Source organism: Lethenteron reissneri, chromosome 19 (genome assembly GCF_015708825.2).
Source record: "Lethenteron reissneri isolate LAM-NWPU_2019-01 chromosome 19, ASM1570882v1, whole genome shotgun sequence".
In the NCBI taxonomy this organism is placed as follows: domain Eukaryota; kingdom Metazoa; phylum Chordata; class Hyperoartia; order Petromyzontiformes; family Petromyzontidae; genus Lethenteron; species Lethenteron reissneri.
The window spans coordinates 12,593,623-12,715,806 of NC_083797.1; the positions used below are offsets into that span (position 1 = coordinate 12,593,623).

At 51.6% G+C, this 122,184-nt stretch overlaps 1 protein-coding gene across 1 annotated transcript; it reads left to right on the forward strand.

Moving 5' to 3' along the window:
- The first annotated feature begins 12,889 nt into the window (after nucleotides 1-12,889).
- Nucleotides 12,890-119,661, forward strand: LOC133344041 (uncharacterized). Its single transcript, XM_061553992.1, is given in 60 exon segments — nucleotides 12,890-13,341; nucleotides 35,971-36,170; nucleotides 36,963-37,195; nucleotides 39,138-39,408; nucleotides 39,942-40,086; nucleotides 55,699-55,871; nucleotides 56,318-56,404; nucleotides 57,276-57,408; nucleotides 58,784-58,935; nucleotides 60,617-60,695; nucleotides 61,516-61,591; nucleotides 62,658-62,734; nucleotides 63,679-63,710; nucleotides 64,072-64,119; nucleotides 64,121-64,202; nucleotides 65,142-65,245; nucleotides 65,854-66,027; nucleotides 66,523-66,735; nucleotides 67,959-68,136; nucleotides 68,965-69,063; nucleotides 69,955-70,112; nucleotides 72,007-72,093; nucleotides 72,625-72,763; nucleotides 73,177-73,328; nucleotides 73,922-74,079; nucleotides 75,585-75,646; nucleotides 76,575-76,619; nucleotides 80,275-80,438; nucleotides 81,541-81,757; nucleotides 82,726-82,880; nucleotides 85,289-85,367; nucleotides 85,563-85,644; nucleotides 86,897-86,952; nucleotides 87,610-87,642; nucleotides 88,095-88,264; nucleotides 89,466-89,688; nucleotides 93,392-93,546; nucleotides 93,848-94,061; nucleotides 94,389-94,561; nucleotides 94,619-94,714; nucleotides 95,647-95,941; nucleotides 98,518-98,663; nucleotides 99,895-99,973; nucleotides 101,110-101,247; nucleotides 101,448-101,644; nucleotides 102,355-102,441; nucleotides 103,251-103,383; nucleotides 103,774-103,925; nucleotides 104,745-105,024; nucleotides 105,826-106,073; nucleotides 106,665-106,839; nucleotides 108,664-108,815; nucleotides 108,954-109,158; nucleotides 110,154-110,216; nucleotides 111,687-111,919; nucleotides 113,723-113,999; nucleotides 114,957-115,114; nucleotides 116,281-116,356; nucleotides 117,401-117,479; nucleotides 118,448-119,661. Coding segments are annotated over 59 exon segments (8,679 nt in total). The 5' UTR covers nucleotides 12,890-13,341; nucleotides 35,971-35,981; the 3' UTR covers nucleotides 118,791-119,661.
- The last annotated feature ends 2,523 nt before the right edge of the window (nucleotides 119,662-122,184 follow it).

Sequence of the window (122,184 nt, forward strand, 5' to 3'; positions counted from 1 at the left end):
CAGAATAATAATATTGGTTGATTTTGATGCAAGTGCTGTTAGCGAGCACCTATGAAGGCGGGCACGGCACACGCGCGGGGGTGAGTGGCCAGCACCACGTCCGACCACCGTTGTCTCCCCGTTGGCGATGTTGTCATTTGAGGCTGAGTCGACCTAGGAGATGCCCGGTTAAGATCATCGTTTCTAGTGTTGGGGGTGAGTGGGAATCGACCTGTGGTTGCTGGGTTTGTAGCGCAGGGCGCGAACCGCTACACTGGCGCTCCCGATCCCACTCGCGAACAAATGCACACAACCCGCTTTGGATGAGCGTCATCGTGCAGTACAACATTAATTCAGTATTTATACAGAATGATTTATTGTCGCAGAATGATTTTTGTTGCATTGGGTTTTTACATGTAAAAAAAAATTGGCATACAGTACAGTGCTTGTTAAAATTGTGATGTGTTTATTTTTGGCTGCCGTGTACCTAACCCCATTATTTAGTTGAGGCTTAAGTATTGAATATCGCGGTTTTGGCTTTCGCGGCACTTTCCAGGGACGTAATCCCGCGATATTCAAGGGTTTCCTGTACGTATGTTGATCTTCTTTCACAGCAAACGTAGCCAACCCTGCTAATCGGAGGTGCGGGAGAAGGATTATGATAGTACGGTTCCCCGCCGTACGAATGTGGAATTTCCACATCCCAATGCTCCCTGGTCACTGCTTGAGCAGGGAGACACTGAATTTCAACTCATCTCAGAATAAATTTTGACTTAAAACTTTCGTGACTGCAGGAATGCATATTCTTTGGTTCTTTCGTTAAAGTCACGTAGATAGAAAAATAAAGTGAATAAAAATCATTAAAAAAAACATTAATGTAGACTGTAGCCTGGTTCTTAATCGGAGTGAGTGTACTGGCAGTCTATAATGTAGACTGTAGCCTGGTCTCCGTATGGCGTGTGTGCCTGTATAACAAGGTTGTTGGATCACGAAGATATGTCATGGCTGTCTAGAAGGATGAAGGCTGACAGGCTTCTGTGCTGATCTTAATAGTTTGCTTCGACGTACAGTGACGTGTAATTCACTCCTCGAGTTATGGGTACAAAAAAAATCAACGTTGGAACTGAGCAGAGTGTTGTGAGCTTGGATCAAGTAAAACAAGTATCTGCAATATTATTTAATGGTGGCTTTACGTTATAAGCTATTTTTGTGGGATCAGCACTTGTATGTACGTATATAGAAGGTGTTTTACACCATACGGTTTATTGTATGGTAGTAGGGTAGTAGCAGTTATTTAGCGTCAATATGCTAAATTCCTCTGTTGATATGTAAACTCCTTTGTCCAGGCGCTCTGCTCCTCCCACCCATCTTAAAATACGCTGCCAAGCAGTGTTCATTTGAACGCTCTTTCCGACAGCTCTGTTCTTCACCTGAGGACGGCTGCTTGTGTTGTTGCCGAAACGTCGTGATAATTGTATAATGTTTTATTTTTATTATTTTATTATTTCCCCTTCTACGTAACTTTACCGAAAGATCCAAGAATATTAATTTTCAATCTATATTTAAAAGTGCATAGCTCCAGTGGCTTCCGAATATCGGAAGGAAGAGCATTCCAGACGGCCACAGGAAGCCCATCTGAAAGCGCTTGATGCGGTTAAATTCTAAACCATGAGGGTTGTTTGACAATACTTCGCCATGCCGGTCAATTCGGGTTGCTAAAGCACGATTCCAGGACCATTATTACATGATCACACGCCATCATATTAAATTACCGGGTGCATAGCGCAATGCGCCGACCAAAGCACCGCCGCTCTCTCCATTTAAACCACGCGTGTTCCACCGTAAAGTGCTTTGCGGCCGCTCGGTGTGAGTTGTAAGCGCTCAGTAATAATCCCATGTGTAATCAGCACGGCGGTCTGTTTTAATCCCGAGTCGCGTTAGGGTCGTGTAGGTTCACAGCCACTCGCAGTGGCTATTCACCTCTGTCTGCCACTCACCCACACAGCTGCCCGCAAGTCGGATGACATCACCACCTTTCAGAGTAATCGTAAGCAGCAGCAGCAGCAGCCACGAACCATCCACTGCTGGTTGAGGGCCTCCCTAAGCCGCTGCCACCTCGCGATCTTGCACTGTGCAGTTATAATGATCAACTCCACCTTCATGGGGCTCATTTAAACACTCCGTATGTGATGTCCTTAGGGGCCGTCCATCCATAAATGACGTTACGCACCTAGTGGGGGGGGGGGGGTCAGACATTTGTGACGATGTGTGACGAGGGGGGGGGGGGGGTGAGAAATGTGACGTCACATCAAAATGCGCAACTTTAAATACATATAAAGCAACACGTTTTACTGAATTAAATAGACTTTTAAATAAATGTTTTCTCCTACAACATCAGAGTGCAGCGCCACATTAAATACGCACTACAATGGCACTAGTTTAAGGCGATTTGAAGCATGTTTTTTTTTGGGGGGGGGGGGCAGAGCTTTGTGACGTCATATTTGAGGAGGGGGGGGTCTGACTTTTTGTGACGCCGTGTGACGAAGGGGGGGGGGGGTTAAAAATCGTCCAAAATTGCGTGACGTCATTTATGGACGGCCCCTTAGACCAGGAGCGAAAAGAGTGTGGGGGCAAGGGGTACCTTATCCCCCCCCCCTACCCCCATGGTAGCCAAGGCTACGAGTTGACAACCAAAGTGAGATACGGTGTTCAACAACAGTGTAAAAGAACAAAAACATTTAAAATGCGGTCTAAATGTCTCATGAAAATGCTTTCATTTACGTTCCACATTTTATTTTAATTTTATTAGAGCAGTAACGTTATACTACGGGACTGTAGCGGCTGCATTGTGCGAAGACGGAGTGCGCCCATACAGCATTAAATGTTCGAGACCGTGAGCGTAGCGACGATGTGATGAGACGAGAGGAGCCGCGATATATGATAGCCTCGGTGCGACCGTGCGAGACGAATAAAATATTGATTGGTTAATCAATTGTAACACTTTATGTAAATTATTGAGATAGTCGTCAATCAGAAACGTGCGTGTGCAGGCTGCAAAACAAATGATAACACACGCAGCCCACACGCACTTTCACGTCCGATAAGTGTCTTGCCATGTACAGATATCGTTAGAATTAGTGACTGCCAAACTGTCCCCACAGTGATCAGGGACGACTCGTCCACACTAAGACCCTGCCGGGCAGTTGTAGGCAATGTTAGTGGCTACACTGTGCTGGTGAATCCTAACAAGGGTTAAACCGGAAGGCAATTGTATCATTGTCCTGCCGCTGTGTAAAATAATAAGGCCACGACTTTGACTGATTTGAGATGGTGGTCCAGGACAGGGTTGTGGGTGTTATGTATGTTGAACTTCTTCGCACCGTACGGAGCCAACCGCGCTAATCGGAGCGTGGTTGCTGTACCGTGCCAAGTTGGTGACACGTGGCAAGCAGGGCATGATAGGGAGGCCCACGAGAGTCACAATTGCACCTTTTGTTTCCTGGAAGTCACCGATAGCGTGCAGCGTTTCTCTCAAAAGTGTTGCTCGTGTCGTGTTACCCACGACCACACGGAGATAAACAGAGAAAACGCACGGATTAGAGAACACACCCGGGGTTAATGGCATTATTAGAACTGTCAATGAAAGTGAGTGGGCTTGGGCAAGACACGTGGCTAAAAGGGATGATGGAACGATGATAATGGCAGAGTGGCAGCCAAAGGGATGGTCCGCGTCTGAGTAAGTGGCGTAGTAACGACATCAACATCATCATCTCAGGAGGTGCGGCAATCGCCAGGTGGGGCCCCAATATTGGATTTGTCTCGCACGGTCGCACCTCGGCTATTACATGTCGCGGCTCCCTCTTGCCTTATCACATCATAGTGCTCAAGCCCTACGTCGCGCCAACCCGGAAGAATGGTTCTGCTTGTCTATCTGGTTACACTGCCATGACAACAACATAGAAACGCATGTGCGGTGCGCAATTTGCGGAAGCCAAACATTACTGCTCTCGTTAAAATCAAATAAAAGGTGGAACGTTTTGTTGTTCTATTACACTGTTGTTGAAACCATATCTTCTGGTGGTTGTCAGGGGGGCCCCAACTCGTAGCTTTGACCAGCAGGGGGGGGGAGGGGGCAAAGCTGTCCCACGCTCGTTACGCGACTGTTCTCATCTCCGTGTTCTGAATCGTCAAGAGTTCTCAGCGCTCAAATGAGCGTTGAGCGGCGCTTAACCGTCCTGACATCAGTGGAAATTCCACAATCCTCTGGCGGGGACTAGTCACTCCGGAGGACTATAACTGTGAAATTCCGAACGAGTGGTTTACCACCTGCAGATGGGTGATGTTGATGGGTTTGTGTCACCCATGTCTGCGATTTGAACTCAGGCTCTTGCAGGAAGGACCCCTACCGAACATCACGGCTGAGTGACGTACAAGTCATTCCAACTGAAACATAAGAGGAACATCGCAACCACTTTGGTTTTGGTTCGTTGGTCTGTGGGTTCATTGGTTGGTTCGAGCATATGTGTTGAACTCGAGGGCCATTCCTGAAGTTCGTCCAATGGTTTGAGGGTCAGACCTAAGATCGACACAAAGTAAACTGACAGGAGTTGTGTGTTGTGGATAATATGATGAAAAATCTAAATTTTAGAAACCTCTGTTCATATGGGTGGGCCTTTGTGTGTCAGTCAAAAACATGAAGTCAGTGGTGGCTTCATGTTGAAATGAAAATTTACTTAATTGGAACGGTAAAAGGGATGAAACACATTCCTGCGGAGGGGAACGTTGGGTTGCTCGGTCAATGGCCAGGGTCAACGGCGGCGTGGTGTATTCCGCAAATATGGCCGACTGTGAGGGCGGGCACAAGTCGACGTGAGTAGGTTAAACGTTGAGTTTTATAAGGGCACCACGGGGTGACCAGCCCCTCCCCACCCAGCCCCACCCCTCCCACCCCCTACCCAGCCCCACCCTCCCCACTCAGCCCCTCCCCACCCTCTCCACCCAGCCCCTCCCCACCTTCCCCACCCAGCCCCTCCCCACCCTCCCCTCTCCACCCAGCCCCAACGCTCCCATTTTTGGATGCACGACGGACGGACGGCCACAATAATCCCCTGTGGGCTGGTGTAACCAGGAGGTTCCTACCAGTATGAATGTATTCTTTTTACCATTAAAATAATGCCTGTAGCTCAGGGGTGGCCAACCTGTAACAGACCAAGAACCAAAAAGTACCCATGAAGACTGCAAACATCCAAGTATATATACGTGCGTATATATTGACAGTTTTCGGCACAGCACGGGAGACATTGTTTATTCTTTGCTACTCTGATAGTACGTTCTACGTTATGTCTCTTCAATAAAGCCGCACGTGGTGGATTAAAGAGCCGCGTGTGGTTCAGGAGACGCCAGTTGGCCACCTCTGCTCATTACTTGTGTATTACAGATTGTGAATGTGACAGAGCACTACTAAAGCTGGACTTGAAACTCAAATTTCCAGCTTGAATTGGAACTATTGCCATTTGTACATTAAGTGAAGCTGTTGCCTCGCGTCCCATCTCATGGGATGGGACGCAAGATCGGAGAACCGCGTCCCATGGGATGGAAAGCAGTTATCGTGACGTCCCCATTCTGCATCACCAAAAGAGTCAACATTTGCCTCTGTTGGGTTGTCGGTATAAAACAAGGGGCTGCGTGCGTTATACACGGACGTGGTGTCATGATGTTATGGGACATGCAAAGTATGATGGGAGGACCTATATTACGGTCACAATCGTACCTTTTTCTGTCAATACATCCCCTTTTTTGTGTATTAATATTATATGTAATGTATACACTTATTTGTTTTCAGTCTGCATGCACTTTTATATATTTGATTAGTTTCTCCTAATTGACACAAAGCATTGGAATCGGTGGAAGGGAGGCCGGCTTGTTTTTGCTATCTGTAATCTGCAGCGTTGCATCAGCCTCACCGCTTAGCTCCTGCCTCCTCTCGCAAACACCGACGATCGCTCTCTGAACTCCAGAGTTCAAAAATTTCTCAGGATTACGCTGCCACACTGGCCATTGTGTACTGTCCAAGCATCGCCTTCTAATCCTGCTCGGAATGCCAGCGGCTGACTGCTCAATTGGAGCATTGACCTTAGAAAGCCAGGTGACTCCGGAATTTACCTTGGAATTTATGATGAAAGAAATGTTATCAATGCTGAAAAGTGGAATTCTCATTGGGAATTGATTCAAGTATATACCCTCCTGTGTTAGTCAAATGTGTTCATAACATCACTCGGGTGCGTACTAAGAAGGGCTTGTGAATCGGCCAAACTAGTCAGAGCAGACAATGCAGAACAAGGCAGAGACAAACAATCCAGCGATCCCTTAACCTGTACGGACATCTGAGTTGAGTGCTATTGGCGATTATGATATTAGAAGTTGTAAAAGACAGATTCCCTGGCGCAGTGATAACACACGTGCCTCAAAGCAAGGAACTCATGTATAGAGTTTGTGTGTTCTCCCCCTGTTCCGCATGGCTTTCCTTTGGGCTGTCCAGTTTCCTCCCATTGCAAAAAAAACCACCGTACAGTATTATGTAAGTAGTATTGGCCAAATATCCCAATGCTGAAAAATTACCTGCAAATGACTCAGTTGGGTTTACACACAGCAGCAGCAGCATCGCCCCCTACTGCAAACAACTAGGAAGGACCCTCCTGAAAAAAAAACTTTTGAGACTCGTGATGCCTTCCTGGGTAAACAAGCATCGAAAGCCGAATAGATTGTTGACAAATGCTGTTGGCAAGCTCCTATTAAAGGAGGTGGTTAGGCCATCATCACATTCATTGCCTTTGTCTTAAACTCCTCATTGATATGTTTCCTCTCCTGACTATACAGCGAGACAAACCTATTTATTTGTTACTCACAATGCTCCCCCTACAACAGCGCATGATGTGCAAGTGCGGCAACTTTTTGTCAATCCTCTGCTGGATGGGTGTTCCGTCAGAGACCCCAGGCCGTGTTCACGTCCACGTGACGGACGGCGCGTGGCGTCGTGCCGAGGAATCGTCGAATCGTTCTTGACCCCCCCTCACCACCCCCGGAACATCTGTGAACAAAAAGAGCTTTATAGCTCATTGGATTCCTCCGGTGTTCATGAATCTTATGATTCAGGGGGCAGTTTTTGGCCGCCAGGCTAGCGGAGTCGCGCGGGCACTCTCCGGTGATAAGTATCGTAAACAAACCCGAACTGGCCCGTGCGTACACACGCTGTATTTAATTTCCAACGGCGAGTGGGTAACGAAAACACTCGCGTCTTAGGGTGCAGCCTGCCGTGACCCGAGCTGCCAAGTTAACCATTGTACGCGTGCGGTGTTTAGGGTTCCATTTTCGTGGTGAACAATTGTGTCTCTGGGGGGTAGGAGTGGGAGCGTACATGTAGATGATTTTTCAGAGAGAGAGAGTGTGTGCGCATTCAGAGGCTGCAGAGGAAAAATAAACATTTGGCACACCGCACGCACCTTCGATTTAGCGCGGTTGGCTACGTACGGTGCGAAGGAAGTTCAACGCGCGTATGCTCGGTTGCCTGTATTAGGTGATGCAGCAGTCGTGTACGTACTTCGTTTATTCCAAATAAGCGCCACTTTTAAACAACCTGAGTATTTATAACCCTGCCGTTTCCGTGTTAGTGTGCATTCGTGAATACTCTACTGGAATCGGCATTTGCAAGTGCGCTGTTCCATCGAGTAAATGTGAGGCGGTTAATACAAGCCTCCGATGCAGAGATGGGAGCAATGACATGAGCTCGTGTGCTGGGGCGAGGCGTATTGTTACATCCGCAGGGCCGAGCTGGGGACAGCTTAGGGAGGGAGGCCTTCATCCAGCAGTGGATGTGTCATGAGGCATTTTGGAAATACATTTGTACACGGGGAATGTGTCGAGGAGTAGATGGGTCCACAAAAAGAGGGTGCGCAAAGCGAAACCGCGGCAGGAGACGGCCAGTTGTAGCCAATGTTTTTATGTAAAAATTAGAGACAGATGCCATCCAGACATCCACTCTACATCCGTCCTTGTGGAAGAAGTTCGTAGATTACACATTCGTCATCTGACCACATGGCCGACCAGCTCTGAACCAATTCCTCAACCACATCAATTCCATACACCCAGCCATCAAATTCACCATGGAGGTGGAAAAGGATGGCAAGCTACATTTCTTAGATGTTTTAATCGAAAGGAGACCAGATGGCTCAATGGGACACTCTGTCTCCAGGAAAGCCACCCATACGGATGCATATCTAAAACCGGACTCCCACCACCATCCTGCCAAGAATAATTCCCTCATCAAAACTCTAAACCATAGAGCTCAATGTATTTCTGACCATCACCTAGCCAGTGAACTGAAACGCATACACCAAGGTCTCAAGATGAATGGATATTCAGACTACACAATCCGTAAAGCTACAACCCCAACCGTTGGGAAAGAACCATCCTGAGAATCCAATCAAAACCATCACCTTGTCATACACAGCAGGGGTCACCAAAAATATCTCGAAAATCATGAGCAAACACAAGATGCAGGTTCGATTTAACACAGTACGTAAAATTCGTGATCTGATCCCATCTGTTAAGGATGTCATCCCTGACGTGCAATACCCCGGCGTCTACAAACTAAGCTGTGTCTGCGGCAGTAGTTACATTGGGGAAACTAAGCGACATGTCTCGGACCGTGTTCGTGAACATAAGGCAGATCTGAAACACGGTAAGACCAATACCTCGGCCGTGGCTGATCATTGTTTTAATGTGGTGGGCTCACACGAAATTGATTTCTCGTAGACGGAGGTACTTTGCAAACCCACTGGATATCAACAAAGATTCGTTCATGAAGCCATCCAAATATATAGACACAGAGATAACTTCAATCGAGAAGATGGGTATAAACTGAGCAATCACTGGAAGGACGTTATCAACCAGTTTAAGTCATAACTGGCTGTGATGTTCCCATCCTGCCACCTTCCGATGTTAGTTGTTATTTTCGGCTCTCTGATTTTACATTAACAGGTAAAATTTCCCACACTAACACAGCCACCTCGCTCACCCAGCTCGGCGTTGCTGCTCTGCATTCTGCCATTAACATGCTAATCTCTCACATTAACATGCTGATCTCTCACATTAACATAGACACTTCCATGCCCTCGTCGTGGAGGTCGCCCTCCGATCTTACATTGACATGCTAAATTTTCACTTTAACATCACTAGCTCCACCCACTTCGTTTATGACCCTTGTGCTACACCCATTTTAAACCTTTAAAACAGTCTGCTTCAGCAGATGTCCCCCTTTTTTTCTTCTTAATGACGAACGATTGTGTTGCGATCGAAACGTCGTAGTTTTTTTATTATTATTTTCTTTGAACCTTTCTACGTGACTTTACCGGAAGACCCAAATAATATATAGTCAGACTAGTGGCCAACACAGCGAGGGAAGGTCTTCATCAATCGGAGGTGCGGGGAAAGGACAACAAACCAAACGCAAATAGCAGTTCACAAAACACTGTGGCTTGACAAGGAAGAAATTTATAATAATCTTTAAAAATCTTATAGCGAGGTTGTGTTCATATTAAGTGCATGTTTATTCAGAGTTCCAATTCTTGTTTTTGTTTCTGGAGGTTCCTGAATTTGCATTTTTTTTTGGTCGATTCCACTTTGCATATTTCATACATGTGAGGAAGCCAGATACAACTAAATTATCTTTTAAATTAATTGTTATTTTACCAAGTAAGGCCCACTGAGCTATATAGCTTTTTTTTAGAAGCGAATTAGCCACAAATGATAGCTCAACGAAGTGGCTTAGCACGTGTACATTTATAGCTGTGAAATGCTTAAAACGCATGTTTCTAAATGTGGAGGGAAACAGCGGAGGACCTGGAGAAAAATCCAGCATTCTAACTGAAAATATACAGCAGGCGTTAGAGTCGGGATCGAACCCACGAACCGCCTGCATACGAGGCGAGGGAGTTAATATCAGATGGCCGGAGCACACGTACACACCTTGATCTCGTCACGCTTCCCACACACATCAACTGAGTGTCTCATGCCTGGGTGTCTTGCACTGCCTGCAACTGTACAGTACATTCTCCACCAACTCCAGCTGCACTCCACTGGATTACAGCCACGGGTTCCGTGTTATCCGCATTTAAGGTGCACTTAACACCCCCCCCCCGCCCCCGTATATTACAGCAAAGGTCGTGTGTGTGTCTGATCAGATTTGAATCAGACTGAAAGAATCCGATGAGCTATGAAGCTCTTTTTCACAGATGTCCAGTAAGGGCCAAGTCAGAAAGTTACAACAGAAAACAATACAAAAAAGAACGATAGGAGTGCAAAGTATAGGAAAGCTTAGAAACTCACTGAATATAAATACAAACTGTGTACGCGGTTAGCACACTGCGCTACGAGTTCAAATTCCACTCGTGGCCAACACCAAGGTCGATTCAGCCTCAAATGAGTACCTGGTGCAGTGTGTAAACATCGCCACTAGGGAGACAATGGCGTCCGGGCATGGTGCTGGCCACCCACCCCCTCATGTGCCGTGCCGGCCTTCATAGGTGCTCGCTAACAGCGCTTGCCCGAAGCGTCTGTTTAAGGCTATATGGGGGAATCTGTGTCTTTGTTATTACTGGAGCGTCTGATAATGCGCGGATGGACTTCAAAGCATCGCCGTTGCATCCTCCCACCAACTTCTGACCATCTCGTTAAAGTATTTGCTTGCATGGCGCCTTGACTCCACCGATCGCACGCGGGCCACTGCAGTGCAGCGATCACCCGAGTCGCCCGAGTCGCCCTGTGCCTCGTGCCTTCGCGTTGTTTACGAGCCGAGCCACGGAGCGACCGCTCCCGATTCGCCCCTCGTGCCATCGTGCCCCCCGCCGTTCACCAGAGGTCCGCAAACAATGCGGTGGGCGTGTAACCAGGCTGTTCGGGCGAGTGCCATGGAGATGCTTTGTTTTGGGTTGTTCGGGGTTTGCACCGTTGACTCTGGGATCGCGATTAGTCGTAGCCACGGGCAGCCAGGTGCCGACTCGGACTCTGGAGCTTGCTCATCGGACGCCACTGCTCTCGGCCGAGGTCCCCTGCGGGGAGCGGTGGCGCAGTGGTTCGCGCACTGCGCTACGAAAGCCCGAAACTCGAGTTCGATTCCCCTGGGGAATAACCGAACTGGTTCCTGGGACTCAGCCTTAAACACGTATCTGGTGCGGTGTGTAAAACATTAACACTGGGGAGGTTCTGGCCACACCCCAGTCTTCAATGAGGGTTCGATAATAAGACCACTTGCCCCAGCAGACCCATGTAAGCTACACGGAGGATCTTTGTCATTGTCTCTGCCGCCCTGCCCAAGTCCACTTGGACTGGAGCCATGAGTACGCACGCTCTGTCCTGTCCACGGTGGAGGGGGCTCCAAGGTGGGGAATACACACGCGTGGCACAGAAAACCATGGGAAGTTATGCCCTCCAGTGAGTTGAATTCAATATTCATAATTACGTTTTGTTATTTACTTCTGTAAAGGTCTTGATACTGTTTGGGTTTCCTCTGGTAAATTGACTGATTGATTGGTCTTAAATCTCTGGAAATAAAATAAAAGCCAAAGTGGGTCTCTTTGTACAGTACTCACCTCTGTTCGAGGCCCTGAACAAATGGTGTAAATTCCACATTCCCATGGTGGAAGACAGTTTCTCCATAGCACGTACACTGTTAACTTCCCACAAAGCGGTCGTTCATTTATTGAACATAGATTGCTGAATCGACCTACTCACGACCTTCTAAGCTGTGAGTCGAGCACTAATCAGTGTCACGAACCGGCATGCATTACCTTAATTACCAAGATTAGAATTGACAGGCAAAGCATTACGCCTGAAAACAGCAGCTCAGAAATTGTCACGTCTACGTTCAACAGTTGCTTTTTTCTCCATTCAAATGTGTGTCAAATTCCTCTTTAACCCCGCGTCACCTATAAAGGGACGTGAACCTGAAGACCCAGATGGATGACATTGCATCGGAGCTTGCGCCGCGTCCTCTTGAACGCTTTCAGGGGGCTTTTTGTGCTGGCGGCAGCGACCAAAGTGCAAAATAATGCCGTTGGTAAAAAGGTTTATCCAGGCGTGCTGCATTCAAACGAGGGCCTTTTCTCTCTGCCTACCCTAGCACAAAGCCGACGGGAAAATTCATAGCTGCCAGGATCGGGGCATGGCGACGCCGCCCACAGCCGCAATTACTTCGACTCACAAAACCCAACAACTCTATAAAACGTCACCGTTTGCACCGATCGTTTTGAGCTTCGTTGCCAAACGGCCGACGGGGGCGGGCATATCTGAACGGGGTTCAGATAGCGCGGTCTCTAGAGTCGCCAAAACGAGCGGCGCCTAAGCAACGCTTGGGCGCCTTTGGCCACGCACGTCCCAACTGTGGGCCACCCCTCGCTGGCATATTTTGACCGCTGGGCCTTAAGAGGAAGGGGAAGGTGGCGGGGAGGAGGGAGATGGGGGGCGTGAAATTCCCCAAACAAAACCTCGCTTTGAAACTAACAGCTGGACGATTGCATTGAAGCGGCCTCGCTTCGGCTGTGAACCGAAAATGCGAAAACACTTCACCTGAGAGCGGCGTGCAAGTTGGGACCCTTGCGAGGGGGGCACGCGGCGGTTGTTGTTTTACAGCCAAATCCTGTAAGGAGACAGTTTGCAAGGTGAGGGCGCCCGGCGTGGGGTGGGGGATTTGGCGGGGGGGGAGGTGGGACGGATGGTGCTGCTGGGTTGCTGGCCCTGTTTGTCTAGGGCGTCCGAATGTTTGCAGTGCTGGGCTGGGTGCTTGGGCCCCCGCGGCGGCGAGCTGGAGAGGGTTGAGTGAGAGCAGAGGTGGTGGGGGGGGGGTCTGCCTCGCGCGTATCTCGGCGACTTGTTTGGAGTTAGACCCAAACAGATATTTGCTGGCCTAGCAACGGTCGCTATCCACCGCCACAGGGCCCATCCGCGGCGCCAGCCCAGAACACAAAAAAAAACCACCCCAAGAAGCGCTTCCCAAAAACGAGGGGGCCGGTTCGTTTCAGAGTTTCAAAACGACCGCTCTCGCACAACACGCGGGGTCCGATTCGGCCGGGGCAGGAGCAGGGGTAGAATATGCACCACCTGGCGCCGGAGACAGCAGAAGCGTTGCCGGTGTCGTTCTGAGTCCAGGTGGAGCCGGGAGCACGGGCGAAGTGTCCCATCGGGGACGTTGGCGTCGGACGAGATCTGGGAGGTTGGACTGTGGACGCTGTTGGGCCGCTTGCGTGGAGGCCAGCAAGCAGCGGCCGCTGTCGATTGATGCCTGGGGATTATTTGACATTCTTACGTGAGGTACGTAGGCGAATAACCCGGCGAGACGAGCTGCGTGACTGGTGCTCGCGAAGTTCGCCGTGTCACGGCTGCCTCCTCCGACGTTTTTGGCTTCACTCTTGAAATGTTGCTCAGCAGTAGACGGTGGCAAATACGAAGTTTATTTACTGTTGCGGAAATCTCTAGAATATTCCCGCTGGTTGTAGGTCAATGGCGGCAAGGTGAACCCATTAAAGATTTATGCCACTGTTTTACTGTTGATTTATTGGCATTTGTTGTGCACGTCAGTTATGGACTCAATGCTGCTCACTCGGATAAGCAAGTTAGGTCCTTTCCCACTAAATATATAACATTTCTGTAAATACACGTGTATGAATACACGTGTATTTACAGAATGTAACATCTCGTGTGATATTGTGAGTAGCGGTAGAAGAGGCCTTACGCCATAGATGTTATTTGTCGACGTAATCTACAATTGTGAGTTTGACATCTCGCAGACAAGACTGTGGGGGGTATTTTTTTTAACTTTACTTTTGGCCCACGCATCGTCCATTGCGAACGGGGCAGCACGCGTCAGCCGCAGACGCGCAGCTTCAGAACGGCGTGCAGGCGTGCACGAGGCGTCCCTTGACAACGGAATATGTCGGGCAGCAGGACATTAGAAGTCGGTGAGCGGAGTTGTTGATCCGATAGGGAAGGGGTGTGTGTGAACAGAATGGTGACCACTCGAGTTTCCTGGAAGACGCAGGGTGAAGGGGTCGCACCTGTGTAAATGCCTGCGCTCTCCAAGAATCAGAACTCTTTATTTAGTCTGGAAAAATCTGATGAGTTATGAAGCTCTTCTTTTTTTCATAGATGTCCAGGAAGGGTGGGTCAAAAGGTACAACAACAAATAATAATTTTAAAAGGATAGGAGTGCAAAGTATAGGAAAGGTAAGAAAGTCAATAAAAATACGTAAATAAACAAAAAAAATCCTATTTTTATTTTACCAGGTAAGGGCCACTGAGCTATTATTTATTTTTGAGAAGCGACCTGGCCACAAACAACAGCTCAACTAAGTGGCTTATCGCGTGGAAATTTACCGCAGCCAAATAATCTAAACGCGTGCTTCTAAGCTGTGGTCACATGATCGGCAAAGCTGGTCACGTGGCTTGGGAAAATTTTCTCAAACTATTGTAATGACAGCTTTTTATTTAAAAAAAATTGGTTCTAATGGCCAGTCCTTGAAAACTCACCGAATCTGAAGCCTCTTGAGACTCAGTGAAGCTCCCCAACTCCCAAACCCAGCAAACTCATTTGTTTCTCCTCCAAACAATTAAATAAGTAACAACACTTCCTGAATCAGAATCTCAACAGTCAGCAGATGCATTCATGCATTAAATACGTGACAATATTATTTTCATAATCATTGTGTTTAATATTTGTGTTGTCATTCAGCTCAGTCTGCTACAATCCTGTCCACTGCAGTGCAGCACAGAAACACACGTCCTGCCTCAGGTCCACACGGTTTGTGTCCCGGTGTTCCATCCACCTGTGTGGCCAGGGCTTAATTTATCACTGAATATTTTCCAGGTTGCTTTCTCGACTGAAAGGTGGCACACCACGACTCTTAGCCAGAGTCATAGTGAGAGGTGCATTGGAGTCAGACCTGGGCCCTATTTTAATTACAAACACAGCAGCATTGTTAGATTAAATTACAATTACACAGTAATTGCAATTCATTGCGCAATATCATTGATTTGTGCAATATAATTGACGGCGCTTCACATTGATTTTTTACGGTTGTTTTTGCGTGTTTTTTCTCACGTTTTATTTATTCACATTTTCAATGTATGGTATTCATTCCAACAATACACGTAACGGTCCGGTATTAGAGGTGAGTCTCTGTGTTACGTTTTTTAAAAATAATTTTGTATTGTGGCAATGCGTGGGCCCGTTACATTATGTCGCGTGTTCGAACCGTCGACGTGAACTAAACCGGTTGTAGAAAAGCAGTGGGTAGAGAGACGGGGGGCAGGCCCGCTTCTCCAATTATTCTGCGTGTCTTTTTTAACGAGGAGAGCCTCACCGGGTCTCAAGCCCTCTTTCAGGAGGGTCCTGCCATAGTTGTTTTGCAGCAGTGAGCGATGTCACAATACGTAATCCCAACTGAGTAATTCGCTTGCATTTTTCAGCATTGGGAAGTTGGGCCAATCCAAGTTTCTTTGTTGTTGTTTTTTCAGTTGAATGACGCAATTACATTTGTAATGGATGCGGCGGACTGGATTCGGCACGCACAGCAACAGTTGAAAAATATGTTCTGGTTCACAAACGCGACTGAAGTTAATCCAGTGTCCTTCATTGCAAGGCCCCGCAGGCCACTGGTGGCCCCTGGTGGCCTTTAGTGCGGCCCCTGACGTGTGCCCCCTCCCCGACAATACGCAAATAGTGAAATCACCACCCACCCCCCATCACCTCATCATCATTGTGCTGTCAAAACTACCAATGGTTTAAAATGTGTGGCGGCGCTCACATTGAAGATGTCTTTTCGGCGAACGTGGCCGCCCCCTCTGAAAATGAGTGAAGAACACTGAGTTAATGAGTTAATCCCTGGCAGTGGCCGCTGCCGTGGCGTGCACTAGGCTCCACTTTAGACGGCGCTTCACAACACGCTTTGAGTTGGCACGCCGAGTTTTTCTCGCCGCGTGGGGCAGGACAAACAAAGCGGTGGTGGCGGCATCGTGGCCTCTCGGCGCCCCTTGCCTCTCGCCGCCACTCACGAGAGCGAAGCAGCGCAAATGGTGACGTAGCGTGTTGACCCAGCCGGGAGTAAATCAAATACGAATCGGGCGCACGGTGCGGGTAATCAGACGAGACCGTCTTTCGCACACCCGCACGTAGCCAACCGTGCTAATCGGAAGGTGTGTGGGGGGGGGGGAGCAAGGACAACAAACTAAACACATAAGGCAGTCCGGCACCACGGCGCGTGCGTTTTCGGGGGCTGCCGTTGACGCAGCCTGAGAGTGCTTCAATCCGGCGTTTGTTGTCGACGATGGTAACGCAATTTCCGTACGGACGTGCAACGCCTGCTTGTTGTCGTCCGTCGTCAAGGTTAGGAGTTCTCTCAAACACTTCCACTGATGCCGCCACATGTCACCGTCACTTCGTGCCTCCTGCTGAGTCCCCTAGCTCTTGTAAAGTTGACATTTGACCTTCAACTTCCTCTGCTTGACCCTCATTGCCACTCTGATGCGCCGTCTCGGTTACCTGCCCTCCTCCATCCTGCGCCCGCGTCCCCCCCACTGGAACCTTCTCTTGTGGATGACACCTACAACACTCTCCTGCCACGTTATTTATTCCCCCTTGCTTACCCTATCCTGCTGTATGGAATTCCGAGCATCCTTGAGCTAAACTTCAACCGGTCCTCGACCTTTTGCAGAATCACCCAAATTGCTCGAGACCTTATCAGATCTGGGAAACACTCAGCAGGGTTGCTTGAATGCGTGACTAGTGACCCCCACGTATACAAACAGGTTGGCATAGGGGATGAGGAGCCACGTGGTGGGCATTAGCGGGCAGTTTAACATGTAGGCTATCTTAACCAATATACATAATAGTTTTTTTGGGTTATATCGCATAAATATATATTAGATGGCAGTGCAGCAAAATGCACTGTTGTACCGTACATATACGAATATACTTCCATGTCTACTATGCTCCCCACCTTCACATCCCGCAAAGCGCGAACAGGCCCTCATCCAGCAGTGGGTTGACGAGAGGGGCTGTACATGTACTTTTAATGTGGTGGCGAGGTGTTTTGCAGTACAGTACCGGTATGCGCTTGTTTATTTTGTCTCTGTTGACATGTGTACCCTGGCATGACGCAACGCAGCTTTATGTGGCAACTCACTCGTCCATTGGCCAGTGGCCCCCGTCATTGCTGCCGTCTTGCCGTGGGCCGGCTAGAAAAAGGAGAGACGCGGAATCTCCATCAACCGTGCCGGCGGAAGCTACGGCTAGTGCCCAGTGGCCGTCACGCATCACCAAGTCAGCCATCGCCGCCGGGCCGCTGTTGTGTGTGGAGCAACGTCGTGCGGCATTGGTCAGCGAGACGGTTCAGGACACCGCGGTGTATTTTTTGATCTGGCGGTTAATCCCATCTGAGGCCTGCTCATCCAGATTACCCACAGTGCAATGCGCCTAATGTGGGCTGTGGAAAAGAGGCTATCTTTGGATCCCTATCTCGTCTCCCGCAATCCGGCACCCAATCAGGGTAATGGGGTTAGAGGTTTGATTGCGGTGCTGTGGTTCCACGATCAGGTTCGGAACGGATATCACAGCTCGTGCCTTGGTGGCGGCATAATGGCTGAGCTGAATGGGTAGGTGGATAGATCGGGAAGTAGGGGCATAGGTGGCTATATGGTCGGGTGGGTAGGCGATAGGCTATCGAGTGCGAAGTGGTGTTGTGATTGAGTGTGCAGGCGGTGCACCTGCACTGGGGTTCATGGGAAGGAGGGACCCAGGTGCCAGGCTATCAACATGGGAAGAATTAGACATAGGAAGGACCCATTTTAATCATTACACCAGGGCCCATGCCAAATACGCTATGCTGCTGGATAGGCATCTAGCCGTGGTAGAGAGGAGATGTTATCTCCCTCACCTTGTATGCAGGAGGTAGTGGGTTCTATTCTGATGCTGATGATGCCTGTTGTATATTTGGAGTTCGTGTGTTCTCTTTCCCAGTGGTCACGTGGGCATTTCTCTAGGTCCTCCGGTTTTGCCCTCCACGTTCATCAACGCGTGTATAGAATATTTGGTCACGATGAATTCCCCCATCTAATTAGTCGCTTTGTTGAGCTATCATGTGGGGCCAGGTCGCCTCTGAAAAAAGAGCTCATAGCTCAGTGGGCTTTACCTGGAAAACAGTTTTTAAGAAATGTATATTCCTAAGTTGTCTTTGAAAATCAATTATCAGGCCCAATACAATTGTGCTCATCGGAGGTGTGGGGGAAGAATAACAAACTAGTTTTTAATACAGATGATTTAAGAATCCACAGTTCCAGTAGCTTCCCAATGTTTGAAGGAAGAGCGTTCCAGATAGCAGCAGAAGTGCGTCTGGAAGCATGTGATGCAGTGACCATCTTTGTTTGATGGCCAGCCAAAAGCCTCTGTGAGGATGACCGGAGTTCAGGCGGTGTTTGTAAATATTGCCGCTTTCAGGATTTTTTTGTTCCAGATGACGATACGTATGTTCAAGACAATTACGCACCATTATCATAAGTCTTGAAAGCTCCGTAAAACATGTAGAGTAGAACTCTTCTTTTCTGTGACCCCAATACCCATGAGTTTTATTCTTCCCATTATCTGCAGTTTTTCCCCATCTCTCACCGTGGAACAGCTTCCTTTTATATGCAAATTATTTTCACCGACAACTGGAGTTATGATACAAATTCCCAAATTATCTTAATATATTTTTTGTCCTTCCCCCGTCGCAGACAAATGGCGTAGATGTTCAGATAATGTGACCGATAGTAGGGTGTGCGACGTTCGCACCTGCGGATCGGAGGAGTGTTCCCGTAGAATTGCATCAGGAGACAGCGAGTGTCGCACCTGCTTCATGCCCCTGGCTGATCTGTCAGGCTTGAGACTTGTGCCTTGGTGTTCCTAGGAAAGCCGGTCAGTAAATACTCAAACAAATGAGCAAAGCAACAGGGTCCACAAATAACGGAGCGGCTACCCATCTCGCAAACCTTCGTGCACTGTACCCTGGATATTATTACTCAACACTCGCGTCATGACATGAAGGAGTCACTAAAACAATCGAATCTGTTTCCCTGGCTTGACCCCGATTGCACCTCCCATGGTCGCGTCATCCGCGAGGCAAACAATCCGTTCAGATCTCTCGAAGAGCAGTGCAGCACCTCCTTGTTAGACAACGGTCCGCAGAAGCGGATTTCACAGAGCTACCTTTGAGATTTTTTTTTTCAAATGACCTCTGGTCCACACAATAGGGTGCAGTGTGTTTCAAACTGATATTTTTCATTCTTGGAGCTGGAATTTTGTGAAATAAAGGGCAAAATCAAGTTAAATGGAGGGTGTGTTTGTTGTCGTGGCTTGCTGCCGGTAGTGCTGGTTGTTGTTTGTGTTATTGTTGCTGGGTGCTGGTGTTTCCAGCTGTTGTGGCACTGGGTGCGCTGACTGTTGGTGGCGCTGGCTGTTGGTCGGCTGGGTGCTGGCGGTGTTATCATTGTTGGGTGCTGGCGGTGTTATTTTTGCTGGGTGCTGGCGGTGTTATTGTTGCTGGGCGCTGGCAGCGTTGCCAGCTGCTGTGATGCTTGGGGGTGTGCGAACTCGAAGAGCCACACTAATCCAAATTGGATCACCGTCCGTGTCACGCGCGCGAAAGAGAGAGAGACACTCGCGGTCTCAAGGCCACACGGTGTCGCGGCACCATGGGACGTACCGACTTCACCTGACGTGAGCGCTTCTCCCTCTGCTCAGGCTCAACCTTCTCTCTCTCTCTCTCGACGTTTTCGTCATGAAGCATAAAATGTTACTCGTTGCCTAGTCAAGGTAAGGAAGCGTTTCCCCCCTCTGGATATTTAACCGTGGAAAGATGTCAGAGTGGTCTTTCGTGGCTCGTGATCCATTTTCTAGCACATTCTCTACAAGGTGGACTCTTATGGAATAAGATACCATGCCATTAAAAAATCTGTTTTTTTAATGAATGGCTTATGACGCTTTGTTTTTATGTAAATTACCAACTTGTGCATAAAGTGTCTGGAACAGAAATGCTACCGGACGTTTAATCTATTTAAAAAACTCAACACATTCATTGTTAACGCTGCCCTCAAAGGAAAATGCAGTGAAATCGACAACGTCTCTGTGCTCTGAAGTAGCGAAACGTCACCGATTGCACTGGTCGACAATGTGTTAGATGTCGTCTGCTTCAGAAATTAACTGTGCTGTTTATTATGGATTTTGATGTGCTGAATTCAAATATGGCCATTAAAACAACTGATTGGCTACTGTTCCTAAGATATTTAAGTTTTAACATTTACGTCTTTGTATATTGTGTAGATAGAGTATTACTCATAAATTGTAAACCTAGGTCTTTGCATGTGTTTATGGTTGCTTTACATGATAACATATTGCCTGTCCTGTTCATTTAACACTTTAAAAATCAACAAAAGGGTTATATAAATAAAATGTATTATTAAACAAAAGGCAAAGAACGATTATGTTTTTAAAGTGCATAGTTTAGTCTTTATTCAGTGTCTACTCGGCACTTCTTGGCTTGTTTCTTGTATTTATTAAATGGAGAATGTCTTGTCACTGTCCAGCAATAGTCTGCAAGCATTGACGGGCTCCATTTGCCCTGAGAGCGTTTCTCCATTGTTGCTCACTGCTCTGCAGTTCGGTGGGAAAAAATCTAGATGAGAGTGAAAATAATTTGTCTTCAGTGACATGTTGCAACCAAGGCTTTTGTATGCCTTGAGGAGGTTTTCCACCAACTCCCTTTAGTTGTCTGCCTTATTATTTCCGAGAAAATTTGTTGCCACTAACTGGAAGGCTTTCCATGCCGTCTTTTCCTTGGCGAAGAAGTTCACGAATCTGAAGACCAACAAAGACACCTTCCTTTATCTAAGCTTCACTTAACCTTGGAAATTTTCCTCGGAGGTACTTTAAAGCTGCTTGTGTTTTGTCCTTGGCTTTGACAAAGTTCTTCATCACACCCACGGAAGTTACCCCGTTGTGTTGGAATTAAATAAAAATGCGCTGCCTCCAAGTCTAAGAGTGCGATTCAGTTGAAGCCACTACAACTGGCGTCAGAAGTGGCCAAACGTTTTTAGTGAGATAGGCCGAGTTAGGTAATGCTTACGCGACAGCAGACAACCTACCAGGAACGTGTTGGACGACTGAAAACGACGAGGGTATTATTCCCCAAAAAACCCTGGGGATGGCGACCACGGAAAAAGGGAGTGAGGCGCTGCCGGTGGAGCAGCGCGACGACCATCATTGGCGATGGCTCGCCGCCGGCAGGAAGAGGGCGCCGATCGTTCCGTGCCCAGCCTCGCTGAACTTCTCGAAGCCGTGGCCGCGATGGTCGCCGAACTCGACCGTGAGGAGCCGGCGGTGGAGGAGAGAGCACTAGAGCTGCGCGGAGCCGAGTCCTCCGTCGCTGCTTCCCGCCAGCAGGAAAACTCCATTGCGCAGTCCGCACACGCAGGCCGACATTTTGTTCACTGAGTGGGACAGAGAGCCCGCCAAATATGAAAGCCCATCAAGTTCGCCTGTCGAGATCAATCCCTCAGGTGACGTCTACCATTTGTAAAGGAATTCACGGCCTGCAGGAGGCGACTGGGTGGCCTTCAAGCGTCACTTTCAGATGAATTGTGATTTGACAGGATGGACGGAGGCAGAGGTGCTGAGATCGCTACCCGCCACTGTTGACGACGACGCTTTAGCGGCGTTCTGCGCCATTCCGCCGACAGAGAGGGCCACGCTTCCGCAAGCCTTTGCCCAAATGGCGGCATTTTATGGCCCACGGTCGAATGTTCACCACAAGTTCGCTGCGCGGAAGGAGGGGGGAGGCCGAGATGCCCCTCGCCTTCCGCAGCATGCTGTTGGCACTGGCAAAGGCTGCCTTCCCAAAGATGGATCACGCTGGAGTCGACTCGCTGGTTCTCGAAAGGTTGCTGATGAGGATGATTTATCTTCCCTCAAATTTGTAAGGTGCATCCAGGCGCACCTGCTTTTGTAACAGCATACGGGGTTGGTGGCGTGTACCGCACATCTTGAGACACGTGATACACCCGAAAACGTGGAGCCCGTCCAAGCCTGCACTTCGGCCCAAGGCGGAGGCTGGCGGGGGGACTGGCATGGTCTGACACGATGGACAACACCGGCGGCGGGAGACCTTTCCTCGTCCAGGGAGCGGCTCCGTCATGTGCTACAACTGCAGCCTGCCGGGACACGTCTCGTTGGGTTGCCGCGCTACACGATGATGCCTCCCTGGACCGCCGCCATCATCCGCCCGACCGTCCTCAACTCCACTAGGTCCCAAGGCAAGTCGCGACACACCACACGCTCAGGCCTTTGCATCCACCTCACTTATCACGTTCGGAGGGTTTTCATTCCCGTCGTGTGTCGGGGTGTGACGGTTCGGATTTCATGGGGGTTGGCTAGCCACTCTGACTGGGTCAGTGGTCGGAGTTGGCCCATAGGGTAGTTGCTGCGGCTGCGGGTTTGTCCGCTGTTATCGGTATGATACAGGGAATAGAAATTAGGATGCTCGTCGATACCGGTGCGTCTGCGACCATTTCTGAATTAATTTATAACATCTTGCCCTGAAAGTGTCATACCCTGTGTCCCGTCGGGGTTTCATGCTTTGCTGAAAATGGCGGCTCATTGGGCATTATTGGACAAATAACGGCAGAAGTGTGTATTGGAGATATCAAATTTACGGGACCAGTTCTTGTTTAGAGGGCCCTTGGCGTTCCCTGCTTGTTTGGGACTGATTTCCTGGGGAAGATGCCCCTGAAAATTCTAATATATGGGGGATGTGTCGAATTATCATCAGGCCACCGGTTGGCCATTTTACCTTCGCATAAGGCCTACGCTACGGTACAAACGATTGTGAGCAAAACCGTAACGATTCCTCCCGGGGCACAAATGCTAGTGCCCTTGCGGTTGCGAAAGCCACTTGACCAGGAATCTTTCTGGGGCCCTCAAACAATGCCGTTCGTGGGTTGATGTTCGTTGGGGCCCAGGAACCGTTCATTCAGGTCCTCAATGTGGGGTTGGATACGTCAGTTATACAGCAAGGCATGGTGCTAGCCCACATGTCGCCCACGCTTCGTGAGGGGAACGTCATTGGTGGAGTGGGAGCCGCGTTGGTTACGGAGCCGCAGCGGCATTCCGATGAGAAGTGGATGGATGCGCTCTGCTATGCAAACCCAGAAATGTCCGAGACTCAGAGGAAGGAGTTGCGGCCGCTTTTGCAGGAATTCTCCGACATGTTTAGCAAGGAAAATTCTACATCAGCTGCACTACCCTTTTGAGTCACCACATCGATACGGGCAATGCCGCCGCCATCTGGCAGAACCCCTACCGGCTGAGCCCCAAAGAGAAGGACCACATAAAGTTGGCAGTTAATGAGATGTTGGCCGCCAATATTATCTCACCGTCCAATAGTCCATGGGGGGCCCCGATCATTCTTGTTAAGAAGCAGGATGCTTGTTTCTCGGGCTCGGGGCGCTGTAAGGCAGCTGCCGAGGCCTTGCCCCTTCCCCTTGTGGCGTCGGTGGAGGTTGACACCCCCGAAAATCCCGACGGCCCCGATGCGCGTAATGCAGCTATTAGCCTGCACCATGCGGAGTGCGGACGCCTCCAGGTGGAGGACGCTTCCCTGTTGACGTTGTGACACCGTGTCAAGGGTGCGAAAGGGGGAGAGGATCGACGTGAGGTAGCCTCTCTTATTCTCATAGGCGGCTTGCTGATGCGCTGGAACGGGGGGTTACGCCATTACAACATTGTCGTATCCACTGCCCTGCGGGGTAAAATAATTTGGGCAGTGCATGAGCGACTGCTGCACCTGGGTGTGCACAAGACACTGGCCACACTCAAACTCGACTTCTTCTGGCCCGGTATGGCGGAGGATGTCACTAACGTGTTGAAGGGGTACGTGCAGTGCGCTCGGCGGAAACCACCATCTAAACCTTGTTGTCCACCTTTGCATTCCATTCGGGTCTCCCGAATAAATGAGCTGGTCGCTCTTGATGTCCTCGGCCCATTTCCAACCACTCCCTGCCGGAATAAGTATTTACTAGTGGGCGTTGAATATTTTTCACGATGGCTGACGGCTATGTGCTGGACAAGGGGCACCTAAGCGTTTCCTGACCGATCATGGTAAAAACGTTTCTTCTAAATTGTTACGGGAGGTGTGTGATTTGTTGGAAACAAATATAGTACGAACGTCGCCCTACCACCCCAAAGGTTGCACAGGGCTCTGACCTCCATGTTAAGCCATCAGGTCAGTGAGTCCCAGGGTGACTGGACTTGCATATCCCCAGAGTCTTTGCTGCCTATAGAATGGCCCCTCACGCGTCCACCGGCTACTCGCCATTTTTTGTAATGTACAGGAGGGAACATGACCCCCCGATTTGATGTCCAATTGAAAACCGAGCCAAACAGGGTTAAGTAAAAAATTTCGGAGCCCATGCACGTTGCCCTTCAGAGACTTTTGGAAGCGCGCAAGGCTTCCAGGGAAAATTCTAATTCACGCCAATTGGCAAATGAGCGGCTGAGGGGTCTCTTGCCTTTCGGGACGTAAGTAGACTCCAGGTGACAGGGCGTGGCTGCACTGCTCTCAGGTACCGGTGGGAATGTCGCCCAAATTGTATAAGCCTTGGAGAGGGCCGGTTGACGTGATTCGGGCCGTCAGGCCTCAGTGCGTTCAAATTTGCTGGGGTCGACGGAGTTGGTTCGTTCACCCTTTCCGCCTCAACCCTTTATTTGGCCGTGTGAATTAATCTAATCTCCAGTACACAAGGGCCGAGTGTCAGGTGTGTCAGGCGAACTGGGGCGTGCACCCGCTGAGGTTGGTCCTCAGGGGAGTTATGTGATCTCGCCCTCAGATTCCGAGCATTTAACTTCCTCCAAGCCGCAGCCTGCGCCGTCTCCAGGAGCTCCAGGGGTGGAGTGCCCGTCTTCCCATTCGACTGCTCTTCGTGAGGAGCCGGGCTCGTCGGGACATTTTCTAATTCCTCCCGTGACCCCCAGGGAGCTTACGAGAATATCAGCCGAGTCCCGAGAGGGATCGTGGTTGTCCGTCCCGGGGAAGAAACCCTTCATCTACAATCTCCGTTCTACGAGTCTTCCAGCACGTGGACCCGGGCAGTATGTTGTTGGTCCCGGGTCCGTAGTTAATAGTTACAGTGGTACCCCGGAGATCGAACTTAATTCGTTCCAGAAGGCCATTCGAACACCGATTTGTTCGAACACCAAATTAATTTTCTCCATAAGAATTAATGTAAATGACATTAATTGGTTCCAGACACAAGAAATCTCTCATTATAAAGCATTTTACACGAAGTTTACAGTAATTACATGCATTAAATCATACGAAAAAAACAAGAAACAAAAATAAATGAAATAAATTAATAAGTATATGGAATAAATGAAATAAATTAACATTGAACTTCACTTTACCTGTAGTAAGGACAGATGATGGCTTGAGTGGAAGGTGGTAAGGAGGAGGAGGTGGTAAAACCTTTGTCTGGGCAAGCGTCATGCACGCTGGCCATACGCGTCTTAGCCGTACAGGTTTTTTCAAGTTGCGATTGCCCATTCGACCTCCGAATTTAGTTCGGTTTCCAGGGCAAAAAATGTTCGGAAATATTGTTCGAACACCCATTTGTTCGAGTTCTGGTGCGTTCAATCTCCGAGGTTCTACTGTACTCAGTATCCAGTGTAGTTAGCCAGGTGGTCACCACCCTAGATTGTTGTCTTGAGAAAGGGGAAGTTACACCGTTGTGTTGGAACTAAATAAAATGCGCTGCCTCCAAGTCTAAGAGTGCGACTCAGTTGAACCCACAACACCTGCGTCTGGCTGGATGGGTGTCACAGTGGTTGGAGAGCTGGAATCAACAGTATGGCAGTTGTAAGTTTAAATCCAGGAAGGAGTTTATGCAGCCTATAATCATCATCATCATCGTCACCCCCCTGTGCTTTGTATAATAAATTCTGCTTCGATATAGGAATTTGGAGTTTTGGCCACAGGCCCCTACATCACGTGTCTCTCTCCCCTCTTTTTGGGCCCCCCTTGCCACCTTGTCCGGTCACGTGCCCCCTCGGGGTCACCCAGACTGTCCTCACTCGACCTCTCTCTCACTGTCACCAGGACTATACCCCTTAGGGCTCGCAAACATGGCATACCCACTTTAGTGCCCTAGAGAGGCCCAAGACACACAGCTTCACTCTTGTGAGCACAAGAAGAGCCAGGATCAGCCAATGACCCATACAGCTCGCGAGTGTGATCACAACCAGATGGCATCAGGACAATTTGCCTGTTGAACGAGGGTCACTTAAAGCGGGCAGTTTTTGAGCAGGTCCTCGTCGCCGGACCCCGAGGCGGGGTGAGGGTGGGCTTCCCGGGGGTCCCTGGGACAGGTAGAAGATGGGCTTATGGGCGCGGCCCCTCCTGAGAACAAGAAGGAAGTCCGGCAAAAGGAGGAGTGGATGACGGCCTCTCTTCTCTCAATACACATCCGGTCGGTGCAACCGGCTGCACCAAGGGCTCTAGGTGCTGGGATCCTGCGGACGGAGAACTAGAAATCCCCTGAGGAGCAACCTCCGCGGACACACACCCCAGCTTGTCGGGCACACCCGACACACAGCCCCTGGGTAGTGGAGATGAAGGGATCCCGTCCGGCGGAAAAAATTGTTTCAGTCACGACGGATGAACAAACCAACGCCTGCGACCGAACTGGATCCGTACACTTTGTGGACATGTAACTTCTATAATTTCCACCGGGCCTCACCAAGGATTATACAATTTAGGGGACGGACCCACTGGGACTTGGGGGCAGTGAAGCCAAGCCATATCTCCTGGTGACCATTTTGTTCCCGATTTCCGGAGCCCAACTAGCCATTCGTTTGCAGCTTTCCGCAAGGCCGAATTCCCTCGAAGCTTCCCTTGCTTTTGATAACTGCTTGGGGCTAGGCATTTTCTTATTACTCTGCTCCGGGTTCAATTGAACCTAAATTTGTGGATCCTGCTCCCTCCCGTACATAAGAAAAAACTGCGAGAAGCCGGTGGAGGTGTGAGGGGCCAATCTGTACGCCGCGAGAAAACCTGGGACGTGCAGGTCCGAGTCAGATTGGTCCTCATTGACCTGCTGACATAGCATGGATGTCAGGGTCCTATGCAGACGTTCCACCATGCCATCAGTTTTTGGGTGATAGGGCGAGGTGCGAACCTTCTTGTTGCCCAACAGATCGCATACCTCCTTTAGTAATTTAGAGGAAAATATTTTGCCTTGGTCCGTAAGAAGGCGTTCCGGGGCCCCTTTTATCCAAAACGTAACCGTGGAAAAATGCGTTAGTAATCGTCGCAGCCGACTGGTCCGGCACCGGCCAGGCCATTAGCCACCGAGATAGATACTCAACACCTACCAAAAAATATGTATTACCCCGCGGGGTGGTAGGAAACGGGCCGAGCATGTCGAGAGCGATGAGTTCGTTCACACGGGACACACTGACTGATTTTATAGGGGGACAAGCCATTTTTGGCGAAAGTTTCTGACGAGCGCATTCCGTGCATCCTTATAAAATATTATGGACGTCTCCTGCCATCCCGGGCCAGAAGAAGTTAAGTCGGACACCAAGATGCATCACTCGCTCATGCGTCGCCCATATTATTTTGCCCCGCAAAACGGTGGGCACAACGATGTTATATTTCCGCAATTCCCCATCCCACCTCATCAATAGACACCCACTAAGGATCACCGTAGACAATGCTCGTTGGCCCCCACCTCTCCTCGAAGTTCTTATTTTAAATAAGGAGGCATCCTCCGCCTGGAGTCGCCCCCATTTCATGTGGGTGTGGCCGATTGTGTTGTCCCATATGTCAGCAGTGTCTGTGTGTGCAACATCCGCTGCAGCCACAACAGTGCGAGACGGTCCCGTAGCAGCGGGCTTGCAACTGCCGTGCCCCTTTAATGCATGCACACTGATCACTTGGTGGCAGTCGTGATAGTGCATCAGCGTTTACATGGCAAACCCCCTTTCTATATGAGACCACAAAGGAGTAGTTCTGAAGGAGTTCTAGAGAGCTGGCCGGATGGCTGTTTAAGCCACATGATCCGAGCATAACTCAAACATCATTCCTATAGAGGTATGGACGGTATTGCTGGATGAAGTGAACGATAGCCAGCAACTCACGCAGTAGCACTGCTCCGCCAGGGGACAGTACTCTACTCCCATACGCAACCACACACTCCACTCCGTTTACAACCTGGGATAACACGACGCCAATCCCAGTGTTACTGGTCTCGGTATCCAGGATTAAGGGCAAAGAAAAATCAGGGTACCGGAGGGGAGGTGCGTTGACCAGGCCATCTCGCTGTGCGGCAAATGCAGCCTCCTCCACCCATCCAAATTTTTGTCCCTTCACCATGAGGACATGGATAAGCTTTGCGATTGTGGTGAACCCAGGTACAAAACGTCGATAATAGGAGGCGAACCTGACAAAACTATGCACTTCACCCACCGACTTGGAGGTTGGAAATGTGTGCATGCATGCAGTTCTGTCCGGATCCTTCGATATTCCGGATTCGCTGACAATGTGCCCTAGTTACCGGACAGATCTTTGCAGCAAATTACATTTCTGCGGCTTAAATTTGAGTTCCGCATTCCGCATTTTAAGAAAAACCGCACACAACCTCTGTAGGTGGTCCTCAAATATATGGCCGAAAACATGACGTCGTCAAGGTAAATCGGACAAGTGTCCCATTGGAGCCCCGCCAACACCAACTCTATGAGCCTCTGGAACGTGGCACGGGCCGAGTGAAGTCCCATCGGGAGCCGGTTAAATTCTAATAACCCTTGGGGTGTGCGGAACGCAGTCTTAGGTTTAGAACTGCTGTCCAAGGGCAACTGCCAGAACCCCAACAACAAATCAAGGGTGGAGAAGAAACATGCCCCTGACAAAGCATCCAAAGAGTCATCCATCTGTGGGAGCGGGTACGTGTTGAGTTTGTGAAAATCGACGCAAAACCTCAGACTCCCATCCTGCTTTTTAACAAGCATGATGTCAGCGGCCAACATCTCGTCGACCGCGTGACACACGTGGTCTTTCTCCTTGGGACTTAATCTGTATGGGTTTTGGCGAACGGGGGCGGCGTTCTCCGTATGAATGTGGTGACATAACAGCGGTGTGCAGCCAATATCGTATTTAGTTTGACTAAATACGTCTGAAAATTCCTTCAAAAGTGCACACAACTCGAGCCTCTGTGCCTTGGATGGCGGCGTCGTGAAGGGGCTCCCTCATCGAGCATGGCATCCCATCAAGACGTGTCCCGGCAGGTCGCACCTGAAGCAGACGACCGGGTCGTCCCTTTGGCGAGGGAAGGTCTCCTTCATCCTGGTCTCGGCCACCTTGTCGTCTCGCCTCGCCCATCTTCCACTTTGCACCATCCAGTGTAGCGTAGGCTTGTAGAGGCTCCATTTCTTTGGGTGCACCTTCGCCCTCGGAAGGTTCGGTACATGCGGTCACGGTCGCACATTGCTAGATGTTGAAATGTGCCTGGAGGCACCGTGCGACTTTGAGTGAGGACAAGTCTTCCGTGGCTGGTATGACGATTTTCAATTCTTGGGCCAGCAGCAACATTCTTTCGAGGACCGGGGAATCCCTTCCGACGTGGTCTATCCCGGGGTACGCAGATTTCGCCAGCGCCATGAGCGCGCTGCGGAAGGCGAGTGGCCTCTTGGCCTCCCCCACCTTCGCGTGGTGAAACTTCTGGCACTTGTTGGACGGCGGTGCAAAAATTGTCGCCATCTGTGTAAGGGCTTGAGGCAGTCTCGACTTGTCTTCGGACGGGATGGCATCAAATGCTGCCAAGGTGTCGTCGTCGAGTGCTGTGGGAAGCGCCCGCAGCGCCTCCACCTCCATCTACCCCGCAAGATCACAGGCGGCGTAGCGTCGTCGAAACGCCTCCCAGTTGCCACCCACAACTGCAAATTCTCTAATGAAGGGAAGCCTCTTCTTCAGAGCGCAGTCTTGAAGCTTCAGCACTTTTGGCGGGAGGTCTGTTTTGGCAGGAATTCCGTCCCGCCCGTCCGGCAAAATGGCGGCCGCTTGTGCGGGCCGCGCCTCTCTGTTTTCCCGCGTGTGGGAACCAGCGGCGGTGGAGACGTCTTGCTGCTGCTCCGGTGCCCCGACGTCTTCTTTCCACTTTAAAGCGGCGGCCAGAGCTGCCATGGCGGCCATAAGATTATAGATGCACACATTCCGCGACCGACGGCGCGGCGAGTACCTGGCTTTTTCCCTGCTCCACCGGCAGAAAATCTTCATGCTCCATCTCCGGGGCTGCAGTTCCCAGGGCTGTCTGTGGAATCATCCCAGTCGTCCTCCTACTCGCCTGAAGACGACTTGGTGAGTTGCTTCTGCCTAGTTAACATTATTTCATGCTAGGCTATCACCTAACTATTGTGTTTCACTTCTGACTCCGGTAGTAGTGTTCTTCACGGAGGCACACACTTGAACTTGGAGGCAACACGTTTATTACACGGCCCCAACAGAGCTACTACTTAAACGTACACAAGTTAACTAGACCCCAGAGGGGTAACTACATAACCGGGTCAGTCAGTAACATTCTGACTGACCCACAATGCCGAGCGACGACCGATAATCAAAGAGACGTAGCACCAAGGGTTGATTCGAGAGAACAGCCCTGATCAGAGCTCGGGACTCGGCCTTTATGGGCCGTGGCGTGGCTGGGCTCTGCCGTTGGCCATGCCCCTTTCCAGATCCTTCCCGAAGACTCTGGCCCCTACATCATGTGTTCATCTCCCCTCCTTTTGGGCCCCCCTTGCCACCTTGTCCGGTCACGTGCCCTCTCGAGGTCACCCAGACTGTCATGTCCTCACTCGACCTCTCTCTCACTGTCATGAGGACTATGCCCCCTCGGGCCCGCTTCCATGGCATACCTACTTTGGTGCCCAAGAGAGGCCAAAGACACACAGCTCCACTCTTATGACCGTAGCTGGTGCTAAACGCCATAGTGACTCCATTTATGTCACTACACATATATAAAAAAAACATTCCAGCTATTCTCAATCCACTGCTATATCAAGGCCTCTCCATGTCGTGGGTTCGATCTCGACCCTGATGCCTGCTGTACATTTGGAGTTTGCATGTTCTGCCCGTGGTCGCGTGGATTTTTCTCCGGATCCTACAGTTTTTTCCTCCACATTTAGAAACATCCATTTAGAGTGTTTGGCTGATACTAATTTCCACGTGATGAGCTCATTCATTGAGCTATAATTTGTGATATCCAGGTCGCTTCTGAGAAAAGAACCACATAGCTCAAGGTGGGCCTTACCTGGTAAAGAAAAGAATAGATGTATGAGGCGACGACCATTCTTTACCACGTTGGTCAATCCAGGATGGTGAAGAAGATGAGGCGGGACGGCGGGCGGGGTAGAGGTTGGGGGGGGGGAGAGGACCGCTTATTGATGTCACTCACCACCAATGTTAGCCTTGACCAGGAATCCAACTCGGGTTGCTGGATCCATAAGCACAGTACACTAACCACTGTACCCCCACCGCTTCCCTCTGCAATACATTCATTTACAGTTCAATGCATTTGAGTGCCGTTTACCAACTTGCAGCGTGGTGAACTGTGGCAGTAATTGTAACCTCGTGTTCCCGCGTGAGCGATTGCTGTTCTTCTCAGCTCAAAAAAATGTGTGTGGACTTTTCCTGAGCACCACAATTTCTTCTCGCATGCAAAAATAATTTTTTAAAAATGTCTAAACATGCCCAAGCAGTATCTCCTCAAAATATTTATCTAGAATCTGCGAGATCTTCAAGGGTCAGCACTCTACTTTCTTCACTCTTCGCTATCAAGCGTCTATCGGTGAAGATAAATTTGTCAGTTAACAGCTTCAGATGAAAACAGTGCTAAAGTGAAGTTACGGTTTTTTTTTCGAATAATACAGCCACATAGATTGTTCGCCTTTTCAACCGAGGACGAAATCGTCTTCATCCCAAGTATTGACCTAGCCCCAAGTGATATCACTCTTCCTTTTGTACTTAAACGACAACAAATTCCGATAATTCCTGCATATGTGATGACGATCAACAAGTCGCATGGTCAGACTTTTGAAAATGTGGCTATTTATCTCAATGATCCCGTATTTTCCCTATGGCTAGTTGTACGTGGCTCTGTCTAGATCTAAATAGCCTCAGCAGATCAAAGTGTTCATCAAGGATAGCCATTGCAATTGCATGAGCCACAGTCCTATACCTCGCCCATTTCCCCTCGTCAACAGGAGGAGTAGGGCGACGATGCCATCCCCAGCCGTAAGTGATGATGAAATTCTCGCTTGCAACTTTCATCAGCTAGCTGAGACCATGCCACTAAGGGTTTGAATGGAGTTCTGGGTGTAAACCCACCACAGGAGTGGAAGAATGGCAGGCGCATCTCATAGATGACAAGTCGATGGTCAGTGGGCAGATCAGCTCCACGGTAGGTCCTGGTGTCAAGGACATAGGCCCACATCCACTGTTCCGTCACTATGTAGTCCAGCAGATGTTCTTGCTTGGACCAGGCATGCATCCATGATATTGTGTGGATGCACCGATGCCGGAACAGCATGTTGGTAATTACAAGCCCATGGGCTGCACAAAAATCTAGCAGCCTCCTACCGTTGTTATTGAGCTGATCTGGCCCATGTCTTCCAATCACTCCAGCCCAGGTGCTAGCATCCTGACCAACTCGGGCATTGAAGTCACCCAACAAGATGACTCTATCCCAAGGGGTCACTTTAGCCAGCACCTGTGACAGGAGGTCATAGAAGGCATCTAACTCATCGGCCTTGCCTGCATCCCTCCACGGATGTTCATCTTCGGTGTGGGATAAGTAACCACGACCACCACTCCACGTCTCTGGTTGATGGGAAGGCGAGCCTAAATTAGTCTGGGGCTTACAGCTTCCCACACCTCACCGCCACGCTCCCATGCCCCCTTCATTCTTTTGTTCAGAAGAAGAGCCACTCCTTGTTGTTTGGCAGTCTCCTGCCCCGAGTAGAGGACTGTCCACCCCTCACGGTGGCAGGAGCCAGAGCCGGTCCACCGGACCTCCTGAATACCAGAGATCCAGGCGGTACAGGTCCAGCTCCTGACAGAGGAGTGGCAGCCTCTCCACCGCAGTGAGCGTTCGAACATTCCACGTGGACATCCGTAGTGGCTTTTTGTTGCATCTGGAGGAGCCCCGAGGGTAAGGATTCAGTCTCCTGGCTCCGCCAAATGGGGTTTGGCCAGGAGACGTCATAGACGCATGTCCCCCCGGGGCCTCCGGCACAAGCTTAATCATTTTTTTTACCTCGTAGTTTAGTGGTAGTTGATTGAAGGTGAAGGGGTTACCTGCCCCCAGCACCCGTCCAGAGCTCCCATATGGCCGCTGTGGTGGTTAAAAACGCCATGAAGGGAAAGGCCAATCTAAATTGGTCCTCCCCCACAGCACTGCCCACCACAACGTTGCCGTCTGCCACCACGAGGAGATAGGGGATTGTTTTTGCCGGACAAAGACCCCCAATATAACCTTAACAAATTGTATGGGCAAGTGCTGTTAGCGAGTACCTATAAAGGCCGGCATGGCACACGAGGGGATGGGAGGCCAGCACCACGCCCGGCCGCCTTTGTCTCCCTAGAGGCAATGTTTTACACATCGCACCAGGTACTAATTTGAGGCTGAGTCGACCTAGGGGAGGCCCAGGACCGGTTCAAATAATCGGCACTGGTGTTGGCCATGAGCGGGAATCGAACCCGTGTAGCCAGGTTCGTAGCGCAGCGCGCTAACCGCTCCACAACTGCTCCCCACTCTCCCCACACATGCTCACACAAACACACATGGCACACATTTTGTCCACTGGGCCCAATCGAGAGGAAATGCGCGCAGCTGCGGGGGGACAGCCATGTCCAACGGGGGATTTTTTTGACAAATCCGATTATGGGATTAGGTAATCAGATTTCGGGATTGAAAGCAGGAATCTGCTTATGGATAGGGACATACATATGGAGGGGGCAGTTGTGCGGGACCTTACTGACAAACTCATTACCACACACCGTTTGAGTGGCCGCGGATTAGCGGTGGGACAGCCACCGCACAGTCGCTTCCAAACGAGGTTCACGGACCTAATTTCAAACTTCACGACTCTCAACAACCCTTGCTCATGATGGGACCTCCCTTGCCAGTATCAAAATATAAGAATGGATTTTACCGTTTCTGGCAATAAAATAGGTGTTGAGATGTTAAAACACTAAATATAAACCTTTTGCAAGTGCATTGTCTTTGTGCCGTTCGTCTTTTGGCGTCCTCTGGTCTAATACTGTTTGAGACTAGACTCTGAAGAAAGCTGTCTCTAGTGTGGACCAATCAGGTTCAAAGGCAATGCATATACTACCAGAGCACGTTTTTGTGTTTGCATGTTCGCCACAAAGTATGTGTGATTAATGTAGACAAGAAATTATTCCTTCCAAAAGATTTCTGTTCGGTGTTTTAACATCTTAACACCTGTTTTATTGCCAGAAAGGGTAAAACCTATTCTTATAAACCATTACCCAGTCGCCTCTTCTTGGGAGGGAGCAAGCCCCCATTGGTAGTGGATTTAAAAGAAGTGCAGAAGGAAGGAAGGTTAATTGATCTTAGTAAAAGCCATTTGATTGTGATGTCCGGATATATGTATGTGTGCTTTCGTGGTTACTGGCTTTTCACAATAATTAAGGACCTTCATGATGGTGGGCAGCCACGTGGCCAGGAGTCAGAGCTATGTTCACCTTGGGTATGGCAGGGATGTCCTCTGGCTCCTACATTATTTGATATTTTTTGACCATGTAGTTCGAGAAGCTTTCCATGGCTGTACCAGAGGAATTTCCATCTGGTACAGATACAGTGGGAGGCTGAGCGATACCTGGGTGCTGTCAAGGAATGGCTGTCTATTGGTCAAAATTTTTATGTATGCTGATGATCTGGCTATTTTATGGCATGAACTTCTCCACCTCCTCAACTCCCCATGAGTGATAAAGCAGTTGTGGGGAGAGTGAAGAAGTTTCCATTCCTGGGCAGTGTGCTTATATGGTCTCACTCAGAATGCGTAACACTGTGTGGAAACCTGGTCTTCTCAGCCACAGTTACTCCCTCCCTGCTCGATGCTTGCGAAACGTAGACCCTGCCAATAAAAAAATCTGTGCCGGTTTTTAACATTCAAGCTGGCTTGCCTACGGTCAATCTTGGATTGAATAAGGCTGGATTGTGTGAGAAGCTCACAGGTCCTTGAAAGAGTGGACTTGCCAAAAACTGGTACCAAAGGTGTCAAGATCAGATTCTGTGGAGTAGGCTCGTGCAGGACGCTACTGGGCAGTTGGAGGCAGTTGCCCTCCAACAACAACAGAGGGCAGAGGAGCGACGCTCGCAACAACAATGAGCGGAGCGCCGGGCGGATAAAACGCAGGAATTTGGCAGAGTAGGGGGCACAGCTGGTGTATCTGCCAGTCATCTCAGTCAGTTTAACATGTAGACTTTTGGGACCATATCCATAACAGAGGTTTTTGGGTTATATTGCGCAAATATTAATGTGTCGTTAAACCCGTCACCACCCATCACACAGCCAATTAGTAACGTTTGTCACGTAAACAAACAAATTCGTTACTAGTTCAGCACACCGGTGTGCTAGAGAATAAACTCACAACATTTACATCTCAGTCAATGAACCCATAACACCTGGGTCTGTCCCGCGACCTCCTGTCAACAAGCCTTTGACACTTCACGTGGTCTCAAAGTGCACCTAGCCTGGCACAAGCACCGTGGTGACGTCACCGCCACTCAGTGGCGAACGGTGCCTTCTACGTGGATATATTCGCGCGCGTGCGTGTGTGTGTGCAGCGCTCGCCCTCATGCAGTCGGAGCAGATGAACGGCACGCCGTCGAGCGAGCAGTCGCGCGCTCTCACGCATCCCCCGGACGGCACCCTCGCGCACTATCTGGGCGTGCGCCACGCGGGAGCCTCCGCCCTGGCCGAGCCCATCACCGCCAAGCGGGTCTACTTCTACAAGAGCGGCGACCCGCAGTTCGGCGGCCTCAAGGTACGCGACGATGACCGCTGTCGATGGGCGCACGTGGGGTGCGTTTCGCGGAGGCTTGGCCTGGGGTCGATGGGTCACGACATCTGGAGGGGAAATTCGATGGCTTGGCAACGGCCGTTCCCACAGCGCAAGGCTTTAAGCAAAGGCGGCTGTGTTGTACAGGCGGGTATGGCTGCCATGGCAAGTGAGATGAGATTCGGGGTGGACAGATTTCACCCCGTGGGTATAGCCTGTATGGGCGACTAAAGCGAGCACCTGTGCTCTTTTGAACAACTTGAGGTCAGGTGAGTACAGTCCTCCCTTAGCTAGCTGTGAGCGGATTACCGATGTTTGTGGACAAATAAATTAAACATCTTTACGCACTGCGTTATTTTTTTCTCACTCTCATAGAGGGTCTGCGATTTGGTGCTCACGTGACTGAAAACACATTGGCAATTAAATTATTTATTTAATACAACACTGGAGGTGAGCGATAACAATCGGTGAGATGAAAAACAAGAGGTAGAGATGAGACACCCGGAGACAATACGTGAACACTCGCGGTCGCACGCACAGCTGTTATGAGGTCACGACCCCCGTGTGACATCCAAACTTCTGTGCACGAGACACTTGGACCTCGAGGCCTTGCAGGACGCCACTCGCCTCGTCGGCGCTTGCCCGTTTCACTGGACATCTGTGCAAAAGAGCTTCATAGCTCATCGTAATCCTCCAGCCTAAATAAAGATTCCGATTCTCATTATTCCGGCGGCCCGCCCGCTGGCGGCATCAAGTTCTCTCTCTCCCCCGCGGTAGGTGGCCATCAACAACCGCACGTTCAAGACGTTCGATGCGCTGCTGGACAACCTGTCGCGGCGCATGCCGCTGCCATTCGGCGTGCGCACCGTGAGCACGCCGCGCGGCCTCCACGCGGTGCGCGACCTCGAGCAGCTCGAGGACGGCAAGGCCTACGTCTGCTCCGACCGCCGCCGTGCCAAGCCCCTGGACCTGGAGCAGGCCTCGCGCCGCCCCCAGCCCTGGAGGTCGAGGTGCGTGTGGAGAGACCCTCGCTTTGTACTCGTTCGGATTCGGTTTTCGGTTCGCGAGTCGTGGACGTCTGAGCGTCAGGCTCGGCCGGAGGGGGGAAAAAAGACGAAGCTCGGGCCCCACGCCTGAACGGTCGGTTCGCGCGACCAAAGTCGCTCTTCGAATTGCGCGGCTCGGTCGCAGCCCGCGGCCGCTTTGTCCGCATCCCGGTGGATAGTTGGATATGAAACGTCGTGTTCAGGAATGTGACGGCCGATCGCAGTTCGCACGCGTGTCACGTGATAATCGCCGAGCGAGATCGACGCGTGAAAGTCGAGCAACTTGTCGTGCAACTCTTGATTTGTTCTCCGTGCCAATATTGGCGTCAATAAAGTCGTGCATCAGCGCACATCACGGCAGAACGGGAATGGTACAGGGGGCATTCAGCAATAGGAATGAAATAAGTATAACCCGTAAAAACAAAGTTTTTCACTATAAATCCTTTATATGCGTGGCAGCGAACTTAATATAAAGGATTTAAAAATATATTCGCCTGTGGAGGACGCGGAGATCGATCCCGCGACCTTTGGCATGGGAAGCGAGGGCGCTACCAACTGCGCTACTCCGCTACGGACTGTGGAGGGGTTACGCTCTGGGCTCTTATACTGTGACGTTCAGCCAAAGCGATGAATGAGTTCTATTTGAATATATGTAAAATACATTTTTTTTGCCTAAAAAGTGTAAAATTTTGGGAATTTTTTTTCACGAACATTAATTGTCTGGCACAACGAGTCTGTGTGGAAAATGTCAGCTCGATTGGATCACGGGAAGTGAGTTAAAAAACGACCGAAAGATTTGCACGGTCGTAAGCAAGCAAGCAAGCACGCAAGCAAGCAAGCAAGCATGCGAACTTAATATAAAGGATTTAAAAAGAAACCCGTCACGCCCTCAGCGGCTAACACCGACTGAGCAGAGTAAATTGGAACCGCGCGCAAAATAAAGTGCAACCGTGCTCAACGAATAGCATGAGAAAGGTGAGTCGTCAATACAAATTAACAAAATAAATAACAAGTAAAGAAACAGGTTTTATTTGAAAATTTATATTTTATGGGAAAGCAAGTCTAAATAGGTGTGTCTTGCTTCTGGTTTGCAGAGACGTCCGCATAGTGGCAATTTAAGTTGTGCAACTGATCACTCAGATATCTTAATATTAACGACACCTGAATATTAACGGCACCCCAATATTAACAATACCCTAATATTAATACCACCCTAATATTAACGACACCATACATTAACGACACCCCAATACGAACGACACCCCAATATTAACGACACCCCAATATTAACAATACCCTAATATTAATGCCACCCTAATATTAACGACACCAAACATTAACGACACCCCAATACGAACGACACCCCAATATTAACGACACCCCAATATTAACAATACCCTAATATTAATGCCACCCTAATATTAACGACACCAAACATTAACGACACCCCAATACGAACGACACCCCAATATTAACGACACCCCAATATTAATAATACCCTAATATTAATGCCACCCTAATATTAACGACACCAAACATTAACGACACCCCAATACGAACGACACCCCAATATTAACGACACCCCAATATTAACAATACCCTAATATTAATGCCACCCTAATATTAACGACACCAAACATTAACGACACCCCAATACGAACGACACCCCAATATTAACGACACCCCAATATTAATAATACCCTAATATTAATGCCACCCTAATATTAACGACACCAAACATTAACGACACCCCAATACGAACGACACCCCAATATTAACGACACCCCAATATTAACAATACCCTAATATTAATGCCACCCTAATATTAACGACACCCGAACATTAACGACACCCGAATACTAACAACACCTAAATATTAACCTTTTCCCATGCCCCGTCCCTGCAGCCGCCGCCCCCTGACGAGCAGCAGCAGCCGCCGCCAGGCTTTGCGTTTGCTCCGGCGGCAGGAGATGGGAGGGGGAGCGGAGGAGCCAAGGTTGGCGCGCGCCACCCCGCGCCGTCTCACCCTGGTGCGCAACGGCGATGCGACGGGGCCGCGCTACGCCCTGCTGCTGTCACGCCGTTCCGCCTCCAGTGGCCTCGCCGGGCTGCTCGCCGATGCCTCCCAGATCATGGGCTTCAGCGTGGCACGGCTCTACACCACTGATGGGCGCAAGGTGATGAGCGCGTGCTTGTGTGCGCGTGTGTCCGTGTGTAGGTGTGTGTTGTGACAGTGCGGCGGTTAGTACATTGCGCTACCCACCCCCTCGTGTGCCGTGCTGGCCTTCATAGGTGCACGCTAAGAGCACTTGCCCCACAGTGTGCGTCTGGTTGTGGTGGTGCTCGTGGCGGAGGTGGCAGCGGCTCGTTGCTGAGACTAGTAACGAGGTTGTCTGTCGCAGTCATCAAGAGCTATCGACAGAGGTGGCAGCGGGATGGTTGGAAGAGTCATGATTATTGTCGTGAACATCAGAAGTTCCATTGTCATTCTCACCATCACCACGGTCAACATCAGCAAAATCTTCTGAATCGCCATCGTTGTATGTTGCTGCGCGTGTGTTGCCTCTATATGCTGGTATATGTTGCCACGCATCGATTGAATCCGTGCCGAGTGAGTGAGCGCACGTGGTGTGTGTATTTTCCCACGCGTGCGTCGAGCCAGCGTTCGCCGCACGCACCCACCGAACACACGCGTTGCCGTGTCGCGCAGGTGGAAAGCCTGCAGGCCCTGCTGCACGTACCATCCACGCTGGTGGCCGCCGGTCGGGAGCCGTTTCAGCCGCTGCTCTACGACGCCATGCGGCTGCCGCTGCTGCAGAACCCTCGCGGTGCCGCCCGGGCCGAGGGCAAGACGAGTGAGTGCGCGATTCCGGTGACCCTCGGTTTGTGTTGTGTGATGGTGCCGCCCCCTTTCCAGTGCCTGCGGTTGGCCGTACCGCACACAAGAACTCTGGCAACTCCGGCGCTGTACACAAGCAGGAAGGGCACCTCTCGCTAAATACACAAGCACGCCAAGAACCATCACTCCACGTGCATTGTAATCGCTTGTTAACGTGAGAACAAAAGACAGAGGTCTCCCCGGTAGCCTAAGTAGACTGTTGGGGCAAGTGCTGTTTAGCATCGCACCAGGCACTCATTTAAAGCTGAGTTAATCTAGGGGATTCCCAGTGCTCTAACCACTACACTAGTGCCCCCCATAACACACACACAAACCCCACCAACATCCACGAAGCATGCCAACATCTACCACTGCAGTTTCACTTGATAACTTGATAACATATGCTCGTATTTACACAAATAGTGGTCTTGTAACAAAATCTTAACAATTTATTAGCAGTACAATTTGAAAGCTGTTTTAAATATCCTAATTTTTTCACCCTACATAAGAAATCCTGAATGTTCCTCAGCCTTTCTAAAACAACATTGTTCTGACACTTTGATTTTGATTCTCGCAAATCGTTCCTTTCCTCTTCTAAGCGTGCATCCAGTGGCACTGAGTTATCCACCACTTTGATCACTTTGTCGTGAAACTTGGTAAATTGTGATTTCCTTTTTCTGTTTCCTCCTCCTTCACCCCTTTGTCTTGCACTGTCCCTCACTGCTGCCCTCAATACGATGGACCGGGCTTCGCTTCTCTCCTTTGCACACTTAACTCACGCTGCCAAATAAACGCGGCGCAGTCAACCTTGGGGCGGTGCTGCACAAGAGGCGTGTAAACCCACAGCTGCCCTCCAGCCACAGCTCGAAGCGCTTCTCCGTCTACCTGGACAAGCCCTTGAGGATCAGGCCTCAGCAGGCCCGACCCCGGGCACATAGCGATAGCGGGGCGGCGGAGAGTTACAGGCGCGGCTACACGAACAACGACAGCTTTGCCTTCGCCTCATCCACCAGCACCCTCAACGCACCAGCCCACGCTCTGGCATCTGACCATTCGCAAGCCTCGGCTCAGTCCCAGCAACAAGACCAGACCCTGTATCAGATGTTTCCGCTGTCAACAGCAGCATCAGGAGGAGGAGCAGGAAGAGAAGCAGAAGGCGGAGGAGAATGGGGAACCAAGGTGGTGCCGATGGAGGAGGATGACATCGAGAAGAGGATCCACGTCAACCCAGATGGTAGCATGACGGTGGAGATGCGCGTGCGCTTCCGCCTACACAACGAGGTGGTGACGTGGAACACACGCGTGAGCCGCGAGAGCACGGTGCACAACAGCGGCGCCGCCGCCAACGCGGGCGACGTGCGGACGAGCAGGCTAACCGACACCCGCCCCTCCATGGAATTCAGCGACCCCGCACTGAGCCGAGTGGGAGCCGGCTCAGAGCGTGGTTCGGCGTCAAAGTGTTGGCAAACCGCGGAGGAACTCCTCGAAGGGCCGGTGAACTATGACATCTGGAAGAATCCGGCATTCAGGATGAGCCCCAACCCCTTCGACGTTGGCAGCCTGGACCTCAGCTGCCCCGGCGCCAGCCCGCCCGACAGGGATATCCCGCCGCCTCCGCCGTCGTCGCCGCCGGCGAACGAGGACTTCGTGCTGCGGCAAGAGTCACGGCAGTCATCGGTGGTGGGCTCAGACTTTCGGGAGGATTTTCTGCAGAAGGTAGTGGCCTTCATGGAGCGGCGACAAGATGGAGGGGGGGCGTTGGAGTTCCACGCGCTGAGGCGGCGCGTCTTCAGCAGGAGCGGCCGGGTGTTTCCATCTGTGCAGAGGCCTTCAACGGCCGGCGCCCGACTCATTGGCGACTGCCTCCTCCTCCTCGTCCCCGTGCGGGCGCAGCAAGGAGGAGGAGGCCTCTACAGGCACCGCAGCGAGGGACGCCGTGATGGAAATGCGTGAGCGCGTGGAGAATGGCACGCTACGTCACTGGGGAAGTAAAGCAAGTTGTGAGGACGTAGAAGTGGACCACACGCTGGTGGAGGGCAACATTGAGAGCCGCGGCGATGAACGGGAAGTGGCAATATCGAATTGCTCCAGCGATAACACATACGTCATAAGCAGGAGGGTAAGCGATGCCGAGGACACTGACGATGTCGAGGATCATCGGAAAGTTACTGGGAGTGGCGAACACTTGCTCAAGAGTCCGAATTCACTTCAGGAGGCTGATGTGGGCATTGTATCTGTAGAAGGCAATTACGAGGCAGAGGATCTTCCACTCGGCCTTGCAGTGAATAGCGAGAGGCGCGTGGGTGATGTGGATGTGACGAAGCCGCGCGGCGAGGAGCGGCCGAGCAGCGCGTCGAGCAATGCCGAGATGCTCGCGCGGCACACCAACAGCAACGGGGCCGCGGCCGATGTCGACGAGACCGACCAGTCCCAGTGGCGCTCCGCTGCGTCCGCATCATGCGACAAACGTGCGGCGACGCCCAACGTCATGGCCGAAGACCGGCGGGCCGATGTGGACGATTCGGATGGAGACCGGCGGACCGATGTCGACGACGATGGCGCCGGTCGGACCGCGGTGGCTCGTGTGCCCTCGTGGGAGGACACTGGGGAGCGGTCCCAGCGTGCCGATGAGAATGGCGCCAACGCCGTGCACGCCCAGCCGCACACGGCGCCAAGGCTGTTGCGGCAGCCGCTGCCCCCGGAAGGGAGGCCCAGCGCATCGGCACGAAAGACGCGGCTCAGAGAGCAGGCTGAGAATGGAGCCAGTACGGCTCGGCAGCCTCGGCGCAAGCCGGTGGAGAGCGGTGCGCAGAAGACGCCACGCGGCAGTGAAGGGGAATGTGACACGGTGCCCGGAAGTCACGAGAACGGTGCGTGGGATGTCGGAGGACGATGGCGGCGGCGTCCTCAATGGAGACGAATCGGACGCAGGAGAGAATGCGGCGTGTGGGAGGCACGAGGAGGGACGCCTCGCACTTCGTGGTGCCCGCGTCTTTGCCGTCCACGTCACCAAATGACACCATTAGGGAGTGGCTGGTGAAGATCTCCTCCAATCCCGAGGCGTTGGAAGATGACCTCACAGAGCTGGGGATGGGCTCGGGGGAAACCCACCAAGTGAATGGGGAAGTGCAAGACGGTGCCTCAAGCCCCGTCTTCAGGGGCGATGATCCATCCACTGGTGTTGACTGTCGGCTGAGGAAGCAGTGCATTGAGACGGAGATTTCTGTGATAAGGGAGGCCCTCCAGAGGTCACCTCATTTTACAACTCAGTCGCTAAACATGAAGGTAAGAAGTTTCGAGAAAGACCTGCACCCTTCGGACGTAGGCAAGAAGGAGCAACTGGTGCATTGCTGTGAGGAGGCTAAATTGTTGCCGAGGGATGGCAACGAGCTCATGTCTGTTCAGATTCTCAAGAACATCATAAAGTGCAAGGACAAGCTGATTCTCGATAAAACTAGAAACTACGTCGCAAGTCCTGCCTCGGAGGTGCAGTGCAATGGCTGTCCAAGCCGATGCCGGCACCGTCCTGCCACTGACGAGCGTTGCGAACAGCTGCGCGATGAGGCCCTCTCCTTCCTCGAGTTCCTTGGCCAGCTTGGAAGCCTCGAGGACGAGGACTGCATCCACACCAAGAGGTCTTCACCCGTCCAGGCGAGCGCCTCAGAGAAACTATTAAAGGCATGGAAGGACATCAGACGTCTTCCGCCCGAGGGTACACCTCTTGCGGAGAGGCCTGGCGATGCCGTAGATTCTGAGAAATCCTCCGGTCCATCTCGCAACACTGAGACAGTATTGCACACAAATTATGTTCAGGAAACACATGGGGATAGTGTGTTACCATCATCCGTTGTTAATGGAATTATTACGAATGGAGAAGAAGAAGACGGTGAAATGCATGATGGCCTTGAATCTGAAGACAATTATTCAACCCACAATGAATCATTTTCCCAGGGCGTGCAAAACGGCATCAGCGGTCAATGCAATGATAATTCTTCATTCAGTGGCGTCCACTTTTCCTTAGCGGCACCCGCCGAGTCGACTTGCGACGAAAACGATCGACATTCTTCCGAGGAAACGTCTTCCCTGACGTCCGTCACGAGCGACGAGGAAGACCTGAAGTCAAGCGATGTTTGTGCCGCCCCGACGTACGGCTCTGTGCCGACCTCCGGGAAGACCCCCAGGTCGGACGTCGGAGTGAACTGGCATCTCAACGCATGTCACACGCCCCTCTACAGGAGACCCGTCGACACAATCCCCGAGGAGGAGCCCTCTGAGTGCAACGTGCGCGAACAGGAATGCGGCGTCATCAGCGAGCGTCGCACGCTGCCGTGCGTTTGGGAAATGCCTGGCGAAGAGGACGTTCGAGATGTAGGCGGAGATGAGGCCTTAGAACCCCCGGAGGAAAACGGTGGGGCCGGCGCGAATGCAGACGTGGCGGGAGCATCTGTTGCGTTGATGTTGAGGAGTAGTGAAGATCGACATTCTGAAAACGATCACGATGCTCCTGAAAGTATGCTCATTCCTGAGGAGATTGCAGACACCGGCGTTTGCGGCATGGGCACCTCCAGGGCGGTGAACTTGGATGACGCCGAACCCGTTTCCGACGCTGAGAAAAGTGCAAGAGAGGTGACGCACACCGCTAAGGTTGTCACGAAGCAACCGGCACCCACGCAAGGGGGACCCGTGCTTCCCGCTCGAGACGAAGGGGACTTTCTCGACAGGATGTACACGGCGTGCGGGAACAGCTGCCCGATCCTCACAGCGGTGGAAGCCCCAGATAGGCAGAGACAGAAGCTTTGTCTACCAGAAGCCGTCAGACCCAGAAAACGTGTGGGTGGGGCAGGCTCCTGAAGAAAGTGGGGAAGACGTGTGTGCAGCTCTACAGCAATGTGATGCGCGAGTTCAAGCTCAAGTGGGACCTCGGCGAGAACGAAGAGGTGGATGAGATGATCCGAGCCGTGCAGGAAGAGGTATCCAAAAGGATACGGCAGAGCATTCGCTTGGAGATGAAGAACGTTGAGGCTGAGATACTGAAGAGGACCGTTCCACGGCCGCCGTTGTCCGAGGCTTCTCATCGCTCGACGAACTCCACCAAGCTGCGCCGAATGAGGATGGAATCGTTGAGGAAGCAGCCGACGTACCAGGACGAGAAGACCAAGAAGTTTTCGCCTGTCATCGAAGAGCTTAATCGGAAGCATGCTGAGAAGCAGAGAACGGAGGTGCCTGTGGACAGCTCAACCTCCGTAAATGAGACCTATAATCTTGAAAATGCCGGCATGAATGCCGGAGGCGTGGATGATGAGGTGGATGGTGAGGAAGATGACGAAGATGATGAAGGAGACTACTGTCCCTGTGAGGACTGTTTAGCAAGTAAATTTAGAAAAAGTCGGTGTGCCAAAGAGCTGATCGCTGGCACACCTGTGATGCAAGCGTTTGATCTTAGACAAATCTTGAGTGAAAGGAAAGACCAAAATGTTCAGAAGGACGATGCCAAGCGGCAGCCTGCACTGAGCAGGGACAATGCAATGCTGGACATGACACTTGACTTGAAGGCGATTTTGAAAAACAAAGCTGTGACAAAGCCAGACAAAAAAGAACGTGAACAGGTGAGTCGTGAAAATAATGTGAAAGCCATAGGGGGAGAGGTGAAGGTTGCAAAAGGTAAATCAGCAGAGGAAGATAATCTAGTGAAGCAGGAGAGAGCAAAAGAAGATAAAGTCAAGGATAATACATTAAATCAAGTGATAAGAGAAAAAGCCCCCACGGGTGCCAAAGGAAGCTATCAGACTATAGGGGTGGAGATGTCAGGCAATACAGAGACAATGATGGTAGTGAAAGAAGTTCAGCAAAGGGGTTTGTGGGAAAGGGGGCCGGTAAATGAAGACAATTCCATACCGACGAAGCAACAAGAGGGAAACGGGCTCGCCGAAGGCTTCAAGCGGATTCCTGGTGTCAGACGGAAATGCAACATGGACCACCAGGTGGAAGCCACCAGGCAGGGCTCGGTCGATGAGGGAAAGGGCTCGAGTCCTGATTCGGAAACAGTGGATGATGACACGTCCCACTTCTCGTCGCAAACGAAGCTTCCGGCCATCGTCGACCTGGCCGAGGCCACCGCGGTCGTGGTGCAGATGGCAAGCAGGGTGACCGCGAGCAACGCCGCTTGTGATGGTGGGGGGCGGGGGCAGGCCTTCCCGCGGTACAAGTCCACGGTCACGGTGCTGCAGCCCTTCAGGAATGGCTTCGTCGTCACGAGAGATCGAGCGCCCCCGCAGAAGCTCCCGCCGATTCACTCGAACTCGTCGATGCGCGCCGTCCACGGCTCCGACGACCGGAGCACGCTGGAGCTGGAGGACGCGAGCGATGGAGGAGACTCCGGCTCGGAGATCTGTCGAGAGCGAAGCGCGCCTGAGAGCCTCCCGGTCGTCAGGGCGTGTGGCTGCAAGTGCACATGCGGGGGGAGCAAAAAGCCGCACGGACGCTAGTTGGCGCTAGTTGATGCTAGTTGACGCGAGTTGACACTAGTTGGCGGAGGACTTTTTATCTTGCTGCTTTCCTCTAATCGTTTCTCCGTTGTCTCTCATTGCACGATTCGCGCTTGCAGGATGATGGGCGGAACACCCCCCCCCCCTCCCGTTTATTAAACAATAAACTATACATTCGTCTGAAAAGTAAGATATCTGTCTGTCGGTGAGTTGGCTCTGGGCAGAAGCCATTTTGTCCAGTAGCTTGGGTTTGTTGCATGACGTGTAACCTACACGATGCCCTCTGGGATGAGCCGCAAGGGGCTGCTCGTTAAGCCAGGCGTAATTCACGCGCGGGGTCGGAGTAATCCAGGATACGCAGCTCACGGTTCATGGCTGTTAATGTCTTGGGTTGGTGAATGACAAGTGGGAGATATACACGCTTTATAATGGATCAGGGAAGGGGTGGTGTCCATAATAGAGGTTTTTTGGGTTAGATCGCGTAAATATATAAATGTGTTGTTAAACCCGCCACCACCCGACACAGCCAACTAGTGTCACGTGATAACCCGGCACTCAAAGTGAAACTGTCGCGGGACGTAGATTAAATTTTTTATACTGCGACTGATATACTCCTGCTGTTATGGAGTGACTCATGCAGTCAGCTATGGCTGCAAAGTTTGGTCGTACATGTTATGTATATCGTTTATTGTTAAATTTGAATCACAGTTCCTATGATCACTGTTACATTGTTTTATAGCTTTATTTTGGTGATTTCGAAAACGTTTTTGTTTAGCCATGTTTATTTGTTGGAGTACAGAGTTAGCCTGATAACTTTAATCTAAATTGTATTATGGTGGTTATTGTTTGACTTGTATCCCACCGGGATTTTTGCACATAGTGTTGATATACAGTGTTTTTTCTGGAAGACTTTGCTGTTTTTTTCTGGTTTTTCTGTTGCGTGTAGTCACTTTAAGATGTCTCTTTTTCATGTTTTTGTTTGTTGCGGTTGCACCCGAGTCAAGAGCCGCATGGCTCACATGGGCTATACCTCATAAATGAAACTGAAAACTGAAATGAATAAAATGAATATCTGCTTGCCATTATTTTTCCTAGACTTCTACTTTCAGAGTTAGTTATTACTTAAGTGATTACTAAAACCAGTAATAATCCAATGCAGAGGCGATTATTTAATATGATAAAGAGTTATATAGTCTTACAGATACAACCGGCCCTTTGAGGGCACCCATAATGACACGCGGCCCAAGATGAAATTGAGTTCGACACCCCTGCTTTAGATTATCGGAGACGTGCACTATTCGCGTACGTTTCCAGTATTCGATGCAAAACATGATCTGCCAACGAAGAAACCCTTCAAAGCACTCGAGCCAAGCTATTCAAACACTCTGTGGCAATAGTTCAAGAGCTCATCGCAGCTGGTGCCATTGATGCCGCTGCACCACACCCTCAGGCTCCTTGTGAACCTTACCGACGGGTTCTCGAACGTGCGTTTAGGAACTGTGCTGTTTGTAGATTGCTGGGGGTTGTGGAATTCCTCTCGTTTGTCGCAATGAAGCGTCCCTGCATCCACACGAGCGTGTTGTAAACAGTATCGCAACGCTACCCTTCTGCACCACTGCCGAGGCAGCCCCTGTACAATAATTTGAAGTTGCCACACGACACCGATGTTCAGTTTCAAGGCGTTGTGGTTCGCTCTTGTCCTTTGAAAGAGCTGCGCAATTTTCAAGCTTAAAAAAAAATAACCGCGTTTCAACGTAGGATCGCCTGTGCGGTGGCTCACGCCAAGCGACGGAATGATTCAAGGGGCAAGGGTTGATGGATCACGTGCAGATACGTGATACTCACTGGACTGTGAGTTGGCCTGGGAGATGGCTGGACAAGCAAGTGGGCTCCCGACCCATCGCTACGGACTGTTGGAGAGTTGCAGAGTTATCTCCGCGTAAAAGTGTGTGTGGGGGGGGGGGTTGCCGGGTACTTCTTAAACAAAAACTTTCCAAATATCCCAATGCTACAGCGTCCATCCTGAGACTAGGCGACGCTCTCATCTTTATAAATATGAACTTGATCTGTATGTATGTATACATGTATGTGTCACATACCTCTCGGGTACTTCCCGATGAAGTAGAAAGCTTTAATTTGGTACACGGGTAGATTTTCGTACACAAACAACAACAAATATCTGAAAATCCGAGATTTTTCATTTTAATGCCCCAAAATCTCGATTTAAAGTGCCCCATAATCATGTTTTTGCATGATTGTGGGTTTTTTCGTTTGATAAAGCATTAAACAGCAAGTCAAATTAAATCGAGAACCATTGTTCTATCTTTTATTGTTTTTAAGATATTTCGCATTAAAGCGGTTTTGAACGAAAAAAATCCGCATTTTATGATGTTAAAATCTAAATAATTCGAAAACGGTGAAAGATAGGAGAGCTTCGTGTCATAAAGTATTAAGTTAATTCATTTTTGTTCTTTCTCATTAAAATGAACGGAATCTTTAAATGGAGCGGTTTCCGATGGGTACGTCTTTAGAAGAAGTTGAATCAAATCGTCAACAATTTTTGTGTTTTTTGCGGGAAAAATATTTTTTTTTGGAGTAGTTAGTGTCTGATCGTAGATACAAATTTAAAAATATCATATCAGGTTAATTATTATATTTATTGAAAACTTTTGACTGGTGAAGACTGGCTTCATGAACTAGTTGATGAATAAATTACATCATCGCTATTATTGCCAAGTGGCCCATACACCGTCGGGTGCGATCCTACACGGTATGTATCAGTATTATAGCCAGTCGTGACAGTCATTCAAACTGTGCAAACGTTAATGTTAACGCAGTAGATTATCGCCAAGACGCTGGCACAATGAGTTTTTAAATATTAATCAGCTCTGTTGCCTTTTGAAAGTAACAAAAAGACAGTATTTTAAAATGTAGGCATGTTTTGTTCTCGTTCTGCGTTTGGTATCAATCACGCCATTGTGTATCAACTATAGACCTTTCAAGCTGAGAGATTGTCAGTGCTGTGAATGGCCAAGTTGGCAGTCGTACTGTCGAGCAGCTTTTGAGTTTATCACGTAGGCTTTCGCGACCAATATTACCCATAATAGAGGTTTTTAGGTTGGATCGCGTACATATAAATGTGTCGTTCAAGCCGCCACCACCAGACATAGCCAGTTAGTAAGCGCCACTGGGATGGAGGGCCCAGGCTGACCACGCCACTCTACTGCCAGTGGTAGTCCGGGATTGCCGGATGGTGGCGTGAGGTTTGCTGGGGGTTGGGTAGGGGGGGATCGCTGTCTTCGCGTAGAAATAATCAATCTTCGCTGTGTCCAGGTGGCTCTGAACACTGCGCTGGCATTGCTGGCCTTCTGGGACTTAATCTTGGTTTCAGCCACCCGTCATTCATCAGGATTCTCAAGTATAGCAACTTGAAGGTCTCTCAATGGTTGCAAAGCACAAACAAATCTCCATCAAAATATATTGCATTTTTTAACACTTAATTTGGGACCCATCCACCTGAGAATTAAAAATAATGTCCGTTTGACTGCCATACAATACACATTTCTCTTGAGCTGGGCGTGTGTGGATAAAAAAAAATGTGACGTGAAGGGATCTCGGATGTAGTTCAGTGATATCCCTTTTTTACCACGAGGCTGCTCTGCACGAGTTACACGACGCGCGTCCAATCAAAATTTAATTAGGGAACGAAAACTAAACCAATATTCGTACGGACACGGTGCGTGATACTTTAAAGGTCTGTAACTTGTAGTAGCAATCGTTTTTTTCTTCAAGGGTTGCACGGTGTGTCGGTAGCGTCAGGACCCGCTGTCCTGTGTTGTCTCTTCTCCACACTTTCTCTGACCTTGCCAGGTGTTTTGTGTTGAGCACCCACGTTCGTCTGCTCCTCGGTTTTTTGTTTATAGTTTTTTTAGTTGTTCGCCCGGCCACGTTTGTTTTTCTACGCGCGCGACACGCAACACTCGGAGAAAGCCATTGTGTTCTATTTCACAGAGGACAACACTTCCTCGTCTTGTATTTTTGTTTGGGACGCATTGTGTTCTTGGCTTGTTATTCTTTTTGTACCTGAACGTTTTCCTCCCCTTCTGCTGTTAATCTCTAGCTGTGTGTGGTGTTTATAAAGGCGCCTGTTATTTTTGTTTTTAAGTTGTCTGCCTTGGTCTCTCTATTGCCTCTACCACACTGCGCTACACTCGGGACAATTCCGGCGTCCGTTAGCAGCTCCCTTCTCTCATTTTTAACTTCTCTCATTTTGTCACCGGTCTAAACGAGCATCGAGGCAGCGCACATCTCTGCTGTCAGCCCCAAGCAAAGACAGACATTTCTTATTCCTCTGGCCGAGGCCAGTCACATCATAGTACAGCCACTGTTGACTTCCACAGAATGGTACTCGTTTATTTTTTAACTATGGCGGGATGATGGGCTGACTCTACCCCCGACTGGGATTTTAACTTTTGCCTTCCGCTTGCTGGTCGAGCGCTCTGACCCACACACACACACCGTGCCAGACGCCGAGCCTGGATTTATGATATGCAATTACAAATTAAATAAGCAATGCCCCCTTTAACATATATGTCTCTTCAGATAACATAAGTATTCTTTACACAACCCAATTGCCCTACGGCCTTCTGAGTTAATAGAGTAAGTGCAACAGCAATTCAACATCCAGTGTCTCAGCAGCGTGCTGAACTCATCACCTGAGTGCTGAATTCATCAGCTGAGTACAGGTGTGTCTCACTTAACGAAGAACAAATGCGGCCAGGCGTGGTGCTGGCCACCCACCCCTCGTGTGCCCTGCCACCTTCATAGGTGCTTGCTAACAGCACTTGGTCCCACAATCTGTTTAGGCTATACGGGTGATCTTTATTTTTGGGGAGGGGAAGGTGTGTGTGCATGTGTAATGGGTTCAACTGAGTTGCAGACGTAGACTTGGAGGCAACACATTTATTCAACTCCAACACTTCCGCTTAACAGAATAACAACCTATGGTGGTGACCACCAGGCTAACTACACTAATTACAACGTAACTGCTACAACGGACCAGACCAGAGCTCGGGTCCAGGTCCACGTGTTGGAGACTCGTTGAACGGAGAACGTCGATGAAGGTTTCTTCCAGGATGAACAACAACAACAACCCTGGCCCCTCTCGGGACCCGGCTTATATTCTCTGCGGCGTGTCTGGCTCCGCCTTTGGCCACGTCCACCTTCTAGAATTCTCGGGAAGGATCTGGGTCCCAATCACGTAACTACCCCTAGCCCCCACTTTGTGGCCCCTTTGTAGACTTAACTGGTCACGTGTCCTCCCGGGTCAACCAGAGTGCCATGGCCTCAAGTAACCTCATCCTCGGCCGGCACACCGAGCATGGTGCCATCTAGCGCTATCAATCAGCACTCACCGGGCCCCTCTAGGGCCGGTACTACACCCACACCACTGTGGTGTCCGCGATGTCGTCACACCGCACGCAGTGCCTCTCTAGGGCCGACACTGCACGTTGACATCCCGCGATGTCACTACACAAGTATGAAGGAGAGAGTTAGAGAGAGCTGGAGAGGGCTGTGTGATTGAGAGAGTGTGTGTGAGAGCGTTGATTTCAAATAAAGTATATGGCTGTAAGGAGGTGATAGGCTATACGGTGGATCTTGCACCGTGGTTCTTCATGTGTGGTAAGCGTTCAGTTAAATGTTATCTTATTGTACAGTTATACAGTAATTTGTATTTCTCGTGTAAAAACTAAATTCGTTCAAGAATGCGACATTTTGGATCCGTAACGTTTCACAACTTTCAAAATGGGAGGGGGTCAATGGGGGAAAATGGTGATCGTTTAACGAGTGTTCGTTTACCGAGCACATTTCGAGGAACATATTTCGCTCGTTAAGCGAGACGACACGCCTGTACCGAACTCATCGGCTGACTGCTGAACTGGAGCAGTGGCGACTGTGTGTGCGTGGGGAATTGGTGCGACGCCCCACTGACACAAGAATTCCAACAGTGTGAAAAAGATATTTAATGTTATGTTATTGTGTCATTTTAAATCCATTCTGCAGAATCAATTCAAAGTTAATAACTCCACGTGCGGTGCTCCACTGAGAGGCGGGGTCTCGCTGAGGGGCGGCCTCTCATTGGCCGATTCAGCCCCCTCTCCCAGCCAATCACAAGCTTCTATTTGCACACGGCCCTGCCCCCATTCGCGGGTGAGGGGCGGGGGTTGGGCGCAGTCTTCCAAACGAGCGTGCAAGCGGGTCCCGTTTCTAGTTAATTAGTTAATTAGTTAAGAGTTAGTGACACGTTAATTTTGTCACTTGTTAATTTCTGTTAGAGTAGCCTCTGCCGACACGGGCTCTTATCTCCGACCGTGATGTACGACGGTCAAGGTTGTGGCCAAACAAATACTCGCCGGAATTACAATATTTTATTGAAATATTTATTGAAATATGTATTGAAACTGGAGGAATCCGATGAGCTATAAAGCTCTTCCATCATGGGACCTCCTTTGCCAGTACCAAAATATGAGAATAGGTTTTTGCCCTTTTTTTCTGGCAACAAAACCTTTTAGGTTTCAGTTCGGTGTTTTAACATCTTAACTCCTGTTTTGTTGCCAGAAAAAAGGAGAAAACCTATTGTCATATAAAGCTCCTGTTCACACATGTCCAGTAGGGACAGATCAGGACGTTACAACAACAAGCAATGCAAAAATACGATAGGAGTGTAAAGTATAGGAAATGTAAACAAATCACTTAAAACATTTATGCAATCAGAATATTTATTTTTACTGGAGGAATCCGATGAGCTATAAAGCGCTTCAATTTGGGTACTCACATCGTAAATGTCGTGGGTCTACTCTCCAACACACCGAGGTGAAGTAGTAACTAATTGGTACATTTTGTTCACGTGATAAACTTTACTAATTGGCTGTGTCGGGTGGTGACGGGTTTAACGACATATACGCGCTCCAACCCAAACACGCCTTTATTATGAATAATATTGGTCACGAAGGCCTACGTATTCTAAAGCTTGTTTCACAGATGTCCAGTATGGGCAGGCAAAAACGTTACAACAACAAACAATACAAAAACATGATAGGAGTGCAGAGTATAGGAAAGCTAAACAAATAACTTAAAAAATATAAGCAAATACTCTTTGGTTCTTTCGGTAAAGTCACGTAGGTAAAAAGTAAAAATAAAAATAGAAATAAAAAATAAAATAAAAGTAAATTAAATCACGACGTTTCGATTGAAACACTTTACCGAAAGAACCAAAGAGTATGGATCATTGCAGTCACGAAAACTTCAAATCTAGAATATAAGCAAATAAAACGAAACTTTTTTGCTATCTCACCAGGTAAAGCCCACTGAGCTATTATCTTTTTCAGAAGCGACCTGGACGAAGCGGCTTATCGTCACGTGAAAATTCATAGCAGCAAAATAATCTAAATAATCTAAATGCAAATTTCCCAGTGCTGAAAATGTACCTGCACAAACTACTCAATCAGGATCACACGTTACACACAGCAGCTGCGGCAGCATCGACACCTACTGCTCAAACTTGGCAAGACCCTTCTCAAAAGAAGATTCCGTATTGAGACTCGGTGAGGTTTTTTTCTACCAGATCAGGCTCACTGAGCTGTTATAGCTCTTTCTCAGAAGCGACCTCACACACAAAATGAGAGCTCAACCAAGTGGATTATCACGTGGAAATTTACAGCAGCCGCAGCAGCATCGCCACCTGCTGTGAAAACTTGGCAAGACCCTTGTCAAAAAAAGATTACGTATTGAGACTCAGTGAGGTTTATACCAGACGAGGGGGTGGGTGACAGCACCACGCCCGGCCGCCTTTGTCTCCCCAGTTGCGATGTTCACACACCACAGCAGTTCCTCGCTTGAGGCTGAGTCGACCTAGGGGAGGCCCAGGAGCGGTTAAAATAATCGTCATCAGTGGTGGCCGTGAGCGGGAATCGAACTCGGGTCGCCGGGTTCATAGTGCGGCGCGCTAACCACTACACTACAATGCGTTACGCGTCCACTTGCGCGGGTCACGTGACAGATTTGACGTCACAGCTTACTTGCTGTACAAAAATTATATGCATTATTGAGCTCCCCCCCCCCCCCCCCAAAAAACACAAAAGTGTATTTTAATAATTTTTGCATGGTGTACAGTCTGGAAAGTACCCACATGGAAAATTTCAAGTTTGTTGCATGTCGGGAAGTACGCTAAACATTTTGAACAGACACACATAATCACAACTTTGCCTTTTATATATATGGAGATCAGGCCCACTGAGCTATACAGCTCTTTTTCAGAAGCGACCTGGCCACAATGATAGCTCAACTAAATGGCTTATCACGTGTAAATGTATAGCCGCCAAATACATATATAGGCGAAGACGAATTTCGCAGAAATACTGCGAAATGTGTATGCATCGTGTCGTTTTATAATTACACAACTGACAGACACGTGGACTTTTGTTGTCCTGGGAAGGACTTTAAGATTTCCCAGCACAAGCCACCTCGCTCACAGGAAAGTGCTGGGAAATCCAGCATAGATGGCAACCCTGGTACTCACACACACACCACTCTCACATACACACACATATATATGTGTGTGTATGTGAGAGCGGTAGCACTTCCCCCAACAGTCAGTTTAGGCTATACTGGGAATCTTTGTAGTTGTAGCTGTTCTACAAACCCGGCAAACCGAGTTCGATTCTGGCTCGCGGACAACACCAGTGGCAATTATCCAAATCGGTCCTGGGGCCTCCCCCTCGGTCAACTCAGCCTCAGATCTTATAGATTCATAGAATAACGACTGAGTTAAGCAGCCATGTTCAGAGACAATGATGTTACGCAATACGACGATGTGGTGCTGTAATGCAATGAAGTAGTACGCACATCATGTGACTTCCTTCACAATGAGTACTTGGTGCAAATGTGTAAAAACCAGGGAGTCAAAAGCAGGCACGATTTCTGGTGGTCACCCACCCACCGACCCCCTGGTGTGCTCTGCCCACCTTCACAGGTGCTCCCACTCAACAGCACTCGCCCCAACAGTCCCTTAATGGCTACACGGGGTGGGGTCTTTGTGTTTGCAGAGGGCCGCTTCAAGGTGTGGGTGAGCACGGGGGAGCTGGCCGCCGCCGGCACGGACGCGCGCGTCTCCGTGACGTTGTACGGGGAGCGCGGCCACGCGGGGCCCATCCTGCTCGGCGCCGGCAGCGGCGGCACCGGTGGCACCTTCAGCAAGGGCAGCGAGGATGAGTTCACGGTGAGCGAAGCCCGCGCAGCGAACCCGGCGACCCGAGTTCGGACACCGCTTATGGCCACCGACACCCAGAGAATTATCTGAACCGGTCCTGGGCCTCGCCGAGGTTGACTCAGCCTCAAATGAGTATGGTGTGCAAACATCAGAACTGGGAAGACAAAGATGGCCGTGCCTGCAACCCACCCCCCCCCCCCCTCGTGTGCCATGGCCGGCTTTCATGGGTTCTCGCTAAAACACTTGCCCCGACAGTCTGTTAAGGCTTCACGGTGGATCTTTGTCTTTTCGAGCCCATAGAGGATGGGTGCACGCAAGAAAGTGTATCCAGCGCACTGGCATTAGGGTTCGCGCATCTCTGCAGTGCAACTGATGTGTGTCGTGCGCCTACACCGTGTCTCAGTGCGTGCGTGCGTGCCTGCCTGTGTGCTGTCGTGTCACACCACGTGCTGTAGGTCTCTGCCGGGAACGTAGGGGAACTCTACAAGATCCGCGTCAGCCACGACAACTCTGGCGAGTCCCCGGGATGGCTCTGCCAAGCGGTACGAGTGAGGCTCCGAGGGTCTCCGCGGGGACGGCAATGCGTGTTGTTGTCCTTCCCCCGCAACTCCGATTAGCACGGTTGTCTACGCATGGTGCGGAAGAAGTTCAACATATGTACAATACGTACAACCCGGTTTGAATTCACACAATCGATCAGAATTGTCGGTGGTGAGCCGGCCAGTTCTCGAGATTATCCTGGAGGCCAACAGGATAATCTGGGCGAAGTAGACAAGAGGGGTGGAGATCAGGTGAGATACTTGAGCTTGTGAAGAACCTGAGGTGAACAACACGAGATGGACAGTAAAACTAATAATGATAATCATAAAAAGTAATCAATCAATTTCAAAGACAATGCATATATTATCAGAGAATGTTTTCGTTTGCATGTTCACTACAAGTATGTGTGATTAATGCGGACATAATTCCTTGCAAAAGGTTTATGTTTGGTGTTTGAACATCTTAACACCTGTTTTATTACCAGAAATGGTAAAACATATTCTTATACAATAATACTCATGCCATGAACAAACTCTTCTTCAATTTAATCGTGACTCTTTTTGACAATTCATTGCAATGGGTTCGAGAAATGATGCGTTTGAGAATCGTCACGTGACTGACGGATAGCCTCCGTCACGTGATGATTGGCTACGGCGCTGCATTTTACAGCAGCGCTGTTTTGCACTGAGGCCGCCTCCTCTGACCAGGGCCACCAAAAACGTTTTGGGGGACCGGGGGCTAAGGTCCAGACGAGGCCTGTGGGGTCACCTCAACTCTTTCCTGAGGCCCCTCTCCGGATCTGTGCTCCCGGAGCAAACTCCACCGGCCCATTAATTCCGTCTGCCGTCACTGCCGTTGTCCCCGCGGGTCCAGGTGCGGCTGCTGGACCTGCACACGAAGGAGGAGTTCGAGATGCGCGTGAACCGCTGGCTCTCGCGAGACGAGGACGACGGAGAGATCTGCCGGGAGGTGGCGGTGCCGCGGCGCACGGGGCCCGTCCTGCCCGGTACGGTGGTTGGTGTCCGCCGTCGTGGGTGGTTGGGGTGGGTGGGGGGAGGTTTGGCAAAGATACATCTGATGCATGCACAGCTCTCTCTCTCACCAAGTCTGTATCGCGCAGATGTCACTGTATGTGCATACTTATGTTGAACTCCTTTCGCACCGTATGTCGCCAACCACGCTATAATCCGAGGTGCCGGGAAAGGGAAACAAACTAACCACGAGTTTTAAATGCCACGTGCACTCAACCACCAGCTCCACCCGCACAGGGAGCAGCCCCTTCGCTACGTCTGATGTTGGCCCCGCCCACTGCCCATTGACCCCGCCCACTGCACGTTGGCCCCGCCCACTGCACGTTGGCCCCACCCACCGCTCAGGGAGCTTCACCCTTTGCCCGCATCATTAGTCGAGTGTGAGGCCATGACATTTTTAAACCCGAGACAAAATCCCGATATCCGCAGATGCTTCAGGTAGAGAGAGAGAGAGACAACGGGAGCAGCCTTTCTTGAGAACTGGGACTTCACAGAAAAACGACACACGGACACGCACAGCACAGCACGTGCCACGTGGTCATGCACTTGTTTTTAAATTCTTTATATTAAGTTCACTTGCTTGCGCGCTTACGACCATGCAAATCTTTCGGTCGTTTTTTAACCCACTTCCCGTGATCCAATCGAGCTGACATTTTGCACACAGACTCGTTGTGCGTGACAATTTATTTTCGTGAAAAAAACTTTCCATAACTTTACCCTTTTTAGGATTTTTTTTTATATATTTAATTACCAATTGCTTAATGGTGGCAGGCAATCATCTGACCCATAGAGGAATCTAGCCGCCACGCATGTAAAGGATTTATAGTGAAAAACTTTGTTTTTACGGGTTAATTTTTTTATTAATGCTCCTCATTGAAAGTGAGACCAAACAATTTGTCGTACACATCGATGTATAATCGGGAGCATCAAGTTTTTTGGCAAAACTTTATTTCCGGCTAGAGGCGTCTCACCGCACCTCTGCCTTGCGTCTGTGCGTGCTATAAGCCGGACATTATATTCTTGGTTCTTTCGGTAAGTCACGTAGAAGGGAAATAATAAAATAAAATAAATATAAAACAATAAAAATTCTCACGACGTTTCGACTGCAACACAAGCAATCATCATCAGGTGTGAAATCCCTTCTACGTGACTTTACCGAAAGAACCAATAATATGAATCCCTGCAGTCACGAAAGCTTTAAATCAAAATTTAAGCCGGACATTATTACCTTCATCTCACCACGCACGGATCGCCTTCTCCCCCGCCCGAGCCGGTGGGAGTCGCGGCTGTATTCACGAGCTATGCTGCCCCCCACCCCCACCCCCCCGTTGTGCCGGGCTGTGTGCGCAGCGGTGCGCTACGAGGTGCGCATCACGACGGGCGAGCTGTGGAACGCCGGCACGGAGGGGCGTGTTCATGTGGCGGTGCATGGCGAGCGCGGCGACACGGGGCCGCGCCTTCTGCAGCGCTCGCGGCACCCCACCTCCTTCCAGCGTGGCCAGGTGGGTCGGGCGGGCGGCGGGCGGCACCCCACGTGGGCAGCGTCGGCGTCAGTCCGGGGGCTTCAGTTTCTCGACGCGACATCAGCTTTTGTTTACCAGGCCGCTCGTCATCATCATTATCATCGCGATCCATGGGCAGATAGCCCCATAGGTGTCCACTGCACATTTCGTCATTTGTTTCCACTTTCCCCTCTGTCTCGTAGTGCCAATATGCTCAGGTAGTGCAACATCTTCCTGGCAATCTCTTCTAACGTCGTCGTCATCGTCAAGCCATTCTCTGTGAGCTCTTCCTCTCTTTCCGGTTCCTTCCATTTTTCCCGACAACACACTGAACATTTTCCTGCTGTTGTTCATCTTGCTACGTGTCCAAATAGTGCCAGTTTCCTTCTCGTCACTGCCTGCATCAGGTGTTATTCTATGTGCAACCTTTTTCTTGCTTCATTACTTCTACGTTGAACACTCTTTGGATCCAGCGTATGAGGCACTAAATTGCCGAAATCACGAAACCGAACGTCCGCAGCTGGTAGACTGGAGCAAGTGGTGCGTGGCTACTGGAGATATTGAAGAGGGATTCTGAATGTGGTGTGCCGGGTGCACAGTTCTTTAGCTGCCCACTGGCCCAGACAGACCCTGGCTGAATTTATGCCCCAGTGTCGGCGCTCTTTGTGTGATCATCATTGCTGTTTGCGTACTTGACGTGTGACAACCCACCCCGCTTACGTGTGACCGCGTGTCTCTGTGTATATGTGCTCACCTCGTGTGGGGAGCGGTAGTGTCGCGGTTATCGCGCTTGTGTAATAAACGACTCTGTCAGGCTCTCTTGGTCTCCGTTGTCGTTTATTTATGTTCTTCGTATCGCACCCCGCTGGTCCTCGGCCGGACCCGCGCCGCCTCCGCCGCGCGCCCCGCGCACGCTCCGTGTGGCCCGCACTCGTTGGTGGCCGCTCCGCTCTCTCCGTGTGCCCCGCACACGCCGCCAGCCACACCGCTCGCTCCGTGTGCCCCGCACACTCTGCTAGCCCCTCACACACCGCTAGCCCCGTCTACCCCACGCACACCGCTGGCCGACGGTGTGCGTCGGTCTTCGACCACGTGGCAGATGGCGCCGCTCCTCCCGCACTGCCCAGCGTGGCTTCCCCTATTCTCGCTCCGTTCCGACTCCTCGATCTCTTCCGGCTCTCTCCCTATATCCTTCCCATCACGTGACCCTGACTCCTCCTTCCCTTACTGCCCCCGTCTCCGCCCCCCGTTCACCTCGTCTCCCATTGGAGCCGAGGTGAGCAGTGGCTCCTCCCACACGCTCCGCCGACCAGGCTCCGCCCCCCAATGCTCCGGGCCATGTGATTGGCGCGGAGGCCAGCAACCACCCCATTTATGCTCGCATTACACTTGCGCTACGAACCCGGCGACCCGAGTTTGATTCCCGCTCACGGCCAACACCAGTGACGAATATCTGAATCGGTCCTGAGCCTCGCCAAGGTCGACTCAGCCTAAAATGAGTACCTGGTGCGTTGTGTAAACGTTGCCACTGGGGAGACAAATGCAGCCAGGCGTGGTGCTGGCCACCCACCCCCTCGTGTACCGTGCCAGCCTTAATAGGTGATCGCTAAAAGCACTTGCCCCAATAGTCTGTTAAGGTTGTTTGTCTTTTCTCACCTCGTGTCCACGTGTCCGTGTGCAGACGGACGTGTTCCGCCTGGAGGCCGTCCACCTGGGCCGCCTGCAGCGCGTGCTCGTGAGCCACGACTCCGAGGAGCCGGGTGGGTCCCGCATATCCATCCGCCCCGCATCTCCCTCCATCCCACGTCTCACTCGACCGTCACGTGTTTCTCTCCATTCCGCGTCTCTCCCCGCCCCGCGTCTCCCTCCATCCCGCGTCTCACTCCACCTTCACGCGTTTCGCTCCGTCCCGCATCTCGCTCCGCCCTGCATTTCGCTGCGCCCTCCGTCTTGCTCCGCCCCGCTATTTTCTCCATCCCGCGTCTCACTCCACCGTCACGCGTCTCTCTCCGCCCCGCGTCTCCCTCCGTCTTGTGTCTCCCTCTATTCCACGTCTCTCTCCGCCCCGCATCTCCCTCCGTCCTGGGTCTCGCTCCACCCCACGTCTTCCACCGCCCCGCGTCTCCCTCCGTCCCACATTCCCGCGTCTCGCTGCGCCGTCCCGTGTCTCCCTCTGCCCTGCGTCTCGCTCCGCCCCACGTCTACCTCCGTCCCCACACACCACTGGCTGTCTGCTGCCCTCGCCAGGTTACGCGTGAAGCCCGTGAATGAATTCGTCAATGAGAGAGATGGGGAGTCCCAGTGGGCTCCAGACTGTAGAGGACAGCCGTGGAGGAGATCTGTGGAGGAAACCCGTAGGGGAGAGATGTCGGGGAGAGCTTTGGAGGAGAGCTGTCGAGGGGAGCTATAGAGGAGAGCTGTAGAGGAGAGCTGTAGAGGAGAGCTGTAGAGGGGAGCTGTAGAGGGGAGTTGTAGAGGGGAGCTGTAGAGGAGAGCTGTCGAGGGGAGCTATAGAGGAGAGCTGTGGGCTTTCTTGCTGGGAATTTGCTGCAGCGACCCGTGCCCTGACTGTGATTCCAGGCAAAGGCTGGTACCTGGAGAAGGTGGTGATCCAGGACCCGCTGGCCGACATGGAGAGCGTGTTCCTCTGCCACCGGTGAGGCCCCCGGTCGCACCTTCGACCTGCGGTCATCCTCGCAGCAGCAGCGGCTCTTGGCTGGCCATCGAACAAAGATGGTCACTACATTGCTTTCAGATGCGCTTCTGTGGCCGTCTGAAACGCTCTTCCTTCCGATATTAGGAAACCACCGGAGCTATGCACTTTTAAATAATCTAGATTGAAAACGTATTTTTGTGTTTAGTTCATTGTCCTTCACCCGCACCTCTGATTAGCACACTTGGCTACGTATGGTGCGAAAGAAGTTCAACATACATACATACATACAGACGGGGTCAGACGTGGTCAGACGGGGATTGCGATTCTCACGCACGCCAAAGTTGCATGGTTTGCGATTTGCGTGACTTTTATCCAAACTAAAGGGTTATGTGATATTTAGGATGCTGGAGCAAACAAAACTTGTACAATGAGACAAAACATTGGTACCCACACGAACGAGACAGCAAAAGCGAGATGATATATTGCTTTTGTATTGAACCCAATGCAAGTCCTACGGCAACAAGAGAGAGAACATTCAGTGGACGTGCGGCCTGCAGATTGTGTCCTCCGAGCTCATGACTTTCCCTGTAGGGAATGTATTCATATGGGGCGGTTAAAATTTCTGATTAAGTAGGGGGAACGGGGGGGGGGAAACAATATATATTTTTAAATGGAATCGCAACCGCCAACCGTGACATTTCATCAGATTGCTGAGAAGTGCATCGTTGCACGCCTGCTTTACATCAGAGGGGATGCTTTATAATATACTTGGTCAGGGGAGTGTGGGGGGGGGAGCACATGTAGTAGTGTCTACAGACTGACTTCAGCGGTGACGCTAGGCAATGTTGTTATCCTGCGAAGGTGGAGCAGCGAACCCGGCGACCTGAGTTGCACTCTCGGCCACCGTTAACACCTGTGACGAGCGATATCCAAACCAAATTCTGGGGCCTCCCCTGCTCCAACCTGTGCTGACCCGCGTAGTGAATTATGGATAAAGGATCAGGGTTGCCCATCGCTCTTGTCACCGCCTCAACGGTGCCCGCTAACGGCATGCGTGCGCGCGCAGTTGGCTGGACACGGGCGAAGACGACGGGAAGACGTCGCGGGATCTCAACATCGTGGATCGAACGCTGAGCGCGGCACGTAAGTGTTCTTATCTTAATCATTATCATCACGATCCATGGGCAGATAGCCCCGTAGGTGTCCACTGCACATTTCCACTTTCCTCTGTCTTGTGCCAATATGGCTCAAGTAGTGCCACGTCTTTCTGGCACTAACCCCTTATGTCGTCAAACCATTCTCTTGAGTTAGCTATTCATACAGCAGAGGTGTGATGAGATGAGTCTATGGTAAGGATGGTGGTGCATGACGAATATGACGATGCGTGAAATAAACGACGATGAGAGTGACAGTGAGTGGTTAATAGTGAATGTGATGGATGGGTAGGGAAGTTGGGAAAAGGTGATGATGGTGGTAATGATGGGGAAAGCATGGAGAAGAGGAGTTTGTCTAAGCAAGAGAAAATAAATGAGTTTTAACAAAAACTGGGCAGTGAAGCTGATTGTGTGTGTGTGACACGTAGGGGCAGTTTGTCTGTTCTGTTCAGTCCACTCTATTTGAGTGAGACCTTTAACTCTACAGTGGTCAGCAAAAGTGGTTATGCATTTCATCATAATCACCCATGATCAGTCCACTGCTGGATGTGCTCTCTCGGGTGCATTCCCTTCTTTGGCTGCCGCTCCGTCGCGAAATATCGACCACCGGCCATCATGATAATCCTTCTAGTGACCCAAGCCTGAACGAACCGTTGTTGCGTATAATTCACGCACGCCATGCGCACACACACGTACGGTGGTCCTATGGAGACAGGCAATGCAGAAAACCTCCGCCACAGACACCACTGGAAGCGTTCACGACCGCACGCGGTGTTTGAGCCAGGAGACGCGTCGACGTTTTTGTAAATCTATCGGGGACGAGGATCTGGCCCCTTCCATTCTTCGTATTTGTTCCATGTCATGCCTGCGTCGTGCTGCGGGTTCTCATGGGAAGGCTCTGACCGCGTGTGCTCTCCGTGTGCGACTCCACAGAGCAAGAGCAGGAGCTGCTTGAGAAGGAGCTGGTGAGTGCTGCGCTCGCCGCGACGGATTCATTCACTTGCTGGGTTGGCTTTAGAAGGGCGGGGTTAATTGTTGTTGAGTAGCGATTTGCTGTCAGTAATGTTGTCGGCAATGTGTGCGTTGTGCTCTTCTCGTTAAGTAGGGTTGTTGCGGATTTTATCGTTGTCGATAATTGCATGCACAAAAATTTGCTAAAATATCGCTGAGTGTCGCGAATTGATGGCCGAGGTTTGCGAGTTGAGTGATGAATGTCGCGAGTTGATGGTTAAAGGTCGAGTTTGTTGTCACGAGTTAGGAGACGAGTGGTGAGAGTTGACGGGTCGCACTGCTTGTGCGCTGCTTGTGCGCTGCATGTGCGAGTAGTGGGCAGCCGAGGGCTGGAAGTTCCAGCGTGGCAGCGTCCTGCAGCTCACGAAACAAGCTCACCGGGCGCCTGCTGCGGATCAAGCCTGATGCCTCGGTTGACGCGCTTGGGGAGAAGGGCGACAAATACAGTGAGGGCCTCACAGCACTCTCCCCCACCTCTATCACCTCCTCCTCCTCATCCACCACCTCCTCCATATTCACCTCCACATCCTCATCCACCTCCACATCCTCCACTTCCTCCTCCACCTCCTCCTCCACCTCCTCATCCACCTCCTCCTCCTCATCCACCTCCTCCACCTCCTCCTCCACTTCCTCCATCTCTTCCTCCACTTCCTTATCCACCTCCTCTCCGAGCACACACGTAGGTCATTGTGGGGAAGCGAAGGGAGGGAGCAGGGCATGCCCCCCCCCCCCCCACCCGGCTCAAGGAGAAGAACTGTGGTGCTGGCTTGAGGTTTCACGAGAAGTTCTGGTCGCGATGAATCATAATCGTGATCATAGTGTAATAAAGCTCGTTGAGACGACTTCTGGAATCCGTCTTTTATTCACTTTATCTTACAGTTACTCCACGCTACTGCTAGGCAACGTGAAAGGGACAGATAGACCGAGAGAGACGCATTGCCACGTGGCAACTCGGAGCCCCGCTCCCGCATGGCCCCTTCCTCCGTTCGTTCCCGTTCTGACCCCGTGTCGTTCGTTTCCACCCCTATTTAATACCCGGGTCACGTGGTACGTTTCTGCCAATCCTCGTTAGCCTGCATCAAATCTTCCAGGCTCCCTCGTCAGCTCCCGAGACCACGCCCCTGACTCATCTCCCCATTGGCTGAGGCCAAAGCCAGCAGACCCAATCCTCATAGCTGTCACCTTTCCATCACGTCAGGGCCATGCCCCCAGGCTTCCCCCCATTGGCTGTAAACCAGGACCGGCAGAGCCAATCACCATGACAAGTTGTGATACGTCAGTGAGCCGGATATATTCTCATATTACAATAGGATCTGGAGGTGAAACCTCTGATCTGGCTTGTCTGGGTGGTGTGTGTGTCCGTCCGTGTGTGTCTGTGTGTTAAGGTTACTTTGAGGTGGCACGGCGGCGTGGCAACGTGCGGGCGTTCAACAGCCTGGCGCTGCCCGCGTACTATCTAGCAGTGGAGCAGAACCACGTCGTGGGCATGGTGAGGGCCACGACGCCTACAAAGCGACCCAGAGCACAGTCCAATGGTGTCATGAACCAGTGATTAAACTAACTTCGTCATAACCCGTTACATTTTTGAATGGGCTCCTTCCATTGTGTAGTGGTTAGCACACCACTGGACTTGCAATCCAGAGGGCGCTGGTTCTATTCAATCTGCTGGCACGGCAGTTGAATGAAGGAGTACGTTTTTTGTCTGTGAACCCAGCAGTACAAATGGGCACTCGACAGTTTGTCGAGTGGCAAATCGCATGTGGTGGGGTAAAGTGTCGGTACCGCCACCTCTTCCAGGACGTCTGACCAGCGTGGAAGACAAACACCCTCTAAAGGGGCTCTCAAGAGCTCCCCCTTAGTGGAGGCCCTTTCGGAAGCATTGGCGTGAGCGAGCGATTGTAGGGCCTGCAACTTTTATCCCTCTTTGCATTCTTAACAAGCCAATGCCGTAACCTCTCACCTCTCCAACAAACTAATTATGCAAATTCACCACCCGCCGTGGAACTTTTCCCAGCGGCTCGACGAGCGAACCGGTTAGACGCGCTAACAAGACGACAACGGAGGTTGACGACGATCGCGCGGCGTGTCGCCCCGCAGAGCGAGAACGGGCCGGCGTGCGACTTCAGCGTGTGCGTGCAGCGCGACCGCAGCGTGCAGCTCGCGTCCGTGCGCTTGCCCGGCCACGCTGTGCTCTTCACGCCACACGGCCGGCCCGGCGACACCAAGGCGGCCGCGCAGGGCCCCGCGTGCCTCTTCTACGTGCACGTCAAGGTGAGCTTCCCGCGGCCCCCCACCCCCGCTGGTCAGTGTCTGGAGACCGACGTCGGGGGTCAGTAGGCCGGCGTCTTGAGACCGTTGGTCAAACTGATTACGGCCCACTGGCCGGTGTCCTTCTTTGGCTGGGATAGTCCCAGTCTCGCAAACGGCTGTCCCGGTGTTCTCAAAGCTTGCAAAAAAAAAAATGGGAATCTATCACCGGTTTAATGCTTTTTGGCCTCACGCTCAACTCGTGTTAATTGTTCAAAGGGCGAAGCTACCTGAGTAGTGGGCGGGGCTGTCAGGAGAGTGGGCGGGGCCACGGGTCGCAGGTGAGGCCAGTGGAAGAAAGAGGGAGGAGGAGGAAGAGGAGGAGTCACTCGCTGCGTGGGGCAGGGCCAGCGGATGAGGCAGGGGCTGCCAGGTGAATCTCACCGTGTCTCGGTTGAGCCTCCCAGAATTCGTGGTCGCTGTATCTTGCCGCTCGCGTGCCGTGCGTGCCGCGCGCAGGGCGTGTTCCGTGACGGGGCGGTGCTGCTGCTCAACTCGAGCACCACGCAGGCGCTGTCGGTGTCGGCGGACGGGCGGTGCAGCGGCGCGGGCCGGCGCTTGGAGGCGTCGCACCTGCGCGTGCACGTGGTGGCGCCGCGCACCTGCATGTTCGAGAGTGTCGCGTTCCCGCGCAGGTTCCTCCGCGTCAAGGACGGCCACTGCGATGGGCTGGTAGGTGTAGCGGCGCGGTTTCAGCGGCCCCTGAAAACTGCACCACGATGGCGAGATGTTAACGACCTCGCCTGGTATGCAGGTCGTGGGTTCGATCCCGACCCTGACGCCTGCTGTAAACTATATTTGCAGTTTGCCTGTCTCTCTCTCTCTCTGTGGTTGCGTGGATTTTTCTTCGGGTCCTCCAGTTTTCTCCTCCACATTTAGGATCAACATCACACGTTTAGGGAATTTGGCTGATATACATTTCCACGTGATAATCCACTTCGTTGAGCTATCATTTGTGGCCAGGTCGCTTCTGAAAAAGAGCAAAATACCTCAGTGGGCCATGCCCAATAAAATGTAAACATTGTAATATTTTATCTGCGGGGCCGAGCTTCAAAATAAAATGTTAGGTTTTGGGATTAATTAAATTCATAACAAAGACGCATTTCTGATTTATATCCCCCCTAGAATCTATAACACCATCAACATCATCATCAGTTACGGTCAATTCACTGCTGGATTAGCTCTTCCCCAAGCTTCCGCCGCGACCTCTCGTGATTCTGCGACGTAATAATCCACCAAGCGCAATAACATCGACTTTGACATCATTAGCACGTACGTCAGTCACTCACGACCGGCGAACATATCAGCCCTGTGCCGTGCAGGGCATTGGAGACCCAAAGCAAACATTTTTCGCAGCTCGCGCGTTTTCTGTTCTTGGCCCTCTGTCTGAAGAACTGCGCCTGACTGCTGAGAATTATCCCATTCATAAAAAAACTAAACATTTAATTACTTCCTAGGATATATTGGATAGATTACCAAGTATTTTTTTGTCAGCACGGCACTCTGAAGCCCTTTGTTGGGTCTGCTGCGCCATATAAAAACGTAAATAATAAAACAGTCTGTTCTCCCATAACGCTGCGTGTTGTTTTCATCATGCGAATCGGATATATAACGCGACGAATGTATTTGGGAACACTTTTTTTTTTAATAACGCTGGATGCTTCTAGATGCTACCCACGCGCCTCGGTTTTTGTTCGGCCTGCGTACGCATCTCACGTGTTATCGCAGACTGTGCTTTACCCCCTATATTATTGATTATTTATTATAGCGAGATTTTTCCAGAGGGTGGTGTTCTTCAGGAACGCAACTACTCCCGCCACGTTATAGGAGAACATCTACTGGTGTGTGTATGTACATGTACGTGTGTGCGTGTGCGCATGTGTGCGTATTCGCAGGGCATTGGCGACAAGCACTGCCACTTCATCGTGCACAAGCAGCGCGACTGGAGCTCGGTGGGGCTGGAGTCGGCGCGCCACAAGGGCATCTTCGTGGGGCTGCAGGCCGACGGGCAGGCGCGGCCCCTTGTCAATGCCGGAGAGGCCAACACCACCTTCTACCCACAAGTCATCTCCTGTGAGACACCGGCCGCCTCTCCCCACTACCAACCAACACCGTGGCTACACCGTCGCCACCCTCATCACCGTCACCACCCTCATCACCATCGCCACCCTCATCACCGTCGCCACCCTCATCACCGTCACCACCCTCATCACCATCGCCACCCTCATCACCCTCATCACCGTCACCACCCTCATCACCGTCACCACCCTCATCACCGTCAACACCCTCATCACCATCGCCACCCTCATCACCGTCGCCACCCTCATCACCGTCACCACCCTCATCACCATCGCCACCCTCATCACCCTCATCACCGTCACCACCCTCATCACCGTCGCCACCCTCATCACCGTCACCACCCTCATCACCGTCGCCACCCTCATCACCGTCACCACCCTCATCACCGTCGCCACTGTCATCACCGTCACCAACGTCACCACCACCACCACCACCGGTCCTGGACCTCCGCTAGGTCGACTCAGCCTCAAATGAGGACCTGGTGCGATGTGTAAACATCGCGACCCGAGAGACAAAGACGGACGGCCGTGGTGCCGGCCACCCACCACCTCGTGTGCCGTGCCGGCCTTTGCAGGCGCTGCTCGCTGACAGCACTTGCCCCAACGGTCTATGAAAGTTACACGGGGGAATCTTTGAATTTTTACGTGCGTGCGTGTGTGTGTGTGCGTGCGTGTGTGCGTGTGTGCGTGTGGGCGTGCGTGTGCGTGTGTGTGTGTGCGTGCGTGTGTGTGCGTGCGTGTGTGCGTGTGGGCGTGCGTGTGCGTGCGTGCGTGTGTGTGTGCGTGCGTGTGCGTGCGTGTGTGCGTGCGTGTGCGCGCGCAGTCGGCAGAGAAAAGGCTTCGCGTCACCTCGACCTGTCGATGGAGGAGACGCCGCGACTCTCGTCGGCCCTCTCCCCCGTGCCGCTCGACACCCCCAAAGGTGGGTGTCGCGCGCGGCGGGCCGACCCGCCGCTGCCGTCGAGTGGTCACACGCAGCTCCGCCACACGAGTCAAGATAAACTAGACGGCTAAACTGTTTTTTATTTGACTGGGTAAGGCCCACTGAGCTGAATAGTAGCTCTTTTTGCAGAAGCCACGTGGCTATCACAAATTATATCTCGACGAAAGTGGCTTTAATCATCACGTGGAAATGTATAGCAGCCAAATACTCTAAACGCGTGACGTTGATTCTAAATGCGGAGGGAAAAACCGGAGGACCCGGAGAAAAATCCACGTGACCATGGAGAGCGAGACACGCAGACTCCAAATATACTGCAGGTGTCAAGTTCTGGATCGAACCCACGACCTCCTGTATATCAGGCAAGGTAGTTAACATCTCGCCACCTTGCCGAGATGCTGAAATTCCCCGTTCCCGTTATGGTGGTCAGTCTCGCCGTTGGACGTTTTCTTCCACTTCCATCTCCCAATGACTCTTCCACTTGTACTGTCGGCTCAGTGGCCGTTGACTCAGTCTTAAGTCACCTGAGCTGCCTGGGACAATCGACGTTCGTTTTCACCAAGGTGTCGCTCGTTTCAGTGACCGCATCGCTTGAATCACGAGTCGGGATGACGCCCCCCCCCCGCCCTCTTCCCCCCCGACTGGGATGTTAATTCCGTGACCTTCCATCGGTCAAATCGAGCGCCCTTGCCGCTGGCACCACCGGGCCGGCTGTTCGGCCGACACGCCCGGACGTTGGAGAGCGACGAAACGCCGACGCAGCGGAGTTGGCGAACGCCGATGCGTCGGGAGTGATGAACGTTGAGCGTCGGACGCCCGACGTGGGGCGGAGTGACGATAGGGCGATGACCGTGCGGCTGACCATCGTCGCAGGGTGGGAGTGGCGCGTGCTGGTCACGACGGGCAGCGAGGGCACGGGTGCGCGCGTGCAGCTCTGGGTGTACGGGGAGCGTGGCTCCGCGGGCCCCATTTTCCTGGGCAAGGGCGAGCACGACGGCATCTTCAGCGCCAAGCAGGAGGACGAGTTCCAGGTGATACCCCCCCCCCCAGGACCCCCCACCCCCAACCCACCCCCAGTCACAGTGTCCATGAACCAGTGCCTATGACCCATGTCCATCGTCCAGATGTCCTTGTTTATCGTCTGTTGTCTATTAAACCATTCCCATTCCGAGACGTCTGCCAGTTGCAGGGTGGGTCCCGTTCACTGCTCAAGCGGTTCGGCGTTTTATTTGCATTTAGAGAGGCGTAGCACCGCTGTTTTTACAGACGTTGTACTGTACTCACCGCAGAGAACCATAGCGACATGACCGCACTCTGCGGGAACTCGCGCCAAACTCTGCCACCCACCCTCCTGCATGGCCTTTTACTTCCAATTCCATTTGTAATCGATTTCGTTCTGATGACGTAGACATACGGAATTGGAACGGAATTGGAAGAAAAACTGAAGACGTATACATACAATTAATTGTCCAACTTCCAGTGTCCATTGTCCAGTGTCCATTGTCTAGTTTCTCTTGTTTTATGTCGAGTATCTGTTTTCCAGTGTCCATTATTTATTGTCTGGTATTTTAGCTTTCATTGTTCATATGTCAGTTATCCAGTGCCCACTTTCCATATCAGCTCCTGTTGTCCATTGTCCAACATCCGGTCTCCATTGCACAGTTTGGAGTTGACCACTTACCTGGATGTGCCTGTTGTATATTTGGAGTTTGCATGTTCTCCCCGTGGACGCGTGGATTCTTCTCCGAGTACAGTGATCCCTCGTTTATCGCGGTTAATGGGGACTGGAACCCCTCGCGATAGGTGAAAATCCGCGAAGTAGGATTGGCCCCCTAGGAATTTCCGTATATGTGTGTGTGGGTACCAGAATGTTTAAAATATGTATATTTATACTTTATATATATATATATTTTACTTAAATCTATTTAATTATAAAACCTTAATATTATACATTCACTCTCTCTCTGTCTCTCTCATAGGATACGTATTATGGTGTTCTACACTCACCAATGACAGTAGTATCTTGAGACTTGACTCCAGTAATGACGACGACGACGATGACAATGACGATGACAATGACGACGATGACAGACCTGTGCAGTTCGATGAATGTGATGATGAATGATGATGATGATGGTGTTACTGCACAGGTATAATGAGGCCTTTAAATCAGTTCGAAAAATCCGCGATGCACTGAGGCCGCGAAACTTGAACCGCGAAGTGGCGAGGGATTACTGTATTCCAGTTTTCCCTCCATCTATAGAATCAACATGCGCTTCGAGTATTTGGCTGCTATAAATTTCAACGTGATGATCAGCCACCTCGTTGAGCTATCATTTGTGGCCAGGTTGCTTCTGAAAAAAGCTACATGCTCAGTGGGCCTTACCTGGAAAAAAAAATAGTTAATCGTAAATAGTAACACAACTTTGAACACGGCATAGAATTAGCATCCTCGCCTACGAGGCCACCTCTGGGCATGTGCCCCGTCCACAGGCCAGCGCGCGTGGCCAGAGGAGGTGACGACTTGGTGGATGAGGGTCCGAGCAACGTACGGCCGCTGCGTTTGTGCGAGAGAGGCCCGAGACGCAGAACAGCAACAAAAAACACGCGGCCAGCCGAAGGAGGCTCAGGATCGGTCAGGAAGGAGAGAGCTTTTGGTCAAAACACTTGCCGTTGGGCGGAAGACTAAAGGCTTGCTTGGGCTGTGCGATTGTTGTCTTTTATCATCCTTGAACGATCAGTGCTTCCCGCGCACAGTTGCTTTGGCGCCGATTTCTATTCCCTTGCATTGCATTATCTTATATTTGTTTTACTTTAGTCACTTTGGTGACCGAGGTCACCTCTTGCAAATTGAAAATCATTCCCCTGGTCTCTTGAGGTCTCTCTCACCGTGCTAAATGAAATCAACTTGACATGCCCGGGCAGATAACGCTCCCGGACCTGGGCAAGATCTACAAGATCCGAGTGGCTCACGACGGCTCCAGCGAAAACCCGGACTGGAAGCTACAGCAGGTGACACACACACACGCACACATCAGGTGACACACACACACACACATCAGGTGACACACACACAGCAGGACACACACACACAGGTGACACACACACAGCGGGTGACACACACACACACAGCAGGTGACACACACACAGCAGGTGACACACACAGCAAGTGACACACACACACACAGCAGGTGACACACAGCAGGACACACACAGGTGACACACAGCAGGTGACACACACACACAGCAGGTGACACACACACAGCAGGTGACACACACACACAGCAAGTGACACGCACACGCACACACAGCAGGTGACACAGTGGGGGGGGCTAGCGCTAGTGGCTGGTTGGTGCTCTGGGTACAGTTCGCAGGAGTATTCCAGTCCGCTCCACTCCAACACCACTTGCCCATTCTTCCCATCGCTGCCTTTTCGCCCTCTGACTTCTCGTTTCTGGAGCTCACGTCCCGGTACCAGCGGGGTGTGACGTGAACGCCCCCCCCCCCACCTCCTTTCCCGTCCCCTGCCCCACCGTGACCTAGGTGGTGCTGCGGGGGCTCCGTGGGGGCGACACGTTGCGCTTCCCGGCCAACCGCTGGCTGTCGCGGCGCCACGGCGACGGGCAGACGGTGCGCGAGCTGCCGGCGGTGCGCGACGCCACGGGGAAGCCGCTCCACCCAGGTGGGGGGCAGGTGGAGGGGGGTGGGGGAATCGTTCACGCGGAGAGACGGCGCGGGGCCCGTGGGTGACGCGCGCCCGTGCGCGTGTTTGTGGATGCTGGGCGAGCGTGTACGTGTCGTGCGTAAGTCTCGCATGTACACGCGTGTGTGCAATCAGGTGGGCAGTCGGGCGTACGCGTGTGTGCATGTGGGGAGCGGTGGCGCAGCGGTTAGCGCCCTGCTGAACGAACATGGAGACCCGAGTTCGATACCCGCTCACGGTTCGAAACTCGGGCCTCCTCCAGGTCGACTCATCCTCCTTAACTTGGAAAAAAAAGTTTTAATAGTTTAGTTATAATAGTTTAGTTTAGCTTGTGTGCGTCGGGACGCTGTACCGGTGCATTGACACGTTACGCACGTGCGACCGCGGTGCAGTGCTGCGGTACCGCGTGTCGGTGAGCACGGGAGATGAGCCGGGTGCGGAGACGCAGGCGCCCCTCTTCTTGTGCCTGCACGGCGAGCGCGGAGACAGCGGCGAGCGCGAGCTGCTCACCTCCGACCACGCCGTGCCTTTCCGCCGGGGACAGGTGAGCCGCTGTCTCCCCCCCACCACCCTCGCCCCCCACTCTCGGCCCCCACTCTCGGCCCCAGCCGCATGCGTTGTGGTTACCACCCCCCCCCACCCCCCAAAGCTAGAAGCGGTGGCACCGCACTCACCTGTGTTTGGCACGTGACGATCCACCCCATCTTGATTCACGGTCACGGTGCAATGGCCTGGCGACGGTGGCCACGCTCGTGGCCTGTCTGTATGGGATAGAGTGTTTCCCTCTCGCATGCGTTGACTTTTCCCTGGATGCTCCGGATTCCTCCCACGTGTAAACACTGAATGACTGGCCGATAGCAGCTTCATATATCGAGGGCCACAGAGCTTGTGCGATTGTTGGTGCCAACTCAACACTCGGCTGCCTTCCAGCTTCTCTGTTCTACCTCGCACCTCTGAGTTGTTTTCTCTCTTCGAGAGTGAGTCGATACTGTGCAGCGGCATGTTACTAATATCAATTATTATTCAAGAACCACGTATTTTTTGTCTCGCATACACACGCAAACACACGTTGGCACACACGACACGCACACACACGTGTACGTGTATGAATGCACGCCTGCGTGTGCGTGCCCCCAGACGGACGTGTTTGAGCTGGAGGCCGTGAGCCTGGGGGAGCTGCGCCGTGTGTCCCTGCGCTGCGATGCGCGCGCCGCTCACGACCGCTGGTTCTGCCACGCGGTGTCCGTGCGGGAGTCGCCGCACTCCGACCTCGAGTACGGATTCCCCTGCAACGGGTGAGGATGGCGCACGGAGGGTGGCGGCGGCTGTGGTGGTGGTGATGATGGCGGTGGATGATGGCGGTGGATGTGGTGGTGGCAGCAGTGGTGATGGTGTTGGTAGGGGTGGTGTAGCGGTTAGCACGCTGCGCTACGAACCTGGCGACCTGAGTTAGATTCCCGCTCACGGTCAACATCAGTGATGATTATCTGAACCGGTCTTGGGTCTCCCCTAGGTCGACTCAGCCTCAAGTGAGTACCTAGGGAGACAAAGGTGGCCGGGCATGGTGCTGGCCACCCCACCCCCTCATGTGCCTTTCTGGCTTTCATAGGTGCTCGCAAACAGCACCTGCCCCAACATTCTTTTCAGGCTATACGGGGGATTTTTATTTTTTTGGAGGGGGGGATAGTGGTGATGGAGTGATGGTTGTGCTAGCGGCTGTGATGGTGGTGGTGACGTAACCGTGGGGTTCGCTGGGGCCGCTGTGAGATTGCATTTTTACCTGAACCTCGGGTGAGAATCATCGTTATCATCATCATCAGCCACAGTCAATCCATCTCTCATCTGCACACAAACTAATTTCACTACACCATTCTCTCAGTGGAAATCCTCTCACTATTATTCTTGATGAGCTTTAACTACCCGGCTTCACCCGAGACTTGGATTCTTGTCTTGGATAAATACACGGCCTACGCAGGAGGGTGGGGGGGCCTGACGTCAGCAGGCACACTGCGTGACGCTGCCGCATGCGGGTGACATCACAGATGTGACGTCACCGCTCACTTGCCATGCAAAATATATCCATTATTGCGCCCCCCCCCCCCCCCAAAACACAAAAGTCTATTTTTAGACGTGTTGTATTGTGTACAGTCTGGAAGCTACCCACATGCCAAATTTCAAGTTTGTTGCATGTTGGGAAGTATGCTAAACATTTCGAACAGACACACATATTCACAAATTTCCCTTTTATGTATATAGATTATCAGCCATCTTCCCTTCTAGCTATGTGTGCTGGGGTGAGGATATTGTATCCTATGACCTGATTCAGCGGTCCACAGGTCGAATCCAGCAACCGCCCTGATTACCACCGAGGGTGTATTTAACTACAACAACACACGACTTCCGTTTCACAGTGGACGTTAAAGGTCCCCCGACATCATTCGTGAAAAATAAAGAGTAGGCCGGTGTTTGCCGGCGTCAGGGTCCAAAATTTACACAAACCCGAAACTCAGGCGCCGCAAATGACTCAATTCGGTGTACACTGCAGCAATCGTCGCCCCCCCCTCCCCTACTGGCAGGCTAACGCCCCAGGTCGCTCTTGCCAAACGAGTCTCATCCTGCTATCTTCGAGTTATTCGCCGGTTATATAAAATAGACCTTAAACTCGGAGCCTCCGCCAGCAGTTCGAGCGGTGTGTCAGGCACCAGGGGTTGTGTTGCGCCACAGGCTGATTGAGGGGGGGGGGGGCTAGTTGGGGTTCATCCCACGACCGTTCGCTTCTTATCGACCGATTTCTTCTCAGGTGGATCCCCGAGGAGTTCTCTGTCGAGGACGCCCAGAGAGAGAAGATGCTGCTTCTGGAAGGTGCGTGCTGTCTTCCCGCACAGACCGAGGCAATCTGGCGAGCCGTCGTGCCGCGATCACGGAAACTTTGTGACCTTCGTCAGTAACGCGGCCCGAACGAGGAACGCTGCAACAGCACGCGTGACAGCCGACGTCTCTGGCAATGGCCCAGCCTCAGCTCTCTGCTGCGATAGGGGCCGTTGCCACGAACGTCGTCTATTCTAGAATGATTTCGTCTGCAGGGCCGTGTTGTTGGGGAACGTGTTGAGGCATCATCGTTTCTGCCTGTGCACCGCTGCCAATGCAGTACGTGTGTACTCTAAGTATGTTGAACTTCTTTTGCACCGTACGTAGCCAACCGTGCTAATCGAAGGTGCAGGGAAGGACAACAAACTAAAGACAAAAAGCAGTTCTGCAGAAAGGAGTTTTCAATCTAGATTTAAAAGTGCATAGCTCCAGCGGCTTCCTAATATCGGAAGAAAGAGCATTCCAACTATATTCAAAAATAAATAGTTGAACAAACACTGCATTGTTACTCTTTGGTTCTTTCGGTAAAGTCACGTGACTTTACCGAAAGAACCAAAGAGTATGGATTCCTGCAGTCACGAAAGCTTCAAATCAAGACTTTTTTGTTAATTCGCTGAAACGATCTTCAAACAAAACAATGTCAGACCCTCCCAAAAAAGAGAGTCCTATGACTCAGTGTGGTGCTCCTGGAATAAAAGAAAAATTGTTCTGATCTCATCACTCTACCTTCTCGGTGGGCGTGTTCTTGGCCTGCCATTCGCCAGTCTCGTTCGCTGGACTGGGACAGAGAGGCCCAACGTTTCATGGGGACTCATGTCGGGGGAAAGTGTCAATGCCCTGCATGCAGAGTGTGCTGCAGACGCACATGGTGTGAGCCCTGCGCTGATGGTTGCTCGTCTTTCTGTCTTGCGATCGTCTGCAGAAATCCGGAAAGTGACGCCCCTGGAAGCGAGGTCGGAGGTGAACGGTAAATAGCCTCGCCTTGGCCGCTTCGCTCTGCCTAGCCCGGTCCGCTCATTCGTTACTGTGCCCCCAGGGGGAAAGGACATTTGTATTGAAACACCCCCCCCCCCTCATGCCCGAAATAGAACGCTCCTTCATTCACTTTGGCACACCTGTGGAGCGTATCATTTCCTGGCGACGGTGGTTGCATTGTTGGGAATGTTTCTCCATCTACTGTTGCCTCTGTTTATCCGCGAGTAAAAGGATGTATCGGCAACTCAAGGTGGGATAATATGTGGGCACCTCCACCCCAACTAGCTATGTAGGTGCTACTTCTCGTAGAGGTACCGACATTCTGCCCATCGAAATGCAAACTATGCTTGTTCGCGAAAGCCTACATGTTAAACTATACTTGTTAATGCTTTTCAACTCGGGTTGAAAGCGTTTTTGCATTAGCTCTGACGACAACTCTTGTAAGGGGCCATCCATTTAGTACGTACGCAAATATCCGTCAACTCCCCCCTCCCTGTACGCACCCTGACTTTTTACACCCCCCCCCCCCCACCTGCGTACGTACGCTTGACGCCCCCCCCCCACCGAATCCTATAGAACGGCCGATATTTAATCCACGCAGAAACGATCAAGGATTAATAATATTAATGTGTTTAAGCAAACAGATAGTTCACCGCCGGCTGCATTATTATCGAGGCTTCAACTCCACCCCCATTTCCTATGCTACGTACATTGTCAGTAGACCCCCCAAACACAAGCGTACGCATTTGGGTTAACCCCCCCTTCCCCCCTCCATGCGTACGTACTAAATGGATGGCCCCTAAAGGATGGTGCAACACGAAGTACAAAGCCGTGTTGCTATTCGGAACTTTACCCTGGAGAACACCAACCACATTGTTCAAGGGCTGTTACCCTAAACGTGGAGACAAAAAAAACCCCAGTGTTAAAAGAAATTCTTAAAACCAGCGCAAAAATGAAGGGCGTGTCTCCCCCTCCCACTCCCCCACCGCCTCTCGACGACGTCATCGCGCATTGCCGCACGTTTATGACTTCGTCCCGTCGTGCGGCTTGAAACCCAGCCTCACTGTCGCACGTTGGAACGCGTTGCAGATCAAGTTTTTTTCTCTTCCTTGTTTTTACACCGATGAGTTTGCGTGAATCACCCTCCCCCCATAATCCGTGATTGTCAAGTGCCACCGTCGACTGCAAATGATCGCGATTGCCATCGTGTCTGCGCGTGTCCGTCGCGTTCTGACATTCGATTACGTACTTGCTTTTTGTAAATTTGACTTTTAAAAAATGTGCAGCTCTGCGAGTCTCTCGGCGTAATTTTTTGCTGAAATAATCGGCATCTTTAATCGTCGAACGTGAGACCTTTACATTTGATTTTTCTATTTAATTTAACTTTATTATGATTCGCAAGCCCTGAGATCAAAGATGCTCATGAAGTAATTGCGAATTGGCATGAAGACGAAACACAATAAAAAAACGACAGAACGTGCCAGCCTATCCGTGCTGTGGTAATGTTCACCACTTGTACATCTCATCCCAAATAAATTGCATGACGAATACATGAAACTCTCCGGTGTGATTTCTTTTTTTAAATCTCTCCGTACAATCAAGCCTGCCCTCTCACGCATGACAGCCCTTTCCAAATTGAAACATTTGTGAGCAGATTGATGTAATCAGACTTTGATCTCAAACAATTGACCATGATCGATGATGATGGTTTATGACGATGATTGTGATGATGACCTCACGCATATGGACAAGAGGTGAAATTTATAACCAAGTCTCATGACTCCCTTTCAGCAGTGTCCTGCCAAATGTTTGCAGTCGGAGGCGATGATTGCTATGTGTGTGGATGTATATACTCCAATTAAGTAATTTGTGGCCCACTCTTGCGAATTACGTCATGGGATCTTTAACGTCCACCCTGAAGCAGACGGCGTGCGTTATAGTATGGTTACCACGCAGACCGCAGTGTTAACCAGGGTGGCCGCTGGGGTTCCAACTGTGAACGTCCGCCATGAGCGGCGGACGCACCACGGTGAGGCCGTGTGAGCGCCTTGCCGGGTTTGTTCACGGGGCAGTTCGGGGTGTTCATTGAGCTCACCACGTCATCGGTCGCTGAAAAGCAAAGGGGGAATCTTGCCGACGGCTGCTAGCATGCAGAGACAGAACGTGAGGGGTCCAATGTGAGAGGTTGTGACTCCAGCCACGTCTGACGTAAAAGTTAAATGACGATGCGAGAGAAATCCGCTGAGGGCGCGGGCTAGAAGCAGCAACAGCAGTGGTGACAATTCAGCTGTAGCATCCTCATTGTCGTTATCATCATTATCCTCCCTCGAAAAGTCAACAACTTTTGTTTACATTTCTTGAAGAGCTACCGACTCGCAGCATAGAAACATTATCACTTCAACCACCGGTTGAGGAACACACATGGTTACGGATGGATATGGATCTGTTTCATTGTCTTCACGTTCAAACGTTGACCATGACTCAGCAACTGTGGCGACGCCTGAGCGTGGCTACGTAGCCCTAGCGTGTGTGGGAATGTCCCCTGTTGCCCGTGACACCTCTGTCGTGTATCAGTCCAGCGGGACGATGGGTGTGAGACAAATGTGAACCTCCTCAAGCCGCGAAATTATCATTGTTTTGTTTGTCGCGTTTTCAGCGCAACAGCTCACCGATCACCTCCCGTTTTGAGAAATGAGAGTAAATCTGGAATTCGGGACAATGCATTGGAACTTGGCAGCATCGTGGCGGAGTTGAGGCATTACCGTGTCAAAGCAGCCAAGGGCACAAGCGGAAGGCCGGAAGGAAACCTTTGTAGCGCCCTCCCTGTCGTAGTTGCATTCGTGCCTTGTCTTGTGTTTGTACCCAATTGCTGAGCGGTTGATATTTTACCATCACGGGAGAGCCTCAATGATTGGACTTGGTAAATCCTGGAGCAGAGGGCTTCCCCCGGTCTCCTGAATCCTACGTCACGTTGGCTGAAATGTGGCCATTTGAGGTGGCGCCGTGGTTCAGTGGGCACGTAATGGCTGTGACAGAAGCAATGAGCCAACACTGCCGTGGTGGCGAGATGTTAACTCCCTCGCCTGGTATATCGGCGGTCGTGGATTCGATCCCGACCCTGACACCTGTGTATTTGGAGTTTGCATGTTCTATCCGTGGTTTTTCCCTCCACATTTACAATCAATGCGCGTTTTAGAGTATATTTGGCTGCTATAAATTTCCACATCTTAAGCCACTTCGTTGAGCCATTACTTGTGACAGCCAATTCGCTTCTGAAAAAGAGCTACACAGCTCAGTGGAACTTACCCGGTAAAATTGAAATAGTTTTTAGTTTAGTTTATCAGGTAACTTTTGAAGTACATTATATGTAGCCAATAGCCACGTTTGGTTCTTCCTCAGTGCCTTGGGGTCTCGAGCAATGCCCCAGAATCATCTCGGTCTGCGTCTCCATTCAGACTTTGCGTTGTCTTGGCGCAGCCGGCGCTCGTGCTGCTCTCTCTGTGCTGCGTGGCAGCCACAGTCACCGTTGCGCTTATTAGCTCTTTCCGTCAAGTCTATGTTTTCGTTCACTCAAACAAAAACCCATTATTCTCTTCACTTAGGTAACGGCTGGCATTGCGCGTGTCCTCCCTCCCACCCACCGATAGAGAGCGAGTGGAAGATTTTGGTGGTGACGGGCGACGGGCCGGACTCGGGCACGGAGGCGACCGTGAGCCTCGTGGTGTACGGAGAGCACGGGGCGTCGCGGACGCTGCTGCTCGGCTCCGGGGAGAGCCACCTCTTCAAGCCGCGCAGCGTCGACAGCTTCCGGGTGAGGAGGCCGAGCCATCGCGACGACGGCCGAGGTTGCGGTGCTGAGCGGTCGTGCGTTCGCAGCTCTTTGCTGGGGAATCGCGGTGCGTGCTATGGTCGCTATGTTCAGATGTTAACTGCCTCGCCTGGTGTACAGGATGTCGTGGGTTCGAGCCCGACCCTGACGCCTGCTGTATATTTGGAGTTTGCATGCATCTCTCCCCGTGGTGGCGTAGATTATTTTTGCGGTTTCTACGGGTTTTCTCTCGACGTTTAAAATGACCATGCGTTTTGAAAGTTTGGCTGCTACGTATACATTTTCACGTGATAAGCCACTTCGTTGAGCTATCATTTTTGGTCAGGTCGCTTCTGAAAAAAAGGACTCTATAGCTTAGTGGGCCTTACCTGGTAAAATAAAAAAATGTTTATCATTTAGTGATACACACAATGGACACTAGTGATCCCACGATGTTATTTGAAATTGCCTGGGCCTTGTGTGCCGGCGCCATTTTGCTAAATTTCGTAAATTCCTCGCAAATTTGTTTTAATTGAGAAGCCGCACGGCATCATCGCCGCCACTGGCAGACTGATGCCCTCTTGCAGACCGCTGGGGCAGCATATCAGGTGATCATGATGATGCCTCAAAGGAGCAGGAGGCCTTGCATCGTTGGCAGCCACTCAGCAACAGCAACAATGGGAGGTGGAGGGAGAAACGCTCACATTCAACAGTCGGCGCAGTGGGGGGGGGGCACAGATAGTCCATGAGCACTAACCAGATATCAGGTAACTCACTGGTCAGTACAACCTGAGGTGTCATCACTTGAAGTTTCCAATTGTCTCTGTGTGGTCCTTAACAGTGAATTACGTGATAACCACTTGAAATGAGTGGGTTATCAAATAAAGCACTTTTTATCCATGTACTGTATATACATTGTTAAGACTGTTTTAAGAGGACCTGTGTATTATTCTGCACCGGTGTACCGTCAGTACATCCATATACTGTATAGTGCGAAGCGGTGGTGCAGTGTTTAGTGCACTGCGCTATGAACCCCATGGCCCGAGTTCGATTCCCACTAAAAAACAACACATACATATACACCCGTGCGTTCCGCGGCTGCTAGATCTCTCTGCCGGAGCTGGGGGAGCTGTACAAGTTGCGCGTGGGCCACTCGGGCGTGGGCGAGGCCTCTGCCTGGTTCCTGGAGCGCGTGCGCCTCAAGCCGGCGGGCGGCCGCCCCCTGGAGCTGCCCGTGACCCGCTGGCTCGCCGACGACCGAGACGACGGCGACACCTGGAGGGAGGTGCCCGTTCCCCGGCCCGGAAAACGCCTCCTACCCGGTGAAATGCCGCGCCCCGCGGTTCCCCTTTGTCTCCTCCGTGGCGACGTTGTTTTGCACGCATCGCACCGGGTGCTCATTCAGACCTTGGTGAGGCCCCAGGACCGGTTCGGATATTGGTCACTGTTGTTGGCTGCGACATGGGAATCAAACTCGGGCCACGGGATTTATAGCGAAGTGTGCTAACCACTGCGCCACCGCTTCCCACTGTGCTGTATATATATACAGCAAACCCTTTTCTCCAGCGCCAAATGTATTGGGGTACAGTTCGCCGATTGACCGCCCCTGTGGCTCGACCACTCGCGGTTTGGCCGCGAAATTCCTGTACGCGTCGTAACTGCACGGTGACGCCCTTGACCTCGCTTTGGGCCTAGGGTCACGGTCAAAGGGGCTTCTTCATCGTCACTTCATCTCTTCAGCTGTCGTGAGAATCGACGCATAACCTGCGCGGTTCACGCTTACGGGTACCCCATCCTCCATTTGGCTCAAGAGTTGAGTTTTGCTTCACGGCGACGCATTTCACTGCTGTCCCTCTGGCTTTGGGTCTTCCCTTTTATTCGCCACTGCTTTGGTGCTACGCCGGTACCCGGCTCTGTAACCTGCCCTCCTGCACGGTTCGTCCCACCCATCGCAAACCTCCTCTTCGTCCAGATCGCATCTCTCCAACGCTTTTTTGCCTACACTCTAATCTGCAAGTTTCTTACCCTGTCATGCCGTGCCATTCCTAGCAACCTCTTAGCAGTAATGGCTGCTGTTTTTGTCCATATTAATTGAAATAGGAAATAATTTGATTCACACTAAATGTGCGTGTATATTTCTACATGCGCAGTCAAGTTAACGCTGCTGCCTAATCAAGCCAATGAACAGACCCAGGGGCTTTGTCGCTGCCGTGTTTGAGATGTCGCTGTCGTTGTTATTGAGACGCCAATGGTTGTTGCTCACAAGTCGATGGTTGTTCGTGGCCCACAGTGGTGGTGTACCAGCTGAGCGTGCTGACGGGCGGACGCGCGGGAGCCGACACGGACGCGCGCGTGCACGCGTCACTCTGGGGCGAGCGGGGCGACTCGGGGGCCCGACTTCTGCACCGCTCCCTCAACAACCCCATCCCCTTCCAGGAGGGGCAGGTGTGGAGGCCGGCACTGGGTGTGGGGGGGGGGTGGCACGGGGAGGGGGACGGATAATGTGGGAGTGCGAGGAGAGGATGGTTTGTGATAGCGCGTGAATTTACATTCCGGTTGGCGTGTGGACTCAGCCCTTTTTTAAATCCTTTATTAAATCCTTTATATTAAGTTCGCTTGCTTGCTTGCATGCTTGCGTGCTTGCTTGCTTACGACCGTGCAAATCTTTCGGTCGTTTTTTAACCCACTTCCCGTGATCCAATCGAGCTGACATTTTGCACACAGACTCGTTGTGCTAGACAATTAATGTTCGTGAAAAAAAAATTCAAAAATTTTACACTTATTAGGCAAAAAAATTGTATTTTACATTTATTCAAAAATAACTCATTCATGGCTTTGGCTGAACGTCACAGTGTAGGATCCCAGAGCGTAACCCCTCCACAGGCCGTGGCGGAGTAGCGCAGTTGGTAGCGCCCTCGCTTCCCATGCCAAAGGTCGCGGGATCGATCCCCGCGTTCTCCACAGGCGAATATATTTTTAAATCCTTTATATTAAGTTCGCTTGCTTGCTTAGGACCGTGCAAATCTTTCGCTCGTTTTTTAACCCACTTCCCGTGATCCAATCGAGCTGACATTTTCCACACAGACTCGTTGTGTGTGACGATTAATGTTCGTGAAAAATTTTTTCCAAAATTTTACACTGTTTAGGGAAAACAAATTAAATATTTAATTACCAATTGCTTAATACTGGCAGACAATCATCTGACCCATAAGTGGCAGCCATCTCAAGCCAGAGGACGAGAAGACTCTAGCCGCCACGCATATAAAGGATTTATAGTCAAAAACTTTGTTTTTACGGGTTTACTTGTTAAATCCTTTATATTAAGTTCACTTGCTTGCTTGCTTAGGACCGTGCAAATCATTCGGTCGTTTTTTAACCCACTTCCCGTGATTCAATCGAGCTGACATTTTGCACACAGACTCGTTGTTTCGTGAAAATTTGTTTTCGTGAAAAAAAAATTTCCAAAATTTGTACACTTTTTAGGAATTTTTTTTCATATTTAATTTAAAATACCAATGTGATAAAAATGAAACTCTTACTCAATAAAAACAGAAATGAATAATAAAATAAAACCGATGCCATGCACATAAAGGATTTATAGTGAAAACTTTGTTTTTACGGGTTAATTTTTATTAAGTTTGCTTGCTTGCTTGCTTAGGACCGTGCAAATCTTTCGGTCGTTTTTTAACCCACTTCCCGTGATCCAATCGAGCTGACATTTTGCACACAGACTCGTTGTGCGTGACAATGAATTTTCGTGAATTTTTTTTTCCAAAATTTTACACTGCTTAGGGAAATTTTTTTAAATATTTATTTACCAATTGGTTAATGCTGGCACACAATCATCTGACCCATAGGTGGCAGCCATCTCAAGCCAACGGACGAGAGGACTCTAGCCGCCCCAATGTCACGCATATAAAGGATTATAGTGAAAAACTTAGTTTTTACGGGTTACTTTTTCCGACCAATAATATTGTGTGAAGTCAAAAGCTGTTGTCCTTATGGATAGATAGTCCCTCTCCATAGACACTTCCTTACTTTCTTTCTTCCAAAGAAGCCACTGGAGCTATGCACTTTTAAATGTAGATTGCAAACTAATTTCTTTAGAACTGATTGTTGTTGTTGTTAGTGTGTTGTCCTTCCCCCACACCTCCGATTAGCAGAGTTGGCTTCGTATGGTGCGAAAGAAGTTCAACATACATACATACACGTAGATACATGTACTTAACGCTGGCTCAGAACTACAAATAGAAGATCCCCGCTATCTGACTTGAGCGCATGATGTCCGACGTCTCGCTTCGCACGCTGGGACCTTCAGGAATTTTATTCTAAGCTCCCAGCGAGTGCAGCGAAACGTAGGACATCGTTGCCGAACAACACGTGGTACAACCCTACAAAGATAAAGACCCCCTGTATAGCCTTGGCAAACTATTGGGGCAGGTGCTGTTAGTGAGCATCTATGAAGGCCCGTATGGCACACGAGGGGGGTGGGTGGCCAGCACCATGCACGGCCGCATTTATCTACCTCGTGGAGATATTTACACTCCACACAAGGTACTCTTTTTAGGCTGAGTCGATCTACACACAAGCACGCGACCGCTCACCTACACGCACACACACGTGTCGGAGAGTTTCACAGCCCCACAGCAACAACAAACGTAGCGGGAGAGCGTCTGCAGAATGTCACTCCCATCGAGATGGAAGCAGCGAACAGTTCTCACTTGTGGGATGCGGGCCGTGGTCGCGTGCATCCGGCCTGGTTCTGGTGGCGACTCACGGTGCTGTCGCCACACGCCGCCAATCCCCCTCCCTCTCTCCCTCCCTTTCGCTCGCTTGCTTGCTCGCTCTCGCAGATGGACGTGTTCCGGCTGGAGGCCGTTTCCCTGGGGGAGCTCCGCAAGGTGGTGATCGGTCACGACGGCACGAGCCCAGGTGACGTTCCGAAAGCATGGCCGACCGTGGCTCGACCGGCTTCAAAATTCCCCCCCCCCGCTTTCGTTCGAATGAGCGCCGCTATCGTCGTTAGAGCGCGCCGCGTAGTAAACTGGCGAGACTGATCGAGGTTTTTTGCGTGAGCCTGCTCCCCCGACTCCTCGCGCAGCTACGAACCCTTTCATTCTGCTGCAGGGCAAGGCTGGTTCCTGGACAGGGTCGTCGTGAAAGTGACGGGCAGCGAATTGGACAGGGAATACGTCTTCCCGTGCGAGAGGTGGGTACGTGTGCATGAGAGGGCACCGTCGTGGCGAGATGTTCACTACCTCGCCTGGTTTATCGAAGGTCGTGGGCTCGATCCCGACCCTGACGCCTGTATCTTTGGAGTTTGCGTGTCCCTCTCCACGTGGTTGCGTGGATTTTCCTCCGGATCCTCCGGTCAACATGCATTTAAGAGTACTTGACTGCTATACATTTACACGTGATAAGCCACTTCGTTGAGCTATCATTTGTGGCCAAGTCGCTTCTGAAAGAGAGCTATATGGCTTAGTGGGCCTTACCTGGTAAAACAAAAAATTGTTTAGTTTAATAGAAGAAAAAAGTTTTTATTTAGCGTATACCCATCTCGTGGTGCCTGTGTATGTGATGTGCGCTGGAAGTGGCGACGCAGCGATTAGCGTGCCGCGCTTCGAACCTGCTGACCTGAGTTCAATTCCTGGCCACTGTTGAGACAACCTCTGCAGTCTGCACGGTGTGGGGAGGCCCTTTTTCAGCAATGGATTAACAAAGAGGCTGTACACATACATTATCAATATTATAAGCTAGCCTTTTGCCCATCCTAGGACGGAAGCTGTAATAGTTACGTAAAGAAACGTCTGCGTAGAGTTATTTATTTTGAGTAACTTTCAAGAAAGAAACGTCAAATTTAAAGCGAATTTGCGTAAATTTTTTTTATTGCTTATGATAGTAATGACGGGGGGCCTATTTTGCAGTGACGTCACGTACGGATGTAGCACTGTGCTGCGTAGATTTATTGTTGACCGTCACTTTCTGTAAAGAAACGTCGTCATATTTGAAGCGACTTTGCAGAAAAAAAAATCTTTCCACTCGACCTTTTTCCGCGTGAGTGTAAAAATTCACCCGCTCATGATTATTTTAATGACGGGAGCGGGGTGCGGCATGTGGAGTGACGTCACGCGCGTTACACATATTTCTGGGCTATTGTACTAGTAATCAAGGCATCGTTTCACACCTATGCGCTTCTCCGGCCGTCTCGAACACTCTTCCTTCCGATATTAGGAAGCCTCTGGAGCTATGGCACTTTTACATCTAGATTGAAAACTCATTTCTTTTGAACTGCTTTTGATGTTTAGTTTGTTGTCCTTCCCCTGCACCTCCGATTAGAATGGTTGGCTACGTACAGTGCAAAAAAAGTTCAACATACATACGTACATAGTGAGCGTGGCAGTGAGAGGAAGGCCATCACGTTCGCAGGCCATAACGCATTTCGTGCGACATGTGGCATGAAGGTGGCTGGACCAGGGCAGGGATGACGGAAAGGTGGAGCGGGAGCTGGAGGCTCAAGGTAAGTCCAGGTGGAACCACGCGCGGCCATGTGCGGCGAGGGTGGCCGGGTGGTGAGGGCTTACACGGTGCTCGTGTCACGAACCGCGAGCCCGCACGGTCGAGGGACTTATCTTATATCATCTAGATTTTATACATAGCGCCTTATTCCGAGGCGCTTTACAGCATTTATTTTTTAAAAACTGGTATGTACGATGAAAGTGGTTGAGGTAAAGGGTGGGGTTATTAAAAGTGGTGGTGTGGTGATGGTGACAGTTGGGAGAACAGGCGAGAGAGGTTAATGGAAGGGGTTGGAATTCAGCAACCATGTTTTACCACAGGTTTTACATGCAAACATATTTTCACCACAAGTATGTGTGGTGAATGCAAGACTTGATGTCTCGTAATAGGTGTCACCTCCAATGAGCAAGGTTGTCCACGTACGGTGCAAAAGAAGTTCAACGTACAGTACATACATTTGGTGTGTGACATCTTAACGTCTCCCGTATTTACTTGCCAGAAAGGGCGAAGCCATTCCTTTATTTTTTATCGTCTTTGATTCTGGCAAAAAAATGGTCCCAAAGAGAGATCTCGGTTTTAAATGGGACCGGCCTCCGACGTGAGAGTGTACGGCCATGGCGGAGAATCTGACCTGCGCTCGTGACACTTTCTTTTGCAGCTCCCATACTGATTGGCAAGACTCCGAAAAAAGGTGAGTTTACAATCAAGGCCGTTTTTTTTTGGGTCGTTAACCCACCACCACCCGACACAGCCAATTAGTAAGGTTTGTAACGTACCAATCAGTTACTACTTCAGCACACCGGTGTGTTGGAGAGTAAACCCACAACATTTACAATTTGAGTACGATGTTTCGCTGGTAATTACATCCAGCATCATCGGGCGGTTTTGTAAATGCTATGGGCAAGTGTTGTTCGCGAGTACCCATGAAGGCCAGCACGGCTCATGATGGGGTGGGTGGCCAGCACCAGTCCTGACCCCTGTCTCCCCAGTGGCAATGTTCTCACTTGAGTCTGAGTCGACCTAGGGGAGGCCCATGACCTGTTCAAATAATCGTCGAGGGGGAATCGAACTCGGGTCGCCGGGTTCATAGCACAGCCTGCTAACCGCTGCCCCACCGCTCCCCCCCCCCCCCCACGCACACAGACACGCGCTACCGCGTGACGGTGATCACGGCGTCCGACTCGCTGCCCCCGCTGGGCGCCTCGGCCTCCCTGGTGGCCTACGGCGCGCAGGGCCGCTCCGACGAGATGACCCTGCCGTCCGTGCGACCGGGCCACATGGGTTTCCTGCCCGGCTCCTCCGACACCTTCCTGGTTCGACTGACACAGCCCCCTGGACAGAGCATTCACACAACAAAAACAACCGCCATTCGAAACTAAGTGGCGGTGACGTCACCACGGCGCTTGTGCCAGGCTATGTGCACGTTAAGGCCACGTGAAGTGTCAAATGCCCGTTGGCTGGAGGTCATGGGGCAGACCCAAGTGCCATGGGTCGACTGACTGAGATGATTGGCCGCTGCATTCACACACAGCCTGGCATCGCGTTGAATTCCACTTGTCCCTTTTTGTATGGGATGGAGCAGGGATCGGCAAACCTGTGGCACTGGAGGCTCGTGCGGCTCTTTAAGGACCGCTTCGTGACGTCATTTATTAAGGACCACCGTCTCGTATTCACCACGTGCAATGCGGCTCCTGAAATATTGAGTTTTTTTTCACGTAATTCGAAAAGAAATGGCTCTTCTTGTTATTCTGCTTGCCGACCCCTGGGAAAGAGTGTCGCCCTCTGAGCACGCATGTGGTTTTCTCCGGGTGCTCCGATTTCCTTCCTTATTAATCGGCCAATAACACCTTTATAAATATAGATAGAGGACTGCAGAACTTGCAGGGGATTGGGTGCTGGCTCACCGCACGGCTGCTTCTTTTCCCGCTCGCCTGTGGTTCCTCCTCACGCCTCCGAGTTGGTATCTGTCTTCGAGAGTGAGCAGCAAATGTTGCAGCGGACGTCGCATTACAAGTGGGAAATGTTACATTATTACGTGATGCATGGATCAGAAACGTGGACACTGACTAGGGATAAAATATGTAAGTATATATGTATATTGAACTTCTTCCGCACCGTACGTAGGCCAACCATTGTGGGGAGCGGTGGTGTAGCGGTTAGCGCTCTGCGCTCCGAACCCGGTGACCCGAGTTCGATTCTGGCTCATGACCAACACTGGTGACGATTATCTGAACCGGTCTTGAGCCTCCCCTAGGTCGACTCAGCCTCAAATGAGTACCTGGTGCAGTGTGTAATTATCACCACGAGGAAAACAAAGGCGACCGGGCGTGGTATTGGCCACCCACCCCCTCGTATGCTGTGCCGGCCTTCATAGATGCTCGCTAACAGCTCTTATAGAGGGGATATAGAGGGGATCTTTTTCTTGTACGTTTAACTTCTTTCGCACCCTTATGTCCCGAAACTGTCGAGCTCTCGCCTGTGGGCTCAATCCTGCAACTCCCCCCCCCCCTTCAGGTGGACCCGGGCGACGTGGGGGAGCTCTACAAGGTGCGGCTGAGCGTGGAGGACCCCTCCGAGTGGCAGGGCTGGCACCTGGATGCGCTGCGGCTCGAGGAGGTGGCCACAGGGCACGTACTGGCACCCGCCGATGCCCGCGGGTGGCTTTCGCGCACGCGGGGCAAGCGCGGTACCACGCGGGAGTTTGCCGTGGCCCCCGAGGGACGGCCGCTCCTGCCCGGTGAGCGGGTGGTTTTCTGGAAAGGGCAGCGGGAGGGGCAGTGGGTGATGGTGAACGTGTGCGTTTAGTTTCGTTTTCGTGTTTAGGCTGTCCCCCCCCCGCACCTTCAAGTAGCACGATTGGCTATATACGTTGCGTAAGAAGTTCGACATATACACGTACGTGTACACGCACAGTCCGGCAGCCTGGGAGCCTTCTGAATCAATGTGGTTTCCAGCAGCGTTTGTTTAAATGGGTAAAGGATGAACTGCTCTTTACTTTACCGGGTTTAATCATCATGATTCTATCCCAGGATCTCGGCTGAGCCTTCTAAGCTCTATTTGATGTTAACAAGATTGTTATCAATCACAGTAACAGCCCAATTTACGATATCATTGCCCAGGTAGACGTAGTCCTCAAAGGTTCGGGACACATCCCGGCAGACGTTGCAAGATCTGAAATCGCTGCTATCCTCAAAAATGCTAAGAAATCCATTAGCAACATCAGCAAGGATGAGCGTTTTGAACTCGCTCAATTGAAAAAGAGATATGACAATGTCGTCATGAATAAAACCACTTACAACAACACAATTCAGGACCTTCTTAATGATGGCAGCTATACCAAAATCAATAGAGATCCTACCAACTGCCTGGCCACGAAAACCAACATTATCACTAATTCGACTTCTTTAATCGAACCGACGTGGAGACTGCTAGACCACCCATATTTTATGGCCTTCCAAAATCCATAAAGAAGGTACTCCACTCCGTCCTATCGTCTCCACCATTAACTCACCCACCTACAAACTGGCCGGATTTCTGTCTTTCACGAGCAAGACCACCTCAGCTGTACTTAGCTCACTTGGTTTCTCTAATCAAGGACATATCTATGTCTACAGATGATTTGCTTGTCAGTTTCGATGTAGTCTCCCTGTTCACCAAGGTACCTGTACCTGACACTATTGCAATCATTGAAGACTTGGTCCAACAGGGCCTGAATCCTGATGTACCAACTTTGGTGAGGCACTACCTTATCAACACTTACTTCACCTGGAATGGTACATTCTACAAACAAAATGAGTTCTCCCTTGTCGCCAGTGGTCGCGAATGTTTTCATGGAGAAATTTGAGACAGATGCCATCCATACATCCACCCTACGTCCCTTCTTGTGGAAGAGATACGTAGATGACACGTTCGTCATCTGGTCACATGGCCTGTCAGCACTGAACCAATTTTTCAACCCCATCAATTCCATACACCCATCTATCAAATTCACCATGGAAGTGGAAATTGATGGCAAGCTACCATTCCTGGATGTTTTAATCTAGAAGAGACCTGATGGCTCGTTGGGACACTGTCTACAGGAAAGCCACCCACACTGATTCCTATCTAAACCCTGATTCCCACCACCATCCAGCCCAGAAGAATTCCCTCATCAAAACACTACACCATAGGGCCCATTGCATCTCCAACCAGCACCATCTATCCAGTGAACTGGAGTACGTACACCAAGCCCTCAAGATGAATGGATATTAGGACCGCACAATCCGCAAAGCTGTATCCCCAACCATGGGTAAAGAACCATCTGAGGACCCAATCAAAACCATCACCTTGCCATACATAGCAGGGGTTACCAAAAATATTCCCAAAATCTTGAACAAACATAAGATTCAGATTCGATTAAACACAGTACACAAATTCCGTGACTTGATCCCATCTGTGAAAGATGTGATTCCTGACATGCAATACCCTGGTGTCTACAAACTAAGTTGTGTCTTTCGGTAGCAGTTACATTGGGGAAACGAAACGACATGTCTCGGACCGTGTTCGCGAACACAAGGCAGATTTGAAACACGGCAAAACCAATACCTCTGCCATGGCTGATCACTGCTTGAACACGGTGGGCTCACACAACATAGTCTTTTCCGAGACCAAGGTACTCTGCCCTTCGGGCTACCATCAAAGATGTGTTCATGAAGCCATCCAGATATATAAACACAGACATAACTTCAACCGATAAGATGGGTACAAATTGAGCAATCATTGGAAGGACGTTATTAACCAAGGAAATCCTTAACTGGTTGTTGATGTTTCCATCTTACCTGCCATTGTGAGCAGTTATTTCCGACTCTCTGAGTTACATTACCAATTTACATTACCAGGTAAAATGTCTTTACATTAACGGACTAAATGTCTCACTAACAAAGCCAACGTTGCCCCTTTCCCTCGATGTGGCGGTGGCTCTTGTTTTTTAGCAGACTATAACTGGCTGTGATGTTATTGTGTGTGTGTCTCTCTCTGTGTGTCTTTTTGTGTCTCTCGGTTTGTGTGTGTCTCTCTCTGTGTGTCACTTTGTGTGTGTCTCTCTCTGTGTGGGCATGTCTTTCTGCGTGTGCTTCTCTCTCTGGGTGTCTCTCTGTGTGTGTCTCTCTCTTTGCATGGGTGTGCCTCTCGGTGTGTGTCTCTCTCTCCTTCCCACGATGTGGTGTTGTCCCTCGTTTTTTTCCCCTCGTTTTCTAACGAGCTGGATGTCTCACTAGCACAGCCACCGTTGCGTTGGTTCGTTTGCATTGACATGCTCATCTCTCACAATACAATGGCCACCTCCTCAGCTCTCGCATCACCCCCCCTCCCCAATCTCGGTTCCCATCTTGGGATTTCCCACTCGCTTAGGCACAATCTCTAGCCCCCATCCTCTTGCCCGATGTGGCAACCCCTCCTCCATCCCTCTCGGCTCTATATATAAGGACTTGTTTCAGCAGCCTGTTTCTCTCTCCCACCTGAAGACGATTGCTTGTGTGGCGATAGAAACCTCGTGATCTATTATTTTTTCTACCGACGTGACTTTACCGAAAGAACCAAAGAGTATAGATTCCAGCAGTAATCACCCTAATCGTATTTTTGCATTGTTTGTTGTAACGTTCCGATCTGTCCCTACAGGACATCTGTAAACAAGAGCTTCATAGCTCATCGGATTCCTCCAGTATAAATAAATATTATAATTCGGGCGAGTATTTGTTTGGCCATTACCTTGACCGTGATTCAAAGTGGCGTCGTGCATCACAGTAGGAGATAAGAGCCCATGTCGGCAGAGGCTACTTTTAGATAAATTAACAAGTGACAAAATTACTGTCTCATTAACTCTTAACTAATTAACTATTAACGATTGGACCTGCAGAGAAACGGGATCCACTTGCATTCCCGTCCTCTATGTGGCGGCGGCTCTGCGATCTTACATTGACATGCTAATCTCTCAATACAATGGCCTCCTCCGCACCCTCATCGTGGAGGTAGCTCTCCAATCTTACATTGACATGCAAATTTCTCACTGTAACACCACTAGCCCCGCCCACTTCGTTTATGACCCTTGGGCTACACCCATTTCAAACCGTTAAAACAGCCTGCCTCAGCAGCTTTTCCCCCTCTTTTTTCTCCTGATGACCAATTGCTTGTGTTGGTATCGAAACATCGTGATATTTTTATTATTTTTTATTCACTTTATCTTTTTATTTATCATTTCATTGTTATTATTTTTTCTATCTAAGTGATTTTACCGAAAGACCCAAAGAATATGAATTCCTGCAGTCACGAAAGCTTTAAGTCAGGATTTAAAAATGTCAAATAGAAATGGGGAAATTATTTATTAAAAGATATTCTGAACGTTGACAGTGAACAACTATCTTGCCCCTGCCCGTCGCACCCCCCCCCCCGCCTCACGGTGCCAGTCCATCATTACGTGGTGTCCGTGCACGTGGGCGAGCGGTGGGGAGCCGAGACGTTTGCTGGCGTGTACATGACGCTGTATGGGGAGGCGGGCGACACCGGCTGTCGCAAGCTGCTGCGCTCGCTGCAACCGGGTCTCAAGTTCCAGCGGGGCCGGGTGAGTGATCCCGCTGGGCCGGTGGTGGAGGTGCGGCAAAGTTCCAGGTTCCTGGGGGGACCTCTGCGTGTTATTTCCTCCGTCTCCACGGCGGACGTGTCCTCGATCGCGTTCTCTCCTTCGTTGATACTTTGTTATAATTTTCTGACCCGCCCCTTCTGGACATCTGTGAAGAAGAGCTTCATAGCTCATCGGATTTCTCCATGATAAGTAATGATTCTGATTCTGACGAAACGATCCTCGCCCGCAATCCCGCTCACGTTTATTAACGTTCAACTCGACGTTTCCGCGCCGCGCACAGACGGACTCTTTCCTGGTGGAGGCGGTGTCGCTGGGGCAGGTGCGCAAGGTGGTGATCGGGCACGACGGGGAGGGATATGGCTCGGGGCTCTTCGTGAAGATGGTGACGGTGCGCGAGTCCAACTCGGCGGCGCGTGAGTCGCTCTTCCCGTGCTGGGCTTGGCTCGACGACCACATGGGCGAGCGCCGCACCGTGCGCAAGCTCCATCTCCTGGGTGAGGCGACGCGGCGCACTGGCACGGTACACTGGCATGGGATGGCACACTGGCACGGTACACTGGCATGTCACACTGGCACACTGGCACGGCATGGCACACTGGCATGGCATGGTGCACTGCCATAGGTAAACAGACTGTATTTGTTTAAACGTTAATCTAACTCCGCTGGTTCCAGCTCTCAGAATTCAAATTCGGGTTTTGTTGATATTCAACAATCGCTGCTTTCCATGACATGTCAAAAGTGTCGTTGACCTCATGGACAGTCACAGAATGCTGGTTCCGAGGTTCTGTGCTTTATCGTGTTGTGCCCGCATGCCTTGCCAGGCGAGAGGGCCGTGGCGGAGACGCCGAACCATCTCACGGAGTCTCGCCAGGCAGAGCGGAAGGAGGAGGAGGAGGAGAAGGATGACCTCTCGTCCACCTCGCAGTGGAAGATCACTGTGCTGGGAGCTCCCCGCTCCGACGGGGAGGAACAGGAGGAGGAGGAAGAAGGGAAGGAGGAGAAGGAGGAGGGGAGGGAGAAGGGGGAAGGAAAGGGTGGGGAGCACAGGGAGGCCCGGGCACCCCCGCACCTCCGGTTGGCGCTGTACGGCACGCGGGGCAGCGCCGTCCTGCACACCCATGTCCTGTCCTCCTGCCACGAGCTCACGGTGCCCCCCCCACTCCTCCGCCCTCCCGACCCCCCACCGCACCCCGGCACTTCAGTCGATCTTTATTTAACGTGGCAATATCGTCCTCAATGAAGTCGGCATTGGTTGCACATTACAGCAGAATGGGAACGCTACAGCGTACAGGAGTGTGGAACAAAAATAAAAAATACAAAAAATCCCATCACAACCTCAGCGGCTAACACCGAATGAGCAAAAGAAAGTGCAACCGTGCGCAATGAAGACATTGCATTTATATTTGTTAGCGAGGTTGGCTTCTTGCGGTGTGAAAGACGTTCAACATACATAGATACATGCAAAATATACGTGACGGAAGATAAACAATGGAATTTTTTTTTTTTATTGTGTGGGAAGGCAAGTCGGAACAGGTGTATCTTGCGTAGGCCACAACATTGAGTGACGCTCAACGAATTCCGGACGACCGGTGGCAGGGCGGTAGTGGCATGTTTATTTTGTTGCTCGTCTGTGCAGGATGGGGCCGTTCTGCTCTCTCTCCAAGATTTGTCAATCGGTTCATCGTCGTGCGACACGACGCCGACATCACCATTTGTGTTTTGTCACAGAGGCAATATTTGCCTTCAGTTAGCGCCGAAGGCTTGGGCACGGAAAAGAAAGACAAGTTTCTCACGGTAGCTTGTGAGCCAGACGAGCAATGGGGTCATGTTCCTAGGGCGGTGAGTTGATCTTCTCGGCCTCATGGCCAATCGCTGTACAAACAAAAAAATCACTACGTCTGGGGTCTTCACGCAACTCCGTTCATTCCAGCCACGAACATTAAATTCCTCACGATGACCACTCCTCACAGGGAATATCATAAACGTTCTGCGCGATTCGTCTTGCGACCTTACGCTGGGATCACCGTGAGAACGCGTCGTCTGCTGCCCCCCCCCCCGCATCCCTCCCCCCCCGTGCAGTGGGACGTGCCGCGCGTGGGGGAGCTGTTGAAGCTGCGAGCGTCCGTGGACCCCGAGGACGACGTGACCTCCGTGCCGCAGGAGGGGGGTGGCGGCGGCGGGGCCGGCGGGGGGAGTGGTGGGGGCTGGGGAGCTCCCCTGCCGGCGTGGCTCCTGCGAAGCGTGCGTTTCACGCCCCCCGCTGGGGGGCCCCCCGAGACGAGTTTCCTCGTCGAGGCGTGGCTGGGCGGGGGCCCCGGTGGGCGCTACGACGCCGAGGTACCGGCGCTGCGGCCAGGGGTCGACCCGCTCCCCGGTGAGTACGTGTGTGCGTTGCGTGTGTGTGCGTGTGTCCGTGTGTGCTTGTGTGCACGTGCGCATGCGTCAATGGAGGAGCTTCGTCAAGGACGCTACTGGACATTCGGTGGCAGTCGGCCTCCAGCAGCAACGGAGGGCGACGCTCGCAACGACGAGCGAAGCGTCAGGCGGCTAAAACGCAGCGAGTTGGCACAGTAGGGAGCATAAGCGGTACATCTGTCAGTCATCTCAGTCAGTCGACCAATGGCACCTGGGTCTGTCCCGTGAGCTCCTGTCAGCGACGAGCCTTCGATACTTCACGTGCAATTAAAGTGCACCTCGCCGAGCGCAAGCACTCTGGTGACGTCACCAGAACTTTGTGGCGAATTGTGGCTCTTTCTGTCCGTTCATTTGTGTGCACACATGTATATTGTTGCAGTATTGTAGTGGTTAGCGCACTGCACTAGGAAGCTTGTGAACCTCGCGAACCTGGCGACGCGAGTTGGATTCCCGCTCACTGTCAATATCAGTGCCGAATATCTGAACCCTCAGTTGGCTCAGCCTTCAATGAGCACACGGTGCGGCGGGAAAAGGCAGCCAGGTGTGTTTGCCTGCCACATCGCCCCCTCGAGCGCTGCGTCAGTCGCTAACGGCGATCCGCGTGGGTTTATGCGCGCGCAACGTCGTTCGTCTCTCTGCGTCCGCGCCACTGTCGCCACACGTGACCCCCCTGCCTGCCGCTGTCGCCGCGCGTGACCCCCCTGCCTGCCCCTGTCGCCACGCGTGACCCCCCTGCCTGCCACTGTCGCCGCGCGTGACCCCCCTGCCTGCCGCTGTCGCCACGCGTGACCCCCCTGCCTGCCACTGTCGCCGCGCGTGACCCCCCTGCCTGCTGCTGTCGCCGCGCGTGACCCCCCTGCCTGCCACTGTCGCCACACGTGACCCCCCTGCCTGCTACTGTCGCCACACGTGACCCCCCTGCCTGCCACTGTCGCCACACGTGACCCCCCTGCCTGCTACTGTCGCCACACGTGACCCCCCCTGCCTGCCACTGTCGCCACACGTGACCCCCCTGCCTGCCACTGTCGCCACGCGTGACCCCCCTGCCTGCCACTGTCGCCACGCGTGACCCCCCTGCCTGCCACTGTCGCCACGCGTGACCCCCCTGCCTGCCGCTATCGCCACGCGTGACCCCCCTGCCTGCCGCTGTCGCCGCGCGTGACCCCCCTGCCTGCCGCTGTCGCCACGCGTGACCCCCCCCCCCCTGCCTGCCACTGTCGCCACACGTGACCCCCCTGCCTGCCACTGTCGCCACACGTGACCCCCCTGCCTGCCGCTGTCGCCGCGCGTGACCCCCTTGCCTGCCACTGTCGCCACACGTGACCCCCCTGCCTGCCACTGTCGCCGCGCGTGACCCCCCTGCCTGCCACTGTCGCCACGCGTGACCCCCCTGCCTGCCACTGTCGCCACACGTGACCCCCCTGCCTGCCACTGTCGCCGCGCGTGACCCCCCTGCCTGCCACTGTCGCCACACGTGACCCCCCTGCCTGCCACTGTCGCCACACGTGACCCCCCTGCCTGCCACTGTCGCCACACGTGACCCCCCTGCCTGCCACTGTCGCCACGCGTGACCCCCCTGCCTGCCACTGTCGCCACGCGTGACCCCCCTGCCTGCCACTGTCGCCACGCGTGACCCCCCTGCCTGCCGCTATCGCCACGCGTGACCCCCCTGCCTGCCGCTGTCGCCGCGCGTGACCCCCCTGCCTGCCGCTGTCGCCACGCGTGCCCCCCCCCCCCCTGCCTGCCACTGTCGCCACACGTGACCCCCCTGCCTGCCACTGTCGCCACACGTGACCCCCCTGCCTGCCGCTGTCGCCGCGCGTGACCCCCTTGCCTGCCACTGTCGCCACACGTGACCCCCCTGCCTGCCACTGTCGCCGCGCGTGACCCCCCTGCCTGCCACTGTCGCCACGCGTGACCCCCCTGCCTGCCACTGTCGCCACACGTGACCCCCCTGCCTGCCACTGTCGCCGCGCGTGACCCCCCTGCCTGCCACTGTCGCCACACGTGACCCCCCTGCCTGCCACTGTCGCCACACGTGACCCCCTGCCTGCCACTGTCGCCACACGTGACCCCCCTGCCTGCCGCTGTCGCCGCGCGTGACCCCCTTGCCTGCCACTGTCGCCACACGTGACCCCCCTGCCTGCCACTGTCGCCGCGCGTGACCCCCCTGCCTGCCACTGTCGCCACGCGTGACCCCCCTCCTGCCACTGTCGCCACACGTGACCCCCCTGCCTGCCACTGTCGCCGCGCGTGACCCCCCTGCCTGCCACTGTCGCCACACGTGACCCCCCTGCCTGCCGCTGTCGCCGCGCGTGACCCCCCTGCCTGCCACTGTCGCCACACGTGACCCCCCTGCCTGCCACTGTCGCCGCGCGTGACCCCCCTGCCTGCCACTGTCGCCACACGTGACCCCCCTGCCTGCCGCTGTCGCCGCGCGTGACCCCCCTGCCTGCCACTGTCGCCACACATGACCCCCCTGCCTGCCACTGTCGCCGCGCGTGACCCCCCTGCCTGCCACTGTCGCCGCGCCAGCGCTGCTGTACGTGGTGGAGGTGCACACCGGGGAGGCGCGCGGCGGCGGGGCGGACGGCCGCGTGTGCGTCCACCTGCACGGGGAGCGCGGCGACTCGGGCCGCCGCTGGCTCGATGGCCGCCCCCGCGCATTCCGCAGGGGACAGGTGAGTGTAAGGGGGGGGGGGGGGCGGCACCTAGTTCTTCGCTAGTGCCGTCGGGTATGGGGGCACACCCCATAAGAAGAGGGTAAGTGGTCGAATTCGGCAATGCATGTGAATACAAGACGGTGGTTCTTTATAAACAGCGTCAGGAACCAGTCCTTAAAGAGCCGCATGCGGCTACGAAGCCGCAGGTTGCTGACCTCTGCCCTAGTCTAAGAGATTGCCAGGCGGTGACCCCTTCACCTTTACTGGAAATTGAAATTAAACTATACTCTTTGGGTCTTTCAGTAAAGTCACGTAGGTAGAAAAACAATAGATCACGACGTTTCGGACGCAACACAAGCGTCCGTCATCAGGCGAAAAATTGTGAGAAAGCTGCCACAAGCAAGGGGTTATATAAGTAAATGTAAGGCAAACAGCTAATCCGAGGAGGGGGAGGGATGGGAGGGGGGCTGCCATAACGAGTGAGCGGGTGGGGATGCAATTTACAGAGGGATTGGGGGCAGGAGGAGAAAAAAGCTGTGTTAGTGAATGTGACTCAGAAAGCCGAGAGAAGCTGCTAACAGAGGCGGGCAGGAAGGGGACATCACAGCCAGTTATGACCTAAACTGGTTAATAACGTCCTTCCAATGATTGATCAGTTTGTACCCATCCTCTCAGTTGAAATTGTGTCTGTGTTTATATATCTCGATGGCTTCATGGACAAATCTTTGATGGTAGCCCGAAGGTTTTCAGAGTACCTTGGTCTCGGAACAAACAATATCACAGTGATCAGCCACGGCAAATGCGTTGGTTCTGCTGTGTTTCAAATCTGCCTTGTGTTCACGAACACGGCTTATCATCTGGACTATTATAGCAGCTAAATGTGAATGGGAAAAACTGCGGGACCCGGAGAAAAATCCACGCGACCACGGGGAGAGAGACACGCAGACTCCAAATATACAGGCTTCAGGATTGGGATCGAACCCACGACCTCCTGTATACCAGGCGAGGCAGCTAACATCTCAACATGCAAACTCCAAATATCCAAGCGAGAGAGGTAACATTTTGCCACCGCGGCGCCCCAACATGTAACCAGACAGTGGAAAAACCTGAGGCGGAGTGCCTCTCCTGCTCCATGTGGAGCCGTGATATACCACCACTGACACTTGCCACTGTATCGTCCCCCCATGCCCCCCCCCCCGCCGTGCCCTTCCGTGTCTGCCCATACCCCCCCCCCCCCCCCCGTGTGCAGGTGGACGTGTTCAAGGTGGAAGCCGTGCACCTGGGAGAGCTGCGGTTGGTCACCGTGGGCTACAGTGGCCACAGGGAAGGTGCGGTGGCGATGGCTCGGCCTGGGGGTGGGAGAGAATGTTTATAAGCCGTCCTTCCCTGCGTGCTATCTTTTCGTCACAATTTTGCTGTGGTACAGCCATGCATGGTGTAAATATTAAACCGCCGTCGCCGTGTGCGGTTTTACCACGTTAGTGGGGTTGTCCCCCATCATATCGCCATGGTGGTGAGATGTTAACTACCTCGCCTGTTATACAGGAGGTCGTTGGTTCGATCGCAACCCTGATATTTGGAGTTTGCATGTTCTCCCCCATGGTCGCGTGGATTTTTATCCAGGCCCTCCGGTTTTTCCCTCCACATTTAGAAACATGCATTTAGAGTGTTTGGCTGATACAAATGTCCACGTGATAAGCCACTTCGTTGAGCTATTATTTGTGGCCAGGTCGCTTCTTAAAAAGAGCTATATATATATATTCATATTCTTAGGTTTTTTTCGGTAAAGTCATGTAGGTAAAAAAATAAAATTAATAAAAGTAAAATAAAATAAATATAAAATAAAAATCACGACGTTTCGGAGGCAACACAAGCTTCCGTCTTCAGGTGGAACCGTCACATCACGCTTGCTGTATCAAGTAAATGATAAATTCCAAGAGATACTACCCCGTATATATACTGGTTGAGGGGGGGGATGAGCCAGGACAGGCCCCCTTTTTATTATTATGGTAAGGTTGGTGCGGCTTGAGACTATGGCTAGTCTACATAACAAAGGACTGAGCCTTTGTTATGTTTATTTTACTTTTATTTTTTACCTACGTGACTTTTCCGAAAAAACCTAAGAATATGAATTCTTGCAGTCACGAAAGCTTTAAATCTAGAATTAAGAGCTATGTAGCTCAGTGGGCCTTACCTGGTAAAATAAAAATTGTTTAGTTTACATCAATGTGGAATTACCACCCATGTCTGTGACTCTCGTGGTGGTAACGTAATTCTCGCTGTTGTATTTGTGGGTCACTGTGTGTGCGTCCGCTTTTGCGCGTGCATGCAGTTGTGTGCACAGTGCGTGCACATGCTGACGTGTGTGTGCTGTTACGCGTGCTGTTATGTACACGATGTCAATGCGTATGCTGTGCATGCTGCATGTGCTGCGCTTGATGTGTGTGCTGCGGTTGCTCTGCAGGGGGCTGGCTGCTGGAGCGCGTGGTGGTGACCGAGGGGGAGGCCGCCATGCATCGCTGCGTCTTCTCCCACGGCGGCTGGATCATGGCGGCGCCGGGCGGGGGTCACGGGCCCGTGGAGGTGTCACTCTCGCTCACGGGTGCGACCTCGCGACCTTGCGACCTCACGATCCGGCGACCTCACGACCTTGTGACCTTACGCATCAACAAGCGACGCGGAGAGGAAGCTCTCGACTGCCTCGCCCGATGCGTCCCCGCGTTCTGCGATCTCATTGCTGCGTCCATGTCGCCCCCCCCCCCCCCCCGCCATCACTCTCCCACCGCTTCCTGTGCCCCGCAGAAAAACTGAAGGTGCTGCCGCCCGACCGGGCGAGGGGGGCGGCCGCACCGAGCAGGGGATTGTGGGACGCGTGGGTGATGTCGGCCGAGGCGGAGGGCCCGGGCATCTGGCCGCCGGCGGTGCACGCCGTGGCGTACGGAACGCTGGGGAAGTCGCCGCCGCTGCCCATCGGCAACGTGAACGACCGGCCCTTCCTGGTGAGACGGCCACGACGAGCTCCGAGAGGAGAGCGACCCAACGTCCCCGGTGCGGCCGGGATAGGGCCCGCGGTTTGCGAAAGCCTGTCCTGGTTTTTTTTCCCGAAAGCTTCGTGAAAATGATGATCTTGTCCCACTTTAAAGTGTTCCGGCTTCTCGCTCAAATTATGATACGGGCAAAAGATTGTGGGTTATACCCGAGCACTGGGCGGTGTTGGAAGTAGCATAGGCACCTGGGAGCCGTATGGGTGGCTTTGCGAGACTCCTCCGAGTGGTGAATCGTTCACGCGGTTTTTGATCAGGAGGCTAAAACTAAACTATAAAAAAAGATATTTTACCAAGTAAGGCTCACTGATCTGTATAGCTTTTTTTCAGAAGCGACCTCGCCACAAATGATATCATGTGGAGATTTATCGCAGCCAAATACTCTGAATGCACATTTACTAAATGTGGAGGGAAAAACCGGAGCACCCGGAGAAAAATCCACGTCACCACGGGGAAAACATGCAAATTTAAAATAGACAGCAGGCGTCAGGATCGGGATCGAGCCTACGACTTCCTTCCTGCATACCAGGCGACGGAGTTAACATCTGGCCACCGTGGCCCCTCACAAGATCGCGCGTTAGATACCGGCGGACGTTGACGGGCGTGCAGCGTGACGTGATGTCGCGTGAACTCTGTCGCCCGTGCCGCCCGTGTCTCGGTGGCAGCTGCATATCGGCGATGTCGGGGACCTCAGGAAGCTGTCCTTCGTCTGCACCGAGGGTCTGCATGGGAAGGGCATCCTCCTGAGCAAGGTGCCCCCCCCCCCCCCCTACCTCCTCCCCCAAATGCTCGCTGGTCACAGAATGAATTTGTTCCGCACACTTACAGCCTCGCCTGCCAGTGGGCATCGGGATAATTAGTTGGCTATGCGTAAGGTCACCAATCGTAAGGTCACAGGTTCAAAGCCTAGTCAAGGGGTCGACTCAACCAATGATCAACAGCTTCGTCATTATCAGTCATAATCGTGAGAATGATTTGTCGTTGATAGAGTCACTGCCTTTCACGCCAGGGCATCTCAGAGCACTCTACGCGCGATAAGGAACTTACGCCACATCTCACCTCGACACATTCGAAAGGCACCCTCAATGACAGCTGTCTCTGTGTGGCACAAGGTGACCCAGCACCTGGCCTGCAAGTGGGCATGAGTCTACCGGTAGAGGGCGATGATTATCACGTGTAATGCCAAATAAATAATATGCGGTCATTTTTTAATTTGGCAAAATTAGCACCGCGACGCCGGCACACAGTGGCCGATTTTGTGATGACTACAGGAGGTCTTTAACGTGCGCTGTGAAGGTAACGGCGCGTGGCGTTTTTATGATTATTGCACCTCCGATTTTCACGGTCGACTACGTACAGTGCGAAAGAAGTTCAACATGCACCCGCAGTATTAACTGCAACAGGCGGTGAACGCGCCACCGATAGGCCACGTCACTGCCCCACCATCAGCAGCATTCCTCTAGGGTCCCTGACATTTTTTCCGCTTTGTTGGCAGTTATTGACCTTGAGAATTACCACCGAACCCCTTTGGTCACCAGGCGCCGTCTGCCCGTGTTTCCAGGTGCGCCTGAAGGACCGTGACACGCGCGAGGAGCTCGGCTTCGAGGCCGCCGACGTGTGGCTGTTTGGCAAAGACGGCACGGAACCCGTGACAGAGCTGGCGGTGATCCGGCCGGACTGCCAGCCCCTCCTTGGTGAGGCGCGGTCTCCCTCCCCGTGCGACGATCCATTCGTCATCGTCGTCGCGTCACCGTCATTGAATTATAAACTTTGTGATCGTCATCATTATATGAAATCATCATTGTCATCCGCATAGTTACCTTGAACTTGAAATTACCTTCATCACCGGCCATCATTATCATGAGTCATCCGCATCACCACCATCATTCTTGAAAAATGTTGTGGTCATCTTAATTCACTTGAAACCACCGTCATCATCATCATTGTCACCACCACGATGTTCACACCCCTGGGCCTGTGCCCAGCAACCACGATAACAAATAACTGATGTGCCCCACACCGCACACCCTCCTCCTCTCCCACCCCCCTCCCCCCCCCACGTGTGCCGCTCGGCACGCGCGCAGACGTGGAGTACGAGGTCCGCGTGCGCACCGGGGACGTGCCGGCCGCGGGCACCCACGCGCCCGTCCACCTCACGCTCGTCGGGGAGTTCGGTGACACGGGCCCCCGGCCGCTGCGTCGCGGCGATCACCGCGACGCCTTCCTCCGCGGCCAGGTCCGGGTCTCGCCCCCCCCATCCCATCGTGCGCCGCCAATCCTGCGCAGCAACCCTGACATGCCGTCGCCGCTCGTTAACCGCACGCACGTCCCCACTCACAAGCCCGACGGCAACTGCGGTGACGTCGCCGCAGTACTTGTGCCAGGCTAGGTGCACCTTGAGGCCACGTAAAGTGTCGGAAGGCTCGCTGACAGGAGGTCACGGGACAGACTCAGCAGGTGCCGTGGGTTGAGTGACTCGAGATGACTGCTGCCAGATGCGCCAGCTGGGCCGCCTGCTGTGCCAACTTGCTGCGTTTTAGCCGCCCGGAGCTCCGCTCATTGTTGTGAGCGTCGCTCCTCTGCCCTCCGTTGTTGCTGGAGAGCGATTGCCTCCAACTGCCCAGTACCATCAATCACGAGCTTCCTCCTCCACAAGTTCCTCATTTCAGGCTGAGTCGACCTAGGGGGGGCCCAGGACCGGTTCAGATCATCGTCACCGGTGTTGGCCGTGAACGGTAATCGAACTCGGGTCACAGGGTTTGGAGGGCAGAGCGCTAACCACTACACCACCGCTCCCCACAACGGTTGGCTACATAGGGTGCGAAAGAAGTTCAACATACATATATATACGTGTGCCTTGCATATTTTATTCCTCGTCAGTGTCCACATTTCTGATAACATACATCACGGAATAATGTAACATCACCGGGATCGTAGCGCACCACCGCTCCCTACACACGCGCGCGCTCACAGACGCTCACGCACGCACGACCTCTGCATCCATCCACCGACCCCACGTCTGAAATGCCGCGTCGGCACCGCGCGTGCGCTGCAGACGTCGATGTTCGCGGTACGCGCCGTGGATCTGGGGCCGCTGACGTCTGTGCGGGTCGGCGTGCGCGCCGCCGGGCTCGGCTCGGGCTGGTTCCTCGACACCGTGGCGGTGCGGTGCTCCCCGGGGTCGCCGGGGTCGCGAGGGGCAGCCAGCTACGCAGAGCTCCTCTTCCCGTGCCGCCAGTGGCTCGACGACGGAGTCGGCGACCGCAGCACCGAGCGGACGCTGCGGCTGCTCGGGGAGACGCGGGACGGGCTCGGGGAGACGCCGGCGTCGCACGGTGAGAGGAGCTGGGGCCCTGCGGGGGGGGGAGCTCTGCCCGCTGTGAGGGAGGTTCCCCCCCAGGCCGAGTGCGGCTCTTTGAGGGCCGCTCTGCGACGTTTTTTTTTTATCAAGGACCCAACGTCTTGTATTCGCGTGCATTTGCGAAAAAAAATGTCTCTTCTTGTAAGTTTGGTTGCCTACCCCCTGCCCTAGGCAGACCTGCTTCCTGTTAGGTGAGCTAAGTGGAGGGTGAGCTGTGAGTAGGGTGAGCTGTGCGTAGGGTGAGCTGAGTGGAGGGTGAGTGACCAGCTTGCATATTGTTGAAAATGAGATGATCTATCTCAAGCGATTATCCAGGTGAAATGTGAGTATAATATAATAGATGTAATTAAAATCCACACAACAGGTGCTCTAGGGTAATGCAAGGCTTCATTGCTAGCAGAGGGCCATGCAGGGAATTCCATTGTTGCCGTCACCAATCTGCACCGAGCGGTGCGGTGATGTACGGTCAGATGACCCCCACAGCCCACACGGTTTTTGATAAGGCCCTCATCCAGCAGTGGATTTACAAAAGGGCTCTACGTATACAATCGGTTCTTAAAGCAAATGCGCTTGGGGTGCAGGGAGTGAGATGAAGTGGAAATTTGTTTTAATCCTTGCAAGAGGAGTATAATCTCTCCCTCTCTCCACGACTCTTTCTCCTTTTCCCTCTCCCTCCCTTCCTCTAACTCTTTGCCTCTCGTTTATTCTCCTTTCCTGCCTCTCCCTATCTCGCGCCACACATCTGTCTCTCGCTGCCCCTGTTCTGTCGCTGCAGGGGGCTCGTGGACCCTTCGCCTTCACACCGGTGACTTCCCGGATGCCGGCACGGAGCTGGGCGTCTCGGTGACGGTGTGCTGCCGGGCCGGCGCGGCGCTGCCCATCGGCGTGCCACGGGGGGCCCTGCGGGCCAGGGGCCGCCACTACGAGGCCTCGCTGGTGCTGCCCGAGGAGCTGGGCCCCGTCGTCAAAGTCCGCATCGAGATGGAGGAGGGCGAGGCCAGAGACAGCTGGTACTGCCGCAAGGTGCGTGAAGGGTGCGGTGGCAGCTGTAGTAGAAGCGGCGGCAGCGGCCGGCTGGCCGAATGGCCGGCCTTGTGTTGAACGCCGTACAGCTCAGTTCGACAGTACTTACCCCGTTATCTCCCTCCGTACATTAGCGCCCTCCACATTGAGTTTGTTGCAGTCTGTGGATGGTGCAGGGCTCACTCTTCTTTCGTACGGGGGCTGATGTAAATGCAGAGCAACAGCTACAATTTCACATTCGGGTGGTCAAAGCCAGACAACCGTTTTAGGAGCAGCGGAGTGTATCGCTGTGATGTGTCCTTCATATTTGTGGATCGAGCTCACTGATGAAACCTTACGTGTTAATGACTCCTACTTAGTACCGGGCTTTCCTTGGCAGTCAGATGCTGGCCATGGCTCGCTGATACCTTGGCTGAAGTTGACTTGCGCCCGTTTCTCTCACGCTGCTCGCCACCCGTAATAACAATGTCTCGCCGCGAACGCCTGTCGTTCGACAACTTGAGCGGCATTCATCAGTGAGTGAAACCTGGCTCGGTTGGAGTAGTTTCTGCCTTTTGTGCTGCACCCGACGACTTTTTTCTCCCCGCGCAGGTGACGCTCCGGCGGCGGCGGCAGGAGAGAAATGGAAGAGGAGGCTCAGGAGAAGAGGATGGCAAAAAGATTCTCAAGTTCCCGTTTGTGCGCTGGTTCTCACCGGATAATGGCGGACAGGTGTCCGAGCTGCCCCTGCTCTCGTCAGGATCGCCAGAATCGCCGATCCCTGTGGGTGAGTCTCCTCCGACCCCCTTAACCAGCCACGACCCCGATGGAGAACTCTGCTGTTACCTACAACATCATCCCCATCGTCACCATCGTCATCATCATCATCGTTCTTGTCATCAGAATGTTAAATGCTGGCACGTAGCTCTGCTGGTTCAGTAGCAGCAGCACGGCTGTCAGTTGTGGTGTCAAAAGTTTAATTTGTGACCAGAGCTGACTCAGCCCCATTAGCACAGTCATCACTGTCACATTCACTACACAACAATCATAATAATTATTATAATAAACACAATACTATTGGCTTGTAACGTGGACAACATTCGCTCGCTCACGAAGAGAGAGAACGACTCAGAGGGGTGCGAGGAGGAACCACAGGTGGACGAGAAGGGAGCCACGTGGTCAGCCGGCACCAACAATCTACAGACTGCTTTGTGGTCCTCTATATATTAAGGAGTTGTCGTCCAATCAATGTGAGGGGGCAACACTCTATCCCAAACATATGGAACAGGTGAGGTCCACAATGTTGCTGTACTGCCTTCTAGCAGAGCCAGGGTATGGCTCCTCCTCGAATCCCATGTGAAGGGAGTTTCACAACTTTTGTGTGAGCCACCAACCCTCACCTCCACAGTGCTGGATTACAGACGTGCACCACCACTGCCACCTGCCAATTCATCATCATCATCATCATCGCCATGGTAGCTCGTGTTTGTGCCATCCCTTACCTTGTCCCGACTCAACATCCACAGCGAGTCATTGAGAGATCGGTGAGCAGTTAGTCTGCCAGAGCGAGCAGGTGAGTGAGTGGGCGAGCGAGCGGGTGAGCGGACGAGCGGGTGAGTGGGTGAGTGCGTGGGCGAGCGGAGGGCGAGTGGGTGAGTGGGTGAGCGGGCGGGCGGGCCGGCAAACGGGGGGCGAGTGGGTGAGCGAGCTAGCGAGCGGGTGAGTGGGTGAATGAGTGACACTGATTGAATGCACTTTGCAGGGAAGTGCAGGCAATGTACCGTGTGCCTGGCTTGCACTGCGAACCAAGCACAATACAAATTTGGATATCGATTTGGGGGTCTACAGCTTTGTATTCGGGGGAACGTTAAATAATTTCCAAAAACCGGATGAAACTCACCAAGTCGAGCATAGTAAAAAAGGTTCCCCACCCCCCTGCCTGGACCCTAACATCATTACCTCCATAACCCTAACGTTAGTACACTCACCACGAGAACCCTAACAAAAAGGTTGATGTTATTTACCTCGCCTGTTATGCTGGAAGGAAGTCGTAGGTTCGATCCCCACCCTGACGCCTGTATTTTGGAGTTCGTGTGCCTCTCGCCCCATGGTCGCGTGGATTTTTCTCCGGGTCCTCCGGTTTTCCCCACTACATTTAGAATTGACGTGACGCTTAGAGAGTATTTGGCTGCCATACATTTCCATGTCATAAGCCACTTCGTTCAGCTATCATTTGTGATAGCCAGGTCACCTCTGAGAAACAGCCATATAGCTCGGTGGGCCTTACCTGGTAAAAATAAAAATAGTTAATCCGCTGGCTTCACTTGAAAATAAAATATTAGGTTTTTGGATGAATTAAATTAATAACAGAGACACATTTCTGATTCATAGTCCTCCTAGAATCTATAACATCAACAAGATCATCATCGGTCAGGGTCATTTCACTGCTGGATGAATTCCTCCCCAAGCCGCCACGACCTCTCGTGATCCTGCGACGTAATAATCCACCCGGCGTGATGACATCGACTCTGACATCGTTAGAACGTACGTCAGTCACTACTCCTAGCCCACTACCCCTGACCCCCGCCCCCACCGCCCCGTGTCCCCGCAGTGCTGGAGTACGTGGTGAGCGTGCGCACGGGCTCCTCGGAGAGCTCTGCGACGACGGCGCGCGTCTGGCTCACCGTCACCGGCGAACGTGGTGACACGGGAAGACGCGCGCTCGCTCGGCGCCGCGGAGAGAGGAGCTTCGCCAAGGGGCGCGTACGTCACCACGAGCGCGTGCAGTGTGCGCGCGTGCATGTACACCCGCGCATCTCTGCATGTACGCGTGGGGAGCGGTGGCGTAGCCGGTAGCGCACCGCCACTACGAACGGGCTCGGAGCTGCGTCCTCCCCGCAGGTGACCTCCTGGTCGCTGGAGGCGGTGGAGCTGGGGCCCCTGAGGGAGGTGCTGGTGGAGAAGGGGCCCGGCAGCGACTGGCACGTGGAGGCGGTGAGCGTCCGTGAGGGCCCCTTCGCGCCGTTCGAGGCCGTCTTCCAGGCTCATCGCTGGCTGCGCGACGGCGCGGCGGGCTCCACCGCGTCCGTGCGCGTCCCGCTCACCGGTGGGTGAAGCGAGCGGCGACGCTCCAAACGTGAAGCGCAAGGCTAAGGTCGTCGCTGCCTTCCTCTTTGCGCATGGGCTCAGCAACCTGCGGCTCCAGAGCCGCATGCGGCTCATTCAGGACCGTGTCATGACGATTATTTACAAAGGACCACCGTCTTGTATTCACCGAATTCGAAAAAAAAATTACTCCTGTTGTTGTTTTGGTTGCCCCAACCCCTGTCGGCGTGGGAGGTCGCAACCCGACGGACGCAGCGAAGCACGTCCCGTTGTCCGGGGTGATAGCTGCAGTTATCTCATTCCAATTGTAATATAATTGTAAGTTGAGCGAGCAATGCCGCTGTAATTGTAGTGATAATTGACCCCAGGCCTGCTCGTGACAGAGCCAATTGCTCTTTTGTTTATTTTAATACAACTTGAATGCAGTCCCATCGTTCGACTGCTTTGACAGAGAGCCTGAATGTGAGTTGAAAGTGTCTTTGGGCTGTGTCTCAACGCTGCCTCACAGCTGTAAAATATAAAGTAGGCTAACATTTTGGCAATGGCGACTCTTCAGAGCAGAGAGGACGGAAACGATTAAAGTGAATTGCACTGAGAGACATAAATAGAACACTTGCTTCCAGGAGCAACACAACCCAGACACATATTGCTTATAAAAGTGGCTTTGGGTCGGACACAACGTGGCTAGAAGCGACGACAATCAACGGACAAGACTGGCGACAGACCGGCAGTCGTAGGTGGCAAACGAACTGGAGACAACTACCATCCTGGAGGTCACGTGCAGGAGTGAGATGAATTGCAGCATTGCACGATCACGAGGAATCCCGATTATCCTTCATCCAACAGCTATGGTTGCTGGTGATGACGACGATGTTGGTGATGGGATGATGCGTGTTCGTTCGGTGTACGTCTCCGCACAACAGCGTGTGTGCGTCCTCCCCACCCCCCCCACCGGCCGTCTCCGCCGTACCCTCTTGCCCCCCGTGACCTCCACAGAGGTTCGGCCGAGTGCTGTGACCGTGGCCCCCCTGCCCAGCGACGCTCCAGCACCCAAGTCCGGTGAGTGCTTCGCTCGCCTCGGGGCGGATGACATTCTAACGTTCATTGTCCTGATGCGCGCGTGCGGTATCGGTGGGCGGCTTCACCTTCAGTGTCTCCGGTGCGTAATGCAGCCGAGCCACGCCGCTGTGATGCCACCAACGGCCGTAAGGGCGGGCTTCGGTTTTACGATTCCGATTTACGACGATGCACATTCACGTCATTCGTATAACGCCGCCAGTTTACGACTCAGAAACTCGGTTTGCGACGCAATCTTCTGACACGACTCCGAATGCGTCTGAACTAAGTTGGTCTGGTTTTCGACGTGACTCGGAGCGTGAAGCTTTTGATATTCTCAAGGTGTTTTTTTGTGGACTTTTACCTGTTGAACCCTGTTAAATGCGGCCGATAAAAGGAAAAATAAGACGGCAAATTGACGCGTCTCATGTTTTTTACTCTCCATGGGAAAATAGTGGTCCGATTTACGATGATCCCATTTACGAACGCATGGTGTCCCCGTAAAAGCGGGGACCGTACTGTATTGTGCGCATGGGTGACGCGCCGGGCGGGGTGTGTTCGTATCCGTGAGTGCCGCGTGCGACGCGTGTGGTTCGCGTGCACGGCAACGCGCAGACCCCCACCGTGACCTCTCCACAATCTCTGGCAGTGCGATCGATCCCTCCCGTCGTGCGGTCGTTCCTAACCTTGCTTGTCACTGTATCCGCGATGAACGTGATGAATCGAGCCATCCACAGTTCGATTGCCACAGTGAAGGGTTAGGATACATGGTGGTGTATTCATCTACGGTGGTGTACATTTATAGTGGCATACATATTTCTGAATCAGAAATAATCAGTACCTGCACACATGATTTTAATACATGTATCATGAGCATCATTTGTGGTTTTACATTTCTGAATCATTACATCTCTGATATGCTTACCCTCTGATTACATCCCGATTATCATAATTACTATTCCTATCATCACCCTATGCCGATATCCACCATATTCTTATCAATTCTCTCTTCCAATTATTACTTTCTTTCTCATCACCACCCTCATCATATCACCACCCTCATCATATCACCACCCTCATCATATCATCACCCTCATTATCACCACCTTCATCATATCACCACCCTCATTATCACCACCCTCATATCACCACCCTCATTAGCACCACCCTCATCATATCACCACCCTCATCTTATCACCACCCTCATCATATCACCACCCTCATCATATCACCACCCTCATATCACCATCCTCATCATATCACCACCCTCATCATATCACCACCCTCATCATATCACCACCCTCATCATATCACCACCCTCATCATATCACTACCCTCATCATATCACCACCCTCATCATATCACCACCCTCATCTTATCACCACCCTCATCATATCACCACCCTCATCATATCACCACCCTCATATTCGCTCTCTAAGCCACTCTCCGTCCTCTCCGTGCCCTCCCCACCAGATGGACGCTGGCGAGTGGAGCTGACGCTGGGTAACGAAGATGACGATGACGGCGATGGTGGCGGGTCGGCGCGGGGCAGCCCCGGGCGGCGGGAGCAGCAGCAGACGCTGCTGCTGCCCCCGGGTCTGTGCCTCGTGGTGTACGGCTCCGAGGGCAAGACGAGCCCCTTGCCCCTCGTGGGCCCCCGGCACGGCACGGGCGATGGCGGCGCCAGCAGCACCATCGCGTTCGAGGCAAGTCGGCCGTCGTCAACATCATCATTGCCACCGTCACCGTCGTCACCATCATCGGAATGATTGCCATTGTCATCATCAACATTATTATAAGCAGCCTCATCAGTCAAGCTGGATTACCATTGTCATCAGTATTGCCACTATCATCATAAACATCATTATCCGAATCATCATAATTATCATAATCAGTCCTGTCATTATTATGAGTGCTGTACATATCACCAACATGATCACGTTATCATCAACTCTAAAGTTTGTTGGCTTAAAATTCACTCACTCATTCATTACATTTTGACTTAAAACTTTCGTGACTGCAGGAATTCATATTCTTTGGTTCTTTCGGTAAAATCACGCAGATAGAAAAAAAACCCACGACGTTTCGATCACAACACATGCGATCGTCTTCAGGAGGAAAGAGGGGGAAGGTCACCGAAGGCAACCGTTTATAATGGTTTCAAAAATGGGCGTAGCACGTTTGTCATCTGGCCACATGGCCGACCGGCTCTGAACCAATTCCTCAACCACATCAATTCCATACACCCAGCCATCAAATTCACCATGGAGGTAGAAAAGGATGGCATGCTACCTTTCTTGGATGTCCTAATCAAAAAAAGACCAGATGGCTCAATGAGCCATTCTGTCTACAGAATACCCACCCATACTGATGCCTACCTAAAACCTGATTCCCACCACCATCCATCCCAGAATAATTCCCTCATCAAAACTCTACACCATAGAGCTCAATGACCATGAACACCTAACCAGTGAACTCAAACACGTACACCAAGCTCTCAAGGCGAATGGATTTTCTGACTGCACAATCTGCAAAGCCATCACCCCAACCGTGAGGAAGGAGCCATCTGAGGATCCAATAAAAACCATCACCCTGCCATACATAGCAGGGGTAACCAAAAAGATTTCCAAAATCATGAACAAACACAAGATCCAGGTCCGATTTAACATAGTACATAAGATTCGTGATCTGATCCCATCTGTGAAGGACAAGATTCCTGACATGCAATATCCCGGCGTCTACAAACTAAGCTGTATCTGCGGCAGCAGTTACATTGAGGAAACTAAGCGACATGTCTCGGACCGTGTCCGTGAGCATAAGGCAGATTTGAAACACGGTAGGACCAATACATCTGCCGTGGCTGATCATTATTTTTATGCGGCTGGCTCACACGAATTGATTTCTCTGAGATGATGGTACTTTGCAAGCCCACTGGCTATCAACAAAGATTCGTTGATGAAGCTATCCATATATACAGACACAATTTCAACTGAGAAGATGGTTAAAAACTCATTGGAAATATGTCATCAAACACTTTGGGTCATGACTTGATTTGTGTTTTCTTGTCAAGGGAGCACAGGTCAAGTCAGGACTTGATGTTTGTTTCCTTTGTTATCTTACCACAGGGCACATATACCCCGCCCACTTCGTGCCGCCGCCGGGGCTCTTGTGCCACGCCCCTTTTTTTAAACCTTTATAAACGATTGCCTTCGGTGACCTTTCCCCTCTTTCCTCCTGAAGATGATCGCTTGTGTTGTGATCGAAACGTCGTGATTTTTATTTTTTCTATCTACATGACTTTACCGAAAGAACCAAATAATATCACTCATTCATTGATCGTTTCGCTCCCTAGCTTCCCAGCTGTTATCTTGCTGACCGCTCTGATTTGCTTAAAGAGCGCCCGACTGTTTAACTCACCGACCGTCCGACCCTTCGCCTGACCGTCTTATCACCCGGCGGGCTGGCACACGATGACCGTGCGGACGGTTCCCCCACCCCGTGCCGCGCAGGTGTCGTTCCCCGTGAGCGTGGGCGTGCCGTACAAGGTGCGGCTTGGGGCGCGTGACGGCTCGGCGCCCTGGGAGCACGGCCCGGGCGGAGGGAACGAGCGCGCGGGCACCACTGCTGACACCACGGCCGCCCCGCACCTGCGCCGCTTCCGCATGACGGACGTGCGCACGCGCGCCACGTTCACCCATGCGCCCGGCGAGGCGCTGCCTCCCCCGTCCGGCGGGGACGTCTGGATGGAGATCCCCGCCGAGTGGCCCCAGAGACCAGCGCCGACGGGTGCGGGGAGAACCGGGGCCGATGGTGGCGATAACTGGATACCGTAGACAACGTGCAGCACGCATGGGGTCTATCTCGACTCTGAACCTCCTAACCCTCGTGCTAATTCTCGCAATATCCCTAACCCTACCCCTAACACTCGCTAACCCGAACAAAGACAAAGATCCCCGTTTAGCCTCCAGACTGTAGGGGCAAGTGCTGTTAGCCAGCACTATGATGGGCGGAGCGGTACATGAGGGGATGGGTGGCCAGCACAATGGCCCCCCAACTACCTTTTTCTCCCCAGTAGTGATGCTTACACACCACACCAGGTATTAATTTGAGGCTGAGTTGACCGAGGGGAGACCCAGGACCAATTTAGATAATCATCACCAGTGTTGGCTGTGAGCAGGAATCGAACTGTGGTCGCCGGGTTTGTAGCCCAGCGTGCTAACCGCTACACCTCCGCTCCCCACTAATACTAACCCTAACACAGCCATAAGCCTAACAATTCCTCTACCTCTAACCCTAACGCTACCTTTAACGCCAATACTACCCATATTCCTACGCCTGACCCTATCTCACCCCCACACAAGGGGTGTGAGTCTCGACACCCAATTTGTACATTGAGGCTCTGGGGCTCACTCCCCACCCACAATGCTGTCCCTCGTATTTCCCCCCTCTGCACATGTCACTGCCCCTATCTCTTTCTCTACCCGCCTGTGGCCTGGTGTCTGATCCCGGTGAGATGCACCTTCTCTGGGCAGAAATCTAGGCCAGGCCACACAATCTCCATCTTCGCATAGTCCACCAATCGTTCCCCGCACATTATTGCTTATCTACGTATCCCTGCAGATGATGCTGTCCAATGTCAGATCCTAACCAATGGCAGTTACAATTGCAATTGCTTTGTGGTTGCAATTCGTTCTAAATGAATGGACCCGGGCCCGGTGTGTGCTGCTGCGTGTTGGTGCTCAGTGCTCCGGTACCAGGTGCTGGTGTTCGGTGAGGACTTCATTGCGGCGCAGCCGGCGCCGCGCGTCACACTCATGGTGGTCGGCACGCATGGCGACTCGGGCGAGCGCTGGCTGGGCGAGGCGACTCGCGGGGACCAGCACGGCGTCCACGACCAGCCGGTGCGTCTCCCCCTTGCCAGGGCCGGAGTAACTCATAGGCTAATAAGAACTGAGACCTCAGGCCCTCATATTTTTAAGATCCTCTTATAGTCCCTCCATGCCATGTTGAAGTAACAGCTCAGCAACCGGTGGCACGGCCATCACAATCTATTTTCTCTTTCAATTACAATGACATCATTGACTTAAAGCTTTCGTGACTGCTAGAATTCATACTCTTTGGGTCTTTCGGTAAAGCCCCGTATTTTTAAATCCTTTATATTAAGTTAACTTGCTTGCTTGCTTGCGCGCTTACGACCGTGCAAATCTTTCGGTCGTTTTTTAACCCACTTCCCGTGATCCAATCGAGCTGACATTTTGCACACAGACTCGTTGTGCGTGACAATTTATTTTCGTGAAGTTTTTTTTCAAAAATTTTCCACTTTTTTGGATTTTTTTTCATATTTAATTTAAAATACCAATGTGCTAAAAATGAAACTCTTACTCAAGAAAAACAGAAATAAATAATAAAATAAAGCCGATGCCACGCATATAAAGGATTTATAGTGAAAAACTTAGTTTTTACGGGTTAATTTTTTCACCTGATGATGATTGCTTGTGTTGCGATCGAAACGTCCTGATATGTTTTATTTATATTTTTTGTATTATTTTTCTATCTACGTGGCTTTACCGAAAGACCCAAAGAGAATGGCATCGTTCATGACTTTGTGACAGTGAAAAAAAATGTGTCGTGAGGGATTTATGATTCATGACTGATTTATGTTTGATGAATTTACCTTGAGTACAATAAATTTGTTAATTTTACAAAGGCAAATCAACATGTTTTATAACTTGCAATATGTAATAAGTACTTAGGCCCTTACTTCGTAGGCCTTAGGCCCCTTATAACTTAATTCCGCCCGTGCCCATAACCCGCAGCACTGGCTGCAGCCGGTGATGTAGTCGCAATTAACAAAGCTTCCTTAGAGCGCGAGGACGTCTATATTGGTTGTCTTCCGTATCCTTGCGAAATTCCGCTTCACCCGGGAAAAGGCCCTCATCGTTGAGTTAACAAATCCGTACACTTGAGCCAGGTTTGACGAATTGTTTTCGGGTATTTAAACATTTATTGTGGTTGCGTATTGATCGTTGATTGGCTGATGTCCCATCATCGACCCTCCCCCGTGCAGGTGATGGTCTTTGAGGTGAAGGCCGTGGATCTGGGGGAGCTCCGCCGAGCCATCCTCTCCGCCTCCTGTGAAAATGGTGCGTGGCTTTTCATAATCCCACTCAACCTACTCTTGAGCATGCCACCACGGCACTGTAGTGATGTCACTGCAGTGTCACTGTGTCACTACCAGGGCTTGATTTCAGTCGGCTCTGTTCGGGTCAGTGACACGGAAACTTACCCCTGCCTGACATGAGACCGCTGGCTGTTGAACTTCCTGAAGGACATCCATTCGCAGAATATGCTGACTCTAACCACACAACGGAATTGTTTCTTAAATCCACACTATTATTTAAAGCCTTCCAAGAACCTTCCCCAATCTTACCATGCTATCCTGCCAGAGAAAATTTGCACACACAGAACCCGATATATGTGTAATGCGAGCGTAAATGGGGTTGTTGCTGGGCTCTGGTCCAATCACACGGCCGGGGGTATTGGGGGGCGGAGCCTGGTCTGCGGGACGTGTGGGAGGGGCCACCGTTCACCTCGGCTCCAATGGGAGGCGAGGTGAATGGGGGCGGAGCCAGCGGGGTAGTATGGGAAGGCCGGATCTGACGATCCGGAAGGGGAGGAATCAGGGTCACGTGGGGGGAATGTATATAAGTGGGAGCCCGGAAGAGATCGGGGCAGTCGGGGAAGTTAAGAGGCTGAGCCACGTTGGGTGGTGAGGAAAGATCCGCGCCATCGGCCACGTGGCCGAAGGACCTCTGCACGCCGTCGGCCAGCGGTGTGCGGAGTGCGGGAATAGAGGAGCTAACGGAGGAGCGTGCGGGGCACGCGAGAGAGAGAGCGTGCGTGGCACGCGAGAGAGAGAGCGTGCATGGCACGCGAGAGGGAGCGTGCGCGGGGCGCGCGCGGAACGACTCTGGTCCGAGAGGAGGCCAGTGGGGGTGCGGAGAAGAACCTTAATAAAAGACAAACGGAGACCAGCATCGCCTGACGGAGTCTTTTATTACATATGCATAAGCCACACTGTGATCGTCACTAACACTGAACCTGTTGAACGTGGACAGAAGCAGTTTTCTGTGACCTCACGTACTGCTTGTTTTTGTAAAAGTACAATTTTGTAATTTCCTTCACAGATTACAACATTCAAGTGGACAAGATTGTGGTTAAGAATGCCGATTCCACAGACAACACTTACGAGTTTGAGTTGGAAGGGTAAGCACAAGCTACAGCCACTCCCTTAAAACACATTCCTGCGGAGGGAGCTGGTAGGAACGTTGGGTTGCTCGGTCAATGGCCAGGGTCAACGGCGGCGTGATGTATTCTACAAATATGGCCGACTGTGAGGGCGGGCACAAGCCGGCGTGAGTAGGTTAAACGTTGAGTTTTATAAGGGCACTACGGGGTGACCAGCCCCTCCCCACCCAGCCCTACCCCTCCCACCCCCCACCCAGCCCCACCCTCCCCACCCAGCCCCTCCCCACCCTCCTCTCTCCACCCAGCCCCACCCCTCCCATTTTTGAATGCACGACGGACGGATGGACACAATAATCCCCTATGGGCTGGTGGAACCAGGTGGTTCCTACCAGTATGATGTGGGAATTACTGAATGTTGCCATCTAGTGTACATTGGATGTTATAGATATGACATTTATGACCAGGTAAGAGCCGATTGAGACCAGCAGTCGAATTTCCAAGGAGACCTTGATTTTGATGTAAAAAGACCCACATGGCGTCATCTGTGAAAAGAGTATCCTTGAGTTAAAATAGCTGGGTTCATGTTCTAAATGTCCTGTTTTTTATGCTTCCGTTTTAAATTGTAAGCGTTAAAATGCATTCGTTCTGCTGTGTGTCTCACACATAGGGTCACTATAACGTTCGTAAAAAATGATACAATATAAGCCAAACCTTCATTTAAAGTTGTCTTGGCGATGAAGACTTTCCACATGTAAAATCCACCAATTTCATCAAAGAGTTAATGGAAAGAACTTGCAGACACAAACAAGCGCGAAAAGGATGATTTGTTCAAAATGCAAACGTTATATATTTGCTCTGACAGCCACCATTCAGCTTCCAAACTACTGATGCAATACAGCATTTCTGAGTACAGGCGCATGTTGAAAAGCATTAAATAATGCGTGCATGATTTTTTCCAACTCGTGTTTTTTACGATTCTGTTTCAGGAGTTTAAATGTTCTCGGCCGAAAGCCGGCTATCTCCAAAGAAATGCGTCTGATTAGAGCCACCAGGAGCCCATCAATAGGCCCAGACCAAGCAGCTTTGGCCAATGGTGACTTCATGGAGGAGTTTGCGCAGGATGCTCCAGCCAATGAGATTGCTGGGGACCACCATCCTGAAGCCTCAGCCAGTGATGGTGCATGGGTAGAGCCTGAACAGGACCCCCTGGCCGATGAGACCATGGCAGCGGGACTTCCCGAAGAAGACGAAGCATTCGACGAGGACAAAAGCGACATATCTTCTGGTGATGAGCTGCTTGGGCCAGCGAGCGTGGAACCGGAGGAATAGCTTTGACCTAATAATACCTCTTTTCCACTGGGACATCTGAGCTAAGCCATCATGGAGCCCTAACAGTAACGGTGGTTTTCCACTCACTACCAAGACTGTTATACTCTGGGCTCATAAGACATCAGAATCTGGCGCAGGGGGACAAGAAAGTCCAGGGCTGGGCTATAGACGCGTTCACTGCATGTGATGTCAGTCAGTATACCGTGAGGACAGCATCTCTGCGGACATGTGTCTCGTTCATTGCGTGTGAGGTGAGTGGCACAGCTCGGTTTCTGCAGTGGGAATGCAATCAGGCGCTTCCTGAGCCACACCAAACTAGCTCAGCATGGACCTCCGATTAGCACGGTGCGAAAGAAGTTCAACAGACATACACACGACCTGGCATGGCTCAGTTGTGCAGTGGAAAAGATAAGGCACGGTGATTATCTCAGAGGCTATATTTAAGATTGTCAATGTGGCGCTGTCTGTGTGCAAAACTTCTACTCTTACAGAAATAAACAGTGACAAATGTGCTCCCATTTTTCTGCATTTATAATTAGGAGCCATTCTTCCACTTACATCAATGAAAAAAATTCTGAAGATAAATACTGTAAATGCACTTTGGAGCCACAGAAAGAGACATCTTCCTTAATCGCTGGTGCTGCGCTGTGAACGTTACCAAAAGTCCACATGCACGCACCAGACTGGTTACAAAAACCAAAGCACATTTTGTCATGCACAATTCAATTCAGGTAAAGCTTCTAAATTTAAAGAGATTGATTTTTTTTTATGAATAGCTTTTTTGAGAGTTGTTTTCATTTTGATATGTACAAAATAAAGACTTGGTTGTGTTTTGAATGCATCATGCGGTTGTTGTGGACGCTGTTGTGTTGTGGGGTGGTTTATTATCGCACCACACAAACCACGATTATACCACCACCACCACCGTCAACTCATCACAACACTGACTTCTTGTCAGCACTGAATGTTATGTGAACCCCGAGTGATCTCTTGAGTCACGACATTTCATCGTTTCATGATCGTATTCTGCCATTAAAATTTTCACCCCTTTGGTAATCCACTTCTGGATGAAGACATTGTCAAGGCTTGTGGATGAAGACATTGACATACTTCACCAAGCTGCTCAGTGTTGCCTGTTGAAGAGGACGCTTAAGACCAGATGCTCTTAATCCTATGATCTTTCATATGGGGGCAGAAAATAGGGTTTGGTTGCCACGTGTCCACGTTTGACGGAACAACCCAAGACTTGGAATGTGTAAGGGTGGCAAGAAATTAGTACCGAGATTTGATTCAGGAAATGAGCCTTATGGCGGTACCCTGGCTCTCGCATAATGTCCTTGATGCAGTCATTTTTAGTCTGTTGATGGTTGGCGATGCGGCAATCGACTCATCTCGACGAGCTGTACACGATGTACCACTACGGTGCATACGCAAGCGTTCAGGGTTTCAGAGCAATCGTCCTCGCTGCGTTTCGACATCGCGGAGTAGCACCACTGATTTCGGATTGATTGGTACCCCAGTCGTGGAGTTAAGTACACCAATGGAAAAAAAGTGTCCCAGAAATAAAATATTTAATTGCCTCGGCCATTTTGCATTATTTGGTACCCCGGGGTACCGCCATAAGGATCAAATACTGACATTGGAGCTGCTCATATTACTGTACACATCAAAGGAGGGAGAAACAACATAGGCACAGTAATTTGTCTCCTTTATATATCCATCTCCACATTAAACTCAACAAGAATTACTTACAGGACCCATCGGCCACATGGCCTTCTGAGAGTGCATAATTTCAGTAGCATTGATTCAACACAAGCAAAACTCTCGGGCAGTTTTAACAGTGTCACTCAGTGTGGCAAGATGTTAACTATCTCGCCTGGTATGCAGGAGGTCGTGGGATCAATCCAACCCTGACGCCTGCTGCATATTTGGAATGTGCATGTCAGAATGTATTCATACTCGAGGAATCCAATGAGCTATAAAGCTCATTTTCACAGATATCCAGTTTTGCCCGACACATTTAGAGTCAACATGCGTTCAATATTATTTGGCTGCTAATAATTTCCACGTGATGAGAAACGACTTCTTTGAGCTATCATTTGTGGCCAGGTCGATTCTGAAAGAGCTATATTGCTCAGTGGGCCCTGCCTGGTAACATATTTTTTTTATTTACAATTAAATACAGAAGTTTAATAGTGTCATCAGCAGTCAGGCTGTGCTTGAAAGCAATGCTGGTGAACTGCCGGATGTTTATAGGGAAGGGCCCTCTCATCTCAGGTATGCGACCAGACTTCCATGCAAAATGATACACAATATGTAAAGGAGAGCCGACACAAGTTTGCAGGGGGTTCGTCTTTTATTGCTTCCCCCAGTCCACACTCGTCCCCAGCCTTCTCGATCCGGTTCCCACCAATTCTTCCCATTTTCCCCGCCCGTTCTCTCTTATATCTCCTCACTTGCTCCTCCCCCATTCCTTTTGGTGGGAATCCTTCCCCTGACATCCCTTACAAATACATAACAGTGTAATGACGCCGGCACACGTTGTACTTTACTATGAGCCTTTATTCGTACACAGCACTATCTAGTGGACTTCTTATCCCCAGCGTTTAACAGTATTCCCCTTTTTGTATTTTGGATTGTCAGCCAACACCGGTTACAACAAGTGCACCTATTGTTCTCTCTTAGCCTCGCCCACCCCCCCAACAAGTTCCATTCATTGGCTACCACATTCAGATAAGCCCCTCCCCCCCTACCCCTTAACTTGTATTTAAGAGCTGGTCTCTTGGAATTTTGCCTCACTTGATAAAGTAAATTTAGCTGTGACGGTCCCACCTGATGACGGAGACTTGTGTTGCCTCCGAAACGTCGTGATTTATAATTTTATTTCTATTATTATTTTTATTATTTATGTTTACCTACGTGACTGTACCGAAAAAACATAAGAGTATAACACTATCTAGGTCGTCTTCGTCTCTCTGTCACCAAATACAACAATCTGCCATACACAGCCTTCACAGACTGCTGGGGCAAGCGCTGTTAGCGAGCACCGAGAAATGCCGGTGACTGTACGCGACGGGGGGGGGGGGCAGCACCACGCCCGCACGCCTTTGTCTCCCCAGTGGCGATGCTTCCACATCGCACCAGGTACTTATTTGAGGCCGAGTCGACCTAGGGGAGTCTCAGGACCGGTTCAAATAATCGTCAACTTGTTGGCCGTGAACGGAAATCGAACCTCGTGGCGTCAGGTTCACAGCACAGGGCGCTAACTGCTGCACCACCGCTCCCTTACCACCACCTCCCCCCTTGTCTTATTTATATTATTAAGTCAGGTAGGTAAAACATTAAATTAATAAAAGTAATAATAGAAAAAATATATAAATAATATTTTATTTCT